This window comes from Salmo salar, chromosome ssa01, assembly GCF_905237065.1.
Source record: "Salmo salar chromosome ssa01, Ssal_v3.1, whole genome shotgun sequence".
NCBI lineage: Eukaryota > Metazoa > Chordata > Actinopteri > Salmoniformes > Salmonidae > Salmo > Salmo salar.
Genome location: NC_059442.1, coordinates 133,863,266 through 133,990,284, shown reverse-complemented (window position 1 = coordinate 133,990,284; position 127,019 = coordinate 133,863,266). Strand labels below are relative to the sequence as shown.

Here is a 127,019-nt window from a genome sequence, read left to right as displayed (position 1 = left end):
AATTAAGGTCACAGTTATGAAAACTTAGGACACTAAAGAGGTCTTTCTACTGACTCTGAAAAATACCAAAAGGAAGATGCCCAGGGTCCCTGCTCATCTGCATGAACGTGCCTTAGGCATGCTGCAAGGAGGCAAGAGGACTGCAGATGTGGCCAGGGCAATAAATTGCAATGTCCGTACTGTGAGAAGCCTAAGACAGCGCTACAGGGAGACAGGATGGACAGCTGATCATCTTCGCAGTGGCAGACCACGTGTAACAACACCTGCACAGGATCGGTACATCCGAACATCACACCTGCGGGACAGGTACAGGATGTCAACAACAAATGCCCGAGGTACACCAGGAATGCACAATCCCTCCATCAGTGCTCAGGCTGTCCGCAATAGGCTGAGAGAGGCTGGACTGAGGGCTTGTAGGCCTGTTGTAAGGCAGGTCCTCACCAAACATCACCGGCAACAACGTTGCCTATGGGCACAAACCCACCGTCGCTGGATCAGACAGGACTGACAAAAAGTGCTCTTCACTGACGAGTTGCGGTTTTGTCTCACCAGGGGTGATGGTCGGATTCACGTTTATCGTCTTAGGAATGAGCGTTACACCGAGGCCTGTACTCTGGAGCGGGATTGATTTGGAGGTGGAGGGTCCATCATGGTCTGGGGCGGTGTGTCACAGCATCATCGGACTGAGCTTGTTGTCATTGCAGGCAATCTCAAAGCTGTGCGTTACAGGGAAGACATCCTCCCTCATGTGGTACCCTTTTGTAGGCTCATCCTGACATGACCCTTCAGCATGACAATGCCACCAGCCATACTGCTCATTCTGTGTGTGATTTCCTGCAAGACAGGAATGTCAGTGTTCTGCCATGGCCAGCGAAGAGCCCGGATCTCAATCCCATTGAGCACGTCTGGGACCTGTTGGATTGGAGGGTGAGGGCTAGGGCCATTCCCCCCAGAAATGTCTGGGAACTTGCAGGTGCCTTGGTGGAAGAGTGGGGTTACATCTCACAGCAAGAACTGCTAAATCTGGTGCAGTCCATGAGGAGGAGATGCACTGCAGTACTTAAGGCAGCTGGTGGCCACACCAGATACTGACTGTTACTTTTGATTTTGACCCCCCTTTGTTCAGGGACACATTATTCAATTTCTGTTAGTGATATGTCTGTGGAACTTGTTCAGTTTATGTCTCAATTGTTCAATCTTGTTATGTTCATACAAATATTTACACATGTTAAGTTTGCTGAAAATAAACACAGTTGACAGTGAGAGGACATTGAAAGTGTATATGGCAGCCACCTCTATAGCTCATAACCAGGGACACAGCCTTTAGTATCGAAATTCATGAAAGGTGCCCGCAGGCTACGGTCACCCAAGGCCCCTTCAGTACCCTCATTGGAGTTAGATTGTTGTGCTATGATCACTTATAAGTCCACCATTTGAGCCCGTCTTCACTTGAGCTATGTGAGCTGTCTGTCAGACTGCCTTCCGGTGCCGACAGGGATGGCCGCCTCGCTTCGCGTTCCTAGGAAACTATGCAGTATTTAGTTTTTTTATGTGTTATTTCTTACATTGTTACCCCAGGTAATCTTAGGTTTGATTACATACAGTCGGGAGGAACTACTGGATATAAGAGCAACATCAACTCACCTACATTACGACCACGAATACGACTTTCCCGAAGCGGATCCTCTGTTTGGCCCACCACCCAGGACAATGGATCGGATCCCAGCCGGCGACTCAAAATAACGACGCCGTTGAAGGGGCAGACGGAGCGGTCTTCTGGTCAGGCTCCGTAGACGGGCACATCGCGCACCGCTCCCGAGCATACTACACACCAATGTCCAGTCTCTTGACAACAAGGTAGACGAAATCCGTGCAAGGGTAGCCTTCCAGAGAGACATCAGAGACTGTAACGTTCTTTGTTTCACGGAAACATAGCTCACTCGAGACACGCTATCGGAGTCGGTACAGCCAGCTGGTTTCTTCACGCATCGCGCCGACAGAAACAAGCATCTTTCTGGTAAGAAGAAGGGCGGGGGTGTGTGCCTTATGATTAACGAGAGGTGGTGTGATCATAACAACATACAGGAACTCAAGTCCTTCTGTTCACTTGACTTAGAATTCCTCACAATCAAATGCCGACCGCATTATCTGCCTAGAGAATTCTCTTCGATTATAATCACAGCCGCATATATCCCCCCCCCAAGCAGACACATCGATGGCCCTGAACGAACTTCATTTGACTCTATGTAAACTGGAAACCACATATCCCGAGGCTGCATTTATTGTAGCTGGGGATTTTAACAAGGCTAATCTGAAAACAAGGCTCCCTAAATTCTATCAGCATATCGATTGCGCTACCAGGCCTGGCAAAACCCTGATCATTGCTATTCTAACTTCCGCGACGCATATAAGGCCCTCCCCCGCCCTCCTTTCGGAAAAGCTGACCACGACTCCATTTTGTTGCTTCCAGCCTATAGACAGAAACTAAAACAGGAAGCTCCCGCGCTCAGGTCTGTTCAACGCTGGTCCGACCAATTGGATTCCACGCTTCAGGATTGCTTCGATCACGTGGACTGGGATATTTTCCGCATTGCGGCGAACAACAACATTGACGAATACGCTGAGTTGGTGAGGGGGTTTATTAGCAAGTGCATCGGCGATGTCGTACCCACAGCGTCTATTAAAACATTCCCAAACCAGAAACCGTGGATTGATGGCAGCATTCGTGCAAAACTGAAAGCGCGAACCACTGCTTTTAAATCAGGGCAAGGTGACCGGAACACATGACCGAATACAAACAGTGTAGCTAATCCCACCGCAAGGCAATCAAACAAGCTAAGCGTCAGTATAGAGACAAAGTAGAGTTGCAATTCAACGGCTCAGGCATGAGAGGTATGTGGCAGGGTCTACAGTCAATCACGGACTATAAAAGGAAAACCAGCCCCGTCGCGGACCAGGATGTCTTGCTCCCAGACAGACTAAACAACTTCTTTGCTCGCTTTGAGGACAATACAGTGCCACTGACACGGCCCACTACCAAAACCTGCGGGCTCTCCTTCACTGCAGCCAACGTGAGCAAAACATTTAAACGTGTCAACCCTCGCAAGGCTGCAGGCCCAGACGGCATCCCCAGCCACGTCCTCAGAGCATGCGCAGACCAGCTGGCTGGTGTGTTTACGGACATATTCAATCAATCCTTATCCCAGTCTGCTGTCCCCACATGCTTCAAGAGGGCCACCATTGTTCCTGTTCCCAAGAAAGCAAAGGTAACTGAGCTAAATGACTACCGCCCCGTAGCACTCACTTCCATCATCATGAAGTGCTTTGAGAGACTAGTCAAGGACCATATCACCTCCACCCTACTTGACACCCTAGACCCACTGCAATTTGCTTACCGCCCCAATAGGTCCACAGACGACGCAATCGCAATCACACTGCACACTGCCCTAACCCATCTGGAAAAGAGGAATACCTATGTAAGAATGCTGTTCATCGACTACAGCTCAGCATTTAACACCATAGTACCCTCCAAACTCGTCATCAAGCTCGAGACCCTGGGTCTCGACCCTGCCCTGTGCAACTGGGTCCTGGACTTCCTGACGGGCCGCCCCCAGGTGGTGAGGGTAGGTAACATCTCCACCCCGCTGATCCTCAACACTGGGGCCCCACAAGGGTGCGTTCTCAGCCCTCTCCTGTACTCCCTGTTCACCCACGACTGCGTGGCCATGCACGCCTCCAACTCAATCATCAAGTTGGCAGACGACACTACAGTGGTAGGCTTGATTACCAACAACGATGAGACGGCCTACAGGGAGGAGGTGAGGGCCCTCGGAGTGTGGTGTCAGGAAAATAACCTCACACTCAATGTCAACAACACAAAGGAGATGATCGTGGACTTCAGGAAACAGCAGAGGGAGCACCCCCTATCCACATTGATGGGACAGTAGTGGAGAGGGTAGAAAGTTCATCACATCACGGACAAACTGAAATGGTCCAACCACACAGACAGCGTGGTGAAGAAGGCGAAGCAGCGCCTCTTCAACCTCAGGAGGCTGAAGAAATTCAGCTTGTCACCAAAAACACTCACAAACATTTACAGATGCACAATCGAGAGCATCCTGTCGGGCTGTATCACCGCCTGGTACGGAAACTGCTCCATCCATGACCGTAAGTCTCTCCAGAGGGTAGTGAGGTCTGCACAACGCATCACCGGGGGCAAACTACCTGCCCTCCAGGACACCTACACCACCCGATGTCACAGGAAGGCCAAAAAGATCAAGGACAACAACCACCCGAGCCACTGCCTGTTCACCCCACTATCATCCAGAAGGCGAGGTCAGTACAGGTGCATCAAAGCAGGGACAGAGAGACTGAAAAACAGCTTCTATCTCAAGGCCATCAGACTGTTAAACAGCAATCATTAACTCAGAGAGGCTGCTGCCAACATTTACATTTGTCATTTAGCAGACGCTTTTATCCAGAGCGACTTACAGTAGTGAATACATACATTTCATAAAACATTTTTTTCCCCCGTACTGGTCCCCCATGGGAATCGAACCCACAACCCTGGCGTTGCAAACACCATACTCTACCAACTGAGCCACAACATACTGACTCAACTCCAGCCACTTTAACAATGGAAAAATTGATGTAATAAATGTATCACTAGCCACTTTAAACAATGCCACTTCATATAATGTTTACATACCCTACATTACTCATCTCATATGTATATACTGTACTCTATACCATCCACTGCATCTTGCCTATGCCGTTCTATACCATCACTCATTCATATATTTTTTTTATGTACATGTTCTTATTCATTCCTTTACACTTGTGTGTATAAGGTAATTGTTGTGAAATTGTTAGGTTAGATTACTCGTTGGATATTACTGCATTGTCGGAACTAGAAGCACAAGCATTTTGCTACACTCGCATTAACATCTGCTAATCATGTGTATGTGACAAATAAAATTTGATTTGGCTATTGTTTCAGCCAAGAGTGTTGGAGAATTGCATGCGATTCCTACCTATCCGTCATGCTTCACTTTAGCAGTGCTTTGGTCAAATCCAGCATTCTTACATAAGTGCTTTCATCGTCACATGCTAACCAGACCTTAATCATATTGGGGGAAGCGGCATTTCACCCGGTTCCCCACTCCTTACAGGAGAGTCATGAGTTGCATACACTTTGCCCGGTTAAGCCATTGAGTGCATATCGTGCTGCAACAAGAACTGTTCATCAAATAGAACAGATATGTGTGTGTTATAGGAAGAACACCAAACTGTCTCAAAACAGAGACTGGCACACCAATGCAGTGTCAACATCATACGCTGCAGCAGGTAGACCAACTCCAGACCGTGGTAGCGCACTTCACCAGGGGTGTGGCCACTTCATGGACCCTGTTCAGAGGGGCCTCCCTGGACACTAACTGTCCTGCTGCAAGTTAGGGCAACAGCCATGACTTTCATGAGGTACTACGGATTCAATGTTATGCCCACCGAAATATGACCCGCCTAACTGCGCTCCTTAACACCCGCAAGTCGCATCAATGTGTCAGAGGAAACGCCGTTCAACTGGTGACCGGAGTCAGCTTGCAGACACCCGGCCCGCCACAAGCAGTCGCTAGAGCGTGATGAGCCAAGTAAAGCCCCACCGGCCAAACCCGGGTCTGTAGTAATGCCTCTAGCACTGTGATGTAGTGCCTTATACCCGTGCGCCACTCGGAAGGTTTCCATATTTGCATTTTAAGTGGGAAATTCAAGCATGGAACAATAGTACACACATTTCAGAACTCATGCACAGATATGCACCCATGTATTGCAATAATGAAAATTAACACTCTTAAATTATCAAAATAGTTATAGCAAAATTCATAGAAAAATTCTCTGAGCCTCTCAGGCTACACAATATCTATAAATACTCAGTCATCAAAGTCCCGTTAAAAATGCTGGTGTGCAAACTTAAGTGTAGTCTTGCTAATGTGCTGTAACTTGAGTTCTCTTCCCATCCAATAAGGTCTGCGTGGGGTTCCAGCTTGTAAACTGTCCCATCTTTAATATCCTTTTGTGTGGCATCCGTGACAAATGACTTGATAAGACTGAAGTGGGAATAATCAAGTGCCCTTTATTTCTCTCAACGCCTTACTCCACCCTAGTGTCCTCATCAGCTGTTATAGGATGATCCATAGCTGGTCTGCGTTGGTGAAGCCTCAGAGCCATTTGACATCTGGCCTGTTTTCATCTCCTCCTGACCGGCTGTGATTCGACTAGACTCCTGCAGGCCCAGGCCTGTGGTCTCAATGGGCAACAGCATGGATGCTCCTGTGGCCAGCAGGCAAAAGATGCAGTACACAGACAGTGTGAGGTACACAGACTTCTTGAGCAGCACCTGTATGGGCCAAAATAGCTGGAGGTTAGCAGTGGTGTGGAGCCAGAGGGCGGGAGTCCTCTGAGGGGGCAGGGTGTCTTAGATTCAAATGAAGTAAAACAAGGTCATGATTACCTGTGACACAAAGGGAGTTAGAAGGGCACCCCCCCTTGCCATCCCACTGCAGGTCCCGATGCCCAGAGCTCTGGTGGCTGTGGGATATACCTACAGAACAAATGATTTATACAAAACGTCCTCAACAGCAGAAGCTGAGGTTTTGGATGTCAAGTACCTACTGATGGAGAAAAAAAATGCTTACCTCAGGTGTGTAGACATAAGCAACTTGGAATCCCCCAGTGATGAACGCTCTGGCGATGAAGATGAAGACTGTCAGAGCTACCCTGTAGACCAAGTGTATGAGACATCAGCAGAGCATGAACACAGCTGTCACCCCCACACAGCGTTAAGAGAATGGGTGAAGCCAAATCAGTGACTAAATGGGCCAGTTCAGATTGAAGGCCCTTGATTACCAAGGTTCTCCAATCTTGGACCTGGTCAAGGTGAAGAGTGCACTTACCTTCCAACACAAGCGTACAGGGGCAGAATGCACACAGAGAACATCAGGAAACACATTGCCATGCTTTTCTTCCTGCCAATCCGATCGATCACAAACAATGTCACAAAAAGACCTGCAGAGACAGGATTAAAAAAAACGGAAATACAGAATGTCCCACTCAGCACATCAACAAAACACAAGACTCAGTTTCGTTAAATTACTGCTGAACAGTATCTATGGTACATAAATGCCTTAAATGTCATTCACCTGGAAATTCAGCTAAGGTGGTCCAGAGTAGGTCTTTGTAGTCATCTAACGTCAAGTATTTGCATTCCAGGTTGCACTTTGGCTCAGTCTTTGCACCTTGGGTGATGACTGGAGGTACATATTTTTTAAGTCAAAGGTTCTAAAAGAGCAACTAGAAGGGCAGGCTTGCAGGACTGTTTACCATGTTTGATCGTTAGGCCGGTGCAGGAGTTTCTCCTTAAGACTATCAAAAAGGGAAGTTTCAACCTTTCAGAGTAACATGCAGACCAGCTGTCACTCACCACCACACGCGTCTCCTGCCTGGAATAGCTCAGTGGTCAGGAGGACCAGGCCATAGTAGGAGAAGGCATTGGCAAACCTGCGACAGAAACCATACAAACACAGATCACACAAAGGGCCCAACTCTGGGTTTCTGAGGTTCTGGGAGGACGGGGTGCACTGGTTGAGCTAATGAGATGCCTGTATAATGAGAGCAAAATCGACTTACCATATAAACCACAGGAGAAGAGTGGTTCTGCGATATTGAGGAGTTAAGAGATCTCGGATCCTACCACGCTCCTCCTGCTTTACAAATACATAAAAAGCACACCCAAGCAATTGTGAATTCACAAAAAGTTGTCAGCTAAGATGGTCTCAGATAAACATATACCACATGAATGCACACACCAATTATACGGTTTCACCTGTTTATTGGCAATAAGCTTCCCAAGAGGCATGGTCTTCCCATTGTCAGCAGCGATGAGTCTTAACGTTTTCATAGCATTTTCCCTGTTTCCCGAAAGCACATCAAAGCGGGGACTCTCAGGTAGCCACTGTATCAGACACAGACACATGCATATGACACACTTCATCCACTACCTATGTGTTCAGTATCACCCACCTTTGTGATGCGTGTCAACCTTTGTCTCAGAACCATAGATACTGCAGGTCTCAGTTCATTCGTAATACTTACAAAACAGAAGGTAACAAAGACCACCAGGGGTGCAGTAGACAGGCCAAGCAGCCAGCGCCAGCCCATGGTAGGCATGAGCCAGATGGCCAGAAGGACCTCAAACACAGCGCCAAGGGCCCAGAATATCTGATGGCCGCCAAGACAAGAGGATTAAGCACTGTAGGATGGAACACTACTCCAGAAATGGTTTATTTTCTTATAAAACTAATGCATTAGTACAAATTAGTACAAATATGAAGGCCAGTGGACAGAAAGTACCTCAATCAGCATAACGCAGGTGGCCCTTGACTTCCTTGGGAGGAACTCAGAGTACAACGTCACCCTGAAAGAAAATGTCCATTAATGAATCTAAAAATGACTTTTATACCTGATGCAGAGCACAACTATAGGGAATTCAAATAAGCACGGCATACAACATTATCTTCTACAGGTAATAGGGTAGCCCGGTATTGGTCAGAAAATTAAACCGTTACCTTGGCTATAAAATAAAAAGTTCTACAGCATCAGTTACATTCAGTACAAAATAAACTACTAACAGCCAGCATTTTATTAACAAAAGCATAACAAAAGGCAGTATTTTCTGGTCCTGAATCATTGAGTCTGGAACCAGTTCTATCAATCAGACTCAGGGCTAAAAATACACTTGTTTTGTTCCTGGTTGGAGCGTTATTGTTGCTCTGCCATCTTCACAGGTCTAACTGTCCCAAGAGAGAATGTCAGTGTGCTACAATAACAGTGTTCTGTTAATTCAGCCTGATCAGCTCCACTGCAGATAAACCACATTTAGGAAAGGTTCAACTCGGATTGAGAGACTAACGCAGTCATTTCAAAGACATCAGTCATTTCAACAGTACTTTACAATGCATCTCCATGATACTGTTAAAGTGGCATTTAGGGTGAATTTATGATGATCATCTTTCATGTACGACATCTTGGAAATCTGGACAAAGTCTGATGTGTTCTATTCCACTGCATTGCAACAGAGTGCGGCACTGAGGAAGCCAGGTCAGGTGTGCTGTATGTGCCTTATGTAGTACATCACTCACGACTGTGGGGCTCCTCCGATGCCAAAGCCCACCAGGCCGCGCAGCACCATGACCCAGCCATACGTCGGGGAAAAGGCACTGAGGAAGCCGTAGTATAGGACCCACATCATACACATCGTCAGGCCCTGTTCACCACACAAATACACAGTGTACAAAACATTAGGAACACCTTCCTAATACTGACCTTTTGCCCTCAGAACAGCCTCAATTCCTAGGGGCATGGACTCTAGAAGGTGTTCGAAAGCGTTCGACAGGGATGCTGGCCCATGTTTACTCCAATGCTTCCCACAGTTATGTCAAGTTGGCTGGATATCCTTTGGGTGGTGGACCATTCTTGATACCCACGTGAAACTGTTGACCGTGAAAAACCCAGCATTGTTGCAGTCCTTGGCCCCATCTTGTGCGCCAGGCACCTACCACCATACCCTGTTCAAAGGCACTTAAAATCTTTTGTCTTGCCCATTCACCCTCTGAATGGCACACCTATGCAATCCATATCTTCTTCTTCTTTGGAGTTTAATGGCGGTTGGCATCCAATATGTTGCATTACTGCCCCCAACTGGACCATAAAATAAATCCATTATACTTCGTAATACAAAATAAAAGAACATCCTTCAAACTAACCCTACACTCACAAGTCATGTCTCAATTGTTTCAAGACTTAAAAATCCTTATTTAACCTGACTCCTCCCCTCCATCTATACTTACAGTCCAGTTGGGGGCAGTAATGCAACATATTGGATACCTGCCGCCACAGGGTATGGTAGTAGGTGCCTTGCGCACCAGTTTGGGTCAAGGACTGCAACACTCAACAGGGGCGGCAGGTAGCCTAGTGGTTAGAGTGTTGGACTAGTAACTGAAAGGTTGCAAGATCGAATCCCTGAGCTGACAAGGTAAAAATCTGTTGTTCTGCCCTTGAACAAGGCAGTTAACCCACTGTTCCCTGGTAGGCTGTCATTGAAAATAAGAATTTGTTCTTAACTGACTTGCCTAGTTAAATAAAGGTAAAATTGAAGTGTATTTAACAGGTGACATCAATACGGGATCATAGCTTGGTCAGTCTATGTCATGGAAAGAGCAGGTTTTGTACACTCAGTGTATTTCACCATCACATGACCAAATCATAGCCAATGATTAAACAATTGCAGACTGAAACTTACTACTTTTCTGCCGTACTTGTCAGATATATTTCCCCATAGAGTCGAGCTGAACATCATCCCAATGAACACCACCTGAGAGAGAAGAAGTGACCTGATGACATCACTGTAACATTGACACCCAATGAATGATTACTACAAATACTATCCTATTAAAATGTTGGCTGTATGCCTTCAGCATTTCCTCTCTAGCTGGTGGCTACCCTCACAAGCCTTAATGAAGCCTATATGATTAGGTCTAATGTGATGATGACTACATGGCGTAATCAAACCAATGCGATAAAGCTTATGAGAGAATAATCCCAGTCTAGATACAGAATGAGACTGACCGATGTTAGCATAGCCACCTTCCAGCTGGGCAGCATCCACTCACAGTGCAACTGAGGGGATATGATGCTCAGGATCATCATCTCCATGGCGTCCGCCATCTACAGTAAACACAACATGAGAGTCAGTGAGAGCAGCTCGTGGTTAGGAAGGGTTGTTGTTCCACAAATTGAAAAGATTTAAGGTCATGTCGGTCATAGGAATCAATCCCACTCTCTCACCCATGACAGTCCAGTAAGGATAGAAAGCTTCCACTGAAACTTTCCAAAGCCAATGGCCTCCACTGCATCCTCCACCGTAAAGGTATCTGACAGGGCAGAGAGAAAGATGGGGTCAAGTTATAATAAATCCCCAAAACAACATCTTACATGTTCTATCGTTCACAAACTTTCCCATACATGCTGCTTGTTCTACATCAGACCAGGAATAACTTCATTAATATTATGAACCATGATCAGAAGTGGTTACTAACTCAATGTAACAATTGGACAAGCGCTAACATGATATTAGGCGCTGAATGATGATGTCAGAAGAGTATTCTAGATGAGAGAGATTGATTGGTTGTTTAAGTAGCATAGACGTTTGTGTACAATTCGTGTTAATTGGATGAAAAGTTGGGTAACATTCAAGATAACAATGCCACATATTTAAAAATGTATAGGTGTTCTCGTATCAATAAGTAATGGTAAACTGAGAAATAGTGTTGATGAATTGAGTGGACAGTGGTCAAGCTCAAGCTTTGGGAGACTTTGTATGGTTCAGTATTTAGTTTGAATAGCATATTTTCATAAATCCATGGGTTCAAGAGCATCAGGTAATTCTAAACAACAAATGAGCAGTCAATAGATGTGGATGAAACAAAATATAAATCAGTATGTGAAACCTTCAGTGGGGTCCTGTCCTGTCCTGCGCTCCCCAAGGTCCACAGTGTGCATCCCCGTGGTGTAGACCTCATAGTCTCCACACTGATCCTCCTCATCGTGACGCAGACTGTCTCCCGCTGTACCTCGAAACGTCACCACACTGAAACCAAACAACACACATCTTAAACACTACAGAGAAAGCAATAGATCTAGAGAATGACAACATCCTGATGTGACTTCCTGAACGCCATTGGTTTATTTCATACTGAATCTACTGTATTGTCCATGATGACTATTCAATAGGCTACGCAAACTATTGCAAATTGAGAAAAGATGTGACTAAACCGAATAAGAAGAAGAAACTCTACTATGAAACAAATAAAGACTGAAAGTAAAACGATTTGGTACACCTTAAATGAAATGTTGGGCAAAAAGGTCAACTCAGCTCCATCATTCATTGAATTAGATGGCTCATTCATCACAAATCCCACTGATATTGGCAATTACTTTGATTATTTTCATTGGCAAGATTAGCAAACATAGGCATGACGTGCCAGCAACTAACGCTGACACTACACATCCAAGTATAACTGATCAAATTATGAAAGATAAGCATTGTAATTTTGAATTCTGTAAAGTGAGTGTGGAAGAAGTGAAAAAAGATTGTTGTCTATCAACAATGACAAGCCACCGGGGTCTGACAACTTCGATGGAAAATTACTGAGGATAATAGCGAACGACATTGCCACTCCTATTTGCCATATCTTCAATCAAAGCCTACTAGAACGTTTGTGCCCTCAGGCCTGGAGGGAAGCGAAAGTAATTCCGCTACCCAAGAATAGTAAAGCCAACTTTACTGGCTCAAATAGCCGATCAATCAGCCTGTTACCAACCCTTAGTAAACTTTTGGAAAAGAATTGTGTTCGACCAGATACAATGCTATTTTACTGTAAACAAATTGACAACATACTCTCAACATGCTTATAGGGAAAGACATTCAACAAGCACGGCACTTAAATGACCAGTGGTGGAAAAAGTACCCAATTTTCATACTTTAGTAAAAGTAAAGATTCCTTTTAAAAAAATGACTCAAGTAAAAGTCACCCAGTAAAATACTACTTGAGTAAAAGTCTAAAAGTATTGGGTTTTAAATGTACTTAAGTATCAAAGTAAAAGTATAAATCATTTAAAATGTCTTACCAGACAACATGACTTTCTTGTTTTTTTAATTTACGGATAGCCACCAACGCTCAAAACGCAGACATAATTTACAAACGAAGCATTTGTGTTTAGTGAGTCGACCAGATGTTCTCTTGATAAGTGTGTGAATTAGACACATTTCTGTCCTGTTAAGCATTCAAAATGTAACGAGTGCTTTTAGGTGTCATCGAAAATGTAAGGAGTACATTATTTATTTTTTTGGAATGTAGTGGAGTAAAAGTTGTCAACAATATAAATAGTAAAGTAAAGTACAGATACCCCCAAAAACTACTTAAAAGTACTCAAAAGTAGTTTTACACCACTGTAAATGACTGATCATTGGCTGAGAGAAATTGATGATAAAAAGATTGTGGGAGCTGTTTTGTTAGACTTCAGTGCAGCTTTTGACATTATTGAGAGCTGCAGTTAGTTTCAGAATGGGTGGCAAGGAATAAGTTAGTCCTAAATATTTCAAAAACTAAAAGCATTGTATTTGGGACAAATCATTCACTAAACCCTAAACCTCAAGTAAATCTTGTAATAAATAATGTGAAAATTGAGCAAGCTGAGGTGACTAAACTGCTTGGAGTAACTCTGGAGTGTAAACTGTCATGGTCAAAACATATTGATACAACAGTAGCTAAGATGGGGAGAAGTCTGTCCATAATAAAGCGGTGCTCTGCCTTCTTAACAACACTATCAACAAGGCAGGTCCTACAGGTTCTAGTTCTGTCGCACCAGTCGTGTGGTCAGGTACCACAGAGAGACCTCTGAAAATTACAATTGGCTCAGAACAGGGCAGCATGGCTGGCACTTAAATGTACACTGAGAGCTAACATTAATAATATGCATGTAATTCTCTCATGGCTCAAAGTGGAGGAGAGATTGACTTCATCACTACTTGTTTTTGTAAGAAGTGTTGGCATGCTGAATGCACCGAGGTGTCGGTTTAAATTACTAACACACAGCTCGGAGACCCATGCATACCCCACAAGACATGCCACCAGAGGTCTGTTTAAATTACTAGCACACAGCTCGGAGACCCATGCATACCCCACAAGACATGCCACCAGAGGTCTCTTCACAATCCCCAAGTCAAGAACAGTACTCCGTAAAACCATGGCTACATGGAACTATATTCCACATCAGGTAACTGCAGTAGAATCAGAAGCAGCTAATGGGGATCCTTAATAAATACAAATATAAATGAGAACAACAGCAACAGGAATCAATCTACTGATAACATGGCACGCCCAGAGTACCTGGGTCATTCCAGCAATTGGGTGCCTTTTGAGTAGTGTGACTTGGTAAAAAACAACATTTGATTTCACCTCATTTTAACATTCTGTCATAAAGAGCACATGTTCAACTAAATAGAAAAACATGTTATCCCATCTCAAGAGGCAAGTGCCTATTAAGTGCCAAATAAAGTAACAGGGTTGACTGTAACATGTTGAAGATTTCATCTTATAAATCCCCATGTGACAAGGGGAATGGACGTTTATTGTGTGCAACACGGAGGCGTAATTGAAAGTAAGCTTCACAATTAAAAATAAAAATATTTCAACATTTCTAGCCTATCTATGGGTAACACGGTTGACATGTTATCTTCGACCCAGTCCCTTTTCCACCACAAAATACCAGAAAATGGCCAAAAACAGTAGAACCAGCTCACCTGCTTTTACACTATGGTTTGATTAAAATAGATATTCAAATGTATTCTTTTTTTTAATATATTTTTTTAAAGGACTAGTTTCACCACATTAAAACAAGACTTCAAGTAACAGGGTTGACCTTAAAATGTGGGACAGATGTACATGAATCACTAATGAGTCATACATTAAATAAATAATTATTATTTAGAAATTACTTTGTCAAAGCAACTTAATAAATAGGGCTTTACAATGGTGGTGAAAGCTTGGGAGACATTTTGGGTTTAAGTGGGTTAAATCTTAACGCAGAATTTGGGGAAGTTAGCTGTCATGACCTGATCTGCTTCACCTGTACTTGTCCTTGTCCTTGTCTCCACCCCCTCCAGGTGTCACACATCTTCACCACTTATCCCATGGTATTTACACCTGTGTTTTCTGTCTGTCTGTGCCAGTTTGTCTTTTTTTTTTTTCAAGCCTACCAGTGGTTTGTGTCTCAGCGCCTGCGTTTCCCCAGTCTCGCTTTTCTCACCCTCCTGGTTTTGACCCCCGCCTCCAAATACAGATATGCATCTGTTGGTTACAGATACCTTTTAAAAAAATGGGCCTCAGGAACTCGTCGCAGTGTTTGTGCATTCCAATTGCCAATCGATAAAATGCAATTGTGTTTGTTGTCTGTAGTTTATGCCTGCCCATACCATAACCCCACTGCCACCATTGGGCACTCTGTTCACAATGTTGACATCAGCAAACCACTTGCCCACACAACGCCATACACATGGTCTGCGGTTGTGAGGCTGGTTGGACGTACTGCCAAATTCTCTAAAACGACGTTGGTAAAGAAATGAACAATTCTCTGGCAACAGCTCTGGTGGACATTCCTACAGTCAGCATGCCAATTGCACACTCCCTCAAAACTTGAGACACCTGTGGCATTGTGTTGTGACAAAAGTGCACATTTTAGAGTGGCCCTTTATTGTCCTCAGCACAAGGTGCACCTTTGTAATGATCATGCTCTTTAATACGCTTCTTGATATGGCTGTCAGGTGGATTATCTTGGCAAATGATAAATGCTCACTAACAGGGATGGAAACAAATTTATGCACAACATTTTAGAGAAATAAGCCTTTTGTTTATATGGATCATTTCTGGGATCTTTTATTTCAGCTCATGAAACACTTTACATGTTGCGTTTACGTTTTATTTCAGTGTATAACAGGATTTTAAAATTCAATATTGGTGCACAATTTCTACATAAAATATAAAAGGGCACTCATTTCATGGAACAACCCAGCTATGCAAAGAATCCAGTTTTCTTCCCCCCATGATTCCCCTACAGGTATATCTAACGGAAAACTAGGTCATTCACCTTGCACTTCAACTTATCGTTAAGTGTGATTCCATCAATATAAAACTCCAGTAAGCTAGAATTTATGAGACTTAGATATTTACTGTACCTGATTTCAGGATCCCTCCATTGCTGGTAACTTATGTTGGATGTTTTCCCCCAGTTGCTCATGTTCATAAGGCTGAAGGACAGGGACTGAGAGCACCTGGTTTCAGGTGTTGTTGAGTTGGTTAAACCTGCTGGGGCATCTTCTATCTCAAATTACAGTCAGTCATCCAATCGGAATTAGGCCCTCATGGAAGGGAGAGGGAGGAGTTAAATCTACTGTAAACAACCTTTGGGAGAGGTAGGAAGAAGGATGTAAAAGACAATGAACTTTAAACCATTGGCCTCATACTGCCTAATTTTACCATTGTCACTACTATGTATTACCTATACATAAGGGTTACACAACCACTTTTACAAATGGTACTTGGGATATGTACACAGTATGGATATGAAAATAAGCACTTTGTCGCAATACTCTAGACTGACAGTAGACGGTGCTCTTGCACCACGCTACCAAAGTGCACTATTGACATTCAAGTGAACCAGTTGAAAAACCTCAAGGTCAAAGGTCAATTAGGGGGGTGTGAAATAGAAATGTTTTTTTTTTTTTTTTTTTGCATATCCCACTTCCCCTGAGACACCATCGGAGCAGAGTCACGGCCATCAGAGGGGTATAGCCGTCTGTCAGATTCATCTCAAGATTAAAGTCTTTAGTAACAATAGCAAATGGCATGTGTAAATATTTACGGTTAGACAAACCCATAGTAGGCACAGGAGTCTATTGTCAGGTTAAAACAGGTGAATCTGCTAAGGCTTTAATACCTTTACATTAACAATCTTTAGTTAAATGTTTTTAGTATTTCTGAAATAACATGTAAAAGTCCTCTATATTACAATATAAAATAATTGTACGGCGTGGCATCAAGAGTCATTTTGGAGAATTTACTCAGAGCATAGTAAATAAATACAAATGAACCAAAATAAATACACAGAAAATGCAGAGATAATGCCTACCTAGCAGTACTATAGTACTACAAACATAGCCTATCAAGCTACAGTACCACAGTCAAATCCCGTAAAATAAAAAGTATTGTTTGCACAAGCTAGTAAATCAGTAAGACTTTTCCTCCACAAGGAATAGCCTGGGTAACAGATCAGTTTCCATGACAACGTCTACATATCTTCACAGAAACAAACATTGACTCCGGCTCTTGTAGAAATAAAGTGGCATTGCATTTTACCGCCGAAGATCCACACACACAAAAACGCTTCATCCTCATCACTCTAAAAGGCTGACAGACGCAATCAAACATGCCCATGCTTGTTGATTTTGGCTGCTTCTTGTGTGCTTTGGTGTTGAAACAGGAATCAGGAAAAAAAAAAAAAAAAAAAACAGACTGGGTGAGACATCCTGTCAGGTGTGGAAAAGTTCAGGATTCTCATACAGTTGGTGCGGGGACTTTCAGGTTCAACAGTAATGATCTTCTCATAGTCTGTCCTGGTGTATTTCAGTGTTTAATACACTGTATATCAGTGTTTCAAAGTCAAAGTCAGAGCTGGGCGATGGCCTGGCCCCTGGCCTCTGTGGTTGTGATGTACTGGGAGGGGACAGCTGGTGCTGTGTCCAGGGTGGTGTATAGCCCGGCCACCTGTCGGTCCACCAGGGGCTGTCCAGTGCTGGGGCCAGTCAGCTCACAGTCAGAGTGGTTAAAGGTACCCAGAGACTCCAAGCTGAAGCCCTCCTCCTTCATCTCCTCCCATAGGCTCCCTGAAAGACAGAAACAAACACATTATCACCATAGTTTAAAACAGACAGTTATGGTGAAGACCATCTGTTTTGATAAATGTGATCAACAAATATGGCATTTTGATTTTAAACATATGGTGACATCCCTCCTATCCTCATCAGAACCCACCGGCAAACTCCATGATACTGGAGTCCAGAGCGTCCACCTCGGCTGTGACGTCTGGGTGGAGGCTGTACAAGCTGTGGCTATAGGGGTGTCTGTAGGGCTGCGGCTGGGGGAAGGGGCTGTGGGAGTAGTCTGGAACAGCATGGAGGGGAGGGGTCCGGGTGGGTACAGGGGAGCTGGGTTCTCCTTGGAGGGTGTGATTCTGGGCCTGGAGGTGGAAGGGGAGGGAGGACTGCAGATGTCCAGACAGCGGGGGACCACAGGACCTGGACGGGACACATGTCCTCCTGGGATCACAGGGCTTTCTCCGGCAGCCGTCCGGTCGGTCTGTGATCAACCTATCCAGCTCATCTGAGAGCCAATACAAGAGCATTAGCTATAAACACTCATCAAGCAATATTATATAATGAATCAGAATGTTGCAATTATTGTCATGTTTCCACTCCCATCCTTTCCTCCCAGGTCTCACCTGGGTTGGCCATGCTGTGGCGGATGGCAGTCAGGTCCTTGCGTTTCCACTTCTGCATCTCCTCCTCCATCTTGTTGATCTTGGCTGGGTTGAGGGCCCACAGACAGCCCTTACGAGAGGTAGAGGAGGAGCCTCCCTGCTTGTTCTCCTCCTTCTCAAAGCACTTGTTCAGAGACAGGTTGTGTCTCACAGAGTTCTTCCAGCCGTCAGGCGCCGTCTGTAGGGTGGAGAACCATACATCAGTAAAAAACATTACACTGATCATATATAATGTTGCTGATGTTCCCAAACTTCCACGAGACCTGACAATCTCAGGTGTGTAAAGCAGTATCTCTCTGCTCCTCACCTTGAAGTAAGGGAAGTGCTCCTTCATGAAGCCGTAGATCTCACTGACAGGGAGGCTGCCTGTCCGGCTGTTCTTCAAGGCCATAGAAATCAGGCAGCTGGCAAAAACCGTCAAATATCATGCATTTTCATTTTTGCTCAGTTCCAATTGTTCTGACCAATAGTCTGCTTTACACACTGTGTTAAAACTGCACCGATTAAATGGAAATGGAAAAAGGAGAGGTCAGTGTGTCCTACCTGTAGGAGTAGATAGGTTTAGGGAAGGCCTTGGGTTGTTGTAGCAGATCCTGGTTGTTGTGGGGGTTGGTGATGCTCATGACTGCTGCTTGCTGATCATACAGGTTCTGCTTATGGTAGGAGGTGCTGTTGTACAGGCTGCTGGGGGAATGCTGGGAAAAAGCAAAACAAGAGACATATTAGGCTGTCTTTGAATCAATTACAAGTGCTAGAAATACTCTGCATATTTCTGACATACAGTCTTACGTTCATAAGAGTTCAGAAACACTTCTGAAACAGTCAGTGGATGTGTTACCTGTTGCACAGCCTGAGCTGGGCTGTAGGCCTGCTGGGGGGAGTGGAAGTAGTGGGCTGGGGAGGACTGGTATTCTGAGGCAGGCACAGCACTTCCTGGCAATCCTGCCATCTGAAAGACAAAGACACACAGTAGGAGGGGAAGAAGTGTTGATTTAAAAAATAACTACAATAATAAGACCCCAAAAAATACTTACATTTCCATTTTGATTGTTGAGGTAGTTCATTCCAATATAAGTGTTTTGCATGTTGCTATGTGGAGGGGCCATGGTATTATATCCTAGTGCTGTACTCATGTTGCTTTGCTGGTCTGAAAAAAAGAGTTTATGTTTCAGGCCAGGTGTGTATATGTGTTTTTTGGCTTGTGTGTGTGTGTGTGTGTGTGTGTGTGTGTGTGTGTGTGTGTGTGTGTGTGTGTGTGTGTGTGTGTGTGTGTGTGTGTGTGTATTGTGTCTCACCTGTGTGTAGTTCCAGTATGCTGCTCTGGGGTCCTGCGTTGTTGAAGGCCAGTCTGCCTGTGGCCATCTGCTGCAGCCTGGGTACATCCACGGTGGTTAGCCAGGACAGAGACTGCAGGTCCCCCAGCTCCTCACTCTGCTGGGGCGGCTCAGTGGTCAGTAGCCTGACAGACACACACACAATGAGCTGGTTACATCTACTGTAAGGGAGCTATGGGATAAACATATTCCTTATAATGTATATTGCCACTGCCCTCAGCTTATCAAGACAAGAGGTCACTGAAACTTTTGCTAACGTGCTATTCTTCTTTTTTCGCTTGTATTGAGTTGAAATGTAAAATACACTGAACAAAAATATAAACGAAACATGCAACAATTTGAACATTTTTACTGAGTTACAGTTCATTTAAGGAAATCAGTCATTTAAAATAAATTAATTAGGCCCTAATCTATTGATTTCACATGACTGGGAATACAGATATGGATCTGTTGGTCACAGATACCTTAAAAAAAAAGTAGGGGCGTGGATCAGAAAACCATTCAGTATCTGATGTGAACACCATTTTCCTCATGCAGCGCGACCTCTCCTTCGCATAGAGTTGATCAGGCTGTTGACTGTGGCTTTTGGAATGTTGTCCCAATCCTCTTCAATGGCTGTGCGAAGTTGCTGGACATTGGCTGGAACTGGACACGCTGCCGTAACCCGTTGATCCAGAGCATCCCAAACATGCTCAATGGGTGACATGCCTGGTGAGTATGCAGGCCATGGAAGACCTGGGACATTTTTCAAGCTTCCAGGAATTGTTTAAAGATCATGGCGCCATGCATATGAGGTGATGGCGGCGGATGAATGGCACGACAATGGGCCTCAGAATCTCGTTACGGTATCTCTTCATTATGCCTGCCCATAAAATAACCCCACCGCCACCATGGGGGCACTCTGTTCACAACGTTGACACCAGTAAACCGCTCGCCCACACAATACAATACACGTGGTCTGCGATTGTGAGGCTGGCTGGACGTACTGCCAAATTCTCTAAAATGACATTATGGTAGAGAAATGAACATTCAATTCTCTGGGAACAGCTCTGGTGGACATTCCTGCAGTCAGCATGCCAATTGCACGCTCCTTAAAAAGTTGAGACATCTGTGTCATATGACAAAACTGCACATTTTAGAGTGGCCTTTTATTGCCCCCAGCAGAAGGTGCACCTGTGTAATGATCATGCTGTTTAATCAGCTTCTTGATATGCCACATCTGTCAGGTGGATGGATTATCTTGGCAAAGGAGAAATGCTCACTAACAGGAATAAGGTTTTTGTGCATATGGAACATTTCTGGGATATTTTATTTCACCTTATGAAACATGGGACCAACACTTCACATGTTGTGTTTATATTTTTGTTTGCATAAAGGACATTTTCTTCATTTTAATGAGCATGTTACTTTCCAGTTCCAGACAGTGAAAAACAAGGTGATGTAACATCTGGTGACCACTGATCCTAATGCTCCATTGGCTGAATCACAATACACAGACGCACACCCACGGTACAGAAAATGTGGAGTAGGGTCGGGTACACAGTGTGCACATTGTCTGCAACAGTTGGTCTGGCCATTGAATAATGATTAGTTATTGTGTCCCAAACGACAGTCCCCAGCCCAGTGGCACGTGGCTCTATTGTTTCCAGAGGGCTGTTCCCGGATTGTCCCAACCCACTCCACCCCCATCCCCATGATGACCAAAGCCTGCATTCATCTGGTTGAGTGACAGCTAATTGACAAGCGAGTTAAAAGAGAGCCATCTGCCTCTCTGTCACCACCAGACCCTCTGCACTACAACCAACCATTCTCTACTGAAGCGGACTCCCCGAGGGGAGCCATAGCCTGGAAGGCAGGCTTAATGCTGTTGACTCTTCTAAACAGACGTTACAATAACATGCATGTTGCATACAAAATGACATCAGTCTGGCCTTACAGCTTCACCCACACACTGCTATCAGTAGGTAGACTTATTTTCAGTCACATGATAAAAACAACGTGTTGCTTGGAGACCCTGTGTTGACCATTTCATACCAACAAGCTAAAAATGGGAATGGTTAATAACTATAAGTAATATAATGTGAAAACCCGGTCTACAAACAGGCCATTGAAGTTTGATTGTGGTTCATTTGGCAGTCAGGGTTTGGTCAATGTGTTGAATTAACTCCATTGAAAGTAGGCTAATGATAAAAGAGCTGATCTGGGTTTCAATCAATGGGCCATAGGCTATGAGTTAAGAAACAAGTTAATTAAGCATAAGAAATTAGACTACAGTGAGAACATTACAATAAAGTTACATTAATGTGGGAACAGAATATTCAGCATGATAAAAGTGACTGTAGTTCATTCAATGACAATTTGACTGCGAACAATCTCCAAACTTGATTGCTTGAAAAGTCACTAAACATAAAAATCAGAAAAAACACCAACCTTTTGAGGGAAACATCCATGTGCCACAAATAATACCGCTCAATTTAGCTTAGCACAAAATAATGATTCCTTCTGAGGTAAAAGTCCCTTTACTCAACAACGTCGCTAGGTGAACTCCAAACAAACACAATGTGAAGGCTAGAGACAAGCAGGTCCAGTGCACTGAACAATAACCTAGTTGAAGTGAGCTCTGATTGCCCAGGAAAAAAGCTGTTCTTTACTCGAACTTGTAAAGGAGTGTTCGATGTGTCCACCCCCTTCGATTACCAGTACAAATTAGAAAGGCAGTGAAGCAAGTCCTCCCCCCAGGAGTAACTACAAGCAGTGTCCCCTTGTTTTCTATTTTTGAGGCCAGCCCCCCAAAGTCCCCACCACCAGACACCCAGGGATACATCTCCCCCTCTCCTCCATTGCCCCAAACAGCAGGACTAAAACAGTGCTGATGTATTCATTGTAATGTTTGTTTGCATATTTTCACACACACGGGGGGTGATAGAGTGAAAGAGAGAGAGAGAGAGAGAGAGAGAGAGGGGGGCTCTTAGCAAACCATAACGTTAACCTAAACCATACGGTTTGCCTGCCAAGCTTTTCAGAGTAAGCTAGTTCAGACAAGTGACAGACTGGTGATGTGATTAGCTGTCTGTACCTGAAATCATGTGATGAGGTGTGATGATTAACGTTAACGTTACTTCCAGAATTTCTGAGAATCGCCGTCATTCTGCGGGTGGTATCATCTCCTGAAAGATAAATAGCCACAGTTACTGTAGCTAGCTAATATTAGTTCAAAGATGTTCATTGTTCTATTTGTGGTTAGTTGATAAACCTGGCATACTTACAGCTAGCTAGCTAACCACAGAGACACAGCTAGCTTTACATTTAGCTATCCCGCGTAGTTACCTGACCCATACCTGACTGTCTAGTTAGCTAGATAAGTTAACGTTGCAAGCTAGCTCCCAATGCTACAACAATACTAGTATGGGACATGTATTTAACGTTACGTCACTGTGCTAGCTAGATATTAGAGATAGCCTAGCTACATGAAATGTAAACAACTGTGTAAACAACACCTTGCTAACCTGTTCTGAACGAATCCAAAAGTGTTATTTTCAACTTTAAGTTTGAGTCCATTCATTCACCTTTCAAACCGTTTTTAAAACTCCCTCTTCTGTCACCGACTGTCCAGTGTGGACTCCTCTCTGCCGAGGAGCTGTTCATCAGCACCACTGCTCTGGTTCGAATTCCGACCCCGCTCGCTTGGGCGCGCAGTGTGGGCTGCGGCGGGAAGGTGGTCGATGAGGCGCGGAGAGGAGGGGCAGTAGCGTCTGTTTTCAGGCTCAATAATAGTAGTGAAATAAACACCAGTGAAAGCAGCAAACAACATTGACAGGTTGGGATGATGCTATTTGAAAGGGGAGGGAATTCAAAAGTTTGCATATATTGATATTGCTTGTATAAAACATGGTTAGCGTATATTTTGCTCAAATAGGACTAATGACCCTGCTAAACAATGACTTAGATAGCCTAGGGCTAGGCCAACCTCCCAAATGATTGTATACTTTTTGAATACTTTTTAGCCGTCCCAATGGAGTGGGAAAGTTTATCGTCCAAGTTGCTCTTGAAATGTATTTTCCCGCAATCATCAGAACTGTTGCACATAGCCTCGTTCCCATAAATGAATAATCCGAACACACTCTGCCTATAGAGTTGGTGTAATTTGCCCCAGGTATGGTATGTTATCAACAGCAGCAAGCAGGAAACAAATCTGTCACAATCCAACACATAATTTAGTACTGAGCCGCAAGAAATAGAGAAGGTGGGACAAACATCTCTACTTTGTTTTTTCTTAAATAATCATTCTGGATAGCAATGTTGATCAATGACACATTTATGCTTAGGTAAATCATGTATGATTGTTCTCATTTTCATTCAAACATAACTTTAAATATAGATTTTTAGATGACATAAGAGCCACTAGAGTACATAATATGAGTCTCTGACACATGAAGGTTAAGCAGGAAAGCCATCATAGTATGGTATGTCCCTCTTACTGCAGCACAGGCTGGTGTTGACAGCAGCTGTAAGATGCACTGAAAGGACAATAGTTTCATCCCAACAGGCCCGATACTGTAGCTTCACCATGGCAGTGATGAGTGATTTGTAATTAGTCAGAATTGTTGCATTGAGTTCAGTCAGCTAGTTGCTATCAAGAGTTCCAGACAGAAAAGTGTTGACATTACACTGATATGTGCCATTTTAAGACAGAGTATGATTCTCTGTATATTGCAATAATATTTTCTCACATTGGGGATTTGACTAGGTCTAGTGGCATTGTGTCTAGTGATCTCTGTTGAACTGAACAGGGAATGAGGCCAACCTAAAAAAAAACAGAAGAAGGAAATTAGGACACCATGACAGCAAGTTTGCAGGGGCTGTTGCATTATGGGTTGTCCATAAATCCAGGTGCTATAGATAATGTTTATAGAGCTGCTCTTACCCTTGTATCAACGTCTCACTTCTCAGCAAGCATCCCTCAACACACAGATGAGCTGGCCTCCTCCTTCTCTGTCCTATCCAGATCAGATTCAGCGTCTATCGACCTGGACTGGACTTGTCAGAACGACCTGACCAGAAGAATCCTCCATTTTATGCACATTATATAACACCATGTACATGTTCTCAAAGGTAAGATTTTAGTCATTTGATTGCTCATTAGATTTTCAGTAGTGCATGCTAAACTATTTTTCCATATCTACAACAATAACCTCCACTATCTCTACATTTAAGTGTTACCAGCTCTATTAGCATTACCATATTGTAGCTCAGTCAAATTTCTGTTTACCTAAAGGATTGCGTTTTAGAATACTTTTATTTTATTGCTATCGCATGCATTTGGTCATGGTGTCCTAGCAGAACGTCTCTCGCTCAAAGAACATGGCAGAGATACAGAAGGCTACTACAGCAACCTGGCTAGTGTTGACCTTCAGTGTCCAGCTCCGTCCTCGGTTATCTATTTGCTCCTATAAATAAAGCATTAGTTGAATGTTGAGTTGTGTAAGACAAATTGAGCCTGTGCGTATTTATTTGTCTACCCTGTGATGCCCTCTGGAGGCAGAGTTGTGCTGTAATTGGTCAGATTGTTTACCCATGATGTTCTGAGAGGTTAAGGGGTCACTGTTTTCCCCCAGGCACATGTTACCTAATAGGCTGGTCTAGCTGGTTTTGTGTGTTTGTATTGTTTGGAGAAAGTTACTGGTTAAGTGCCTTGCTCAAGGGAACAATGCCATACAGCCCTGGTAATTAAACCGGCGACCCTTTGGTTATAGGCCAGCTTCTCTAACCTTGAGACTACTGCCACCACTATTGATGGTGTTAAGGTAGAACAGTGAAATTGCTGTGTATGGGATCGGATATCCCATTTCATTGAATGATAGAATGAGAGTAAGGTCAGAGAGGTTGGATGAGGATGATGACCTTACCGCATGACTGGAGTGGACTTTGATGACAAAGGGATACCTCTTGTTCCTCGCATTACAGAGACATAAAGTGTCAGGGGGAATAGAAAAGGAGTGTTTATGTGTGAGAGAGGGGCAGAGGGTCTGATGTGTTGGTTTAAAAATCATAGTCCTCAAACTCAGCATGAAATCTGTAATGGGAAAATCAACCCGCTGACTCTGGTGTAATTGGATTTTACAGGGACTCGTGCTAATTCAGAGAGCTGTGGGCAGGTAGCACAAAGCTTGTTAAGGCTAGACAAGCCATACCACAGGCTAAAGGGGCAGGATGTGTGGTAATAAGACGTGTGGTGTGATTGTAAGTATATGGGTGGGTGTGTTTGGTAGGGGGATGCAACAAAGAGAAAATAAACTGTTCAAAATGGTTCAGTGTTGCCCAATTCTTTTAAAAGTTAAAGTAGTTTCTGGAAATGTAAGCCTCTCTGTAACATTGACGGGAAAGGTAATAATCCCTTCTGTTCTGATTTGTAGCAGTGGTTACTTTTAAAAAGTTATGTGGCTTTAAAATATAACTTCTTTGTTGTGAATGTCTCCTCTCTGTTTAATCAGTGTGGCTGTAATGCAAGATGCCTTCGTTAATGTTTACAGGATGCTCGACTTTAAATTTTAAACAGTCGGAATGAGAGGGCAATGTTACGCTTCCCGCAAATCTGTCACAATCCAACACATCATTTAGTACTGAGCCGCAAGAAATAGAGAAGGTGGGACAAACATCTCTACTTTGTTTTTTCTTAAATAATCATTCTGGATAGCAATGTTGATCAATAACACATTTATGGTTAGGTAAATCATGTATGATTGTTCTCATTTTCATTCAAACATAACTTTAAATATAGATTTTTAGATGACATAAGAGCCACTAGAGTACATAATATGAGTCTCTGACACATGAAGGTTAAGCAGGAAAGCCATCATAGTATGGTATGTCCCTCTTACTGCAGCACAGGCTGGTGTTGACAGCAGCTGTAAGATGCACTGAAAGGACAATAGTTTCATCCCAACAGGCCCGATACTGTTGCTTCACCATGGCAGTGATGAGTGGTTTGTAATTAGTCAGAATTGTATCTGCCTAATCAAAGATCAGTAACACAATACCTGTGCTGTAATTTTGTGCGAGGAGGAGGATGAGGAGCTTGAAGCAGATAGTTTCCGCATCATTGTGTTCGCACACACACACACACACACACACACACACACACACACACACACACACACACACACACACACACACACACACACACACACACACACACACACACACACACACACACACACACACACACTGGGTCTTTGGACACTCAGGTGAAGTGCTGAATGAGACCTCCCTAGGCTTAATGAATGATTAACTATCTTAGAGCTCTCAGAGCCAACTAGATCATTATGGACCGGACAGGAATGACGCTTTAGCAGAAAGTACTAGTCCACACAGAGGCACTCCCAACTGAACCCCTCCCTTGGTCCCCAGAACCTGGCCAGTTCTGTCAGAGGGACAGAGGAAAAGCGGAGGTAGAGCAGTGTGACAGTGAAGTGATACGGTCAAAGGGACATACCTGCATCTGAGTCGTCAGAGGCTAAAAGTGGCTCTAGAATGTGAGTGCTTCTCGGTTGCTAGCCCCAGCACGAGAGTCCACCTCTACTGCGTACTCGGGGACGATAGTTGAAAGTTGTTTGGATTCTATCTGATCCATTACAAGACCGATTCAACCATGGCTCACATGGCTTTGGAGATGAGTGAGGTAATACTGTGGTGTGGTTTTTTTGTGTGTCTGTGGAGCCCTGTTTATACCTGGTTCTAACTTGCCTCCTTTGTCCTGATCTTGTCCACATTCTGATTGTGCCCACATTTGTTTGGCAGGTGTAGACAATGTAAAGACACATTGTGATCAGATCATCCTGCCCACCTCCGGAGGTAGTCAGACACACATTGTGTCTGGATATCTTATAAGTGTAGACAGATCTGAACAGAGAAACCATTTAAATCATAATTATTCCACCTTCTAAAATCATTGACAATAAATAAGTATTATTTTGAAAGAGATGCTATGAAATAATTTGCATAAAGGGACCAGGAATTCTGGTATCAATGCAGACATAGTGTAGACACATTTCTGGAAATTTGGCACAGTCAGAATGTAGACAAGATCAGGAAAAAGGACCCATGTTAGCACAAGGTATAAATGAGGCTTTTGTTTATCCTCTGTTTAGAATAACATATTGATAAGGTCTTATATGCAAAATAGATTTTTCCCCAATGCTATGAAGACCACCAGCTAAAGCTTCAACCTTTGCCAAACTTTGGAAAAAAATCTATAATAGCAATACATATACGGTACTCATAATGTTTTATCCAATATCTATAATTGAAGCTATATAAAGGGAGCATTGTATGAAGAGATACAGAACAGTGACACTCAGGTTTCTCTAGACACCTGGAGCACCCTAAACGTGTGTTTGTTTCCCTGAGTGATGTGATGTGTGGTGTCAGTCAGTGGTCCACGCACGAGGAGTGCTATCTGTTTCAGGAGCCTAACGGCCACTTTGTGACAGAGTAACAGGATCCTGGGCCATAGTGGAGAGCCTGGGACAATGGGCCGGCCTCTCGGGTGATGGCCGCTGGGTCAGATAAGCTTTCCTGTTCCGTTTTAGCCTGCCATCAAATTTAGGTGTCTTGTTGCTCATTTTCCGCTTTTGCAAGTGTCATCCTTTTCTCTCCACATCCTTTTACATTCTTTGTGTGTGTTGTCACCTGTTTCAGTCTCCTTTTTACTCCCATCAACCTCTCCTTTAAAAAAAGAGTCCTATGTACCATTACCATTAGATGACACTGTTTCCTTGATTACAGTAGAACTGTGTTGTGCAAGTCTATCTGTCTGTGTGTGTGTATTCTTATGTATGAGTTTACATGGATTGTATCCTTGGACCATGCTGGTTGACCATCTTATGACGACGTGAGTGTTATTTTCTCATCTGCCGAGTGTTCTCCGTTTTTCAGCTCAGATTCCCCCTGAATGGCTGTAATCTCTGCCTTGCTCTCTGAGGCGTGCCACCGGCCTGCCCAGTCTGATGCCAACAGAGCACCAACAATGGGCAGAGTGCCAGAGTCAGGCCTGGCATGCAACCTAACCACTCTGAACCATTGTCTCTGTTCAGTATTTTAGGCCTGGTACAGGGTTGTCAGGTGTAGCAGGCAGTGTGCGACCTTGATATCACTTTGGAAGGAACCTTGGCAATAGAGGAAATAATATGAAATAATGAAATTAATGTTTATAATTTGATGGTTTTTCTGTTGTCAGCGATTTAGAGTGTGTCAAACACGAATGCCTAGAGAAACTCTTTCTCGCGTACGCACAGAATGGAATGTCAAGACATTTTCCCTTTCAGTGTGGATAAGAAGGCTCCAGTTCCCATGTTGGTGCTAAGGATGGGAGAAAGGGAGGGTTGATCCTCATCGCCCCCTTCTGTATTGTCAGATTGATTCTGACATCTCAAATGGGGCGCCTTCAATGATATTGTTCACTTGTCTCATTGGTTTAACTTGATGATGGGCTGGGAGGAGATTGGAGGGAGGGATGGTAGAGTGGAAGAGAGTGCAAAATAAAGAGTGTCTTGGAGGCGGGAGTAATCAGGCTCCCACCCCATCCACATCCATTACCCAGTTACCCTCTTTCCTTGAGGATTGGAATAACAATTCAATAGTAATAAAATCAGACTTAAAATGAGTTTCCATGTTTTTTTCCCTCATGATAACTATAGGTGTGATACCCCAACACAAGTCTGAGACCATTACTTCCCCTTGAAGTCTGTTCCTTGTCTTATGAAGGACTTGCTTTTGGGGTTCACAGATTAGACAAATACACCTCCCCCTCCACCAACCCTCACCCACGTCCCGTTGTTCTCTCTATTGCTCCATCGTTGCCCCCAGCATTGCCCCCTTGCATTAAATAGGCCAAATCTCTTTTGTGTTTTGACTGCCGAGTGTGAAATTGACTATGACGGTGAATGTGTCCTAATGAATAATTACTGAATAGATATACTGGCTGAATGTGTGTAATGGATTGTAGACTGCTCTTTAAAATGTTTTCCACCATCTTTTTATTCACACGACCAAAAATGCTTTTCACATGCAAGAGAGAGGAGGGGCATTGTGTGATAATTTTATACAAATGATTATCTTTTTATGGATGTTTTCTCAACTTCACAGAAAATTTAAAAAGCCTTTTTTTGCAGTTCAGGGAAAAAAGTACTATAGAATTGTATAAAAGAGGTTTTCAGTGTCGCAGAGCAGGCAACCATGTAAGCTGTGCCGGGTTGCTGTGCCAGGTTTGGGACAGGGTGGGAGAATGGGGGTTGGAAGAGGAGGGTTGGGTTGAAGATGTTTTTAGCACTCCTGTGCCCCCCTGTGTTTTAAGAAGGGCTAGTTTTAGGCAGCTTTAGCGATATCCCACTGGACAAAAACTGGTTGGCTCAACGTTGTTTCCATGTCACTTCAACAAAATAAATCAATGTGATGATGTTGAATCAATGTGGAAAACTGACTGGATTTTCAAAAAGTAATCAGTGTAAGGGAATTTCGTCTTTTCTTCACCCACCTTTTAACCTAAATCCAATGGCATGGCGACATTTTTGGTTGATTTCACGTTGAATTCACGTTCGTTGTTGTCAACCAAATGTATATCAAAACTAGACGGTGGGATATGTCTTCAGGTAGCATGGTGGGGGCCTGGGTGTGAGCCTCTGGATCTCAAATTCACGTTTAACTCATGCCCTGACATTTACCAAACAGCTCCTAGTAAACGGTTCACTGTAGCTCACTGAAGCTTAGAAGATAGGCATGAAGTACAGTCACCTCCGAAATGATTGGCACTCTTGATAAAGATGAGCAAAACAAAACTGTAGAAAAGAAATCATACAAATATTGAGCTATGTTGTATGCAAAAAAAAAGAAAATTATATTACTTTACACTAATACAATTGCTCAGAGAAAGCGATTTTGTTTAACAAGTAATATTTGTTTCTCTCAAAAAGATACGGGTCAAAATTATTGGCGCCCGTGTTTTCAATACTCCTGCACCTTCCCCTTGTGATGATAATGGCACTGAGCCTTTTCCTAAAATGTTTTATGAGATTGGAGAACACGTTGGGAGGGATCTTAGACCATTCCTTCATATAAGATCCTTGATATCCTTCGTCTGTGCTTATGGACTGCCCTTTTCAATTCAAACCACAGGTTTTCAATGGGGTTATTCCGTAGACTGAGAAGGCCTGCCCTAGGGAAATGGCATCAGGAAACCACAATGAAAACAATTAAAAAAGTGATGAATCGCCTTATGTGTTGGTGCCCTTGGCCCATCTTCCACCTTGTAACTGGGATTGGTAGTGTTGATTTCCTGGAAGATGAGCTGAAAATAGCCCTGTTTCCCCTATAAATAAGAGTCCAGAGGGAGATTGCTATCCAGTGCTTTGCTGAGCAGGACAAGGGGGTCATTTGGTAGAAAGGGATTTGGAGAGAGAGAGTAGCTTTATAACAGTTCAGTCATCCCTGTACATATAGCTGTCTTTCTCACCTTTATGTCATAAATAAGTAAGCTAACAGTTTTATTCAAGACTTAGTAAGTAATAAACGTATACATGTGACTACACACACACACACACACACACACACATACACTATCACTTCTGCTTCCTTTCTCGCTCACTTTTGACATTATTGATGGCTTCCTATTGGTGGAAATGGAGGGGGCAATATGTCAATGTTTCCTGCCATACTGTTCTTTCCCTAAATAAACCCAGATGTTCAGTATAAAAAGGGATTGAAGCTCACAGCAGTCTGATACAGAAGACTTTCTTTCACTCAAGGTAGGGACTTAATTACTTTGAAAATCTTTGTAAAAAAAGATATATATTAAGCTACATTTTGTATATGGCAGTGTTTAAGTTGTACATTTCTAAATTGCCGTCACCATGAGGGTGGATTGTTGTGGGTATCAATTACGATACCATGGGACCAGGTTAACTTGGCACTGTTGTGTGCCAAACCGTTGGAGCGTTGAAATATTCTGGACGGTACTTTCATAGCACTGTAATTAAGGAGCACAGATCTGACTGATAATGTTACCTGATGCATATTGTGGCCCTAGAGCTCATTTGTTTTTCGATACAAAACTTCAGGAACAATTGCATTCCATGCCGGTAAACCTTTGCCTTCTGTTTAGTATATACATTATGGAAGCACAATAGAACATGACGCACTCATGTTCTAAGCTGTCATTGGGATAGCATTATTTGCATTTCTAGGAGTTGATTACAGTGCAACATCTTTGGAGTTGGTCTGTGTTTTGACCCTGCTGCTGGGGTAAATTACAGGGCGGAGTCTGCCCTATAGTTGTGTGGGGAGGGGGACGTGTGTATCCTCTTAAACAGTGACAAGAGACTGATTGCTCCTTGAGGAACATGGAAGTAGATTAGATAGGGATCCCTAAACTGACCTGCTATCTGTGCTGAGAGGATGTGGTCAAGGCCACCACACACTGATTGGAAGTGGATGGAGGGCCAGAGATGAGGACAGATTGACAGTAAATTAATTGATTTAGGGCGAGATTGTCTGTGTGTGACAGTGAGCACTGCATGGCACGGCGTCATACCTGACAGATGCAGATAACTACAAGGAAAACAGGACACAGTGGAACAGGACATATGAAAAACCCGTAAACGTGGTGTATATCTGAAAAGAATACGGCAGATACGTTATGTTGAAAGATGTGGAACATCTCAACTGGTTCATCGTAAATAAACGTTTACAGCTGTCATGTCTTGATGAGATTTGTGACAGTGTTTTTGTGTTGTGCTTCCGGGGCATTTGCACAGCTATAAGATATCAATGTAACCACCCTGGCCCCTTTCTCTGATTGGTTAGAGCCTGGAGGAGCGCTGTAACCGGATCCTCCGGGACATGGAGGGCTCCCTTACGGCCCGGGATCGGGTGGGCATCCAGGATTTCGTTTTGCTGGACGCCTACACAAGTGAGAGTGCCGTCCTGGACAACTTGAGGAAACGCTTCAACGAGAACCTCATTTACGTGAGTCTATCCCCTACACAGTCCAGAGGTATCACATAGCCTTCCTTTCAGCCAGAAAGCCACCCAACCTCAAGACGCCAGGGAGAACACAGTGTTCCTCCCCTAATTGAACTGGCACTTTGCTCTGCTGAAACAGCAGCTACTGTGCTGTAACTACAGCCACAGGGTGAGCTACCTTACTTTCTGTAAGGTCAGGTCTGATAATTACTCATACTGTGGATAACAAGCACAGCACATTCTCGTTTCAACCATGCAGTGAGGCATCCATCTCTCATTCAATTCTAATACATTTCCCACAGACCTACATTGGTACGCTCTTAGTGTCAGTGAACCCCTACAAAGAGCTGGGAATCTACACCAAGAAGCAGATGGATATTTACATGGGCGTCAACTTTTTTGAGCTTCCACCCCACATGTAAGTTGCATTTGTGTACGTGTGTAAAGTGGGTGTGCTTTGTATGTTGTGAACCACAAGATAGGAAATAGAGTGCTGCCCATCTATATCCATCAGCAGTATTACTGAACCTCTACATCATTGCCCTCCCTTTCAGCTACGCCCTGGCAGACAATGTCTACCGCACCATGTTAACAGAGACCAACAACCACTTCATCTTGATCTCAGGGGAGAGTGGAGCAGGAAAGACGGAGGCCTCCAAGAAGATCCTGCAGTTCTACGCTGTCAGCTGCCCCAGTACCAAACTGCTGGACAATGTCCGAGACCGACTGCTGCTGTCCAACCCTGTGCTCGAGGTGAATACCATAGTGAAGCAAATATGACATGAGAAATTAACATTGTTTGCACACTGCCATTTACAAATACAATAACTGATAATACAGTCTATACCTCTCTAAGGCTTTCGGAAATGCCAAAACCCTGAAAAATGACAACTCAAGCCGCTTTGGGAAGTACATGGATATTCAGTTTGATCACATGGTAAGGGTCAAGACATTGAGCCCAGCATTCCCATATTAAAACATCAGAGAAACATCAGCACGTCAATCATTGTTACATCTTTAATAATCTAGGGGGGAGCTGTTGGTGGCCACATCCTCAGTTATCTACTGGAGAAGTCCCGGGTGGTGCATCAGAACCATGGAGAGAGAAGCTTCCACATCTTCTACCAGCTAGTGGAGGGAGGAGAGGAGGACCTGCTACGCTGGCTGGGTCTGGAGAGAAACTGTCAGCGCTACAGTTACCTGGTACAGGTGGGAGAGGTAACCTATCAACACTACAGTTACCTGGTACAGGTAGGAAAGGTAACCTATCATCACTACAGTTACCTGGTACAGGTAGGAGAGGTAACCTATCAACACTACAGTAACCTGGTACAGGTAGGAGAGGTAACCTATCAACACTACAGTAACCTGGTACAGGTAGGAGAGGTAATTCATCAACACTACAGTTACCTGGTACAGGTAGGAGAGGTAATTCATCAACACTACAGTAACCTGGTACAGGTAGGAGAGGTAATTCATCAACACTACAGTTATCTGGTACGGGTAGGAGAGGTAAACCATCAACACTACAGTTACCTGGTACAGGTAGGAGAGGTAACCTATCAACACTACAGTTATCTGGTACAGGTAGGAGAGGTAATTCATCGACACTACAGTTACCTGGTACAGGTAGGAGAGGTAACCTATCAACACTACAGTAACCTGGTACAGGTAGGAGAGGTAACCTATCAACACTACAGTTATCTGGTACAGGTAGGAGAGGTAATTCATCAACAATACAGTAACCTGGTACAGGTAGGAGAGGTAACCTATCAACACTACAGTTACCTGGTACAGGTAGGAGAGGTAATTCATCAACACTACAGTAACCTGGTACAGGTAGGAGAGGTAACCTATCAACACTACAGTTACCTGGTACAGGTAGGAGAGGTAACCTATCAACACTACAGTTACCTGGTACAGGTAGGAGAGGTAACCTAACAACACTACAGTTACCTGGTACAGGTAGGAGAGGTAACCTATCAACACTACAGTTATCTGGTACAGGTAGGAGAGGTAACCTATCAACACTACAGTTATCTGGTACAGGTAGGAGAGGTAACCTATCAACACTACAGTTACTTGGTACAGGTAGGAGAGGTAACCTATCAACACTACAGTTACCTGGTACAGGTAGGAGAGGTAATTCATCAACACTACAGTTATCTTGTACAGGTAGGAGAGGTAACCTATCAACACTACAGTAACCTGGTACAGGTAGGAGAGGTAACCTATCAACACTACAGTTACCTGGTACAGGTAGGAGAGTTAATTCAATAACGCTACAGTTACCTGGTACAGGTAGGAGAGGTAATTCATCAACGCTACAGGTATTAAAGAGACAAAGAATCAGTGATTCCATGGAGTGGTCTATCATCATCTGGATATTATCTCCTATCTCACCCAGGGGGAATGTGCCAAAGTCAGCTCAGTCAATGACAAGAGTGACTGGAAGACGGTACGGAAAGCCCTCAGTGTCATAGAGTTCAGTGAGAGCAATATAGAGGTGAGTCCTAATCTCTCTACACTACCAAAACACTACCATCAGAGACTGAAAGGTGAACTGATCATATCAATTGTCATAGAAAAACGTATCACTTATGACCGGTGTCTTCTCTTGCCCATGATGTAGAGCCTGTTTGCAATCATTGCTAGCGTCCTTCACCTGGGAAATGCTATGTTTGTGGCTGACTCACAGGGATATGCCACTCTCAACAACAGTCCGGAGATACATTGGCTGTCCAAGGTGAGACACTGACGGCAAACTACAAACTAATGGACAGTCACTCTATTTAGCAGTACTCATACCACAGAAAACTATCGAAGTCCTCTCCCTTTTCAGACATTATGGCTACTTTTCAGATGAAGTGAAATCCCTTTTCAATTAGAGTATTTGGTGATTGGTTGATTGGTTGTTTTTCTGCTGTGTAGTTGCTGGGCATTCCTGCACAGGTGATACAGGTGGGTTTGACACACAGGAAGATTGAGGCCAGGTCAGAAGAGGTGAGGAAGATGCTACTGTTTTGGGCTCATTCATAGAACTTCATGCCATCACAGTAAATGTGCAACCTGTCTCTTGAAAATCAATCTCTGTGGTTTGTCTGTTGTGCTGGTCAGGTGCTCAGTCCCTTCACCGTTGACCAGGCAGTATATGCCAAGGACGCTCTAGCCAAAGCCATCTATGGCCGCACCTTCACCTGGCTGGTCAACGAGCTCAATGAGTCTTTAGCAAACAAGGTGAGTGGCCTTTTTCAGTGGTCCACCAATAAGAGTGATCTCGTCCCAGACCAAAACGACATCTAACCAATCATGACACTGCTAACAAGTATAGGATATACAGTAAGTAGTAAGACAGTAATATAGGAGGCTGACTGGTATTGTGCATCCATGTAGGATTCCTCCAGGAAGACAGTGATTGGTCTGCTTGACATCTATGGGTTTGAGGTGTTCAGTGTGAACAGGTGAGGGAAGCCACAGTCAGTCAGCACCTGTTGTATTCGGCGCATGTGACAAATACAATTTGAGTTGACAGTGAATTTTAGAGTGCGAAATTATGAGCCTAATGACTTGTCTCTATATGTTTAAGCTTTGAGCAGTTCTGCATCAACTACTGTAATGAGAAACTGCAGCAGCTCTTCATCCAGCTGACCCTGAAGTCAGAGCAGGAGGAGTACGAGATGGAGGGGATTGAAGTAAACGCTCCTCCTCTACTCAAATCTGTTTGGACTGGGCTACACTACTGATGTAATGGGCTACACAGCTTCATTTTTTGTATTGTTGTTTTTCAGTGGGAGTCAGTGCCATACTTCAACAACAAGATCATCTGTGACCTGGTGGAGGAGAAATTCAAAGGCATCATTTCAGTGCTAGTATGTAGATACTGTAGACTTGACTGGCTGACTGACCGACTCGCAGTCAGATTGAAATGTCGTCAGACAGACACGATAGCTTTGGATTGGTTTTGCGCTCATGTTCTGTCTCCTTCCCACTAGGACGAGGAGTGTCTACGTCCGGGAGAGGCCACAGACATGACCTTCCTGGAGAAACTGGAGGAGAAGATGGGAGGTCACCCCCATTTCGTCACGTGAGTGAGGCAGTGTTGGGATACTGCAGCACAGTAATACATTTCTAACAAGACATAGCAGATAAAGCTGAGCTCCCCCAACTGACAGCTGAGGATGGAGGGGTCATGGTCTGCCTCTGTAACACCTGACTAGAACATCCTCTTCTCTCTCTGTCCACATCCTGCAGACACAAGCTGGCTGACCAGAAGACCCGGAAGACTCTGGAACGAGGAGACTTCCGCCTCTTACACTACGCAGGGGAAGTCACATACTGTGTGGTCGGTGAGAGATGAGTTCCACAACGTAATACACCCAAGTACTCTGCCCTTCCTCTCACTGTTTCTGTACACCGCTCTCCATATTTGTTTCACTAATGTGTCTCTTTGATATTGTTTCAGCAAGCCGAATATGTCCCAAGAGTCGCCCCCTCCCCCAGTTCTCCTCACTTTCTGTCTCACTGACAGAAAGTGTTACCAGTCTTTATCTGTTATTTACTCTCAACTATACCTCTCTGTTTTCCAGGATTCCTGGACAAAAATAATGATCTCCTGTACAGGAACATTAAAGAGGTAAGTGTGCTCAGGGTTCTCGCTGGCACTGTTGTGGTCCGGAATCTACATCCTGCCAACTGCTGTATTATTCATTGTTAAGCACACCTGTGAATTATAGAGGAGATGATTGTTAAGCATTGCTTTGGGATAGACTGACAGGACTGATAAGAGGGAGGACTGGGAGTGTTTGTTTGACTGCCTCTTGGTTTTGAAAAGAAGCCGGTTCTTTATCTTTCATCCTGAGAGATTTAACTGAGAGATTTTCCACCTTCAGGTTATGCGCCAGTCTAAGAATGCCATTGTTAAACACTGCTTTCCCAGCACTGAGCCAGACAGCAAGAAGAGACCTGAAACAGTAAAGAGACTTTCTGTTGACACATGATCCACCAAAGTGAATTAGAAACATACCCATCCTTTACTGTTATGTGTGTATGGTGATCTGACCTTGCCATAAACTTGCATGTTAATCCCCTGTCTACTCAGGTGGCCACTCAGTTTAAGAGCAGTCTGGTAGGCCTGACTGAGATCCTCATGTCTAAAGAGCCCTGGTACGTCCGCTGTATGAAGCCTAATGAAGGCAAGCAGCCAGGTGAGGCCTCATCTATAAACCGTAACTTACATCTACGGTAGTCTATTTGACTAAGCACCACACACCTACACACTCAGTACAGCCATCACACCAAAAGGAACCTTCCCTAATGGACTTGACCTATGCATGCCCTACAAAGTATTACTTGGCGCATTCATTCACAGTGCATGACCTGATGCCTGTAGCCTTGTGACCTCTCTCTTGCCTCGCGCAGGGCTCTTTGACGACGTGTTGGTGAGACACCAGGTGAAGTACCTGGGGCTGATGGAGCACCTGAGGGTCAGACGGGCCGGCTTCGCTTACCGCCGGAGATATGAGATCTTCCTGCAGAGGTAAATACAACCTGCACTTCAAAGTTTTGTAGATAGTGTGCAATTGCTCTGTCCAGCACACCCTGCTCTGATACATGGCTGCATTACAGTATGTTGATCTGATGCTCTCTAAACAATATATTTAACATTGGTGTTTCCTGTTGTCCCTGTCAGGTACAAGCCTCTGTGTCCAGACACCTGGCCTAACTGGAAAGGTACAGCCGCGGAGGGGGTGGAGTGCCTGATCAAGCACCTGGGCTACAAGCCTGATGAGTACAAGATGGGAAGGTGAGGTGCTCTCCAGGATTATACGTTTGGGTTCACCTGGTGACACACAGTCTGGCTTTTTCTCACTGGCTTGTCTTTCATGATACAAAAAAGGACCAAGATCTTCATCCGCCATCCCAGGACTCTGTTTGCCACCGAAGACGCCTTTGAGGTCTGCAAGCATGAGCTGGGTGGGTCCTGGCTCTAGCTTAAGTTTTTCAACCAACGGATCACAGAGCACTACAAAAATTCAGGAATTGGATTGTTATATGGTGTTGGATTATTTCAAAGAAAATGAACCTATTTGCCTATGAAGTTAGGTTTTATGTATGTCTCCTTATGTTACAGCTACAAGGATTCAAGCAAAGTACAAAGGCTACAGAGTGAAGGGAGACTACATGAGACAGAGACAAGCAGGTAACTGCTGAACGAGACGCAACAGGCCTCTACTTTGACTTCCTTGGAACTAGTATAACAAATATGATGTATAAGCCGATAAGTTTATCAGCTTGTGTTGTCTTGTTAGCTACAAAGATTGAGACATGCTGGAGAGGCATGAAGGCCAGGAGAGAGAGGGAGAAGAGAGCCTGGGCTGTCAAGGTCATTAAGAGGTAAGAGACAAACATCTGAAGATATCTCCAAAGACAAAGGTCCAACATCTACCACACACAATGAAATGACATAAAGCTCACCAATCAAATCTCTTGTACTTATATTTTGTAGGTTCATCAAGGGCTTCATGACTAGAAATCAGCCAGCCTGTGTTGACAACACAGAGTACCTGGCATTTGTCAGGCAAAACTACCTCACACGGCTCAAGGAGAACCTACCCAAAACAGTTCTGGACAAGAACACCTGGCTAACCCCACCTCCCATTATGCAGGAGGTGAGTCGCAGTAGAGAATTGACTGTACTTGAATACTTGCGCTAACCTCGTTCTGCACGCCTGTGTGTCATGGTATAATGAGTATACTGTACACTTATTACATACACTTGTACTTGTAGGCCTCACAGATGTTGAGGAAACTTTACACCCGGCACATGGTACGGAGGTATGTACAAGGAATCATGACAGAGCGGAAAGCACAGGTAGGCCTACCCTACAAGCCAGGGTGCTTTAATGCATATTTTGTACTGCATTTGACTATAGGGATAGCCTCACTGATCACTTAATATATCTCTTCTGTGTTTGCTTACCCCATTTACAGTTGCAAATCAAAGGATTGACCAGTTCCATATTCAAAGGAACAAAAGAGAACTACCCTCACAGTGTGGGCATACCATTCGTGGACACCAGGATAAGTAAGGCATAGACCTTGTGCTGATGAATTATGTGCCCAATTGTGCGCCTCTTACAAAGCAACAGTGATAATGAAAATGATTTATATAATTTGACCAGTTGCATTGTTATCTGGTCAGGTGAGGAAGACATCCACATTAAAGTCTACCAGATGATTAGGCAAGAACGCATCAAGGTAAACACACGGCGCTAAATAAGCTATGTCAGAGTTCAAATCAACTTTAATGTTCAAATTAAAGTAAGCCCCATACCTTCCCACAGTACAGTGTTCCTGTGGTGAAGTACGACAGGAATGGCTTCAGGCCACGTTTCAGACAGCTGATCTACACTGGAAGTGCAGCCTACCTGGTGGAGGAGGCCAAGATCAAACAGCGGGTGGAGTTCAACAACCTCAAAGGTTAGCACCACTGACTGGAATAAAGCTGACTAGATGTGTGTGCAAGTGTCAAGTTTTTTTCTCTCTCAGTGGAATAGTCTGTGTGTGTATACTGTGTTAATTCAACCACTGTTCTAAAGTATCTGGGTGGTGTGTGTTCTTCCAGGTGTGTCAGTCAGCACCCTGAGTGACAACTTCCTGATCCTCCATGTCCAATGTGAGGATATCAAGCAAAAGGTTGGCTGCCCCAAAAATCTTTTCATTGATGTGCACAAATGTATTCTTTTTTATTATGCTTTGTACCAGTTATTTTCTGAATGGAATAGAACTAGAAAATGTGCATTTCCATTGTTGCATTTTCTATTTGCTCAGGGGGACCTGGTGCTGCAGTGTGACTACCTGTTTGAGGCCTTGACCAAGTTGTGCCTGGTGGCCAACAAGCACAATTTTATCAAAGTAGTCCAGGGCAGGTAAGACCTGTGTTCAACTCGTAACTTGTCTTAAAAAAAAAAAAATGTTGCCAAAAGTATTAACGTAATGTTATATATTATGTCTGTGGTCATTTGCAGTGTAAAGTTTGACATCCAGCCTGGCAGAGAGGGGTTTGTTGACTTCAAGAGTGGCCAGGAGACCATGATTTACAGAGCAAAGAATGGCCATCTGATGGTGGTGAGTATGAAACTAAAAGACTGTGTGGCCATTCAATTCTCAAAATGAACAAATACATTTTCTAAACTATTGATAAACAGTAGGCTAGGACAAATAAACACTTATTTTATATTTACCCAGGAATCAACTCGAACAAAGTCCCGGGCAATGATACAAAATTGAACTGGATCCAATAATCAGATTCTACAAGGTTTTAGGCATCTTGGGACTTAAATCACGAATGAGAACCTGCATCCTCTCAATAAGGGTTGGACATAATGAAATGAACTGAAATCTCAACAAATGGTTCATACTGTGGAGGAAACTCCAAAGGAATGACTACTGATGTTCTACTCTGATGAAAACTTCACCGGTTATTAAGCTATACATCCATCACATGCATGGGCCCAGTTGTGACTTATCAAGCAAAGCTGTCATTATAATAGGGCTCATATGTAAAATATGGTTTTGCTTTAGGTATATTTTCACTAGACGTCCCATTTTATAGAGATATAAGCAACATGGTTAAATCATTCAAACATTTTGTGATTTTGAAGCCATACTTTTTTATACTTTCTCACAAAGATGCTGTACCATATTTACATTAAAACCAACTAAGTATTCATAAACAATCTTTATTGTAAGAAAAATGTGTTAAATACAGTGCAAAAGACACTTGTACATGTGAAATGATTGCAAAGAATGTCACAATTTTACGCAATGTCTGGAGGTGCTTTGTCTCTTCAGCTGTGATCAATCTTACAAACAAGTTTCATCTTGTAACCACATCACCCTCCAATAATTTTTGTAACAGGCAGCAATGACATCCATTTTATCACACAGAAGAAAACCAGATTTCATACATGATGCCAAAAGATCATTAATCCTTGACTACGGTAGAAAAGGTGGCTTTATTCATACCACTTACAATTCAGAGGTGGGTTGTAACTTATCGCTTCAGGGTTAAGTCCCCGTAGGCAAAGATCTAGGATCAGCTTCCCCTCCAAAAATCATTAGTGGGGGAACTACAAAACTGACCGAAGATCACCATCTAGGAGGTAACGTCAACCTAATTTCACACACCTTTCAGTGTCTTCGTACATAACACCCTCTGCTGGACGAAATGAGTACATACAGAAAATAGAAGCACCCAATTTCTAAACACAAGATAAAATGCTGTTATACAGTTTACATATCACTTATTCAAACTAATGAATATGTATTTTTATTTTAAAAAATGTCTAAAACTGCTGTGGTAGGAAAAGGTATTGTTCCACATTGTACATAATGTATAGAATCCTTTAAATGCAATTGACCTGAACTAGCTATACTGTGACACATACCTGAACTTCAAAGCAATGTTGTAGTGACGTGATAAAGTTAATCATGATAAAGATTGTAAGCAGCATGTACACCCACAGACTTAAGGCACAATATCTCTACTGAGCACATGTAACATGTCTACATACATACAAAGACAAAACATATGGAAATAAAGGCGGTAAAATACATTTTGACCACTGATAAAAGGATGACGGTTTAGAACACTGATATGGCCATTTGGGACAGAACATCAAAATCATGTTCTACTTATAATGATATCAGACTAGCAACAGTTCATAACTGGCTGTGGTGCAGAAGCACAGAAGTCGCTTGTGGTCAATGTCAAGGATGTGAGATTACCTGTGGGTATACCGGTAGTGTGATCTCAGTGATGGGTAATGGTCACTGGTGAGGTCTGCGGATCCTGGTAATGTTGGTTGGCTGGTATAGTTACTGGTGGTGGTGGGTGCGGTCATCGGGGCGTTTGATGTGTATGCGGCGCACCCTCTCGATGCGTTCCCGTTCCTCGTCCTCGTCCAGATGATGGGATCGGCCTGCAGCGCCTCCTGTAGCCTCCAGTAGAGCGTTGTCTGGACCACGCCCATCCTGAGACTCATAAAGCAGGATGTTAAGGGTCTCCTCATAGATACGAGCCTCTGGGAACTCCACCTGAGGAAAGAGAATACTGCTACTTAGACCACTGCCCCTAGGTACAAAGACAAGACTATTCACTGACAACCAGGCTAGTCTATGATTTGGTCAAAGCAAGAAACATTCATATCTTCCTTTTCTGTGGTCGTGCTGTGGGAAATGGCATACCTTGGTTTGTTTCTTCTCTGTAGCGTAGACTATGGAGGTGCAGCACACCTCCGCGATCTTACGGCCCTGCCCATAGAACGACCAGCAGCAGATCTCATCCCCGATCACGTCCTTGATGAAGAGCACACGGCCGTTGAAGCGCAGAGAGAGCTTGTCAAACAGCTCAATGTTCTTCAGCATGTTGTCATCGGAGTTGCTGTGAAAAGGTAATGACACCAGATGTTAATGTCTAGTTGTCAATCTGTTCAAATCGCTATACACATGTACATCAGTCTACCCATGATTAGGGCTGTTGCGGTGACCGTATTACCGCCACTGTGGAGGTCACGAGTCATGAAGGCAGTCAAATTCCACGTGACCATTTAGTCACCTTAACTAGGCTTCTCCAAGCTCTGATGCTGCTGATGGTCATTAGTAGCCTACCAAACTTGATAACTGCCTGGTACTCAGCACTCTATTGTCCCTCTAATCACCTTGACATCAATGCAAATGTAATCGAAAATCTAATCAAACACTTCATGAGAGCCCATGAGCTCATGTTGCGCAACATTTCTATAGGCTATGCAATTGCGCGAGAAAACAGAGTGATGGCCTCTACTACAAAGAGGAGGATCAGCTTTCTATAGGCTAGGCCTACTATATTTATTTCTCAACTTTCCTAATATTAAGCACATTGCTTATATTTACAACAGGAGTATAGCCTACCTGGCTGGCATGAAAATAAACCAGTTTCAATACAGGTGCATGATAATGGTCCATTCTAAATCAAAACAAATTTCACACATATATTATTTAGTATATGTAAAGACAAGATTAAATCAAGAATAGTCTGATGGGTGACAATATTAGCCTTTCACTTGTGAATGACGCCCAGCATAAGAAACAATGCCTTTTTTGTGTGCAACTTTTTAGAATCATAGTCGCACACCTCATGTAGCCTAGACCATAGACCTACATGTTTTCTGCAAATGGAACATTTGCACTTATAGCCTACTACCATGTGCGCATTGATGCGCTTACAATGTGAAGAAATAGCCTAATAGTTTATCAACATTTTAAGCTAAACGTTCTGATCTGTTGCGTCAGCCACATTGCATAAAAACGCTTTTTTGATGATAGTGGTTGTATTACTGAGATCTATCGCATCCCACAACTGTCCCAGACTATGGTTGGAATACTTATTTCTTGCACCGAATAGGTTGATCTTTGCTATGTGGGATAGTAGATTGACATAGGCTAGTGCTATTGCTGTTTGTTAGGCCAACTCATCTTGTTGGCTGACGAAAAGTAAATGTGGACAGTTCTTCAATATGCACCCCAGAATTGGATAAGGACGTGCGCAGTTGCATCCCCGATATGTCTGTCTTCACTTGTAGCCTGTGAGAAAGACCTGATCATGTGATGGAGCGCGCCGCACTCTGGTAGTGTTTTGCTAGCACAGACCGGAATCTGTTCCGGGATTCCTCCGATGGCATTGAGGAGTACACCACATCAGTCATTGGCTTCATCAATAAGTGCATCGATGACGTCGTCCCCACAGTGACTGTACGTAATACCCCAACCAGAAGCCATGGATTACAGGCAACATCCGCACAGAGCTAAAGGCTAGAGCTGCTGCTTTCAAGAAGCACTACTCTAACCCGGAAGCTCATAAGAAATCCTGCTATGCCCTCCGACGAACCATCAAACAGGCAAAGCATCAATACAGGACTAAGATCGAATCGTACTACACCGGCTCTGACGCTCGTCGGATGTGGCAGGACTTGCAAACCATTACAGACTACAAAGGGAAGCACAGCCAAGAGCTGCCCAGTGACATGAGCCTACCAGACGAGCTAAACTACTTCTATGCTCGCTTCGAGGCAAATGGCACTGAAACACGCATGAGAGCACCAGCTGTTCCGGAAGACTGTGCGATCATGCTCTCCTCTGCCGATGTGAGTAAAACCTTTAAAACAGGTCAACATTCACAAGGCCGCAGGGCCAGACGGATTACCAGGATGTGTACTCCGAGCATGCACTGACCAACTGGCAAATGTATTCACTGACATTTTCAACTTCTCCCTGTCCGAGTCTGTAATACCAACATGTTTCAAGCAGACCACCATAGTGCCTGTGCCCAAGAACACTAAGGTAACCTGCCTAAATGACTACCGACCCGTAGCACTCACGTCTGTAGCCATGAAGTGCTTTGAAAGGCTGGTCATGGCTCACATTAACACCATTATCCCAGAAACCCTAGACTGACTCCAATTTGCATACCGCCCCAACAGATCATGCAATCTCTATTGCACTCCACACTGCCCTTTCCCACCTGGACAAAAGGAACACCTATGTGAGAATGCTATTCATTGACTAAAGCTCAGCCTTCAACACCATAGTGCCCTCAAAGCTCATCAGTAAGCTAAGGAACCCTGGGAGTAAAACACCACCCTCTGCAACTGGATCCTGGACTTCCTGACAGGCCGCCCCCAAGTGGTAAGGGTAGGTAACAACACATCCGTCACGCTGATCTTCAACACAGGGGTCCCTCGGGTGCGTGCTCAGTCCCCTCCTGTACTCCCTGTTCACTCATGACTGCACGGCTAGGCACGACTCCAACACCATCATTAAGTTTGCCGATGACACAACAGTGGTAGGCCTGATCAATGACAACAGCGAGACAGCCTATAGGGAGGAGGTCAGAGACCTGGCCGTGTGGTGCAAGGACAACAACCTCACCTTGAACGTGATCAAGACAAAGGAGATGGCTGTGGACTACAAGAAAAAGAGGACCGAGCACGCCCCCATTCTCATCGACGGGGCTGCAGTGGAGTAGGTTGAGAGCTTCAAGTTCCTTGGTGTCCACATCACCAACAAACTAACATGGTCCAAGCACACCAAGACAGTCGTGAAGAGGGCACGACAAAACCTATTCCCCCCCAGGAGACCAAAAAGATTTGGCATGGGTCCTCAGATCCTCAAAAGGTTCTACAGCTGCACCATCGAGAGCATCCTAACTAGTTGCGTCACTGCCTGGTATGGCAACTGCTCTGCCTCCGACCACAAGGCACTACAGAGGGTAGTGCGAATGGCCCAGTACATCACTGGAGCCAAGCTCTCTGCCATCCAGGACCTCTATACCAGGCGGTGTCAAATGGCTACCCAGACTATTTGCATTTCCTGACCCCCCCCTTTTACACCGCTGCTACTCTCTGTCGTTATCATCTACGCACAGTCACTTTAATAACTCTACCCACATGTACATATTCCCTCAACTAACCGGTGCCCCCGCACATTGACTCTGTACCAGTACCCCCTGTATATAGTCTCGCTATTGTTATTTTACTGCTGCTCTTTAATTACTTGTTACTTTTATTTCTTATTCTTATCTGTATTTTTTCATTTTTAAATGGCATTGTTGTTTAGGGGCTCGTAAGTAAGCATTTCACTGTAAGGTCTACACCGGTTGTATTTGGCGCATGTGACAAATACAATTTGATTTGAGAAGTGCACACCGGCCACAGGACACAAACGGCATGGATTTTTTAAGGGTGCATTACAGCCACACAAAGGGGATGCCGCCGTGAAATTCGAAGCATTATCAAGTACTTGTCAAATTGTGAATGAGTGACTGATGTAGTGTGTACTTTCAAGCTACTTTTTTCAAATCATCATTAGAGTCACATCATGCAGCCTTACAATCTATTAAAAATCTAAACATATAGCCCAACGTTTGTAGAACAACTAAAGTTACATTAATAACTCTAAATTAAGCATATAGGAATACCTATTTCTTTGTTAACCGCTCAACCCAGAATAGCTGCATGTGCGCACTACCTCAAATCGTTTGGAGAAAATACCCTTTCTATTTTATTCAGCTTTGTTCAATTGTATTCTTCATACTATAAAAAAAAATGCCACGGAATTCTAAGCAAATCTTGTCTGCTAAATTAACTAGTGTAGCCTACAGCTATATGGGATAGCCAGATCAGGACCTAACATAAGGACAACTCAGAGTATTCTATTCTGATCTTCTGAAATAGACTACATATCATGCTTCTTAGACCTGTCTAAAATAAATAACGGATTTATTGTGAAGATGTAGGCTATATTACATGGATTTACTAGACTTTTTAAAATGTAGAGGTTCCAAAGGTCTGCACCAGTGCCTTCTAGGCTATGTGTGGGAGCCAGGAGATGCTATATGTGTTTATGTTAATTAACGGTCAATTACCGTGAGACCGGCAGTTATTTGCTTGACAATCACTGGCTGACGAAATTTCGTGACCGCCACAGCCTTATCCATGATACAATCCACTTCACATGTACATGTAAGAAATACAGTATAAGCTCATTGTAAGTATTTTACCACAATCATATGTAATGTTTAGCCTACCTGGTGTAAGAGTACTTGTTGTTACTCCTGTTGTATAACAGCTTGACTGTGGGCTGTAATCCAAAATGAAAAGGAACATAGGTAGTCAGTGTTGAGAAACAAATAGAATACAATACAACTCCATGCTATGTCTGTCTAATCATACATGTCAATTGTGAAGTATGATTTGTTTTACCTTGGAGGTAGAGATGAGTCTCTGTTCTTCCTTTGAGGATGTGACCAAAGGCACTTTACAGAAAGGCTCATACATATCTTTGTTCTGAAAGCATGGAGGAAACAGGACACAAATAATTCAATGGGGACAGTGGCTATACCAGCATGCAGAGAAAGAGAGATACCAAGATAGAGATTGATTACAGGTAAGTGTTTACAGTGTGTTAAGGTAATACACAACAGATTGGAGACTGGTGGGAGGAGCTATAGGACAGGCTCATTGTAATGGATGGAATGGAATCAATGGAACGGAGTCAAACATGCGGTTTCCATTTGTTTGATACCGTCCATTTATTCCATTCCAGCCATTACAATGAGCCTGTCCTCCTATAGCTCTTCCCACCAACCCCCACTGACACAATACCTCCAAGGCAGCGTGGCACTCGTCAGCTAGCCCCTGCACCAGGTAGTACTTGGCCTCTGCCAGGAGCTCTTCGACTTCTCTCCGGATCTCAGGCAGAGGTACAGCACCATCACGCAGGTAGTTCAGAATGGTCCCAAAGTGCTTCCCACACCTGTCAATAAGGATCCAGCCTGCAGGAGAGGACAGGACTCATTAGATTGAGAAGTGGCAGAGACAACATAGTGGAGATAGTTGACTGTGTGTGTATCTTCATTTAGAGCCATATCAGATGGAAGGCATGCAAAGGGAGCTAGTCTGTAAAACTGATAGAATCATATCCTATGCAGCATCAAGGAGCATGGACTTTGCAGGACTCAAGACTTTGCAGTGGACATAAGGTTTGGGAAACCCTGGCTGCAGTCAACCCATGTCATCATCAATGCCTTCTCCACAGATAGAACAAGGAGCTGTATAAATCTGAAGCATCCAGTTGGAATTTCCACTACCCATCAAATATGGCGAGGAGGAAGCCCAGTGGCCAGCAGTGGGAGAGTATGGAGCGAGATGGAACTGGGCCGACATTCTGCTTATTTTCTCATCTAAAAAAAGCCTGATCTCAATACAGTTTTCAGTTCCCAAAACTAGAATCTGTTACGAACAGAGTGCACTAAGTGTTTTAGAAGTGACCCTTTGCCAAAGCTTACATTTTCAAATTGCGTTGTTTACAAGAAGTGCAAGGACGAATTGAGTTACTGCACATGCACACTTTAGAGAAGGTATTCCCTAATGGAAATATGCAAATACATGCTAGAATGTGGCACTATGATCTCGCTAACTCGTGCATAGCTGTGCCCACCTCCTTGCTTGTTTTGCCCATTATGCTTAATTTGCTCCCATTGAAAAGGACACAGATGAACTATCTTGGTTTAGTTATAAATATCTTTGCCTTCACTGTCTGTGAGGACCTCCATCCTGCCACTGAACATGGCCTTGAGCATGGTGTCCTGCTTGGTAAGGGTCTGCATGGTGGTGTAGTAGAGCACCCCGCCCACATTCAGCTTCACATACTTCGAGCTGGGGCAGGAGCCCTTGAAGGAGGTAGTACGGGTTGTAGCCGCTGGCAACGCCGAGCTCACCGCACTTATTCCTGACATCTCTTCCTGTGGGTCCAAACAGTCCATATGGAAGTCGTGACAATGTAATGGTGTTCACAGCTGATATCAATCAGGCACCCCAAATAAATAGCATAATAACTATCGAGCTAGTTTGTTGTTTATATCATTGTTTATAGCTAGCAGAAAAGCACATAGAACAGAACCTGTTCTTAAACTATGCTAAATAGTTCGCTATTCTGGGTTCTCAGAATGGGGCCAATGTGACAAGTCTGTACTAGCTAACGTTAGTCATCAACATTTCATTAGCTAGCTAATCACAGAAAGCAATACTTATAGTAGCAGGCTAAGGGTCTTAACTCCAGGCTCAACAGACTCAGTGTACAAAACATTAGGAGAACCTTCCTAATATTGAATTGCACCCCCCTTTGCGTGTAGAATTTTAGCAACCAGGAAATGCCAGAGAGATTTCCACTAGACAACACCGCCACAAAGTCAGAAAAGGTTTCCTATTTTGGACATCAGATGCCGCTACGTTGGGAGAAATCAATAGTCGAATATCACAGTAGCTAGTATACCACAACTTTGGTAATACTGTGAAACACTATCATTCCACTATTAGTGCCAGATATATTGTGGACATTTTCTGAAACGACAATGCAAAAAAATCGTATGCGTACCACCTTAAAATATGTCGAACCTGGAATTAAATCCTTTCTTAGCTATGATAATGGTAACTTACGTATTCTATCTAGCTGTAGCAGCTACTTAATAGCCATCTAACGTTACCGTAGTTATGTAACTTTCTAACGCTGATCTGGCTAGCTAACAGGCTTCATATGAATGATACTGTAGCCACAAACGCTAACTTGCTAAGGAACCTCAGCTACAGTTAGCAAAGCCATTGTTTAAGCAAGATACTAGCTAGCTAGCTACGTCGTTATTGTGCCACTATAAGAACCGTAGTTACAGGTTGGCATGCATTCCGCTAGCTGGCTACATCCTGTCGATATAACGTTACATATCTAGTAGTATGTGTACTATAACATTAGCTACATTGTCGACTGGATTTGTTCCTAGCTAGATAACATTATATATAAATATATATATATATTTATTTTTACCATAGAACCCTTGTTCAGTCAGCCTTGAAGAACAAAGTTAGCACCAACATAGAGAATGATAGAGGCCTCTAGTGGCCAAAAGGCTGAATTAGTATGGCCAGCGCAATTGACGGCTTCGACCATTTGGTGGACTTCCAACTTAATTGGCTGATCTCTCCCGGTGACCCTGTTAGAGTCATGTCCAATCGGGTCATCGGGAGAGATCAGCCAATCGTGAAGAACATGGTCTACTTCAAAATGGAGATAGCTCAATGGCGCTGCCCATGCTGTCACAGACGTGGAAATGGCACCGATAAACAGACGAGTCTTCTATCTATCTCTATGGCACCAAACCATTAGCTAGATTTTGTTACGCACAAAGACTTCCGGTTTAGCAGATGACGTCCATGGAAAATAATGAGGTACGCGCTACCTCAGTGGGTACAAGTCACATACACATAGCACATGCTATGATGATGATACTATTAAAAACTATAACAATTATGATAAATTAACATTACATCATTCATTATAGATTGAATCAGCATTCCTTAACTTGAGCAGGAATGAAATGGAATGCTCTTTTTTAATTTCAAAAAAATAAAACATGAATGTGGATGTGACTGAAGATTATTCTAAATTCGGACTCCGTGCCATTTTTACTAGTGCCACCCTGATGGTCCAAGGGGAATAATGTATTTATTTTTAAGTCCAAGGGTGTGAATACTTATTTGTAGGCTAATAATTTCTGCTTTATTGAGGAACATTTTACTTTTAACCCTAACCCGTTTTACTTAGATTTTATTTGAAAATGTAAAATACATAAACATGTTACATCTGGCAACATATACTGTACATATACTTTCAATTACTATGTATTACTTTTAAACACAAATAGATTAGTTGAAAGGCACACTGTAAGGCTTGGAGCAAATGAAGCCAAAAATATCCACAACAAACAAATAAACATGAACCTGCTGCTGTCTTTTCCTCAGACAATGGAATTTGATAAATAAACTCTCCTCTTTGGTGCACTGGTTGTATGTGCTTGTCTGATACATGAGGATTTCATAAAAGGTAGCTTTATGGTCATATAGGCTATTTGTTTACTGAAAGCTACACAAATCTGATGACCTTTGCCACTTGATAATCTAAAAGGAATTAAATCAAATCCTTGCTTAGATTCAGCATTTAGTTGAACTATTGAACCCTGTGCCATCAATTCCAAGTGGACAGCATTCTGCATTTTGTACCAAGTCTGCCACAAGAGGGAGCACTGCTGATGCAAGTGAAAATAATAATGAATTATCAAGTAATTACTTTTTTGATTAAATAGACATTCTTTATAGAAACAAATGACAGGTTATGTGAATATTTACAGAAGGTAAAAGTCAATAACATTTTCAGGTAGGAAACATGGTTACATCTAAAACGAACAATCAAAAGGAGAACGTCTATTTTCTGTTTTACCTGTTGATAAATGTGTAATAAAGAACAATGTAATGCATTACACAAAAAACATACAAAATATACAAATTCATAAAATCTACGTCTGTACACGGAAATCTTACAAACATAAAAAACATCATATATTACTATCAAATAACATTATCCAACATCAGTTATTCAACTTATTCAACAGTTTCTATGCAGACTCACTACTTAAACTTCTGATTTATTAACAAATACTCTACAATACACAATTTTGACTTAGAGCTTTTTCATTTTAAAAAGCGAGACATTTCATCAAGTTGAGTGTGTAATGTGTATTTAAAAGGATCCCAGTCTTGTCGCTTATTTCTAAGAGACTTCCATGCTACTGTGCCTCCACCTCTACCTCTTTGGCTTTGCAGGATGGGGTGGGGTCCCCAGAGGGTGGGGCACTGGTGGGCGTGGTCTTTCGAGGAGTGGCAGGTCTGCCAGGGGTTGTGGTGGTGGGCACCAGAGGGGGTGGGGCACTAAGAGTGACAGTCTGAGGAGTCCTGTTCAGATGGCCACTGTGTGGAGCTGAGGGGCTGAGCCTAGGGTACATCACCCCACCCAGAGAGGACACAAAAGTGGGTGTGTGGGCTAGGTGGCCCTCCATGGGAGAGCCCTGGAGCTGGTGCAGCCTTGCCCTCTCCTCTGCCTGCCGGTGCCTGTCCTGTAAGTACTGCTGTGGCTGGGGGTGTTGCTCCCGCTGTCTGTGGCCTCTCTCAGGGTCATAGGTCAAATGTACCTGCTGGCTCTGCAGGTACAGCCCTCTGTAGGGGTCTCGAAGTGGGTCCCAGTGGCCTGAGAGGTGAGGGGACACACGGTGGTTTCGACCTGCAGCTAGTGTACTGACCCCCATGAAGGGCTGGATACGGGCTCGCTCCATTGCACTGAGGCTACTCACTGGGTGCACGGGGCTCATGGAGAGGGGTAGAGAGTGAGGTAGATGACTGCTCTGAAGCATGCCTGCGGTGGGGAAGTGGTTGCGCCTTGATGAGGGGTATGGAGCCTGAGAGTGGCCTGGTGGGAGTACGAGGGTACACTCCGGGGGCCCAGCCATTACCTCTGGCTCATCTCTGCGCTCCTGCTTTATGTTTAAAGGTCCCTTCAGAGTTTGTGTGTTCTCGCTAGATTGGTGGTTCTTCACTGTGGTGTATGGGGTTGAGCATCCTCTATCCTGCACCTCCAGCGCTGGAGAGGAGCTCTGCTTCACCTGGACTCTCCCAAGAGAGGTGCCCTCCCTCTCAGCCTGGGGTCCCTGATCTGGGCTGCTCCTCTTCCTCCCTGGGCTGCTGCTGCCAATCAGGTTACTAATCTGAAAGCCTGAGGATGTGTGGGTGGACTGATGGCTTCTTTCCAGAGTATTCCTATAGAGAGGACAGAATATTATTATATCACAACTTTTGAAGGCCTTTATCGATAGGAAACGCCATTTCCACACTAAGGCTGTCACTGACCCGTCTCTCTCCGACTCCTCCTTGGTAGCAGAGTGATCCCTTTTCTTAGCTTCCCTTTCCCTCTCGCTGCTATGGACCGCGGGCTTGCGGTCCACATCAGCAGGCCTGGACAGTGCTGGAGGTGTGGGGAAGGAGGGGGGCGTTCGGTGCAGGCGGTTACAGGCTTCCTGAGGGGGGTTTACAAAACCTGACAACCCATGGCTCTGCCTTCCACCAAACATGCTGCCTGGGCCTGAGAGAGGAAGGGTTGATGTATTTTCAATCAATTTACCAATTTAGTTGAAACAGTAGATTGTCTTTGGTTGAGGTCAATTATTTGAGAGCGAAAACCTACCAATAGAAGAGGCACCCAGGCCGCCAAATGCATTAGTTGCCAGTTGTCCAAGGTTTCCATAGTGACTGGCTCGTCCAAATGGATCTGAGGAACATCACAAGAACAGCACCTCTTAATGTCTATTCTAAAACTGGTTGTTTGGATCCTGGATGCTGATGCTATCGCGTCGGGCCGAACAATGCCGTTTACCTGTGGCTGTATTCATAATACAGCACTGCCTCTTGTGCCTTATTGCTTAATTGTCTTGGACTTTAAACATCATTATTTAGACGTTGCACCAGCAGCCTATGGCACTTACCAGTGAGGTGGCTAGCAGGTAAATAGTGGACGTGATGAGTGGCGGCGCTGAATGGTGATGCAGACAAATGACCTGTAGGGGGTGAAGGTACAGTAGTGAGCGAATCAACCACACTGACGAAGGTTGTTGCCAAAACGTGTCTGTTTGTTGACCTCTGCTGCTGCTAAAATACAGTAAAACTGCCAAAAAAAGGCGTTTTCCTTCTTTTCACTATGCATTTTTTTTACTCAGCACCGAAGACTTTCTGTTAGTCTATAGACTTGAGTTGCACGCCAATTTCTTTTTCTACGAATCAACCACACTCACATTGACATAAAGGGATATAAAGTAAACATGTCATCTCTACAGTAAGCGACCAACACAGTTGCTCCCAAGGCCGTAGAATATTATCATAACTGCACGTAGATCCTCATTTAAAATCCACAATAATGAATATGAAAATGGAATGGGCTGGCTAACCTGAGGAGGACAGGAGAGGTCGGGCCAGGTCATGGCCATAGGACAGTCCAGGAGGAAGACCCGGAGCAGCTGGCCGACTAAACAGGTCCAGCTTCACCCCGCTCATATTCAGCTTATGTGGATCAAAGCGCATGTGCTGTTAAAGATAGACAGATAAAATGGGGAGAAGAAAGATTGACAGAGGGAGCGAGAGAGAGAAGATTAAAAGCTCAGTAGAGATTGAGAGGTGAGTTGCTGAGACCGAGGAGGATACAGAAAGCATAACTTCACTGATTATTGTAAGTAAGAATTTCACGGCAAGGTCTACACTTGTTGCATCCGGGCGCATGTGACAAATAAAGTTTGATTTGGATTTGATTTGTATCGCTATTTGAAACTTTCGCTCCATTGAGTGAAATAAATGAACACATCTTAAGTACCTTCATCCTCTGCTGGTGGTGATGAATCTGCCAGGCGATCTGGGCATGCATTGCACACCATTTGCCAGCCTTCTGCAAGAATATATAGAAGGAAAATAATTTGATTAGTCTTAAACCTGAGGGCTAGAATTCTGTCGACAAGCTTACATAAGGCTGGCGAATGGCATATTCTTACCCTAGCTGATGATCTGAATGGATCAGTTATCTGTGAACAGAGCGAGACCAGAAGAAGAACAGAGGATTAATATCTGAACATACACTACGGTATTTTGTGCACACTTTAATGGATACACTGTTATTGTACAGAGAACAGAGGCCTACCCGTAGTCCCTTTGGTAGGAGATTGTGAGGGACTTCTCCTGGCCGTGTCGCCACATCCATAGGATTAGACTAGGGAGAGATAGGAAGTCACGGGTTTAGATTGAGAACAGCATGTGTGGGGTGGTTAACACTGGGTAATGAAAGAGAGACAGACAGAGGGAGTCAGTGATGTATTATGGACCTTGGGCTGGAAGGCTCCTTGCAGAGAGCTAAAGGGCCCTGGGGGTCCTGAGTGGGGGTGCAGGGCTGGCATGCCAGGCATCTCTGGGGGGTAGGAGGGGAAGAACTGGGCAAGACCACACATAGGTTAAGGTAAGAATACATGAAGTATGACTTTAGGGTAAACAAAATAACTTTGTACGCTCAGAGTAGATCTGTGACTGTACTGCTGAGGTAGTATGGAGTAAAACATAAAATAACTGAATTCATTGAGAATCATATTATAATACAAAATAATTCATTTGAAAGGTAATCCAAAGGAACATATCCCAATCTTTCTGAAAGCAGTACTTTCACTTACATTTTTATGTCTTATGTAGGGGTTTTCCAGTTTAGCTGGGTACTTTTCCAACTGAAATACAACATTTTTTGTAAGTAACATTAACAATATTAGACAATATTAGACAAAGAAGAAACATTGATGTAAAAACGCTACAAATGATTGTTTTGAGCATTTTGTCATCTTCAAGTCCTGACCTAGTGCTGACGTCTATGCAGCTAAACCTGCTCATTGACTGTTTAACAGATGCATGTACACACTTCGGATGGCTATGTTCAGAGTTTCCATATCTCGGCTGCTTAAACCCAACTGAAGCCCTGCCAATGCTGGCAAAAGCGTCCATGAGCAATTACCCACGATCAAAAGCACTATAATGACCTCATTCCTTCTGCTGCGGCACAGTCCTTTATCCTGACAGCAGGGCTTTGAGTGTGTCAAAACAGCCATGAGATCCATTTCCACTGGCTTTACTGAGCTGTCAGTGGAACAGCCAGCCATTTCAGGGCTCATACATTTTTTTCCAGTATGATGAAATATTTCAAAATGTTCCCTGGTGGGTGGAAAAAAGTTTAAAACGGCTGAAAGCTAAAATGTGTCTCTCAGGGACTGTATCTGATATTTCTGTTTTGTTGAGATACTGTAATAAAGAGTTTGATATTTGAGATGTGAAACTAACACAAGGTTTCCCCCAGAGTAAAGGAGGCGGCTGCTGAGCCTGAGGCTACACTATTAAGGAGATTGAGTTGGAAAAAAAAGCAAAAACAAAGCACAGCGTTATCTCTCTCTCTCGTTTCTGGGTGACCTAAAATGTTCCACACAATGAATGTGGGTTTTGATAACATTAAAGAGTAAAACATTGTGAAAAACCATACCAGATGTTTTAGGCTTAGTTATAGTGAAACACGTCAATTCTGGTCTTCATTTTGACAGTTCGTTGCAAAAGTTATATCTTTTAGTAGTAAATCTAGCTATTTTTTCCCCTAGAGGTTCAACTCTAGCATTCAAATGGTGATGTAGAAGCACCTTGAGAAGGTTCCTCTACGTCATCTCAAGGAAGGGGTTCGGTATGAAATACACTCCCTTCTAGATATGCTGAGTGGTACCAGCTCAAGGTTCACTGTAAAAGCAAGATGCTTCCTTGACTAGGACTACTGACGTTATACAAAATTCAAAATGCAGTAAGGCACTTTTCTGCATATGACCAAATTCAAAGTTGTGTGCTTACAGTTCCATTCCTCCTTTTACGAAGGAAAAAACACAATTAGGCTATGAGGATTATATGTTTATATTCGTAGCTACATCCATCATTACAAGAAATAGATGACAATGGTGGTCATGTCAACTCGTTGTGTTTTTCCCCAGCTGCTATGAATGATTGGTGGCGCAGTCCAGTAAGACAGTAGACTCATAGTTCAATTACTGCTATTTCTTATCCCACATGAATCAAATCTTTTATTTACTATTTTCATCCCGTGCCCACACACTTCTAATTCGGAAAAGTGAAAGCATACCTGTGAGAGGGGTCACCCTGGAAGTAGTTGTAGGTTTTTATACAGTACCCAAGACCAATCTGAGTTCATTTGACCATTGGAAAAAGAGCTACTGCGTAAACACTGCAATGCAGGTTGGATTGAATTGATTGTATTTGCTCATGATGCACATCATTTTATTATCAGAGCGTGCCAGTGGACTTCTGGTAAGTATGGTTTAGTGAAAAGGTGTTGGGATCAGGTAGAACTATGTTTACCCACCCCCAAAATGAATAATTATGAGCAATTCCCCCCACCCACAACTTCTCACCTGAATGCATATTTTTTTATTTGAAGGGTTTGGGCAAAAGCTGAAATTGGGGTTGAGAGTTACCCTTTAACCTCACATGAAGCAGTTTGTGGTGGCCATGTACTGGACTTACATTTAGGTCAGCTGTACGACCCATATTTGGGGTTGTAGAGAGGATGCCTGGTGGAGGAGGCAAACCATTGGGGTAGGATAAGAAGGTGAGCTGGTGCTGGTGTTGATGTTGGTGCTGGTGTGTGTGCTGGTGGAACTCTGTCCTCAGCAGAGGTGGCCCCGAGCCAGTCCCCCTCTCTGCAGTCTGCGCCAGGAAACGGTTGTTCAGTTCTTGGCGAAGTAGGTCGTGCTCTGTTGTGGGTGAGAGGTTAAAGGTCATACTCTGACAAAAACTGCTCTTTCTCACCCACAACCCGTATCACCACCTACACCTGTTGTACACTAAACACCAATCAATCTCCTATACGGCTCCTTCAATATCCATCTCCTTTACTGTTCAAGCCTCTTACCTGAGTAGCCTGCTTCAGTGGAGTGTCCTTCGATGCCATTGGTTGGTAATCCCAGAGGGCTTGTGAACATGGCCGGGCGGCGATGCCCGTGAACTGGCAGGAAGAAGTGGGGTGCGGGCAACTCCGAGACGGACAGGGGGAGGGCCGGCAAGGGAGAAGAATGGTGCCCGAGGTGGGGGGATGGCGGGAGGGTTCGCTTGCGGGATCCCTCTATGCTGCTGCTGTAGGGAGGAGAAAGGCAAGATTGTAAATAAATATCACCTCATCTAGGATATCAGTATTATGAAATGGTTTGAACAAGTACAGTCAATGCCATGTCCTACCTGTTGTGGAGACCAATGTACAGGGGATGGCCCTGGTGATGTGACAATGGTTCTCTCTTGACCTGGGATAGGCCTGACCCTGGCAGAGTTGGGGTGATCGTGTTGTGAGGGGACGTCCTCTCCTTCTTCACACACACAGCAGGAAGTGGGCTGGTGGTGCGGGTGCTGGTGAGAGGGGCTGCAGGGGCAGGGCTGCCTGCAGGCTGAGAGCCAGGGGCGGGACTGGCAGCAGGCAGATCGAGCGGTGTGTCGCTGCTCTGGTCCTGGCTGCGCTGTAGACCTGACACTGTGGCAGAGCTGCACACCTTCGTCTCGTCCCTCTTATCAACGCCTATGTCTACGAGCAACCAGAGAACATGGGTTACCAACCACAGTTTGACAGAGTCATTTAAAGCTGCAATATGAAACTTTTTGTGGCCAACTGACCAAATTCACATAGAAATGTTGTTATAGATCTGTCATTCTCATTGAAAAAAAGTCTATGTGCGCTATTTCTATGCTTCCCGTTCTTAAGTTTCATTTTTTGTGTCTTTTACATTCGATTTTGTACCCTGGTAGTAGTTGTATTTTTTTTTTCTTCTTCAAACAGCTGAAAATACAATATTTTTGGTTATATACTTGCTTGTTTGTTTTGTCACATAAACTGAAATTAGGCAAACTATAAAAATGTTAGAAACCAGGAAATGGCAGACTGATTTCTGCAGAGTGCATCTTTAATATTCTTTCCCACTTCAAATAAATACTGAAACTTATTATACACTATAAATATACAAAAGTATGTGGACACCCCTTCAGCTTAGTGGATTTGGCTATTTCAGCCACACCTGTTGCTGACAGGTGTATCAAATCTAGCACACAGCACATGATCTCCAAAGACAAACATTGGCAGTAGAAGGGCCTTACTGAAAAGCTCAGTGACTTTCAACGTGGCACCGTCATAGGAACCCACCTTTCCAACAAGTCAGTTCGTCAAATTTCTACCCTGCTAGAGCTGCCCCAGTCAACTGTTAAGTGGAAACGTCTAGAAGCAACAACGGCTCAGTCACAAAGTGGTAGGACACAAGCTCACAGAACAGGACCGCCAAATGCTGAAGTGTGTAAAAATCGTCTGTCCTCGGTTGCAACACTCACTACCGAGTTCCAAATTACCTCTTGAAGCATTGTCATCACAATAACTGTTCGTCGGCAGCTTCATGAAATGGGTTTTCATGGCCGAGCAGCCGCACACAAGCTTAAGATCACCATGCGCAATGCCAACTGTCGGCTGGAGTGGTGTAAAGTTTGCCGTCATTGGACTCTGGAGCAGTGGAAACATGTTCTCAGGAGTGATGAGTGACACTTCACCATCTGGCAGTCCGACGGACGAATCTGGGTTTGGCAGATGCCAGGAGAACGCTACCTGCCCCAATGCATAGTGCCAACTGTAAAGTTTGGTGGAGGAGGAATAATGATCTGGGTCTGTAGATAGCGACACCACACTATCTACCGAGAGAGTTTTCATCTGTATTTTTCATAGCTGTCTACATACCACCACACACCGATGCTGCCACTAAGACCACACTCAATGAGCTCTATACCGCTATAAGCAAACATGAAAACACTCATCCAGAGGCGGCGCTCCTAGTGGCCGGGGACTTTAACGCAGGGAAACTTAAATCCTTTTTACCAAATTTCTGCCAGCATGTTAAATGTGCAACCAGAGGGAAAAAAACTCTAGACCACCTTTGCTCCACACACAGAGACACGTACAAAGCTCTCCCTTGCCCTCCATTTGTCAAATCTGACCATAATTCTACCCTCCTGATTCCAGCTTACAAGCAAAAATTATAGCAGGAAGCACCAGTGACTCGGTCAATAAAAAAAGTGGTCAGATGAAGCAGATGCTAAGCAACAGGACTGTTTTGCTAGCACAGTTCCGGGATTCTTCCGATGGCATTGAGGAGTACACTACATCAGTCACTGGCTTCATCAATAAGTGCATCGATGACATCGTCCCCACAGTGACTGTACGTACATACCCCAACCAGAAGCCATGGATTACAGGCAACATCCGCACTGAGCTAAAAGGGTAGAGCTGCCACTTTCAAGGAGCGGGACTCTAACCCGGAAGCTTATAAGAAATCCCGCTATGCCCTCCGACGAACCATCAAACAGGCAAAACGTCAATACAGTACTAAGATCAAATCGTACTACACCGGCTCCGACGCTCGTCAGATGTGGCAGGGCTTGCAAACTATTACAGACTACAAAGGGAAGCACAGCCAAGATCTGCCCAGTGACATGAGCCTACCAGACGAGCTAAATTACTTCTATGCTCGCTTCGAGGCAAGTAACACTGAAACATGCATGAGAGCATCAGCTGTTCCGGACGACTGTGTGATCACACTCTCCGCTGCCGATTTGAGTAAGAGCTTTAAACAGGTCAACATTCACAAGGCCGCAGGGCCAGATGGATTACCAGGATGTGTACTCCGAGCATGCGCTGACCAACTGGCAAGTGTCTAAACTGACATTTTCAACATCTCCCTGTCCAAGTCTGTAAAACCAACATGTTTCAAGCAGACCCCCATAGTGCCTGTGCCCAAGAACACTAAGGTAACCTGCCTAAATGACTACCGACCCATAGCACTCACATCTGTAGCCATGAAGTGCTTTGAAAGGCTGGTCATGGCTCACATCAACACCATTATCCCAGAAACCCTAGACCCACTACAATTTGCATACCGCCCTAACAGATCCACAGATGATGCAATCTCTATTGCACTTCACACTGCCCTTTGCCACCTGGACAAAGGGAACACCTATGTGAGAATGCTATTCATTGACTACAGCTCAACGTTCAACACCATACTGCCCTCAAAGGTCATCGCTAAGCTAAAGACCCTGGTACTAAACACTTCCCTCTGAAACTGGATCCTGGACTTCCTGACGGTCCCCTCCTGTACTCCCTGTTCACTCATGACTGCACGGCCAGGCCATCATTAAGTTTGCCGATGACACAACAGCGTTAGGCCTGATCACCGACAACGACGAGACAGCCTATAGGGAGGAGGTCAGAGACCTGGCCATATGGTGCCACGACAACTTCTCCCTCAACGTGATCAAGACAAAGGAGATGATTGTGGACTACAGGAAAAGGAGGACCAAGCACGCCCCCATTCTTATCGACGGGGCTGTAGTGGACTAGGTTGAGAGCTTCAAGTTCTTTGGTGTCCACATTACCAACAAACTAACATGGTCCAAGCACACCAAGACAGTCGTGAAGAGGGCACAACAAAACCCATTCCCCCTCAGGAGACTGAAAAGATTTGGCATGGGTCCTCAAAAGGTTCAACAGCTGCACCATCGAGAGCATCCTGACTGGTTGCATCACTGCCTGTTATGGCAATTGCTCGGCCTTCGACCACAGGGCACTACAGATGGTAGTGCGTACGGCCCAGTAAATCACTGGGGCCAAGTTTCCTGCCATCCAGGACCTCTATTCCAGGCGGTGTCAGAAGAAGGCCCTAAAAATTGTCAAAGACTCCAGCCACCCTAGTCATAGACTGTTCTCTCTGCTACCGCATGGCAAGTGGTACCGGAGCCCCAAGTCTAGGTCCAAGAGGCTTCTAAACAGCTTCTACCCCAAAGCCATAAGACTCCTGAACATCTAATCAAATGGCTACCCAGACTATTGCATTGGTTGTCCCCCCCCCCTCTTTTACACTGCTGCTACTCTGTTATTATATATGCATAGTCACTTTAATAACTCTATCTACATGTACATATTACCTCGACTAACCGGTGCCTCCGCACATTGACTCTGTACCAGTACCCCCTGTATATAGCCTCGCTATTGTTATTTTACTGCTGCTCTTCAATTATTTGTTACTTTTATTTCTTAGCGCCTCCATGCTCTGGACACTACGCTGACAGACACAGCAAACCTTCTTGCCACAGCTCGCATTGATGTGCCATCCTGGATGAGCTGCACTACCTGAGCCACTTGTGTGGGTTGTAGACTCCGTCTCATGCTACCACTAGAGTGAAAGCACCGCCAGCATTCAAAAGTGACCAAAACATCAGCCAGGAAGCATAGGAACTGAGAAGTGGTCTGTGGTCCCCACCTGCAGAACCACTCCTTTATTGGGGGTGTCTTGCTAATTGCCTATAATTTCCACCTGTTGTCTATTGCATTTGCACAACAGCATGTGAAATTTATTGTCAATCAGTGTTGCTTCCTAAGTGGACAGTTTGATTTCACAGAAGTGTGATTGACTTGGAGTTACATTGTGTTGTTTAAGTGTTCCCTTTATTTTTTTGAGCAGTATATATAACTGCATTGTTTGTTAGGGCTTGTAAGTAAGCATTTCACTCTAAGGTCTACACCTGTTGTATTTGGTGCATGTGACAAATAACATTCGATTTTTCATGGTTTGGGCTAAGTCCCTTAGTTCCAGTGATGGGAAGTCTTAATGCTACAGCATACAAAGGCATTCTAGATGATTCTGTGCTTCCAACTTTGTGGCAACAGTTTGGGGAAGACCCTTTCCTGTTTCAGCATGACAATGCCCCGTGCTCACTAATGCTCTTGTGGCTGAATGGAGGCAAGTCCCTGCAGCAATCTTCCAACATCTAGTGAAACGCCTTCCCAGAAGTGTGGAGGCTGTTATAGTAGCCAAGAGGGGACCAACTCCATATTAATGCCCATGATTTTGGAATGAGATGTTCGACGAGCAGGTGTCCACATACTTTTGGTCATGTGGTGTATGTGTTCATGCTTAGCTAAAACAACCTTCATTCATAGTGGTGAATAGCTCCTAATCTCTGTTGTCTGGTGACAAAAGCCCTAGTCCTGTGGCCCCCAAGACTGAATACTAGGCCTACATCTATAAACAACAATGAGGCAACGAACGAGCAGCTTCATAACAGCCAGTGGGTTCATGTCTTGGGAAAATGAGCATGTTCATATTACAAAGTGCTCACAATTTGTTAGTTGCACCATTATATTTTCCATTCACTGCCAGACAGTGTAAGAAAATTATCATTAAATTCAACAAAGCCTATTTTCCCAGCACCAAACAACACTAGTCTCTACTCCCTGCAGTCTTTGAGCTCTGACAAAACCCGAGGGCCCTGGGGAGAGACTAGTGGTGTGTTTAGCACTCTTTGTAATCATAACGTTCAATAGGCTGAAGTCCAGACGGCTCATTGGAAGACTCAATGAGAGACCTCCAAAGCAAACAACAAATGCCCTCTCCAAAGCCCACCACAAGCAGCTTGGAGGTAGGGAGAGTTAAATAGAGACCTTCTAATCGCTTTCACAAGGCATATTAAACCCCTGGCTCAGCTCTAAAAGGTTCTCACCGCCAGCCAGCCAGTGGGATTAGAGCATGCTTTATGCTGCCTGGCCCTGGATGCGCGTCTCCGCTTGGCTCTTTCAGGCCAAATGAGGCGAAATGTGACCATGTTAGTTCTAATGAGCTTTGAGTTTGAGAAATCGTGGGTTGTGAAGAGAACACAATCAATCAAGCTGCCCATATAAGGCAACAACAACTTAGTCGGGTAAAGAATACTGAATGGGAAAAATACCATTCAGTGATGTTGCTTTGAGAGGTATTCTCTTGGGTGAAAATTGCACTTAATTGTTGAATTGCAGCTATAGTTAGATCACAATATGGACTTGCTAAGAGATGCTAAGGATGATAATAGGGAATATTGAAGTAGATAACAAACTTGCTTGAGCCAGTAGTCTCATTGAGAATGACGTGTGACTCCAAACATCACGTCTTCCTAGCCCCAATGAAGCAGCTAAAGCCACTGAAAGTGGAGGTTCAATCCAATTCATAGCTAAAATATTGTGTAGAAAGCATTTATCAACTATTTCACACAACTCAACACATTCAAATGCACACACATCTCTGTCAAAACACTTGCATCATTATTCTGTTTTACTTCAACATAAATCCCCTCTAGCTCAGAGACTTTCCACAGAGTAGAGTGACATTCAGTGTCAAACCACGTTGTGCAATTAAGAGTGTGTGGGTATCCTTAAACTACAATGGCCACAACACCTTGACAATAATTAGGTAATTCTTGATAACTGTGTGGTTTGAATAAGGATGTTGCCCTTATTCAAGTGAACAGAAATGGAATGTCCGAAAAAGCGTATAAGAGCATGTCACTGAGACAAATATATCTATTCTGTTTAGCAACAGCTAAGCAAGGACAGAGAGTCAAGTGCAAAAAAAAATTGAGAGTGAAAACATTCTTACCATTAGCTGTCCTTAGTGTGAAGAGCTTTTCAAACTCAATCCCTGAAACCTGAGCAAAAAGGAGAAAATAAAAATGTTAGGATTTTGAGTCTGGTGCTGGAACTGTCGCCAAAAGTGATTGCTTTTCCATGGTAATCTTTCACAGCACTCGATCAACAGGACCATCCGGTATGCTGGCTCTTGCTCCACTCCCAGACTCGACGTCAGCTCCACACTCAGGGGGGTGTGTTCAAGTTCCCAATGAATGTATGATCCCGTGGGGCTCAGTTGGTAGAGCTTGGCACTTGCAACGCCAGGGTTGTGGATTCGATTCCCATGGGGGACCAGTATCAAAAAGTATCCACTCACTACTACTGTAAATTGCTCTGGATAAGAGCGTCTGCTAAATGACTAAAATAGAAATGCAAAATGAATGAAAACGAGATCAGAGGAACAAAAGGTGAGACATAACTCTTGGTGAACCCAGTCCAATGACATGAGAGGGAAAGTTTTCTAAATGAAACTGAATGAGATTAAATCGAAACCATTCTAACTTGATGTAGTATGTGACAGCTCAATGAATGCATCTTTTGACAGTATAATAAAAAGCATCAGAACATAGATTAAACATTAAGAGGCAATTAATGTAATCAGTCATTTCTTTCATGTAAGAGCACTACGTAAATGCCCATGACATTTACCTTGTGAAAAACAAATTAGAAAGTGGATGACACAAATTAACTTAGTAGCTAAGTATCTTATTCTAATCCATAAATTACATTTAAAACAGTATGTTTCTAATTACATTGCTGAATATTGGCCAGATTGTCATACCAGGCAGCAGAGGACTCAACACACACACACACACACACACACACACACACACACACACACACACACACACACACACACACACTTAAATAAACTATCTAGTGATATTATATTTGATGTGCTCCTGTGTATTCCTCATCTTTAAGCATTCTGTCCTTTGTAAAGTGTCAATCATACGGATGCTGGGAAAGCGCATGATTATACACTAACGACATCAAATAGACATCAAACTAACCAGATTCAATTGCTAAATCAAATTGTTGAACTCAGCGGAAATTCAGCTGTGGTAAACCATCATGAGGTTCCTTTCGTGTTGCAAATGTAAGTACCTTATTTCCAGATATTCCTGGAATCCATCAGTTGATTAACAACCTTGCAAAATGCTACATTACCGTAATCGGGTTCATATGACCTCTGTCATGAGTTCAATTTCAGTTTTGGAGCCTCCATATTTAATAGGAGGTTGCTGACAAAAATAAATAGATCATATGGAGGAAATAACAGAGACTTGTTATGATAATTAGAACGTCCTTACTTTCGTAAGTAGCCCTAATGATATTCACAGTGTAATCAAGTTAGCTTCAGCGCATTCCTTAGATCAAAATCCAATAATGCAATCAAAGAGAGCTGGCATTATTAACATGTAGACATTTAAAACAGAGTTAAATGTCTATAATGTCCGTAAGACACACAGACTGAACGTCACACTCACAAACCAGTACCAAAACACAAGTTAGAGTTTGTGGCCATTTATCCTCCTTGACGTCAACTACGTCCCAAAAATAGTCTGCTCAGGATGGAGGAGGACCACCACTGAGACCAAAGACACCCCACACACTGTTTACGCTGCCCTGACCTATTAAATAAAAAGGTCAGCCAAAACATCTGACCCCATCACAACCCTGTCTGCCATTTGGAGGACCCCCCCCCCCACTCAGTACAATACAGCCTGGCCAGCTGACAGCCCAGATGGAAATACACAAATACATAACAGAACATGTAGAGGACTGATAAGTTAATAGTTCTGAGAAGTGAGAATGTTTATCTGACCTTGTCATCGATGTCACTCTCACTGTCACACTGCGGGAGAAAGGATGCGAAGCGCTGCATTAATTCATGAGAACAGCTTCATCCATCAACACTCAAACTGACACTTTTTAAATGCATCTATAAATAATGCCAATAAAAAACATGGAGATCCATATTATGGTTAGATTAGTAGAAATGTGTTTATGCCTAGAAGAGTCTGTTTACATATCAAGTCAGAGAGAGAGAGAGTGTGTGTGCGAGAGAATGAAACCGAGCGGGAGAAAGGGGACATTATTATGCATTAGGTCTGTTACCTCGTTCCAAGTCACCAACGTGTGTTTCACTGCTGTGTGTACTGAACAGTTCGCGCTAAAGGAATCATCACGCCAGGCGACGCAGCAACACAACTGTGAGCTACTATATCAGACGGTCAATTTCGACTGAAAACCACTGATAAATCATGTGTCAGTCCCTCCCTCAAGTCCCGCTCACTGTCAACGTGTCACTCAGATATACAAATCACTAATCCGTGTTGACATGACACCTGTTGAGCTACATTACTAAATATCAGCCTGTTAGCTTCTGAGGACATTTTGTTCCAGCAAATGAGGACATTTTGTTCCAGACTGTTCTTCTCAGTATGCACGGGCTAATCACAGACCCGGTTTTATCCTCATACTCTGAGCAGTACCATAGGTAACATAGGGGACATTCATTCTCTCAGAAAGGATTGAAGTCACTCACCGAATAGCCCCGACCAGAGAATGAGCTCTGTGGAAAGAAATTATAATGTTCATGAGCAAGGGCTTATAACAGATTCTGATAAATGCCTTCTGTAATCAGTCAATAGGTTGTTGTTGGCACACACAAAAAAATCCCTTTATCCAGACAATACTGTTCATACCCCACTGTGGTGTTCTTTAGAGTTGCTTCTCTGAGGCGTGCCCTGTGTTCTGGTGACCTCGGCTCCGCCTTGCCTTCCCAGAAGCCCCTTCACCTGAGGGACAGGACAGACCCAGAGGACAGATCAATCACACACTCAAAGGCTTCCAATTTAACTAATTTTCATCATGTCTTTGAGTCCAGGGTTATCTACATAACATTGAGTTGGAAGACAGTGAATTTACCAGCCCATAGCCCCTCCGCCCAGATGAGAATCTGGCCCACCAGAGGGCACTGGTGTATTACAGGAATGAGTGATTACACATCAGTGAGGACATCCATTTCAATGACACAGTTAACCCGATTTAAAATAAGCAGAGTTCATGTCCAGACTCATTCACTGACCGTGATGGGCAATTAGCCCTAGCCCTGGCCCTGGCCCAACTCCGAGCCAGAGCTGGCTTTTCTTTAAAGGCAAGATAAATGCAGTGCATGCATAAATGGGCACACACACACACACACCAACATTGGGTTGGAATGGAGACCTTGAATGATCCATGCAGCATAATGCAGATTTTATACAGATATTGATTCAAGAGATCACAAGTTGTTTCAGGACAAAACAGAGAAATCATATTGACTGAAAACTCAGAATGAAGTGATTAAACAGGAACAGCACAATAATGTGGTGTAGATCTGGGGTTTCATGGTTTAAAGCTACCGTTCCATAATGTTCAGCCCATCCTGCAGCATTCCTTTGGCTGCTACACTTCACTGCTTTGACAGGCAGGCCCAGAACACTGTATGTCTAGGTCCCGTGTGGCTCAGTTGGTAGAGCATGGTGTTTGCAACGTCAGGGTTGTGGGTTCGATTCCCACGGGGGACCAGTACGGGAAAAAATGTATGAAATGTATGCCTTCACTACTGTAAGTCGCTCTGGATAAGAGCGTCTGCTAAATGACTAAAATGTAAGTGTGTGTGTGTAAAAATGACTTACTTAAATAGTCCAGGTGGCAGTGAACATGTCATCCAGCTAGTCTCATGACTTGATTTGACACAGTGAACGTCCTGTGTCAATGTGCTTTAGCAAAGTACATGTTATCTGAGAAAGGATGTTATCTGAGGTCCTTCTACTTCCTACAGCACTCCGGATGTTGCTTCAGTGACACAATTAAACTGTTCGATTGATCAAGTGTGAGTAGGTTTCATCCCTTTTGTAGAGTAGATCCCATTTACCTACAGTGTGCTAAGATAAACAGTAAATTCAAGGAACAAAATACACTGAAACAAACCTGATAATAGCTGTGTCCTGTTTTGCATAGGAGGCTACCACCCAACATACTGTTTTGCATACTGTTCAGAACAAGAGAGATCCACAAGGGGTCATCTAGGCAATACCTTAAAACAAGTAGTATCTGGTCGACACATACAGATTGGGGTGCGGGAATTGGCTAGGCCAGGAACTGATATGGAAGTGGGCATAAGTTTGTGAGTGCCTGGTGTGCTCTCTGCTACAAACACAGACAAATACTGCGCTGAGGAGGAAGCTCTTCACAAAGCACCTTATCTCGTCTCTTTATTGGCCCTTGTTTCCTGTGTGGCACTCTCCTAACTCCCTGCAAAGCAGACACGCTTGTGTGAAGTAATTACTATAACAGGATGGGAAGATTCGGAAATGAACCTGATAACACAGTTCATTGACTGGCTGGTGCCGACAATTAAACACCTCACGATGGAGCCATTTCTTTTTTTTTTACAGGACAAAAGCCGTATCACCATTAGAAAAAGAAAACTGTGGGATTTAAAGTGAATGACTTGAAACAGCTAAGGAAGAACTCCAAATAAACATATAGCTGCTTATCTAGGTTAACAACCAAAACGAAAACAAACTGTAAGACCTCTTTTACTTCTCTGGGCAAAATGCCCACACACAATACGAGGTAGACAATACGAGGTATTCCCTGTGGCTCAGTTGGTAGAGCATGGTGTTTGCAACGCCAGCATGGTGTGTGCAACGCCAGGGTTGTGGGTTCGATTCCCACGGGGGGGCCAGTACAAAAAAAAAAAGTATGAAATGTATGTATTCACTACTGTAAGTCGCTCTGGATAAGAGCGTCTGCTAAATGACTGAAATGTAGACAGGTTTTAGTTTGTAGGAGAGCATAGTCATTAAAATAGAATGAAGGTTAATTGATCCATAGACTACCTGCTTGCTCTTCTTTGATCTGTTTTTCACCTTCCCTTGCTCCTTCTCTCCATCCTGCTCATGTTCAAAGTCAGCTCGATTGTCAGTGAATCCATTCACAGGAATCACATCCCCCTCAGCAGTCTGTTCAGTCTTCCGTTTCTTCAGCACCTGGCTCTCCCACTTCTCCTTGCCCCCCTGCGACCTCAGGCTCTTTGTGCTCTTCCTCAGAGCCACCTACGAAAGAGCAAACACAAAGGAGGCTTAATATGTACAGCACAGAAGGAGAGCCACCTCGGTATGAATGATGATAATGCTTACACTGAGTCAATATGATAAGGCGGCAAGGAAATCCTTCCAAAACCTCTAGTACATAAATAAAAACCCATCATAAAGAAAAAGGGAATTGAAGAAAAGCCAAAGCTCATGATGCTTCTGGGCATGGTTGTGTATTGAGGTCATATCCTATGAGGCAGGCCTGTGAGACTAGAATATTGGCGGCCAGCTGCTACCCATTGTCAGGCTGTGGCGTTTGGCAGTCTGAGCTAAATGCCCCTGGACTAACCATGCCAGTGGCCTGTGAGTGGGTTGTCAGTGGTGTTGATATATATACTACCAAGCACAGTGGAGGCAAGCAATGGACATGAACAAGAATCAGTTACAGGTCATCTAAGACACAGAATTCGGTGAGATCTTGGAAAGGAGCAATTGAATACATGCTCCCCTCCCCCGATGGCTTTTGGGGTATTGTTCAATGCAAGCACAACTAATCTCACTTAGCCAACGAGTGTGAACTGTGAGCATTCCCTGCTCAGCGTCCCCCCTGCCTACAGCTTCAGCTATCCATGAAAACAAGTGACCTAATGGCACAAGTGTAATCTCCAGAACCATTGCCATAGTGATATTAATATTCATGGCACTGCTAAAAGACTAGCGGCGTGTGGTAAATGATGTGTCACTGTGTTTCTCCACCTCCCTGGACAGTTACCAAGCATGTCTGATAAAAACAATCACTGAGCTTGGCTCTGAATAGCATCAGGCACACACAGCTGTGGAGACGCAGGGGGGGAGAAACCAAACAAGGGCTGAGTGAGAGAGAGTGGGTGAAAATAACCTTGGGTAGTTGATCCGTTTTGCCAGCTACACTCAATAAAATAGGGTGAAACCAGCTAAATCCAGGTTAGGGTTTGCAGTGAGAATGGCTTTGAGAACGAACATTGGCCCTAAATCCCAGGTAAAGCCCAGCGGCTTACAAAGGATTCAGTGGATGGGCTCTCATCAAGTTCCACTATCACATTCGTACCTCCATCCAGTCACTCTCACCATCCATGAAGCCAAAAGTGGCAGTAACATGCATGTTATAACACGGTCTCTCCTCGGTGGACAGAAGGTCATGAACATCAAGCTATTAGCAGCTCGTGTGCCACAGCTTCTGCAATCAGACCTCACATATCAGCTCTCGCCAGGTAGCTGAACATAACCTGGCCTGCGAACGTTCCACAAAGGACACGAGATACAAGTGGTTCGGGAAACAAGGCGGCTTGTTACAGTAGGCTGTTCAAATCCAATTTGCATCCAATCAGCCACTGGCACAGTAAGCGCTGCTTCAGCCTCCATTAACGGCTCTGTAAATCATTAACTCTATTGATGTGACATAGATTTCAAAGACGCAACGCAAGCAGGGGTACAGAGAGTCGGTCAGTTAACTGTATAAAGCTAATAGCATCCGCTAATATGCCTTTATCAGAGTAATAGTTAGCTAATTTCAGAGAGCTATTTTCCCATGACAAGATATCGAACAAGACAGTAGCGCACAGTTCCTTCTAGAGATCCAGAGAGATCTGTTACAGTGAAATATATGACTACGGTTGTTCCTTCCTATGCTCATTGATTTAAGCACTGCACTGTAGGAGAGTAGACCCAGCAGATCTTGACGTTCCTGGCATTAGATTCATGATTCTGAACTGTGTGTAAAGCTACAGGTCTACAGATCATTTGTCTTTATCCTCCTGACCACGACAGAGATAATACTGGTAACAGCCTGTCCATAGGTCAAGCACTCCATTTATCCATACATCCCCAGCTAGACCGCTTTCTGTCATTAGGAACTGTTCAATCACATGGCACTATAGGCCATCATCTTCTGGTACAAGGTTCACTTTAAATGCCCCTGACTTTTAAAGATGCCATCTGTAGAGTGGCCAGTGGTGGAAAAAGTACCCAATTGTCATTATTGAATAAAAGTAAAGCTACCTTAATAGAAAATGACTTGAGTAAAAGTTGCCCAGTAAAATCCGACTTGAGTAAAACTTTAAAAGTATTTCGTTTTAAATACACTTAAGTATCAAAAGTAAATGTAATTGCTAAAATATACTTAAGTATCAAAAGTAAAAGTTTAATCTTTTCAAATTCCTTTTATAAAGCGAACAAGGTGGCACCATTTTCTTGCTTTTTAATGTACGGATAGCCAGGGCCATGCGCTAACGCTCAGACATCATTTACTAATGAAGCATGTGTTTCATGAGTTCACCAGGTCAGAGGCAGTAGGGATGACCAGGGATGTTCTCTTGATAAGTGTGTGAATTAGACTATTTTCCTGTGCTGCTAAGCTTTCAAAATGTAACGAGTACTTTTGGGTGTCAGGGAAAATGTATGGAGTAAAAAGTAGATTCTTTTCTTTAGGAATGTAGTGATGAAGTAAAAGTAGTCAAAAAATAAATAGTAAAGTACAGATACCCCCAAAAACAACTTAAGTAGTACTTTAAAGTATTTTTACTTAAGTACTTTACACCACTGAGTGGCTATAGATACACTAGGTTCATAATCGCTTTATTTGAATGCTGAAATGGAGTTTGTGTGTCATTTCCTACAGTACTTGTTACACATAATTAAGTGGTAATTAGACACTTAACATTCTGACCAGACATGTTGATTTTGTCCACCCACACCAGACGCGATCAGGAAACACAGGTTGAAATATCAAAACCAACTCTGAACCAACTATTTTAATTTGGGGACAGGTCAAAAAGCATTAAACATTTATGGCAATTTAGCTAGCTAGCTTGCTGTTGCTAGCTAATTTTTCCTGGGATATAAACATTGGGTTGTTATTTTACCTGAAATGCACAAGGTCCTCTACTCCGACAATTAATCCACAGATAAACGGGGAAACAGAGTTAATTTCAAGTAATCTCTCCTCCTTCAGGCTTCTTCTTCTTTGGACTTTATATGCCAGTTGGCAACCAACTTTAAGGTGCATTACCACCACCAACTGGACTGGAGTGTGTACCTCAGGTCATCTTTCAATCACCCATGTAGGTATTTGCTCCTAAAAACCAATGAGGAGATGGGAGAGGCGGGACTTGCAGTGTGTCAAGCATCACAAATAGAACCAAGTTATATTTTAGCACCTGCCTACGCAGATGCTCATTGACTCACAAGAGCAGTGTGGTTGCAATGATTTAATAACATGTATGTGTACATTTATTTTGCAACGCGAGCTGTGTGGTCAGCATAACACTCTCTATTTCCCATGACACGTCCAGCAGCCTGAGGTCACGGGTCCTGCCACTGAATTACTGGACCTGCACTGACTGGGCAATCAGTCGAGCAATTTATGCACCAGTAATGGACTGAAGACGAGTCATAAACATTCTGACACTGCCATGGCTTTGCCTTACAAGTCTAAATGTGTAGGCTACTTTGTCACATAACTGTCAAACATATTTAAAGGAGGTACTGGTGGCCAAAAAAGAAACATTATGAAATTGCAATAGAACATAATGTCACTTTCTTGTGTCACATCCTACAGTAATGATAAACACGAGGGCGGAAAATGGAGCCAGTTTATTATCACCTAGATCCATATGTAAACACAACTGTATATTCTGTCCATATATCACAGAATATAGACCATCTACAGTCCCTGCTGTCTTCATTCTTAGAGGTTGCATGCCTATTGTATTCAGTGTAGCTGGAAATCTACCCCAGATTATTTTCACCCACTCTCTCTCATTCAGCCCTTGTTTGGTCTTTGGGTTCGAGTAGTTTCTCTCCCTCTGCCTCTCAACAGATGTGTGTGCCTGATGCTATTCAGAGCCAAGCTAGCAGTGATTGTTTTGATCAGACGTGCTTGGTAACAGTCCAGGGAGGTGGAGAAACCCGAGTGGCGCAGTGGTCTAAGGCACTGCATCTCAGTGCTAGAGGCGTCACTACAGACCCTGGTTTGATTCCAGGATGTACCACAACCGGCCATGATTGGAGTCCCATAGGGCAGCACACAATTGGCCCAGCGTCGTCCGGGTTAGGGTTTGGCCGGGGTAGGCCGTCATTGTAAATAAGAATTTGTTCTCAACTGACTTGCCTAGTTAAATAAAGGTTAAATAAAATAAAATAAAAATGTAATCATAACTGTGTGAAACAATGAGTGATTGCTTCTTCTGCCCAGTACAGATCCATTCAAGGACATTCTGTGCTTTTATAGACTGATCTTGTCCTGCATAAGAGCGATGTCAGTATCATACAGAATCCTGTCTGACTTACTGTTCATCGACTCAATACATTATCTGCACTGTCAGCTCAGGTGAATCAGATAAAAGACAGACACTGACAAGTGATCCTAATCAGAACTTTGAACTGCTGACAAAAGCAAACAGACAACAAACATGATCAATCCTCAAGACCCACATTATTACACTCACTCTTTTTACAGCGAGATTATTGAGAGGAATTTATCTCAAATTTAAACTGGCTGGTTCAAGCCCTGAATGCTGATTGGCTGACAGCCGTGGTATATCAGACCATAAATGTCAAAACATTTATTTTTACTGCTCTAATTACGTTGGTAACCAGTTTATAATAGCAATAAGGCACCTTTGGGGGTTTGTGGTATATGACCAATATACCACGGCTAAGGGCTGTATCGAGGCCATCTATTTTGTGAAGTGCACCAGTCCATCCTGCAGCAAAGCACACCCACAACATGATGCTGCCACTCCCGTGTCCTCACGGTTGGGATGGTGTTCTTCGGCTTGCAAGCCTCCCCCTATTTCCTCCAAACATAATGATGGTCATTATGGCCAAACAGTTCTATTTTTGTTTCATCAGACCAGAGGACATTTCTCCAAAAAGTACGATCTTTGTCCCCATGTGCAGTTGCAAAATGTAGTCTGGCTTTTTTATGGCAATTTTGAGCAGTGGCTTCTACCTTGCTGAGCCGCCTTTCCGGTTAGGTCGATATAGGACTTGTTTTACTGTGTATATACATACTTTTGTACCCGTTGCCTCCAGCATCTTCACAAGGTCCTTTGCTGTTGTTCTGGGATTGATTTGCACTTTTTGCACCAAAGTACGTTCATCTCTAGGAGACAGAAGGCGTCTCCTTCCTGAGTGATATGACGGCTCCGTGGTCCCATGGTGTTTATACTTGCGTACTATTGTTTGTACAGATGAATGTGGTACCTTCAGGCATTTGGAAATTGCTCCCAAGGATGAACCAGACTTGTGGAGGTGTACAATTTTATTTCTGAGGTCTTGGCTGATTTCTTTTGATTTTCCCATGATGTCAAGCAAAGAGGCACTGAGTTTGAAGGTATGCCTTGAAATACATCCACAGGTACACCTCCAATTGACTCAAATGATGTCAATTAGCCTATCAGGTTCTAAAGCCATGACATCATTTTCTGGAATTTTCCAAGCTGTTTAAAGGCACAGTCAACTTAGTGAATTATAAGTGAAATAATCTGTCTGTAAACAATTGTTGGAAAAAATCACTTGTGTCATGCACAAAGTAGATGTCCTAACCGACTTGCCAAAACTATCGTTTGTTAACAAAAAAATGGTGGAATGGTTGAAAAACTAGTTTTAATGACTCCAACCTAAGTGTATGTAAACTTCCGACTTCAACTGTAGACTGACCAGGTGAAAGATACGATCCCTTATTGATGTCACTTGTTAAATCCACTTCAATCAGTGTAGATGAAGGGGAGGATACAGGTTAAAGAAGTAGTTTTAAGCCTTGAAACAATTGAGACATGGATTGTGTTAATGTGCCATTCAGAGGGTGAATAGGCAAGACAAAAGATTTCAGTGCCTTGAACAGGGTATGGTAGTAGGTGCCAGGCGCACCAGTTTGTTTCATGAACTGTTTTTCATGCTCAACAGTTTCCCCTGTGTATCAAGAATGGTCCACCACCCAAAGGACATCCAGCCAACTTGACACAACTGTGGGAAGTATTGGAGTCAACATGGGCCAGCATTCCTGTGGAATGTTTTTGACACCTTGTCAAGTCCATGCCCCGACATATTGAGGCTGTTCTGAGGGGGGGTGCAACTCAATATTAGGAAGGTATTCTTAATGTTTTGTACACTCAGTGTATGTTTAGGCAATACAGACATAGCACAGTCATGTTTTACTCTAGCCTATCTTTGACGGCTGTTTATAGTGGCTTGATGAATGCCTACCCTCTTCTGCCAGGTACTGAGACAATTAGATGACACCATCATTACCTAACGAGGACTTTTCCTCAGAGAACCTATTCACAGTGGCCTTGCACAACAGTGGTTGCTCTGCGCCCTGGAACTCTAAATTTGGAACTGTATCATATTCGGCAGATAGCCCTACTTATCAGGGCTAAATAGTACCTATCCGCTAAATGGGGCCAACAGTCATTATTAAGCCAGTGGATTGAGGTCATGCAGTAGCAGCACATTCTACATATTAATTTTCTAAATAAAACTCGCTGTCTCTCTCTGTCAGTCAGTCTGTCTGTCGCTGCAACAGACAGACATAATGGTGTTCCATGTCAGTTCCAGGCCGTTCAGGACGACTGATGGTTTATTTACAGCATGAGCCGACAAGCAGCAGAACAAAGGATAGGAAATGACAGAGGGGGTTTATGGCAGGGAGAGTCAGCCTGTTTCCTGTCTCACAGCCTGGCTGGGCAGTGGGCCCAGGGAGAGATGGACACACACACACACTTTTTACAACTGCGGCCTGCAGCCCTGCAAGTTGTCCATTATGTGGAACTGCGACGAACAAGGGTAAAACATGAAACGTTCAGCATTATTTGGCTGAGTGAAGTCATTGTGCTTCCACCATGCTGAAGAGAGGCGGATGTAATCCTTGGACATGACAGTCTAGCTGGAGACTAGGGGGGATGGCAAGGACAGATAACATAGAGGAGGGTAAATCAATGAGTGCCTGAGGGAGTAACACACTAACCTGGCTGTGGGACTACATTCAGGCAAACTGAACAGGCCACGGAAAGGTATTTTCAGTGTTCCTAGAACTAGAAGATTGATTCTACTGAAAAAAAGGGATGAAAGCAAAAGCACGGCTTCCCTGTAAGCACACCGTATTATCAGCTGTCAGTGAACACTTTTACATACACAGACAAGTGACACCTGCTTGTTTAAAAACCCTTGCAGGTCCCCTGAAAGCCAAGCCCTTCCTCAATCTTGTCCACACAAGGAACTTGTAAAGAGCGTCATCCGAACAGGCAGGCAAACACCACAAAGAGACAAGGAGCTGTGGGGCAGCAGCCTTTCCCCCTCTTGACTGCCTGGAGAGCTCTCAGCTGGACAGATGGGCCAGAGGTCCGGGAGGCTGGTGCACGTTAACTATGCAGCAGGGCCTTGGCTGTAATAAAGAACCTCTAGAAAGATTTACCAATCAATAGCTGGAATAGTTCAATGATATGCTTCTTGATAAAATAAGACCACTGTACCCCTACCTGTACAAGTTCCACCACAGAAATAATCTTGAATATAGCAACACAAAAATAAACTGAGAGCAGTGTCCTTAGAATGCTCTCGACAGTGTTTCTCACGTGCTGCATCCTATTCAATTACCATTTAGCTTTTGACACACTGGTAGTGTTTATCAAACAGTTATTTACATGGCATCACCTCTGGGGTGTACAGTACAGTACAGTACACACCTGACCGGGAGGACGGACTCCGAGAATACATCAAACCGTTACTTACATGGTATCACCTCCGGGGTGTACAGTACAGTACAGTACACACCTGACCGGGAGGACGGACTCCGAGAATACATCAAACCGTTACTTACATGGTATCACCTCCGGGGTGTACAGTACAGTACAGTACACACCTGACCGGGAGGACGGACTCCGAGAATACATCAAACATATCATTATATTACTGCAAATAGGGTGTCGAAATGTCTGCTTGGGGGGCCCTACTGCAGTAGGATACTAAACACTTGTAACAGTCTGACAGCTCGCTTAACAAATGACTAATCCTAGATTTAGTATTAATGAAATTCTATCTGGTGAAATCCTAGGAGCTCAGTCATCATAAAAGAGGGAGAGCAGGGAGAGATTCTCCCTGCTGCCAGAGCAGAGCTAGAGAAGAGAACAGACCGTATAACAGAGAAGCGGTTCACCGTTTAAAGGGTAGAGCTGCTGCAGGCGTCACCCAATCATCCACATCTAGACTTGTGCCAAAGCCAGACTAGCTGGTTACAGAGCTAATTAAACTAACCCTGTGTAAACAAACATACAGTGGGCCAGAACATCCCAGAGTCACGCCCTGGTGAGTTACACCGTCTAGGTTACAGCACTCACTACAACAATCATTATACAACTATACAGGCCTCGTATTCAAATCCAGGCCTGGGTCATTTTGAGCTGGAGCCATCATCAGTCTACAGTCATCCTCATCCAGAATATAGTGGAAATCATGTTGACAATATGCAACAGCTGTATGAAGCAGCTGTTTCTACAGTGATTCATGTAGTTAGCCGTGTATTAGCCGTGTAGTCATGTAGCAAAGCAATTCCATGAGTTACACCTCTGAGAAGCAAGGTTTGACAGGGACGGATAAAGACCATCATTACCGATGACAGAAGATCGTGTTGAGTCCTGTCTTGTTTGTCACCCCTGACATTTGGTATAACAATAAGTTTCTCTTCCTAGACAGAGAATGAATCAGAATGATGATGAGTATTCTGTCAGGGCCATATGCACCAATCACTGAGTCAGCTCTGGCTTTTTACTGCTGGGTTGTCTTTCACACAGTGTCACTTAGATACCATTTATCAAGTTTACTGTTAGTCACCATCTGGCGGAAAGCATTAAGAGAAAAATGTCCTCTTCAAGCATTTCAGGCACATAGACGTCCCCAATGCCTTTATTATTGTCTATTTTGTATCTATTTTGACACATGTCCCTGTGGTGGCCTCGCAGGTTAAGAGCGTTGGGTCAGTAACCCAAAAGGTCGCTGTTTTGAATCCCCGAGCGGGCAAGGTGGAACAATCACATAGACTAATACTCTAGCTGATGAACCTTGCACCTGGAAGCATTTAAGAGCAAGAGAGGAGTTTTATATCAAATGGGTCAAGCCTAGGCCTACAGTTTACAACTTTTGATTTTCCATTTTTGGACCATCAGCAAATCAGAACATATTCAAAATGTGTGACATCTACCAGTTCTCTCTGCCAAACCCCGGGAATTATCATGACATTGACCAAACCAGCCAGTGTGCAGTAGTGCATCAATAATAATCTGTATTCCAGAAACACATATTCTGGAATGGAAGTAAATCTGATCTATAGAAACACATGGACTGAGTGACACCTCAAAGCATCATAATGGTTGTTGTTGGGATAAATCAATAGTAACCTAACAGCATATGTTCAGCCATCAGCCTCTTGGCATATTGGCCCTGCAAACCAACCAATGTGTGTTTACAGCAATATCCTGGGTCCTGAAAACCTTGTTACAAGGCAGGTACAGTGTAATTACAGTGTAGATAACCATTTTATGTAACACTGTATAGGCTGTGACATAACTTTTACAATAAATTTGCTAATAAACTCACAATGGAGATAACTGCGTCAACTGCACATGACCCTGGCGGAGATCTTGAGCGATGTGGGCCACGCAGGAAGATGTCATCGACTTATGTGTATCATGTCCAAACATACAAACGTGTGTCAAAAAACAACAACAACATAGGCCAACGTTCTTACCTCTAAAGATTCCAGACTGAGAAAGCTGGCTATGGCAAATCCATCAATAATGTCCTCCTCCTGAGACACTGACCCTCGTCTCTTTTTCCGAGAGGGACGCGGGGGCCGGACATAATGCAAGTTGGTCATTTTTCCATAATTACACAGGGCCTTATTCCTGACCGGGCTTTGCCCTAGGTCGGAGCCAGATGATGGACTCCGGTTTTGGTCATTCCTGTCAATCGCATCCCTTCTTCGCACGCGGTCTCGTTGAGATCTTGACCTCCGGCTGCGCTTAATTTTCCCGTCCATTTTAGAACTCAGAGTCGAAGCGATCGCCACACAACAGAGCGAAATTCGTTCTTTGTCCATGTGAAGTAGAAGTGTGCAGAACAGCACTTGCTTTGTTTTAGAAATTAAATAAACGATCTGAGACAATCTTCGATCCAACAATAACAGACAAGAACATTTTCGAAGGTTGGTTTCGACTTGAATGCGAACCGTGGCTGCCTTTCTAATTGGACCACCACAACAGCAGATTGTTACTTTGTTGTGCCCAGAGAGTGGGAGAACTCTAAATTGTAACTCTTACAATAATATTAACTTGCTTTGCAACTTTTTTTTTTTGCTTGCAATTGTTGTCTGGCTGCGACAGAGCGAGCTGTCAGACGAAGCTACAACGCTGTATCATGTCGGACTGTTCTTCTTCCATCACCGCCCGGCCAAATCTATAGTCATGAACGATTGTGCTTGGCTAGAGGGATCCCGTTTATTTAAGTAAAATAGCCTAAACAACACTTCACTTTTGATGGTGTTTGGCCGATTGATTGATTGTTACTCTGGCCGTAGATATGCAAAAGCGAGGCACATGAATAATCCACTCAACTCAATAAATTCCGTGATTTGTAGAATCATCCATTCTCAGGCGATTTGTTCAAAGCTTGTCAATCTTCACGCCAAAGTAAGCAAACCTCAGTCAGAAAACGATTCGCCTTTCCTGAATCGGTATTGTTTCTAAATAAATCCAGCCTCGAATTCCTCTTTCCTTGGTTGATATGGTTGGTTCGAATGGCCCGTTGATCTTGAGTAAAATGTTGTGTAAATGGTGTATAAAAAAATTTAAAAAAACACGTTAGAGTTAAAGCCCACTTCCCCACTTCGCCCTACATTGCATTTTCGGTTGTACAGTAAATCCCAGTACCGTGAACAACTGACGTATTTCCGCCACTTCTGCACGGAAGTGCCTGAAATGATCAGCGAATTAACGCTGAGGGGAGGAGGTGAAAGATGTACCCTTTCATGACCCTATGTACTGCTTGAAAAGGTTGCTTTTAGTTCTGTTCTTTATACTGCATTAATATAGGTTTGGAGTTTATTACAACACTGAGTAGCCTAGGCTGAGAATAGGCAGATCTTATTGATACTTTAAACAAGCAACAACAAAAAAGAGTTAGTGATGGTGAAATAACGGGTTTTGAGGGAATGTGATTAATTTATTTCACCATTAGTCATGAATAAATACAAGCAAAACAGTTTTTCTAAATGGATTCTCTCTTTTGCATAATAACCTATTACTAATGGGAAAATGTTGCCTACGATGTGTTTAACTAAGGCAGTGTTAAATTAATCGGAGTGGCCACAGATCCAACTTTTCCGGACCCTTCTTCCCAACATACTCTGCTCTACTCGTTCGGCTGCTCAGAGAACAGGCTACTCTGGCAAATGGTTCTCGTTATATGGTTTGATCAAAGCCGAGACAATATCTGCAAGATCACATAATGATATTATTCTACATAACAGAACGGAATAAAATAGCATAGTATGACGTTACTGTAAGACAAAAAAACGGCACCTAATTTCTTATGACAGTGCGCGGCACAAGGCAAAATATGTGCTGTGATTGAAACAAAACACAGGTACACTACCGCTCAAAAGTTTGGGGCCACTTAGAAATGTCCTTGTTTTTTAAAGAAAAGCTAATTTTTGTCCATTAAAATAACATCAACTTGATCAGAAATACAGTGTAGACATTGTTAATGTTGTAAATGACTATTTTAGCTGGAAACGGCAGATTTTTTATGGAATATCTACATAGGCGTACAGAGGCCCATTATCAGCAACCATCACTCCTGTGTTCCAATGGCACGTTGTGTAAGCTAAGCTAATACAAGTGTATCATTTTAAAAGGCTAATTGATCATTAGAAAACCCTTTTGCAATAATGTTAGCACAGCTGAAAACTGTTGTCCTGATTAAAGAAGCAATAAAACTGGCCTTCTTTAGACAAGGTGAGTATCTGGAGTATTAGCATATGTTGGTTCTATTACAGGCTCAAATTGTCCAGAAACAAAAAACGTTCTACTGAAACCGGGGCCTCCCACTCCTCTTTCCATTCTGGTTAGAGACAGTTTGCGCTGTTCTGTGAAGGGAGTAGTACACAGCGTTGTACGAGATCTTCAGTTTCTTGGCAATTTCTCGCATGGAATAGCCTTCATTTCTCAGAACAAGAATAGACTGACGAGTTTCAGGAGAAAGTTCTTTGTTTCTGTCTATTTTGAGCCTGTAATTGAACTCACAAATGCTGACTTTACAGATACTCAACTAGTCTAAAGAAGGCCAGTTTTACTGCTTCTCTAATCAGAACAACAGTTTTCAGCTGTGCTAACATAATTCCAAAAGGGTTTTCTAATGATCAATTAGCCTTTTAAAATGATACACTTGGATTAGCTAACACAACGTGCCATTGGAACACAGGAGTGATGGTTGCTGATAATGGGCCTCTGTACGCCTATGTTGATATTCCATTAAAAATCAGCCGTTTCCAGCTACAATAGTAATTTACAACATTAACAATGTCTACACTGTATTATCTGATCAAATTGAATTTATTTAAATGCTTTTCTTTAAAAAACAAGGACATTTCTAAGTGACCCAAACTTTTGAACAGTAGTGTATGTTACAGTTAACCCCATTCGCTCACTGTAGGCTACATGATCTAAATGCATATCCCCATGAAACTGATTGAGATGAAATGGTTGGCATGCAGATACTGCATGGATGTTTCACCAGTAAAACTGGTAGTGATAAATGTGAAGGGAGGCCACAGAAATGTGTACATAATGTAGATCATAATGTGATCTTGCAGACATTGATTCAGCTTTGATCTAACTTTATTAAACTAGTAGCATTCGGCAATGTAGGCCTATCCTGTTCTCTGTGCAGGCGAACGAGCAGAGCAAAGACTGTGCGTAAAGTAGGGAATCCCGCACATGCACAGTAGCTTTGGGACCTTTAGCTGTCGGGAAGAAGGGTCCGGTGCAGCCTAGGCCAGAAAATATTCAAAAGTTGTAGGTCTAATCCTGATGCACAAGCATGCTCGGCATCGGCATTCCTGTGCCGAGAAAACAAATAAACCTCCATAGCTGTAGGACCTACATTGATTCACGTTAGTGCTCAAAGTGTCTTGCTACAATTGCCTCAGGAACAGGAAATAGTAGAAAAGCTTCCTTAATGCACAGGTTGCCATTACCAGTAACATCCAGCCTTTATTGAGCCTGCCCATGGTTTGAGTCTCTCCCAGAGGAACCTTAGCAGGATGTTAAAATATGCATGAAGCATGAAGATGCTCATATCATCCTCTCTGTTGTCCTCTGGGTTTCTGAACAAAGTTGATCTGATAACGGCTTTATCACTGCAGTTCTACATTTTGCTCTATTATCATTTAACAGTCTCCAAACTCTGTTGATTTTAAACTTCTTTGATTTACTATCCTTGTATAGTGAGAGCTGTGCTGCAATAGTTACTACATTCCCCCATTCCCCATGTGTCTCAGGCCTCTAGAGGTGCACTGACAGACTGTGGGTTTACCCTAATTAAGTGCTCTATTTAGAAAGGTCCTGTAAGTTGAATTTGTACAGAATTGCTCCAATAGGCTGCTGGGGAGCATTTACAAATGGGACATGTATGCTCTGAAACATTCAATACTCATTAATGTTAATTTGCTTCATTGTGCTCCCATTTCTCTCCTATTACATTGGATGCAATGGTGATGCTAGCTGGCCGACAAAATATACATCTTGACTTAAGGTAAGGTTATGACTGTGTCTTCTATTCTTGTTGCCATTCCCAGATGCCAAAGCATTGAGTCTTAAAGCACACTTCAGACGGACCTTTGTTATGAGTGCAATGGTTTACTTTGTAATTAAATCTGACTGATGAGTTGCAGTGAAATTATATGAAACACAGAACAGAGGGACAGAACTGAAACCATCTTTTGTGAGAAACAGGAACATATGTCGTACTTATCAGTTTTGGAATGGTTGGCTAGTAATAAACTAGTCCTGAACATATCTAGAACTTAAAGCGTTATATTTGGTACTAATCATTCCCTAAGTTCTAGACCTCAGCTAAATCTGGTAATGAATGATGTGCCTATTGAGCAAGTTGAGGATACTAAACTTGTTGGTGTCACCTTAGACTCTAAATTGTCATGGTCAAGGCATATTGATTTGATTATTGTAAAGATGAGCAGAGGTCTGTCTGTGCTAAAGAGATGCTCAGCATTTAACACCACAGTCCCTTCAATTGAAGCGGTGGGAAACAAACAAGTGACCACATCTCTCACAAAAACTGATAAAAAATGAAATCACAGATAATTATAAGAGAGCAGGAGAACTTATAAATTGGCTCCAATAATAATAATAACTTTACAAGCACCAAATCAAGGAAATGTCTGATTTTCAAAAGGGAGAGGGAGAGAATACTGGGGGAGTGGCGGCAGGTCAAGGAGACACAGGATGAGCAGTAGAGGGCATTGCAGGAGCAGATGTGACAGTTACACCTGCAATTTAAAAAAATATAAGGGACTTGAAGTAGCCTACTTGAACTTGAATTTGGAGCTCAGAAATGCAAGTACTGGAATAGTGTCACGTCCTGACCATAGAGAGCTCGTATTTTTCTATGGTAGAGAAGGTCAGGGCGTGACTGGGGGGTTTTGTCTAGTTTATTTATTTCTATGTTTGGTTCTAGTTTCTTTTTTCTGTGTTGGGGTTTTTGTCTAGTTTAAATGTTCTATGTTGTGTTCTAGGTTCTTTTTTCTATGTTGGGGTTTTTGTCTAGTTTACATTTTCTATGTTGTGTTCTAGGTTCTTTTTTCTAGGTTGGGGTTTACGTATGATTCCCAATTAGAGGCAGCTGGTCATCGTTGTCTCTAATTGGGGATCATATTTAAGTTGTTGTTTTTCCCACTAGTGTTTGTGGGAGATTATTTTGAGTTTATGCATGTAGCATCTCGTCGTCATGGTTTGTTGTTTTTGTTTGTTTGTTTGTCTGTCTGTCTTGCATAGTTTCACATAGAAATAAAGATGTGGAACGATACGCACGCTGCGCCTTGGTCTCTTTCATACGTAATCCGTGACAAATAGGCCTACCTTGAAAATCAGACATTTCCTTGATTTGGTGCTTGTAAAGTTATTATTATTATTGGAGCCAATTTATAAGTTCTCCTGCTCTCTTATAATTATCTGTGATTTCATTTTTTATCAGTTTTTGTGAGAGATGTGGTCACTTGTTTGTTTCCCACCGCTTCAATTGAAGGGACTGTGGTGTTAAATGCTGAGCATCTCTTTAGCACAGACAGACCTCTGCTCATCTTTACAATAATCAAATCAATATGCCTTGACCATGACAATTTAGAGTCTAAGGTGACACCAACAAGTTTAGTATCCTCAACTTGCTCAATAGGCACATCATTCATTACCAGATTTAGCTGAGGTCTAGAACTTAGGGAATGATTAGTACCAAATATAACGCTTTAAGTTCTAGATATGTTCAGGACTAGTATATTACTAGCCAACCATTCCAAAACTGATAAGTACGACATATGTTCCTGTTTCTCACAAAAGATGGTTTCAGTTCTGTCCCTCTGTTCTGTGTTTCATATAATTTCACTGCAACTCATCAGTCAGATTTAATTACAAAGTAAACCATTGCACTCATAACAACTTCCACGCTGCCAGATCGTAAACTCTGCTCTGTCAGTCTACGTTTCTAGCCGTTTGTTACTATTCAGATCCTGTTGTCCCTGTTTTCCTTGCCTGATGCTGTTTTCCTCTCCGCTACAGTTCTGCCCACTCTGACTCTGGTCCCTGTCTCCAGTCCCACGTATCGTATTCCTAGTACTCTGTCCTGGATTCCCCACTCTACTACTCCCTTGGATTCCCCCCCCCCGGACCTGTTTACCCTGTCTCACCCCCTCTCGCTCCAGCCTCAGCCTCCGCACCTGGTTTCCAGCAATCCGCCGGAGCTTCCCCTGACCTGCACTCCATCTCCCCCCCTGTGTTTCAATAAAAATACCTTGGGTATTTCATCCCAGTCTCCTCGTCTGAGTCTGCTCTTGGGTTCCACTCTGCGTAACAGTAACATGGGGTAAAAAAAAATATTTATGTTATTTCATTACCTGATCATGTTGTGAATAAGCCTACTAGGTTATGTAATTTGTTGTCATTATATCCAGAATAATTCATAGGAATATCGTTGGATGTTGCACAATAGTCTATCCTAACAGTTGAGCACAGTAGACTCGGTGTCCAAATCGAGGCACAAAAACATGAAACAAGGAACTTATTAACTTGATGCTTTGTCTGTTAAATCTAAGCAGACCCTGCTGTAAATCAAGCAGACAACAGATGATCAATATTATATCCACCATGGATCCAGTCACAGCTGTCTTCACCGGCGTAAGGAATGAGACACCAAAATATTCTGGACATTCCTCTTGAACACCTTTTTTTCCAGCACTTGGGCTGTTGTTGCATGGCATGCTCTATCGCCACAGTTCTTCGTCACTTGACCGTCATTTGGAAAATTCCTTCCTGGATCAGATGAAAATATCAAGGTGTAACTAATCAGCTGGACACCAAATGCGCATCCAACAAGTATTATGCATACCGTAATTTCCGGACTATTAAGCGCACCTGAATATAAGCCGCACCCACTGAATTTAAAAAATATATATTATTTTGAACATAAATAAGCCACACGTCTATAAGCCGCAGGTGCCTACCGGTACATTGAAACAAATTAACTTTACACAGGCTTTAACGAAACACGGCTTGTAACAAAAATAAATAGGCTTTAACGAAAAATTAGCAGTAAGCTTTAGTTGTCTTTTTGCACTGAGTCAATTCCTCACGCTGCTGTTTCCAACGTCTTATCGACTCATTAAGACCAAGCTCCTGTGCAGCAGCTCTATTTCCTTTTCCAACAGCCAGATCAATCGCCTTCAACTTGAAAGCTGCATCATATGCATTTCTCCCTGTCTTTGCCATGATGAGCTGACAAAATGGCTACCGTAATCAGAATGATGGGAAGTTTGAGAGCGCTCGATTTAATCTAAACAGTAAACAAAAAAGTTGTTTAACCGTAACCCGTTCGGCAATTTCATTGGTCTAATGAAAGCTTCATGCCGGCCAAAAACTGACAACGTCACTGAATATTCTTTTGAGAAAAAAAAATTGAAAGCGGGAAAAATCCATATATTAGCCGCGTCATTGTTTAAGCCGCGAGGTTCAAAGCCTGGGAAAAAAGTTGCGGCTTATAGTCCGGAATTTACGGTAATTCTTGAAAAAACACGTTAATGTCAGTATCGATTTAGGTTTTCAGTATCAAGGTAAGGTGACTCTTTCGGTTAGAAGCATTACATTTTGGAATGCATACATCATTTGGGATTTGTATGCCCATGAAAACTGTTTTCACCCCGTGACAGAAGAAGACACAAAATGTTACATAAATACACTGCATTTTGAGATCTCTATACAAAAAACTGTCCAACAGCTAGATCCAGGATTCTTACAGGGTTCAAGTTCAATGTCTAATTTAACTGTTTAATGCTTAATATATATAACGACAACTTACACTGCCATAAATGCAAGGACAGAAAAGTAATGTTTTATGCCACACTTTTTTGGACAAATCCATCAAGACACCCACCATAATAAAGGGTTAAACATAGGTTTAAATCAACTTGTGACTTTTATTGAATTATAGCTATGATCCCCCCTTTTATCTTAATGTAATGACATGAAAGAAAATTGCAGATTGTTATCAACGACATCAACAGCTGTAACAAGTTGTCCAGTGTAGGAAATCCTCACTGGAACCCTCGTTTAACTGTCAGTAATGTGGGTAACTGTCAGTCATGTCGGTAACTGTCAGTCGTGGGTAACTGTCAGCAATGTGTTCTATTGTTCTTATTTTAAATGTGTGTTTAGTCCTTGAGCACTTCTTGTGTATTGATGTTCTTCTGTATTATGTCATGTTTTGTTTTGTGTGGACCCCAGGAAGAGTAGCTGCTGCTTCAGCAACAGCTAATGGGGATTTGAATAAAATACCAAAAATACTAAATATACACTGTCATTTCAGTCACGCACAGATCTGAGAGATCACAGGGCAAATTTGCAAGAATAATCAGTATTGTGTAATGCAATTGTTCAATGTTATTCAATACTAGATAGGCCCAGACAGACAGTTAATTTTGTGTTACACTGCCCTCTGCTGGTGTAATGCCTGGCTCTTTGAAAACCCCTTGCGAAATCAGAAACATGCCTGTCAGTAGAGGGCAGCACAGGTCTATTCAAGCACAGAGAATGATAGAGGCCTCTAGTTGCCAAAAGGCTATTTTAGCATGGGCAGCGCCATTGAGGGCCTCCACCATGCTTCCCCCATTTTAAAGTTGTCAAAGTTGTCAACTGGGTGAGTATTCCTATAGGTTGTAGCCCCAAGGGCTCTACCCATGCTGTCACATATCCTATAATGGCACACATATAAAGATGAGTCCTCTATCTAGCTCTAGGATCCCAGGTCACTCACTGTACTGTTGGATCCAGTTCTCCAACATTTACATTGTACCTTTTACTATGGGATGAATGGTTTATCCACAGCTTCCACATTCACCTGTAAAAATCTTTCCCTGTGTGCACATTGCACATCATCTAACGGAAATACCTGACAGAAACGCTCTCATTAAAACAATTTTGTCATCTTTAGCTAACGATGGTATTGAATATTTTCAATGTCACCGTACGGTAGACATAATAGTTAAGCAAACTAACAATACAAAATTACAAACCTTTGATCAAGGACAACAAGATAGAACTGTAGCTTGTCTGTGTCTTGCATAGAATTAGAAATTAGAACAGTAATTTAGTAGAATCTTATGGTGTCTTGTCTCTCCCCTCCATCTCAGATTTCAAAGAAACAAATGCCATTGAAACATTTTAGGTAGACTACATATTGCAATGAGGCAAGGATCTCTATTATTGTTATTCTCACCATCTTTTTTTCGGCTTGTGATGTGCTGTATAATCCGTTTACTGAAGCAGTGACCACAGCAGCTGGAGCCTGATGGCGCTCATGAAGTTGTGAGGTTAATCTGGCTAAGAGAGGGTGTCTGACACCGAGGCAGCCCCAGGCTCTCGGTTGGATGAGATGGCTTTAGACAGTTGCTAATACAGAGGCAGGATTGCCTGGGGAATGTGTTTGCATTGATTCACTGGGAAGGCCAATTAGATAGAGCGAGAGAGAGAGAATCAGGCAGTCATCCCCAGTGCCACCTCTGCTGTATCTTTTTAAGCGATATATTCTGGATGTTGTGGATTTCAATGGGGTATTCTTCAGCCATGATGTGTAGTGTTGGTTCACAGAATAGCTACTAGATAGGCTATTGCTCTCGAATGGTTTAAGGTAGAAAAGCAAAAGCAACTTTAAAATGTGCAGACAGGCTGGCTTTTGCTAGTGTCAAATATATCTTAACAAACACTTTATGTGGCTAAAGGTCAGTGTGTTTTTCAAACAATAACAAGTTTAATGGAAGATTAGTGGCCTTAGCCAAGGGTACCCTAACTGGCGGGAAACCATTTTTTATTGTTAGACATAAAAGACTGTAAAAACACCAAATCTGTTCCAAAGTATCCCATGTATAATAGAGAGATATATGCGATCGTATACAAATGCAAGCAAGGTTTGAAATGATTATGTTTTAGTCAAAAATAATATCTGTTGGGGCTTCTTGTGGTTCATTTGCAGTCTACAAATCATTTGTAATTATGGCTGAATCTAGTTGATGATCCCTGATTTGACCTATTGTCCTGTGCCCTTTAACACATGATCAAGTAAGAAAATATTATCAGTTGGCATTTCTGTTCTGAGCAGACATTTTCATTCCTGTCACTTTGCTGAAAAATAAACACCGTTTTGGTCACAAATCAACTTTTGTTAGAAACATTAATCTGCCCTCAGCACTTTTTACCCAGAATATAAAATATATTATGAAGTCAGGGTTATGCTGATGGATGTAAAGCTGTACATGAATATTCTCTATGGATGATTTGGTTTGTCAGCATAATCAAATAACAGTTTTGCTAATGTTGTTAGATGCAAATAAGGGATTTGGCAGATCCACATATCAGATTGAAAATATTAAATTCATGTGCTCAGACCATGACACTTCTTGGATCACTTTGACCAAGTAAATAGAAGTATTGCAAGTATTGGGCCCTGGAAAACATGTATGTCTTTATTCTTGACTTTTGTTTTAGATTATGGTGCAGCTTCTTCAATGCATAATGCTACTGTAGCATTATTTAACAGCTGGCTTCAGTCCTTTATTGCTGCAATATAATTTAGGTCTTGATGATATGTATTTTATTATTCAAGAAATGATGCAATTGTACACATCATGTGATAATGATTATGTGTGGGTGGGATATTTATTCTCTCTCCATAGGTGTTTATTATCATTGGATGTTCTGGGACAGGCTTTATTTATTCTATATGATTTGAGGCCCCACAAACCCTCCCCCCTGGTCTAGACTGTTGACCGTTGCCCTGAGGAACAGTTTGGGCCTCTGGGGTGGATTGTGTAATTATAGCAACGCACATTCAGCACCCGCCTGCTTTATGTGGGGTGCCCTGGGAAATAACTGTACAGCGAAAAACCACATCAGCAAAACTCCACAGAATGACATTGTGTACCTTCCTGGCTTTATTCATGGTGTTTCCTAGAAAGCACACCAAACATCCTTGATTGACCTTGGTGGCTTAGTTTCTTGATGATGGAAGTAGGCCCAGTCATGTTACCTTGCTTAATCAATAAGGGAAATAGGTTTAGATCACAAGGGTTCACAATAGATTACAAATTAATAAACATTTAAATACAATTGGCATTTAATATAAAGTCAGAGCTGCTGAAAGTAATTGGTGACAAATTGCACCAGATAATTTTTTCTTTTTACCTCAACTGATTAAAACGATTAAAACAACTATTGATCAGCTTTGAACACTGACTGTAATAGGGCTCTTCATGAGAGAGAGAGAGAGAGAGAGAGAGAGAGAGAGAGAGAGAGAGAGAGAGAGAGAGAGAGAGATTCTTATTCGTATTTTTAAAACTACATTGTTGGTTAGGGGCTTGTAAGTAAGCATTTCACGGTAAGGTCTACTACACCTGTTGTATTCGGCGCATGTGACTAATATAATTTGATTTGAGAGAGAGAGAGAGAGAGAGAGAGAGAGAGAGAGAGAGACCAGTAACAAGAATGCTTTTATCTCTCTGTACAGACAGAAGCAGAGAGCATCCGCGCAATATCGGACATACCTTGGCCCTTTTATCGATAGCCTTCAAAACAGTCTCCATCAAGCGAGCATGAGAAACTGCGAGTAAGGATTACATTAATGTCTCATCAGTAACTCCTTGGTATTTTTTTTTGTTTCATGATTTTTTTTAAATCATCAAGAAGGGTGACTGAGTGAAACCAGAAGGGATAATACCTACTCTAGCTTCTTTTGTCATGAATTTTAGCCTACTACTGGCAAGTGGAAAACAAGCCCCACGTTTCTCAATTGAGAGAGAGATTCTGTCGTTCTAACGGTGTGGCAGTGTAAGCAGTTGGTTGGGAGGGCAGGAATTCGTCCTAAAATCTCTTCTCTCTTGAACCATTTTGGAGAGGATAACCTGTGCAATGGAATGGCAATGAGATTCAATTTGGGTTAATTGTTTTTATATACAGTCTTCTTGCCTACTATAATCCCTGCGGCGAAAGTGGTGCTGATGACAGGATATCTAATTTTCTGCGCGGGAGCACTGAGGTGGCTATGATGACGATACGTTCCTTATACATATAAACAAAGATCGGTCACCAAACTTGGATTGTGCATGTTTTTCTATCACGGGTAGATGTTGTCGGTTTCCCTTCGGTTTCATGGCTGGCGCACGGCAGATAAAAACTTTGTTGACTTTAAACATCTGCATGTTTGTGGGTATTATACTGTTCTCGGTTTACTGCAGAATTCAGGATCGTTCAGAGGAACTCCTGAAGAACGGCAGGACCACTGTGCAAAGATCTAACCGCAGAAATGGGAAAGTTACTAACTTTGTGGAGAAGCAAGCTATTCTTCAGAGGCTTGAGCATCTTGAGGACGTGGTCTACCATCAATTGAACGGTAAATGATTGATCCATGTGATCATGAACACCAAGAGTCAGCTTGGTGCAACTTTATTTCACCCCACATCAGTGCTTTATGAATTACTTTTATAGTGCCCCGACTGAGTAAATCATGCATTTTACAGTGTTTCTTTGATTTGCCACATCTCAGCTGTTGTACAACCCATGGGTATTGTCATTCGCTTAAATTGGAATAACCGATCAACCTGGCACACATCCAACTCATCCATTATAGTCCCACTCCCAGCATCGCTTTCAGCCTAAATGTCTAATCTGCTTTTACATCATTCAAAAATAACCCAAAGGGCTCTGTTTTTCTCTCGAAAGAACGGCATTATAAAAATCTAATCCAGGGTTCCCCAACTGGCGGCCCTCAGGCCGAACTTGGCCTTTGGGTGATTTTATTTGTCAATTTTTTTATTGTTTGACATAAACGACTGTAAAAACACCAGCAAATCAGCTCCAAGTGATTTTCATTTAGGAAATATGTTCCCAAGTATTCCCACTAGGGTTGCACATTTTGGGGAATATTCAGAGGTGGAAACTTTCCGTGGGATTTAACGGGAATATATGGGAATTAACAGGAATATATGGGAATTAACGGGAATATATGGGAATTAACGAAAATATATGCAAATTAATATTAATACCATTTAACCTGTTAGGGCTAGGGGGCAGTATTGACACGGCCGGAGAAAAAACGTACCCGATTTAATCTGGTTACTACTCCTGCCCAGTAACTAGAATATGCATATAACTATTGGCTTTGGATAGAAAACACCCTAAAGTTTCTAAAACTGTTTGACTGGTGTCTGTGAGTATAACAGAACTCATATGGCAGGCCAAAACCTGAGAAGATTCCATGCAGGAAGTGGCCTGTCTGACAAGTTGTTGTTCATCTTGGCTCTTTTTATTGAAGACTGAGGATCTTTGCTATAACGTGAGAGCTCCCATAGGCTCTCAGAGCCCGGGAAAAAGCGGAATGATATCGAGGCAGCCTCTGGCTGAAACACATTATCGCGTTTGGCAAGTGGCCGATCAGAGTACTATGGGCTTAGGCGCGTGCCCGAGTCGACCCCATGCTTTATTTTCTTTCGTCTGTTTACCTAAACGCAGATTCCCGGTCGGAATATTATCGCTTTTTTACGAGAAAAATTGCATAAAAATTGATTTTAAACAGCGGTTGACATGCCTCGAAGTACGGTAATGGAATATTTAGAATTTTTTGTCACGAAATGCGCCATGCTCGTCACCCTTATTTACCCTTTCGAATAGTGTCTTGAACGCACAAACAAAACGCCGCTATTTGGATATAACAATGGATTATTTGGGACCAAACCAACATTTGTTATTGAAGTAGAAGTCCTGGGAGTGCATTCTGACGAAGAACAGCAAAGGTAATAACATTTTTCTTATAGTATATCTGACTTTGGTGAGTGCTAAACTTGCTGGGTGTCTAAATAGCTAGCCCTGTGATGCCGGGCTATCTACTGAGAATATTGCAAAATGTGCTTTCACCGAAAAGCTATTTTAAAATCGGACATATCGAGTGCATAGAGGAGTTCTGTATCTATAATTCTTAAAATAATTGTTATGTTTTTTGTGAACGTTTATCGTGAGTAATTTAGTAAATTCACCGGCAGTGTTCGGTGGGAATGCTAGTCACATGCTAGTCACATGCTAATGTAAAAAGCTGGTTTTTGATATAAATATGAACTTGAGTGAACAAAACATGCATGTATTGTATAACATAATGTCCTAGGGTTGTCATCTGATGAAGATCATCAAAGGTTAGTGCTGCATTTAGCTGTGGTTTGGGTTTATGTGACATTATATGCTAGCTTGAAAAATGGGTGTCTGATTATTTCTGGCTGGGTACTCTGCTGACATAATCTAATGTTTTGCTTTCGTTGTAAAGCCTTTTTGAAATCAGACAGTGTGGTTAGATTAACGAGAGTCTTGTCTTTAAAATGGTGTAAAATAGTCATATGTTTGAAAAATTGAAGTTTTTGCATTTTTGAGGTATTTGAATAACGCGCCACGGGATTACACTGGCTGTTGAGTAAGTGGGACGCAAGCGTCCCACCTAGCCCATAGAGGTTAACTGTAGATGTTTTTTTGCATTGGATAAATTTACCATATCATATGGAGACAGAAACATAAACCTTTTACCTTATCATAAGTAGTTAAAATAATTAAATCCTTCCAATAGAAATTAAAAAAAACAATTTAGTTACGAATTGAACTTTAATTAAATAAGTTGACTTCACATGGGATGATTTCACTGAACAACAAAAGAAAGGGAATATTGAATGATCCCCAATGATCCATCGCATCTCCCAAAAACGTTTTCAACATACATCTATAAAATGATAGTCTAGAAACTAAAGCTTTGGATGTCTTCCTCTGAGGCTTCCATGTCTTCTCCCTGGACCTCCTCAATGTCCACCTCTTGAACATCAGACTCCGAGGCCTCATCTTCACTGTCACTTTCCAACCTTGTTGAGGATGGCTCGTTGTCAGGCACAAAAAGCCTAAAATTTGCCCAGATGGCCACCAATTTTTCAACCCTTGTATTGGTCAGCCTGTTGCGTGCTTTGGTGTGTGTGCTCCCAAACAAGGACCAGTTGTGCTCTGAGGTGGCTGATGTCGGTGGGATTTGGAGGATGATGGAGGCAACAGGGGAAAGAGCCTCAGATCCACAAAGTCCCTTCCACCAGGTGGCTGATGAGATATGTTGGCACGACTGCTATATTGCATCTCCATCCCAAAGCCCTTGCTTGGAAGTGCACTTCGCCAGACTACCAAGAACCGTGGCCTCATCCAGGCCAAGGTTTCGAGACACGGAAGTGATGACACCATAGGCCTTGATGATCTCTGCACCAGACAGGATGCTCTTGCCAGCATACTTGGGATCCAAGTATCTATGCTGTGGCGTGTATGGGCTTCAGGCAGAAGTCTTCATGCTTTTTGATGTATTTCAGAACTGCAGTTTCCTATGCTTGGAGTAACAGTGATGTGGGCAGGCCAGTAAAGATTTCTTCTCTTACATCTGCAAGCAGAGTCTGAACATCAGACTCGATGGCATTGTCTCCCTCAATCCGTGCAATGGCTACTGCTATAGGTTTCAGGAGTTTCAGGCTGCTTACCACTCTCTCCCAAAATACATCATCCAGGAGGATCCTCTTGGTGGGGCTGTCCATATCAGCAGACTGTGATATGGCCATTTCTTGGAGAGACTCCTTCCCCTCCAGGAGACTGTCAAACATGATGACAACACCACCCGAAACAGCTTCAATGTGGTGCTCTTATTATCCTCACTTTGCTTGGTGAGGTAGATTGCTGCTATAACTCGATGACCCTTCACATACCTAATCATTTCCTTGGCTCTCTTGTAGAGTGTATCCATTGTTTTCAGTGCCTTGATGTCCTTGGAGGAGCAGATGCAATGCATGAGCAGCACAGCCAATGGGTGTGATGTGAGGGTAGGACTCCTCCACTTTAGATCAAGCAGCCTTCATGTTCGCAGCATTGTCTGTCACCAGTGCAAATACCTTCTGTGGTCCAAGGTCATTGATGACTGCCTTCAGCTCATCTGCAATGTAGAGACCGGTGTGTCTGTTGTCCCTTGTGTCTGTGTTGTAAAATACTGGTTGAGGGGTGGAGATGATGTAGTTAATTATTCCTTGCCCACGAACATTCGACCACCCATCAGAGATGATTTCAATACAGTCCGCTTTCTCTCTGATTTACTTGACCTTCACTTGACGCAGTTAGATTAAACAACTCCTTTGTAAGATAAATGTTTTAAAATGAAACATGTATGGAAACAGGTGAATTAACACAGTTAGCAGGCTCAGTTAGCAGGCTCAAGCAAGCTAAAACCCACATGGTAGCAAATACTAATTAGCAGAAATTGTTAACAAGTTAGAAATGATTTAAAAACACACTTTGCTGTAGGCTACTATTTACTAGTTAACCAAAAAATCATGTATGTCATATAAAATATATTCACCCCACCCAGTATTGTAATCAAAATGTACCAGAAAGCATGTAATCCTTGGCTCAGACAGTGTAGTAGTGTGGGCTCAATAGCATCTCATTAGTGTGCAAGATCTTGAGAATCAGCTGGACATGTGATGGAGGAGTGCACTGCACATGTGATGGAGGAATGTACTGTGCATGCAGAGGGTTACAATTCCATTGAATTGGGGATAGTGTAACCAAAATATGCCACAAGACCTAGAATTGCCTTATGTGTATCCCACAAAAAAGGTTCACTGTTATAAGCTAACTTTTTTGATGAATTTAAGCAAAATTCCCCAAATTCCTGGGCTTAACTTCCCTTGGAAAATGTCCAGAAAAATTACGGAAAATTACGGAAATCCGACCCTTTGCAACCCTAATTCCCACGCATAATACAGAGATATGTGATCGTATACAAATGTAAGCAAGGTTTGAAATGATTCTGCTTTAGTCAAATATTATATCTGTTTGGGATTCTTGCGGTCAATGTGCAGTCTATAAATGATTTGTAATTATGTTCTGGCCCCCAGACCATTCACTCAAGAAAAACATTGAGTTGATGATCCCTAGTCGAATCCATATGGAGAGTTATACTTTATGTTTTATATAAAATAACATTCCAGATAATTAACACTATTACTGTAAATACAATGTGTGATTGGCCAGACATTTGTTTCTTTGTTACTAGATAAAATAAAATATTATTTGTCACATGATCCAAATACAACATGTGTAGTAGACCTTACCGTGAAAGGCTTATTTGCCAGCCCTTAACCAACAATGCAAATTTGCTAAATAAACTACAAGGATAAAATAGTAACACAATAAAATAACAATAATGGGGCTATATACAAGGGGTACCGGTACCAAGTCAATGTGCAGGGGTACAGGTTAGTCAAAGTAATTTAGGTAATATGTACATGTAGGTAGGGGTAAAGTGACTATGAATAGATAATAAACAGAGAGTAGCAGCAGAGTATGTGAAGAGTGCGAAGGAATGTGAATGTATGTGTGTGTGTTTGACCTCAATACGCATGTGTGTGTGTGTTTGACATCAATACGCATGTGTGTGTGTGTTTTGTGTGCTGGAGTGTCAGTGTAGTATGTGTGAGTGTGTGTTTAGAGTCCAGTGAGTGTGCATAGAGCCAGTGCAAGGGAGTCAGTGCAACAAAATAAATAAAAAGACAAATAAAATAAGGGGGTCAATGCAAATAGTCAGGTTAGCAATTTGATTAACTGTTCAGCAGTCTCATGGCTTGGGGGTTAAAGCTGTTAAGGAGCCTTTTGGTCCCAGACTTGGCGGTCCCGTACTGCTTGCCTTGCGGTAGCAGAGAGAACAGTCGATGACTTGGGTGGCTGGAGTCTTTGAAAATGTTTAAGGCCTTCCTCTGACACCTCCTGGTATAGAGGTCCTAGGTGGCAGGAAGCTTGGGCCCCAGTGATGTACTGGGCCGTACACACTACCCTCTGTAGCGCCTTGCGATCAGATGTCAAGCAGTTGCCATACCAAACAGTGATGCAACCAGTCAGGATGCTCTTGATGGTGCAGCTGTAGAACTTCTTGAGGATCTGAGGTCCCATGCCAAATTTTTCAGCCTTCTCAGGGGGAATAGGTGTTGTCGTGCCCTCTTTACGACTGTCTTGGTGTGTTTGGACCCTGATAGGTCCTTAGTGATGTGGACACCAAGGAACTTGAAGCTCTCAACCTGCTCCACTATAGCCCCGTCCTTTTCCTGTAGTCCACGATCAGCCCCTTTGTCTTGCTCATGTTGAGGGAGAGGTTGTTGTCCCGGCACCACACTGCCAGGCCTCTGACCTCCTCCCTATAAGCTGTCTCATCGTCGTCGGTGATCAGGCCTACCACCGTCGTGTCATCGGCACACATCATGATGGTGTTGGAGTCATGTGTGGCCACACTGTCATGGGTGAACAGGGAGTACACACCCCTGAGCACACACCCCTGAGGGGCCCCCATGTTGAGGGTCAGCGTGGTGGATATGTTGTTGCCTACCCTCATCACCTGGGGGCAGCCCGTCAGGAAGTCCAGGATCTAGTTGCAGATGGAGGTGTTCAGTCCCAGGGTCCTTAGCTCAGTGATGAGCTTGGAGGGCACTATGGTGTTGAACGCTAAGCTGTAGTCAATGAACATCATTCTCACGTAGAGGTGGCCAACACTCTTACTGGAGAGACACTAATAAGGTGCTGAATCAGATTTGTTTTAGAGGACTGTCTGGAACAAAAGACTGCAAATCCAGTAGCTCTCCATGAGAAGGGTAATGTCCATGGCCCCTCTTTTTAGCACCTACAATAGTTAACAACATTCTTTTTGAGGAGCTTAATTGGACTCCACCACAAAGCAGTTTAGGAGGATGGATGCTGTCAGCCTTAATTGATGGGTCTCAACCTTGCTGTAAACAAGTGTAGAGGACAAACTAGTTATCCTGAAATATCACCTCTTCTTTTGCTGCACAAAACAAGCAGTCCCAAGAAGAAATCTCTATACCCCATGATCCTGAGGTTATATATCAGGAGGTCACTGATGTAATTTAAGCCAGTTGGGGCCATTTCTGCAGCAGGTTTGACGGTTATATCACATTTACTGATTCCTCTTCCTTATCCAATGTGGTGTTGTATGATGCATTTGCATTATAAAATCCCCCCAAGGGACAAGCTAATTCAATCAATTTATTCAACCAATAATTGCTTGAACTCATTCCCAATGTTTTGACTATGACACTCATAATTCAGTGTTTAAATGCATAATCAGTTCAGAAGTTGGATTAGCAAGATGCCAGGTCCTGCTGTAATATTGACAGTATAAGCCATTCTACTCACATTACAAGTCAATCATCCTGTCCCCTGTCCCCCTGTGTATTACTTCCCACCAGTAAAGTCTAGGTGAATAATAATAATAGCCTTCAGTTTCCTTTATCCCTGGCTATCCTGTTTGTCAGTCAGACTGGGAGTTTATTAAGATGACCTTTTATAATTTCACAGACAAGGTGCTGCAGACAGTAGACTTCTCAATTATTTCTCTTGTCTAAACTTCAATTGCCAACTCTCTAATGAATCTAGATGCTCACCTTTTGTTTACATTCTCGAGGGAAAAGAGACAGCTCAAATGACTGACACATTGAGATGAAAAGGGTAACAGCTTGCTTGCTTTTGTGATCCAGAGGCACCTCAGACAGTTTGCAAAATTAGTCTGACATTTTTCTCTGACTTTCCACAGGTCTGGGAAAGCCAGTTGGGGTACTGGAGGGAAGAGTGGGCCAGGGGCAGGCCAGGACCCCTGCAACTCTGAGAAACCCTGTCCGTGACCCAGATGGGGGAAAGTACGAAGAGTATGGCTACAACGCACAGCTGAGCAATCAAATCCCACTGGATAGATCCATTCCTGACTACAGGCCGAAAAAGTAGGTCCTAAACCCTGCCCTCACAGCTTGAAAACCAGAAGGTAACATAATAAAGCATTATGAGTTTAGGGTACTGATGTGACAGCTTCTCACTAAATTGTGTTGACAGGTGCAAGCTGATGACTTACCCAGATGACCTCCCTCAGATGACGGTGGTGTTCATCTTTGTAAACGAGGCCTTGTCTGTGATCCTACGGTCAGTCCACAGCCTGGTCAATCACACACCTGCACACATCCTCAAGGAGATCATCCTGGTGGACGACAACAGTGACAGTGGTAAGACAAGGGCTTTTACAGTGTGCGTGTGCGTGTGTAAGAGGGAGAGAAAGAGCGCAAGAGAGAGAGAGAGAGAGAGAGAGAGAGATTTGAAATGATGGTTTTCTGGTTTGAGCTCCAACACTTGATTATTCTTGTTGTTGTAGTGGAGCTAAAGCTGAATCTGGATCAGTATGTGAATAAGCAGTACCCAGGCCTAGTGAAGATGGTGAGAAATAGCAGACGGGAGGGACTTATACGGGCCAGAATCCTTGGCTGGAAAGCAGCCACTGCACCAGTTGTTGGCTTCTTTGACGCACATGTTGAGTTCAACACAGCATGGTGAGGAACAGCTTCTTATTTCCCCTCAGATTGACACTTGAAAAGGAGTTTAAAATCGTCTCATGCATTATCATCAATCAGATGCAGATTCCTCCCAACACTGAGGTGCCATACGTCCGCCATATGTCCTCCAATATCTAGCTATATACTGTACTATTTTAAGCCTGGAATTCATTACACTGAGATCTGCTGACAGTGTTTGTGCAACTGACAGAAAGCATTTTTATTTGCAAATCAGAGGTTTTCCTTTCTCTCAGTAATGGAAAGACAAGGAGGTACAGTAGTCACCACAATCCATCTTTACCACACCACTTTAGAAAGAGGAATTCATTCAGGCAAGGTGACACTCTCTCTCAGAAGTTAACCCTGTTTGTTCTAAAAATGATATTGCAGCTGTGAAATGTAGACTCCTTAACTGCACTCATATTGCAAAAGTTATGTCCACAATGGAAATTATATCTGATTGCATCAGTCAAGTTTTACACTGAAAAACCATTGAACACACCATGCGTCCCATGGGTCGTTCCATGTCATTTCAGTAAGCCATGACACCCACCATCTGAAATTGTTTCTGTAGTTAGAAACAGATAAGATTAGCATTCCTGCAACATTCTTTTGTCGAAATATAATCTGATCTCTGAGAAATTAAGCTAATTGATTGCACCCAAATTGTCCATTTTAATTTATAGGATTCATATAATATTAACTAAGTATAGTACCTAACATCCAATTTGGTCCAAACTTTTTTAAAACAATGAGTAAGACATGAAGAATCCAAAGACATGATCAAAAGACCCCCACGCACCCCTGCACACCCCATGCCAATCCCAATCCAAAAACAAGTATAAAATGGCCAATTTGGATGCAATCAATTAGCTTAATTTCTCAGAGATCAAATTATATTTCAACAAAATAATGTTGCAGAAATGCTAATCTTATCTGTTTCTAAAAACAGAAACGATTTCAGAGCATTCTTAGATGGTGGGTGTCGAAATCCTCTTTCTTGTGCTTTTTGAGGTGGAACGACCCACATGTGAGGCCATCAGTGTTTCACTACAGTTGTAACACATAGAACTGCTAGCTAGAGTACATAAATTACTATTTATTTGGTTTTGTTCTCTGGAACGGATGTGAAATGGAAAATAAGCTGTCAAGTGTAAGGGAAGATGAGAACTGTACAGTACCTTCCTCTGCTAGCAGTGAGGATTCAGGATGTTTTGATGATGATGATTAAACGCTTGAACAGACTGTGGTGGCCCCATTTTCCCCCTGGGAACAGATGAGATGACAGAAACATGATTTACTGTCATGCTTTTCCTATCATGTCAGCATGAACACCACAGTGTACAGTTACCAGTAAACATCTCAAGCACCTTTAGAATATTTATAGAGATAAAAAATCTGACTAAAATGCATTTCCTTTCCTCCTTTGACAGGGCAGAGCCAATCCTAACCAGAATCAGGGAGGATCGAACACGTATTATTCTACCGTCAATCGACAACATCAAGTACAACACGTTTGAGGTGCAGCAGTATGCTAACGCGGCCCATGGCTACAACTGGGGCCTTTGGTGTATGTACATCACCCCCCCTCAGGCCTGGCAGGACAGAGGAGATGAGACGGCCCCCATCAGGTATGGGAAAAGTACAGTATGTCTCTCGGACATTATTGGGGCAGTTCTCTGATGCAATATTCTGCAATACATTTCCATTCGATAGTCTACACCCCTTCTATTCACATTTTCTTGCATTACAAAGTTGGATTGAAATAGATTTAATTGTAATTTTTGTCATTGATCTACACAAAATACTCCATAATGTCAAAGTGAAAAGAAAATTCTACACATTCTTTGAAATTAATACAAATTAAATAAGTATTCACCCCCTTTTTTTTAGGCAAGCCTAAATTAATTCAGAAGTAAAATTTGGCTCAACAAATCACAGAATAAGTTATATGGACTCACTCTGTGTGAAATAATAGGGGTTGATGTGATTTTTGAATGACTACACCTTCCTCTGTCCCCCATACATCAACAACTGTAAGGTCCATCCCTCAGTCAAGTATTGAATTTCAAGCACAGATTCAACTACAAAGACCAACAAGCTTTTCGAAAGCTCCATAAAGAAGGGCAATGATTAGTAGATGGGTAACAATATCAAATCAGACACTGAATATCTCTTTAACCATGGCCAAGTTAATAATTATGCTCTGGATGATGTATTAAAGCAGACACAAAGATGTAGTCGTCCTTCTGAACTGAGCTCTATTATAGGAAGGTATGCTTAGGGATTAAGGCTGGGAATAGCCAGGGACCTCACAATAATATCACAAAACTTAGGTGCCGATATGATGTATTGAGATTCCCACGATTCTATATGTATTGCAATTTCATACTGTGATTTTATTGCGATTCGATGTTTCAAACATACTGCTCACCATATGCCTGCTGTAAAGGTACAGCACAATAGAGAGCCATGAGAAAATGAGTTTGCTGAAATAAAAGTGCTGAAAACAGATTGGCTCCCCATTTAAAAAGAAGATGATCAAGCTATGAAGGAAAAATACTGGAGTTTTGGTGCAGGTACAGCCAACTAGCGCAAAATTATATTGCGATATTGTCAAAATGATATGATATGATATACAGCGTCGGCTGGAATGGTGTAAAGCTCGCCGCCATTGTACTGGTTCCAAGATGGCGTAGCAGTCGGACGTGTGTTTTGTCTTGTCCCGTGTAAATATCGTTTTATATATCGTTTTCCTTGTTTTTTCACATATATTTTAATTTCACTTTCCATCTACGGACTGAATATACTCTCCTGCAACCCGCCTCACCCAATGTGGTACGGATCTGCTATTTTTATACTTTAGAACCGAAACCCCCATCAGCAGCTAGCCAGCTAACTAGCTAAGAGAGAATAACAGTTAGCCACTGCTAGCGTTCTTCACCGTTAACTCGGACACCAGCCAGCCTCAGCTCGGTCAAGACCTGCCAGTCTGCACAGCGCGATATCAACCCAGAGACTGCTTTTTCTCTACCACATCTCAGGATTCCTACCGCAAGCTCTGAACCTTTACACCAGATCTTCGCAGCATACTTAGCTTCAATCCGAGTGTCTACCCCTGGCTAACGTCACTGTCCCGAAGCAAGCACCAGTTAGCCTTGAGCTAGTCTCGAGTTAGGCCCATCTCCCGGCTTGCCCGAAGAGGTCCACCAGCTAATTCCTGGGCTACAATACCTCTTTTGCCAATTGGCCTGGACCCTTTACTGCTGACACGGAGCCCCGCCAATCCATAATGACTGGTCTGCTGATGTAATCATCCGAGGTGGTTTTGATTAGTGATTATTGTCTTATTTCACTGTAGAGCCCCCAGCCCTGCCCAATATGCCTTAGATAGTTTTGTCCCACCCCCCACACATGCGGTGACGTCACCTGGCTTAACTGGTGCCTCTAGAGACAAAACCGCTCTCATCGTCACTCAATGCCTAGGTTTACCTCCACTGTACTCACATCCTACCATACCCTTGTCTGTACATTATGCCTTGAATCTATTCTTCCACGCCCAGAAATCTGCTCCTTTTACTCTCTGTTCTGAACGCACTGGATGACCAGTTCTTATAGCCTTTAGCCGTACCCTTATCCTACTCCTCCTCTGTTCCTCTGGTGATGTAGAGGTGAACCCAGGCCCTGCAGCCCCCAGCACCACTCCTATTCCCCAGGCGCTCTCATTGGTTGACTTCTGTAACTGTAAAAGCCTTGGTTTCATGCATGTTAACATCAGTTTGTTTTTTTCACTGCTTTAGCATCCTCCGCCAACCCTAATGTCCTAGCCATGTCTGAATCCTGGCTTAGGAAGGCCACCAAAAATCCTGAAATTTCCATCCCCAACTACAACATCCGATAACTGTACCTGTACACAGCCAATCTGTAAATAGCACACCCAACTACCTCATCCCCATATTGTTATTTATCTTCTTGCTCTTTTGCACCCCAGTATATGTACTTGCACATCATCATCTGCACATCTATAACTACAGTGTTAATGCTAAATTGTAATTATTTCGCCTCTATGGCCTATTTATAGCCTTACCTCCCGAATCTTCTACATTTGCACACACTGTACATAGATTTTTCTATTGTGTTATTGACTGTACGTTTGTTTATGTGTACCTCTGTGTTGTTGTTTTTGTCACACTGCTTTGCTTTATCTTGGCCAGGTCGCAGTTGTAAATGAGAACTTGCTCTCAACTGGCCTACCTGGTTAAATAAAGGTTAAATAAATAAAAATACCAAATAAATAAAAAATATGATATGATATACAACGTCTGCTGGAGTGGTGTAAAGCTCGCCGCCATTGTACTCTGGAGCAGTGGAAATGCATTCTCTGGAGTGATGAATCACGCTTCACCATCTGGCAGTCCGACGGACGAATCTGCCCAAATGCATAGTGCCAATTGTAAAGTTTGGTGGAGGAGGAAGGTCTGAGGCTGTTTTTCATGGTTCGAGCTAGGCCCCTTAGTTCCAGTGAAGGGAAATCTGAACCCTACAGCATACAATGACATTCTAGAAGATTATGTGCTTCCAACTTTGTGGCAACAGTTTGGGGAAGGTCCTTTCCTGTTTCTGTCACCTGTTCCTGTGATCTGTTTCACCTGTTCCTGTGATTGTCTCCACTCCCTCCAGGTGTCGCTTATTTTCCCCAGTGTATTAATCCCTGTGTTTCCTGTCTCTCTGTGCCAGTTCATCTTGTATGTTAGAAAAATCTAATTAAATCAAATCAAGTGTTTATTTGTCACGTGCGTCGAATACAACAGGTGTAGACCTTACAGTGAAATGCTTACTTACAGGCTCTAACCAATAGTGCAAAAAATGTATTAGGTGAACAATAGGTAAGTAAAGAAATAAAACAACAGTAAAAAGACAGGCTATATACAGTAGCGAGGCTATAAAAGTAGCGAAGGCTACATACAGACACCGGTTAGTCAGGCTGATTGAGGTTGTATGTACATGTAGATATGGTTAAAGTGACTATGCATATATGATGAACAGAGAGTAACGGTAGCGTAAAAGAGGGGGTGGTGGGTGGCGGGACACAATGCAGATAGCTCAGTTAGCCAATGTGCGGGAGCACTGGTTGGTCGGGTTAAAGTGACTATGCATATATGATAAACAGAGAGTAGCAGCAGCGTAAAAGAGGGGTGGGGGGGGGCACGCGATGCAAATAGTCCAGGTAGCCATTTGATTACCTGTTCAGGAGTCTTATGGCTTGGGGGTAAAAACTGTTGAGAAGCCTTTTTGTCCTAGACTTGGCACTCCGGTACCACTTGCCATGCGGTAGTAGAGAGAACAGTCTATGACTGGGGTGGATGGGGTCTTTGACAATTTTTAGAGCCTTCCTCTGACACCACCTGGTGTAGAGGTCCTGGATGGCAGGCAGCTTAGCCCCAGTGATGCACTGGGCCGTACGCACTACCCTCTGTAGTGCCTTGCGGTCAGAGGCCGAGCAATTGCCGTACCAGGCAGTGATGCAACCAGTCAGGATGCTCTCGATGTTGCAGCTGTAGAACCTTTTGAGGATCTCAGGACCCATGCCAAATCTTTTTATTTTCCTGAGGGGGAATAGGCTTTGTCGTGCCCTCTTCACGACTGTCTTGGTGTGTTTGGACCATTCTAGTTTGTTGTTGATGTGGACACCAAAGAACTTGAAGCTCAAGTCAACCAGCATGATTTTCTCGTACTCCTTTTGCTATTCTCTTTTTGATCGTCTTCCCGGTTTTGACCCCTGCCTGTCTCTGGACTACTTTCCCGCCTGCCTGATCATCCTGCCTGCCCTGACCTTGATTCTACCTGCCCTTCGGTACCTTTTGGACTCTGAACTGGTTTTGACCCTTTTGCCTGTCCACGACCATTCTCTTGACTTACCCTATTGGATTAATAAATACTGTAAGACTCCAACCATCTGCCTCCTGTGTCTGCATCTGGGTCTCGCCTTGTGTCATGATAGTTTCAGCATTACAATGCCCCCGTGCACAAAGTGAGGTCCATACAGAACTGGTTTGTTGAGATCGGTGTGGAATAACTTGACTGGCCTGCACAGAGCCCTGACTTCAACCCCATCAAACACCTTTGGTATGAATTGGAACACCACCTGAGAGCCAGGCCTAATCACCCAACATCAGTGACCGACCTCACTAAGGCTTTTGTGGCTGAATGGAACCAAATCCCCGCAGCAATGTTCCAATATCTAGTGGAAAGCCTTCCCAGAATAGTGGAGGCTGTTATAGCAGCAAATGGGGGATTTTGGAAAGAGATGTTCGACGAGCAGGTGTCGACATACCACTTGGTCATGTAGTGTGTCGTCAGACATAATATCCCGATATGTAACTGTATAGATTTTGTCCTCCATCACTATTAGGGCTGCCGCCATGAGGCCATTAGTGCTTTTAAAACAGCTTAAAGGTACTATGACTGTGATGGGAGAGAACTGAGGATGGATCAACAACATTGTAGTGACTCCACAATAATGACCTAAATAACAGAGTGAAAAGAAGAATACAAAAATACAGAATATTCCAAGACATGTGTGGTGGAAATTCAACACCAAGGACACCTGAAGTCAGTATTAAATGAATCCCTCTTTATTATCACGGCCGGAGAGGTTCACCAACTCAATCCAAGCTTGATGCTACACAAACAAGTCATATAAGCATGATTTACATGTTTCATTATTCATTTTTAATGTTGGTTCCTGCATGTGACTGACTGATACCTCACAAGGCTTTTTCTTTCATAGCTGGGACCTTGAAACTGAGATGCTCCTTTTGGTTACCAGAGCAATGTTCTGGGCGTACTGCCAAATTGCTTATCAATGATATTATGGTTTACTCCTGTGTGTAGTCAATCAGTCACTCGAATGAACCCAACCAAGACATGTAATTACAAAGCAGCATTATTCTAAACATATGACCATCATTAAGTTTGCCGATGACACAACAGTGTTTGGCCTGATCACCGACAACGACGAGACTGACCAGGAGGTCAGAGACCTGGCCGTGTGGTGCAAGGACAACAACCTCTCCCTCAATGTGATAAAGACAAAGGAGATGATTGTGGACTACAGGAAAAGGAGGACCGAGCACGCCCCCATTCTCATCGATGGGGCTGTAGTGGAGCAGGTTGAGATCTTCAAGTTCCTTGGCGTCCACATAACCAACAAACTAACATGGTCCAAGCACACCAAGACAGTCACGAAGAAGGCACGACAAAACCTATTCTCCCTCAGTAGACTGAAAAGATTTGGCATGGGTCCTCAGATCCTCAAAAGCTTCTACAGCTGCACCATCGAGAGCATCCTGACGGGTTGCATCACTGCCTGGTATGGCAACTGCTTGGCCTCCAACCGCAAGGCACTACTGAGGGTAGTGCATACGGCCTAGTACATCACCGGGGCCAAGCTTCCTGCCATCCTGGACCTCTATACCAGGCAGTGTCAGAGGAAGGCCCTAAAAATTGTCCAAGATTCCAGCCACCCTAGTCATAGACTGTTCTCTCTGATACCGCACGGCAAGTGGTACCGGAGCCCCAAGTCTAGGTCCAAGAGGCTTCTAAACAGCTTCTATCCCCAAGCCATAAGACTCCTGAACATCTAATCAAATGGCTTCTCAGACTATTTGCATTACCTCAATTACCTTGACTAACCGGTAATTCTTTTAGATATTTTCTTAAAACTGCATTGTTGGTTAGGGCTTGTAAGTAAGTATTTCACTGTAAGGTCTACACCTGTTGTATTCGGCGCATGTGACAAATACAATTTGATTTGTTTTGATACACACAGAGAACATTTCCATCACACATGCAATGTATGCAACGAGGCACTGAAGTAATACTTATAAGAACATGGCAAAGGTATACACTTTTTGGCCTAAATGTTTGGGGCAAATCTAACACAACACTTCACTGAGTAACTGCCTCCTTAAATTGCTGTCTAGCCATGATCCCCAACACCTTGACAGAGCTTGGGAAAATATTGCACAATCCAGGTGTGCAAAGCTCTTATGAAACTTACCCAAGAAGACTCACAGCTGTAATCACTACCAAAGGTGTTTCCAACATGTTAGTGTCGTACATATTAGTGTATATTAGTGTTTTATTTTTCATTACTCAAAAACAAATGTTCGAATTTGTCTTCCACTTTGACATTAGAGTATTTTGTGTTGATCGTTGACAAAGAAATGACAATGAAATCCATTTGAATCCCACTTTGCAACAGAATAACAGTGAAGAAATCCAAGGGTGTGTAGGCTTTCTATAGACAGAAAACTTGGGCTTGAAAAACATGTTCTTAAAATATACAAGATGTTCTAAGTCTGTACAGGGTAGGCCGCTAGGCCTTAATCTGTTATTTCTCCATTCAGGACCCCTGCCATGATTGGCTGCTCCTTTGTGGTGAACAGAGAATACTTTGAAGAGATTGGCCTTCTAGACCCAGGCATGGAGGTGTATGGAGGAGAGAACATTGAATTGGGCATGAGGGTAAGTTTCTAAATGGTACATGCTTAAACTAAGAACTGATCAATACAGTATGTTCTGTGGTCCATTATGTGTTAGCCATTACAATGTGATTATAAAGCAAGAAAATCATTATGTAATTGTGACTGGCGAGTTCAAGTGTTTGTGTGCTGTAAGAGATGCATGAAGTTCAATTAAGCTGTGTCACAGTAAAAAGGATGTGGGTGGGATTTAATATGAATGTAACGGTAGCAAATTGTTCTATATATTTTGGCCCTGATCCAAATAGATTTCAATATCTTTTAAAAAGGGATAGGCTGCCATTATCTGAAGTATGATTCAAAACAAGTTCAGTTTTAAGTCTTGTGTACAAGTCCAGTGAAATGCCTTTCTTGCCAGCTCTAAAACCAACAATTCAGTAATCTATATCAATGTAGTACTAAACATAACAAAAGGTAGAACAAAAACACACAAGTAATAAAAATAAGAAATAAGAAGAAGACAACAAAGTAAGCACATTATATACAGGGTCAGTTTTACTATCAAACAGAATGGAATATTCAATCCGATCATTTAACTTAGGTCCTAAAATAATTTGTGACTTGGCATCAGTGGCATGTTATTAAAACATATGGGTCTGTTCTGACTAAATTCTCTCCCTGCATGTTTTGTTTGGCTCTGCTGAGATCATTAAGGAATCATTAGGCTCTAAGCATACAGAGAGACCAGTTGGCATGAATATGGATGGAAGTTATCCTGCACCGCACCACCTGGTATACTGCTGAATAACAAAACATGCCCTTATAGTGCACCAAAAAATGGTCTGTGTCAGGTGATTTGTCCATCAGTTATTTCCCAAAAGCCTGGACCCATTTGAATTCCCTTTCTTTCTAATACTATAACTGAGATAGTTTAATTGTTTTTGGGAAACAGGAATATTTTTGTTTGTAGAGTGTAAAAAGGTCTGTAGTGATGTTGGTGTGGAAGTTGTGTCCCAGTGTGAGAACTGAATGTGTTCCAGAACTCTGCAGTCACCTACCAGCGTCCCACTGACACACAGACTTATTTCACACTTCCAACATGATCGTTATGACGTGAGCAGCAGTGTGCGGGAAACGAGAGGAGACAGCAGGAGAGAGACAGCAGGAGAGAGACTGCAGGACAGAGACAGCAGGACAGAGACAGCAGGACAGAGAGAGAGAGAGAGAGAGAGAGAGAGAGAGAGAGAGAGAGAGACAGCAGGACAGAGACAGCAGGACAGAGACAGAGAGAGAGAGAGAGAGAGAGAGAGAGAGAGGGCCAGGTTTGCACCTATTACGCTGAGAGGGGAATAAAGTACAAAACATTTGGTCCAGGTAATGGAGACAGTGGGAAAGGGTGACAGCACAATAACAGAAACCCAATGAGAGACAGCTGATTGTATCAAAAGAGATCTAAGGCAAATTATATTTTTGTTAAACCTACAACACCGCTCTGTGCTGTGCTCAATGCACTGGAGTATGAAGAGGTACTCTAAAAAAAAAATTCTGGCAACACCATCAGTATAGTATAATCATACACACAATGAAGTGGCCCTTTGCCTGAAAAATGTCCTAGCAACTGGGCAATTCCAAGGTGTTAACAGCTCTCCATGTGCCTGTGGGCAATTGCCTCGGCGGCACCTCTCTCAACAAGATTTATCTTTAGAATATAATGCTATTTTACTATTGTGGTCAGGCTTCTTTCTTTCTTTCTTTAACTGTCTATGTTATGTCTCAGGTATGGCAGTGCGGGGGGAGTATGGAGGTGTTACCGTGTGCTCGGGTGGCACACATTGAACGCACCAAGAAACCCTATAACGACGACATTGATTACTATGCAAAGCGCAATGCCTTGAGGGCCGCCGAGGTGTGGATGGACGACTACAAATCGCACGTCTACATGGCCTGGAATATCCCCATCAACGTGAGTCTAGTGTAGTTCCCCAATATTCTACAGCTCAATTGCGTCTTAACTGGTCATTGATTTTGGTGCTGTGAATTGTTTTCTAACTCAACAGAACCCTGGAGTTGATTTTGGAGATGTTTCTGAGAGAATCGCCTTGAGGAAGAAATTGCAATGTCATAGTTTCCAGTGGTACTTGCAGAATGTGTATCCAGAGATGCGAGTGTACAATGACACCATCACCTACGGCGAGGTGCGAAACAGCAAGGCTAGTGGCTATTGCTTAGACCAAGGACCTAATGATGACAACAGCGCGATTCTCTACCCGTGTCATGGCATGACATCTCAGGTCAGGAAAAGTTCTTAAAACCTTATATGCTTGAATGCATAGAAATGTAATCCTCTTACACAAGCTCTTATGTTAGTTCAGGAAAACATTTATAACTATCCCATACACTCTGGCTCCTGCAGACGTCCACAATATATTATGCATCCCTACCCATTCGCGTTGAAGCCCTTCCATTGTTCATCTTACAGTGGTTGTTTGTGCTTTCATTTAGCATGCTTTAGCATGGTAATTCAGTGAATTCCAAATGAATTGGCTTGGCACAGGGCAATTTGACAAGGTTACCTCTACTCAGAATAGTGCAGCAGCACCTGTGATGGGCTCCAACATCCTCTCTGGCATCTAGTTTCCTGAGTGTTGTTCACCGTGAATAATTCAACCCTGGATTTTGTAATCGTCTGTGCCCTTACTTGTGACATTCACTGGATTGAAGTTGTGTTTGGCGTGTGAAATGAAATAGAGATCAAGCTCACAACGTCAAATGACAATGAACTCTTCCGATAGGATCACTGGGTCACATTTATAACAAAATGTACTCACCTAAGGGATCTGTATGGTCCATTACGCTCATAAACAATTTAACTTTCATCAGCATGGAACATACATACCACATATCCCTGTGGTATCTATCAAGTCTACATTGTCATTAGTATTTCAGTCAATTACACAGCAAATGTTTGTTGGACATCTCAACAGTAACTAAGGACAGGCCTTCCATGGGATTTGATTGAAGTTCAATAGAGCTGGATTGAAGGCTTACTTGGTCATGTCTCATCTTTTGTTTCAAGATGGCCTTTCCACTGGGTAGTTGTGGTTCAGCTGTTGAAAGAGCAGGCACTGGTTTGACAGCTCTTGTTCAGCTCAAGAGGCACTATGACCTTTTGTACTCAAGGTATCAAGAAGGATCTTTCTCATGAGACAGCTCAAGGATTACACAATAACATGTACCATTCCTATGTGTACAGATGTATTCAACAAGTTTTCTATTGTTCAGCGACTACTGTATGTAGGTGTCTGTAAAGATAGTATTTGTGTATAACCTTTCATATATTTTGTCAGAACTTGACGTTTACTTGGCATTGACGTGTTTTTTTAGCTGGCCCGTTATACCTCAGAAGGGCTTTTGCAGCTTGGTCCCCTGGGTTCCACTACGTTCTTGCCCAACACCAAGTGTCTGGTGGACGAGGGACGAGGGCGGACACCAAGTCTCAAAACATTTGATGGAGCGTCACACTCATCACAAAGGCTTTGGGACTTCAGTCAGGTAAAACTTCAAAATGTCATGACTTGTGGGGAAAAAAGGACTCCTGCCAAAACTGTATTGCTTTTTAATACTGCAATTATAACCACAGCTTGTTCCTCTTCCCTCTGTAGAACGGCCCAATAATCAGCAGAGACACTGGTCGTTGTTTGGAGGTGGAGATGTCTAAAGAGGCCAGCTTCGGCCTACGGCTGGTGGTCCAGAGGTGCTCTGGTCAGAGGTGGACTATCAGGAACTGGATCAAACCTCCACGACACTGAGGGCACAATATACAGGCCAGCTGATGTCTACAAAAAAGACATGGGACTCTTACCTTGTAGCACTTGGACTATCCACTTTAAAAATATTGTGTTCCTTTGGATTGAGGCTATAGACTCTATTGTCTGCTCCTGGAAAGGTCAAGGAATTTCAAAAGCATCTCAACACCAACCTTCCACATCTCAAGCATCTTAACAACAAGTCATCACAAAGTATGGAGGATACTTATCCTTATTCATTCATATCACGCCATAATCCCTGAACACAATTATGTTCCTTCAATCATATGTCTGTCATCTGGAGGGCTAAATTATCTCACATTCATGGACAATAGAGGAAAAAGTGAAAAACACAAATTGTACACAACAACTTGAATCGAATGATAATATGACATTAAACATTATGACATATGTGTTCCTTCTTGACGAGTGATTTTGTATGAGAGCGGAGTTTTTTACTATTCTTAATCATGAAAAGTATTGTTTTCTCACCTCTACAGCTGGTTCCACATACATTTATGCAAAGGGCTGACCTTGAGTCTCCAGGCTCTCTAATTATATGAAAGTGTTTCAATCAGACAACATGTGAACTGTAATCTTTGTGATCAAGCACAGGGGAGGCATCCAGGTAGCCATTTGATTAGCTGTTCAACAGTTTTACGGCTTGGGGGTAGAAGCTGTTAATAAGCATTTTGGGCCTAGACTTGGCCCTCTGGTACCGCTTGCCGTGGGGTAGCAGAGAGAACAGTCTGTGACTAGGGTGGCTGGAGTCTTCGTCAATTTTTAAGGCCTTCATCTGACACAGCCTGGTACAGAGGTCCAGGATGGCAGGAAGCTTGGCACCGGTGATGTACTGGGCCGTACGCACTACCCTCTGTAGCACCTTGCGATCGGAGGCCAAGCAGTTGCCATACCAGGCGGTGATGGAACCTGTCAGGATGCTCTCGATGGTGCAACTGTAGAACTTTTTGAGGATCTGAGGACCCATGCCAAATCTTTTCAGCCTCCTGAGGGGGAATAGGCATTGTCGTGCCCTCTTCACGACTGTCCTGGTGTGTTTGGACCATGGTAGTTTGTTGGTGATGTGGACACAAAGGAACTTGAAGCTCTCAACTTGCTCCACTACAGCCCCGTCGATGAGAATGGGGGTGTTCTCGGCCCTCCGTTTCCTGTAGTCCACAATCATCTCCTTTGTCTTGATCACGTTGAGGTAGAGGTTGTTGTCCTAGCACCACACTGCCAGGTCTCTGACCTCCTCCCTATAGGCTGTCTCATTGTTGTCGGTGATCAGGCCTACCACCATTGTGTCGTCGGCGAACTTAATGATGGTGTTGGAGTCGTGCTTGGCCACGCAGTCATGGGTGAACAGGGAGTACTGGAGAGGACTAAGCACGCACCCTTGAGGGTTGAGGATCAGTGTTAAGGATCAGGGTGACAGATGTGTTGTTGCCTACCCTTATCACCTGGGGGCAGCCAGTCAAGAAATCCAGGATCCAGTTGCAGATAGAGGTGTTTAGTCCCAGGGTCCTTAGCTTAGTGATGAGCTTTGAGGGCACTATGGTGTTCAACACTGAGCTGTAGTCAATGAACAGCATTCTCCCGTAGGTCTTCCTTTTGTCCAGGTGGGAAAGGGCAGTGTTGAGTGCAATAGAGATAGCGTCATCTGTGGATCGGTATGCAAATTGGAGTGGGTCTAGGGTTTCTGGGATGATGGTGTTGATGTGCGCCATGACCGGCTTTTCAAAGCACTTCATGGCTACAGACGTTTAGGCAGGTTACCTTGGTGTTCTTGGGCACAGGGACTATGGTGGTCTGCTTGAAACATGTATGTATTGCAGACTCGGCCAGGGACAGGTTGAAAATGTCAGTGAAGAAACTTGCCAGTTTGTCTGTGAATGTTGACCTGTTTAAAGGTCTTACTCACATGGGCTAAGGCGAGCGTGATCACACAGTCTTCCGGAACAGCTGGTGCTCTCATGCATGCTTCAGTGTTGCTTGCGTCCCGGTTAGAGTCCTGCTCCTTGAAAGCGGGATTCTACCCTTTAGCTCAGTGCGGATGTTGCCTGTAATCCATGGCTTCTGGTTGGGGTATGTAAGTATGGTCATTGTGGGGATAACGTCATCGATGCACTTATTGATGAAGCTGGTGACGGATATGGTATACTCCTCAATGCCATCGGATGAGTCCCGGAACATATTCCAGTCTGCTAGCAAAACAGTCCTGTAGCTTAGCATCTGCGTCATCTGACTACTTCCGTATTGAGCGAGTCACTGGTACTTCCTGCTTTAGTTTTTGCTTGTAAGCAGGAATCAGGAGGATAGAATTATCGCCAGATTTGCCAAATGGAGGGCGAGGGAGAGCTTTTCACGCGTCTCTGTGTGTGGAGTAAAGGTGGTCTTGAGTTTTTTGGGGCTTTGGTTGCACATGTAAAATGCTGGTAGAAATTAGGTCAACCGGATTTAAGTTTCCCTGAATTAAAGTCCTCGGCAACTAGGAGCGCCGCCTCTGGATGAGCATTTTATTGTTTGCTTATAGCTTTATACTGCTCATTGAGTATGGTCTTAGTACAAGCATCGGTTTTTGGTGGTAAATAGACAGCTACGAAAAATATAGATAAACTCTCTTGGTAAATAGTATGGTCTACAGTTTATCATGAGATACTCCACCTCAGGCGAGCAAAACCTTGAAACTTAATTTTGATTTTGCGTACCAGCTGTTATTGACAAATAGACACAGACCGCCACCCCTTGTCTTGCCGGAGGCTGCTGTTTTGTCTTGCCGATGCATGGATAAACCAGCAAACTGTATATTATCCATGTCGTCGTTCAGCCACTATTTGGTGAAACATAAGATATTACAGTTTTGAATGTCCCATTGGTAGGATAGTCTTGAACGGAGCTCATCCAGTTTATTCTCCAATGATTGCACATTGGCCAATAGGACGGATGGTAGAGGTGGGTTACTCACTCGCCTACGAATTCTAACAAGGCACCCTGACATGCGTCTCTTGTATAGGTACCTCCTGCTCATTTTCCCTGTGTAGAACCTAGTTATGACAAGTTTTTGCTGTTTGGTATTCCCTACCATTGCAATATTTGAGATACTGAAATAGAGTATGTGCAACCTGTGCAAAACAATTTCAATTCAAGGTCAAGACAAGTAGAGCGAAGATGATATGTTGTTGAAAAATGCATGAGTATCATGAGATGCAGAGGGTGATAGCTGTGCTTGTTTTAATCTTGCGTAGTGACTACCTCAGACTGAAGACAAATTGCTTGTTCCCTCATCATGCTACACCAGAAGATACGGGCCTAACTCAACTTCCCCTCTATAATAAAAGAGTGGGTTTGGCTCAGGGGGAGAGAGGATAAGTAGGTGGCAGAATGCAGAATGGACCGCAATATCCCTTCCAGGAGGAGACCGCTGGAATATAAAATGTCAAATTAAATTGGTGGTGGATATCTTTACACTATGATGAAAGCAAGCACAGTTCCCTGCTAGGCTTTAAATGTGACAATACCTGTTATTAAAGCTTTGCTGCTGTGACAGGTTTTTCCAGAAAGTATATATTTCATTCAGAAACATAATGGATGAATATTGATATGTTCATAGAAAGTTGTAGACCCATGCATATAATATGTGTATTAAAAGTTTTGGAAAAAGGATTCAATTTCTCGTGGTGCCCATCTCAAATACCAGATATGATTTGAACTTGAAATAATTCTAGATCTCCAAAGTCTACAAGAGATAAATGTTATCTTAAATGTTAAAAGTGATAAATGATACAAGTGGTTTGGTTGGAGCAGTTGGAGATAACCCTGGGAAAGTTCTTCACCTCTGAGGTAAGTCCCACAGTGATCTGAGTTATTGATGTCCAAACCCTGGAATCGTTCTCCATGGGACATAGCTTGGGTGAACCTGCTAGGAGGCCTGAGAAGGCTAATCAGAGCCCAGCAGGCAGTGTTATCGGGTACAGGGGAGGAGAGGATTTCTAACCTGATACTCAGAGTACTGTGACACACTTCCACTTGGCTACAGCCTGCCAGCACAGCCTGGAGCCACATCTAACCCCTCCAGCTATCTGAGCCCAATCTGCCTGTGTGTGTGTGTGTGTGTGTGTGTGTGAGAGAGGATTAGCATCTCCATAAATAACTGCTGATACCGTTTGAATAATTTAATCATTTTGAAAACATTTACAAATGTTTCTGTGACAGTGTATGAATTTACTGGAAATCTAATACATATCTACACAGAACAAAAATATAAATGCAACATGCAACAATTTCATTGATTTTACTGAGTTACAGTTCATATGAGGAAATGAGTCAATTGAAATTAATTCATTAGGCCCTAATCTATTGATTTCACATGACTGGCAATACAGATATAGATCTGTTGGTCACAGATACCTTAAAGACAATGGGCCTCACAATGGGCCTCAGGATCCTGTTATGGTAATTTTTTGCATTAAAATTGCCATAGATAAAATGCAATTGCGTTCGTTGTCCTTAACTTATGCCTGCCCATACCATAACCCCACCGCCACCATGGGGCACTCTGTTCACAACGTTGACATCAGCAAACCTCTCGCCCACATGACGCCATATACGTGGTCTGCGGTTGTGAGGCCAGTTGGATGTACAAATTCTCTAAAACAGCATTGGAGGCGGCTTATGGTAGATAAATTAACATTAAATTATCTGGCAACAGCTCTGGTGGACATTCCTGCAGTCAACATTACAATTGCATGTTGTGTGACAAAACTGCGGATTTTAGAGTGGCCTTTTATTGTCCCCCAGCACAAGGTGCACCTGTGTAAGGATCATGCTGTTTATTCAGCTTCTTGATATGCCACACTGGATGGATTATCTTGGCAAAGGAGAAATTCTCACAAACAGGGATGTACACAAATCTGTGCTCAAAATTTGAGAGAATAATCTTTTTGTGCTTACGGAACATTTCTGGGATCTTTTATTTCAGCTCATGAAACATGCGACCAACACTTTACAAGTTGAGTTTATATTTTTGTTCAGTGTAAATCAAGAGCGCAACAAAACTCACAAAGCACAACAGTATTGTTTTTGTCAAAAGATATTTGGTAGAAATGCTCGTTGCCTAAAATTGCATTTCCCATCCTCTAAGATTGATGCTTGTTTGTTCTCTATCGGATGAAAAAAGCAACCAACAATGCAGGAAATAAATCAAAATAAGTGTCCCCTTGAAAATAATCCCATTAAGTACAGTATTTCTATTTGTATTTATTATGGATCCCCATTAGCTGTTGCCAAAGCAGCAGCTACTCTTCCTGGGGTCAAGCAAAATTAAGGCAGGTATACCATTTTAAAAACATTACAATACATTCACAACAGATTTCACAGCATATTAAGGTGTGCCCTCAGGCCCCTATTCTACGACCACATATCTACTACCACATATCTGACGGCTGAAGAATGTACCTTACCTAAAACATCAATGCCTCTTTATCAAACTGTAAATGCTTTGAAATGATGTCTCACAACAATACAGCTGTCATGCTCAGCTTCTTTTGATGCTTTGTTTGTTCCTTTTTTCTTTGTAGTGTAAGCTCTGATAATTATCTTGGTTGAAGGCATGAGCAGAGGGGGGGAGCGACCATCAAAGCACTCATCCATCCATTTCAGTTGAATATGGCACACCTTCACTGAGATGCAATGCAATTCCTGTTTCATGTGTACCGCACCCATCATCAATAAAACAAGGGCAGTGTCAAAGGGTATTACATTTACGTTAATGCAAATGCAATTACGTTGTTGAGTAGGATACCACAGTATGTGCAATAGCAGAGGGTGAAAGTTTAGTATCCTATATGCAGAGATATCGGCTTTAATATCATCCTCTTGCAGGAAAGCTGACTCTAGTAACATAGCACAGCCAATAACATTGTACAGTGCCTTGCGAAAGTATTCGGCCCCCTTGAATTTTTCGACCTTTTGCCACATTTCAGGTTTCAACATAAAGATATAAAACTGTAATTTTTTTGTGAAGAATCAACAACAAGTGGGACACAATCATGAAGTGGAACAAAATGTATTGGATATTTCAAACTCTTTTAACAAATAAAAAACGGAAAAATTGGGCGTGCAAAATTATTCAGCCCCCTTAAGTTAATACTTTGTAGCGCCACCTTTTGCTGCGATTACAGCTGTAAGTCGCTTGGGGTATGTCTCTATCAGTTTTGCACATCGAGAGACTGAAATCTTTGCCCATTCCTCCTTGCAAAACAGCTCGAGCTCAGTGAGGTTGGATGGAGAGCGTTTGTGAACAGCAGTTTTCAGTTCTTTCCACAGATTCTCGATTGGATTCAGGTCTGGACTTTGACTTGGCCATTCTAACACCTGGATATGTTTATTTGTGAACCATTCCATTGTAGATTTTGCTTTATGTTTTGGATCATTGTCTTGTTGGAAGACAAATCTCCGTCCCAGTCTCAGGTCTTTTGCAGACTCCATCAGGTTTTCTTCCAGAATGGTCCTGTATTTGGCTTCATCCATCTTCCCATCAATTTTAACCATCTTCCCTGCCCCTGCTGAAGAAAAGCAGGCCCAAACCATGATGCTGCCACCACCATGTTTGACAGTGGGGATGGTGTGTTCAGGGTGATGAGCTGTGTTGCTTTTACGCCAAACATAACATTTTGCATTGATTCCAAAAAGTTCGATTTTGGTTTCATCTGACCAGAGCACCTTCTTCCACATGTTTGGTGTGTCTCCCAGGTGGCTAGTGGCAAACTTTAAACGACACTTTTTATGGATATCTTTAAGAAATGGCTTTCTTCTTGCCACTCTTCCATAAAGGCCAGATTTGTGCAGTATACGACTGATTGTTGTCCTATGGACAGAGTCTCCCACCTCAGCTGTAGATCTCTGCAGTTCATCCAGAGTGATCATGGGTCTCTTGGCTGCATCTCTGATCAGTCTTCTCCTTGTATGAGCTGAAAGTTTAGAGGGACGGCCGGGTTTTCGTAGATTTGCAGTGGTCTGATACTCCTTCCATTTCAATATTATCGCTTGCACAGTGCTCCTTGGGATGTTTAAAGCTTGGGAAATCTTTTTGTATCCAAATCCGGCTTTAAACTTCTCCACAACAGTATCTCGGACCTGCCTGGTGTGTTCCTTGTTCTTCATGATGCTCTCTGCGCTTTAAACGGACCTCTGAGACTATCACAGAGCAGGTGCATTTATACGGAGACTTGATTACACACAGGTGGATTCTATTTATCATCATTAGTCATTTAGGTCAACATTGGATCATTCAGAGATCCTCACTGAACTTCTGGAGAGAGTTTGCTGCACTGAAAGTAAAGGGGCTGAATAATTTTGCACGGCCAATTTTTCAGTTTTTTATTTGTTAAAAAAGTTTGAAATATCCAATAAATTTCATTCCACTTCATAATTGTGTCCCACTTGTTGTTGATTCTTCACAAAAAAATTACAGTTTTATATCTTTATGTTTGAAGCCTGAAATGTGGCAAAAGGTCGAAAAGTTCAAGGGGGCCGAATACTTTCGCAAGGCACTGTAAATGGAACACTTTACATGTACAATGCCTCTAGTATAGAAATGCTGAAGGCTAAGGAGGGTATTTCTCCCAGGTCTTTTAGGGAGAATGCCATGCCATCCTTAGAGATTCATGTGAGCTGTAGAGCCTCCAAAAACAACACATACATTTTAGTAATTTAGCAGACGCTATTATACAGAGTGACTGACAGTAGTGAGTTCATCTTAAGATACCTAGGTGAGACAACACATATCTCATAGTAAATGCATTCTTCCTCAAAGCAGCTATCAGAAAAGTCAGTGCTAGTAGGAAAAAGTCAAGTGTGAGTGTTAGTTCACGAAAGGCAACGGTGGGATTATTTAAGATACTCTTTGAAGAGGTAGGGTTTCAGAAGTTTTTGGAAGATTGGCAGGAACTCTGCTGTCCTAACATCAGGGGAAAGCTCGTTCCACCATTTAGGGTGGTAGGACAGAGAAGAGATTTGACTGGGCTGAGCGGGAGCTGACCCACCATAGAGGTGGGAGGGCCAAGAGACCAGAGGTGGGTTGGGGTGTAGGATTTGAGCATAGCTTGAAGGTAGGGACGGGCAGTTCCCCTTGCTGCTTCGTAGGCAAGCACCATGGTGTTGAAGTGGATGCGAGCTTTGAAGCCAGGAAGGCAGTGGAGTGTGCGGTGACATAGGAGAACTTGGGAAGGTTGAACACCAAGCGGGTTGCAGCGTTCTGGATAAGAAGCATTTTTTATTATTTATTCGCTCCCCAGCCAACAGAGAGTTGCAGTAGTCCAGATGGGAGATGACAACTACTGCCTAAACCTGTCATGTGGTTGTCTTACTTTGTTACCTTAAGATGAATGCATTAACTAAGTTGCTCTGGATAAAAGCATCTGCTAAATTACTAAAATGTCAAAATGTATCCCCATTCTCCAGAGCAGTGAGCTGTGCATCGCACTTCATGGCTACTACAGTATGTGTGATTCAACATGGCATTATCAGCCTCCAGCCAGTCACCCAGTAGCGTCACAGCTCCTGCATGAGTCAACAGAAGACAGCCACCCATTTACTGGGATAGATTGATGTTAGGATAGCATCATCCCATCCCCCTCTAATCAACAGATATATGGGTTTATTCACTAGGCTGGAGCTATGTCACACATTACCCTGATGAATTGATGCTCCCATCTTTATGATGAAGTGATGCTCCCATCTTTATGATGGAGTGATGCTCCCATCTTTATGATGGAGTGATGCTCCTATCTTTATGATGGAGTGTGTGTTACCTGTTCAATTTCTGAAACGTTTCAGCACATCATATGCTCTTGAGAGAAAATCTTCTCCTACTTCGCCCCGTTAATGAGTACCTACAACTTCGGTAAATCACAGTATTACGGTTCGGGCTGTTCATTAAATTGAATGGCCTCTGCTCTATATTACTGCTGGAGGCTATGAAGAGTGTGGACTCATTTGAATGACAAGCTTGTCAGAACAGCTTGCACTTGGTGAATGTGCTTATTCCATTACAATATCAAAATAATGTTTATTTCCACATGATCAGTATTAATGAGATTTCCTTGCTGAAGGCAACAGTTCCCCCTGAATAGATGGAATTCATATTCTGAAGGATTGGCTGTCACTGTTAGTGTCACTGCAATGTGGCCACATTTCTGCGAATGTGGAGGTATCTGCTAAAAAATTCAATGTAGCGGATTTGATTGCATTAGTTGTGCCCAATGATCTTTCTGTATTTCCTTAGATAAGATATTGAATAAATGACATATTCACATGCAAATCTTGTCTAAATCGTCAAAACCTAATTGAATATATCATCATATTTTCAGCTACATTTGGAAAGCTCACAATGATTCAATGTGATTTGCCAGTGTGGTGTAATTGCATCTTCTTTCATTTGTGTAAGTGAGCAGAGCAGTTTGGCATAAGTGTTTTGTACTCTGAATCCCTCTATACTAGAGCAGTGGAGGGTCGTACTTACGGAGTTGGCTGTTGCCTCAGCCAAGCCTCTTTCAAATCAGACTTTCAAAGTGATTAATACAAGCACTAATTATCACACAAAAATATCCTCGAGTCTCTCGGATTTTCTAAGTGGGTGTTCATTAGCTATTCACTGGTAATTACATATATCATCATTGTGTCTTAATTCAGAGTCAGGTTTTTGAGTCTGAGAACTATACTTAGCACCAGGTCTGTCTCAAGGGGGCTCTCTGCCTCCAGAGGTTACCAAGGCAACTAACTGACTCGCAGGTGGCATTGTTATGATCAGAATGGATATTGTACATAAATCTCGGGGCTGAGAGACAAAATGTGACTCGATTCAGGAAGGTGGGCAATTGATGCTAGTTCCTACTTAGTAGGGCTGTTTAAAAACCTTTTTAAACAACAAACGGGTGTGTTATCTGTAGGCTTAAATATGAATATAAATATTGAATTATGAGCCTAGTTTAGCCAAGGAGAAAGCCCTGAGCTATATAAGGAGAAAGACAGGATCCTTTCTGGTTTGCCACGATTGGCTGAGATAATGAAGGGACTGGACGTGCCAAGAGATGAGTCCTGATTGGTCAGTCATGTCACAGGCTTCTGTCTAACAGAATGGGGCCTTCCCTGGTCAGAATAGATCATCTTTGCTAACTCTGATTTTTTTTTTTTTTTAAAGATACAGCTATGGACTAGAGGTCTTCTCGGGTCCCGGAAATGAGACCTGAACCGATCTGTACCTGCGAAATGCACAACTGACCCGACCTTGTCATTTTTGAAAACAATACCTGACCCAAATTGGATCCTAGGTGGACCAGATCCGTCCAGAACATGTCCAAAATGAGAGAGACCTGGATTCAAGTTGGGCCGGGTCTGTATTGGACCCAAATGGATCCGCAATATTTTAAATACAGAAATATGTAGTTGTCTGGCAGTGAAGTTTCACAAGTGCATTTTCTGTTGTATCTAAAATAATGGATTTGTGGTCTACAGTTTAGCATTTTCATAATGGCATCCCTATAGTTTGATGGTGCATATTATGAGGCTTTCCTGATTTCTGTTTACAAAATATTTGAGTTGGGGGATTTGTTTTATGTGAGGCATGATCGCGTATCAGACAGACCAGCGCATAATTCAGTTGTGTCTGTAACCTACACTCTAAAAAGAAAAGGTTCCTGGAGTATCCTTTAGGGGTTCTTCACATTGAAACTTGAACCCCTATAAGATCTTCAAAGAACCCCTTTTAATGCATCCTCAAAGAACCTTTTGAAGAACCTTTTGGGGTACGTTTTTGAACTACCCCTCCTGCCCTACTATTATGAATAATAATAATACGCATAACAATAACACAATATTTTAGTTCTCAGTGTTTATCATGATTTTAGTGGCAAAGCAGAAAACAATATCCAAATATGATGTAAACTCAAAGCAGAGCCCCAAGTCCAGTGGATATATTCTCTGGATTGTTGGTGTTAATGTGTTGATGTTCTCCGTATCCATAGCCAGAATGATTTTGCAGCGCATGGTGATCTAACAGGTTTCCTGTTATATTCATCAGAGGTGTAGAGAGGGTGAAGTCTGAATCCCAAAAATAGTAATTAAACAGATGATTAACAAAACATGCAAATGACAGAATTCATACCTTGGTATTTGAGGTGAATAAAAAAAAATGTTTTGATAATGGTTTTCATACACATACCTTGTCCATAATGTAGAGGCCTATGGGATATTCATTCACGAGGTAAGAGAGGAGGATGGTAAATGTGATCTGTATAGAATACCAATTGACATACCTTTGTATGCCTCCTTGTCTGTACACCTACAGACACAAAAGTGATCAGTTCAGTCATCTGCACCCAATACAGCTATCCTTCAACATATTCTTATAGCCTAAATATTCTTACCTCTTTGTTGATTGATATCCATTGAATTGTGTTCATTTTCTGTTTTAGAAAGATTTGTACACATATGAAAAGATAGATGGTATCATCATAAAGTAATATCAATTAGATCATAACAAGGGACAAACCTTACCTTAAATTGAGGAGATCTTTACATTTGTCAGTTATGTGCCTGCACCTGCTGCTGTTTCAAATTGAAATATTAGTTGGGCAGTTATGTTCCTGCAAGAACCCCCACCAACTAAGGAGGTTCCTCGATGAACCCCACCTTCTATGGGGTTCTTTGAAGAACCTCAGGGTTCATGGCACTGAAAATGTGTGACGCTCGTCGTAAGGAGTAGACCAAGGTGCAGCGTGTTGAGTGCGCATGATAAATATTTATTTAAACTCAGAACACTAAAGCAAAACAACAAATAACGGAAAACGGCCGTCACGTTCTGCAGGCGTTACAGAGCTGTGCAAAAACAAGATCCCACAACTGAAAGTGGCAATCTAAGGTCAGGGCGTGACAAAATGGCCCCCAAAAGGATCTTCCAAGAACCCCAGAGGAGGTGGGGTTCATCGAGGAACCTTCTTAGTTGGTAGGGTTCTTGCAGGAACCTAACTGCCCAACTGAAACATTTGGATTTTCATTCGAAAGGACAGCAGGTGCAGGCACTTAACTGAAAAATGTAAAATCTCCTCAATTTAAGGTACGGTTTGTGTCACTCTTTGTTCGGGCGGTGTTCGGCGGTCGATATCACCGGCTTTCTCCCCATCAACGCTCCATTTTTCATTTATCCATTTGTTTTGTCTTGTTCCCTGCACACCTGGTTATCATTCCTCAATCACACTACATGTATTTATTCCTCTGTTCCCCCTCATGTCATTGTGTGTGATTGTTTCGTGTTATGTGTCATTTTTGACGCGCTATTTCTGCTGTGCGTTTATGCCGTGTTTAATATTCACGTGGTATGTTTATTTGTTTGTACTTTATTATTGTGACTGTTTGCGTGTTTTTACACTTTGGTATATTGGCTGGAGGTTTCGACGCAGTGGCGTCCGTCTGTTGGTTTCTCCTGCCTAAATAAAGTGTGTGCTTGTTCACAACTCTCTGCTCTTCTGCACCTGACTCCGCTCCCAGTACGCACACCATCGACAGTTTGTCCATTGTTATAATCTAATTTATATTATTTTATGATGATACTATCTATCTTTTCATATGTGTACAAATCTTTCTAAAACAGAAAATGGACACAATTCAATGGATATCAATCAACAACAGGTAAGAATATATAGGCTATAAAAATATGTTGAAGGATAGCAAACCCTCTCTTAAAGCTTTTGAAAAACAAAAAATTATGGAACCCTGGCTATTGCCTGCTAAAAACTATTGTCTAAAGAGATTAATACATTTGACCAATGATAAAGATCAATACACATCTAACAGTGAATGATACATCTCTGTTGCAGTTATACTGTAATGCCCCCAAAGTGGTGTGGGGGGTACTAAATAACCACCATCAATCACAAAGGAGACAGATGGCTTATCAGCACAGCAGTTAGGAATCAACCATATAGTGATTTAAAATGAGAACACTTGAATAACTTGAGTGACAGTTAACTGGTTGTAGCACAGGCCAACAGAATAATGTATTATATTCTCACTGTTGTGTGTAGTTAATGCATCACACACGGTTCGTAATGATACTCCTTATCAGCTCACTCACAGTTCAGGGTGTTGATGAAGGGTCTTATGTTTTGTGAGGTATTTCATATGTATGGCAGTTAGAGCCATCTGCAGGCAAAGCTTTCACACTACAGCCTTAATCCTCAATGGTAAAAATAGGGTCCAAAAAAATAAACAGGCACTGATGAGTGAATTAGTCAGCAGAGGAGCTTAAAGAAATGTGTTAACACAATGACCTTTGCTACCATTACTCAACAGAGATGCCTGTAATGTTAGTGAACGAAAGGTTACGGGACATTGGACTGTTGAGCACAAAAAAAGATTTGATGAAACTTTACATTTGCCCTTATATTTATGGTACCTGTCAAAAGTTAGGACACATCTACTCATTTCAGGGTTTTTCTTACAATTTTTTTTACAATTTTATACATTGTAGAATAATAGTGAAGACATCAAAACTATGAAGTAACACATATGTAATCATGTAGTAACCAAAAGTGTTAAACAAATCAAAATATATTTCATATTTGAGATTCTTCAAAGTAGCCACCCTTTACCTTGATGACAGCTTTGCACACTCTTGGTATTCTCTCAACCAGCTTCACCTGGAATGCTTTTCCAACAGTCTTGAAGGAGTTCCCACATATGCTGAACACTTGTTGGCTGCTTTTCCTTAACTCTGTGGTCCAACTCACCCCAAATCATCTCAATTGGGTTGAGGTCGTATGATTGTGGAGGCCAGGTCATCTGATGCAGCAGTCCATCACTCTCCTCATTGGTCAAATAGCCCTTACACAGCCTGGAGGTGTGTTGGGTCATTGTCCTGTTGAAAACAAATGATAGTCCCACTAAGTGCAAACCAGATGGGATGGTGTTCGCTGCAGAATGCTGTGGTAGCCATGCTGGTTAAGTGTGCTTTGAATTCAAAATAAATTACTGACAGTGTCACCAGCAAAGTACCCCCACACCATCACAACTCCTCCTCCATGCTTCATGGTGGGAACCACACATCCAGAGATCATCCGTTCAACTACTCTGCGTCTCACAAAGACACGGCAGTTGGAACTAAAAATCTCAAATTTGGACTCATCAGACCAAAGGACAGATTTCCACCGGTCTCATGTCCATTGCTCATGTTTCTTGGCCCAAGCAAATCTATTCTTCTTATTGGTATCCTTTAGAACTGGTTTCTTTGAAGCAATTCGACCATGAAGTCTCCTCTGAACAGTTGTGATGTTGAGATGTGTCTGTTACTTGAACCTCATGAAGCATTTGAGCTGCAATTTCTGAGGCTAGTAACTCTAATGAACTTATCCTCTGCAGCAGAGGTAACTGGGTCTTCCTTTCGTGTGGCGATTCATTATAGCGCTTGATGGTTTTTGCAACTGCACTTGAAGAAACTTTCAAAGTTCTTGACTGACCTTCCTCTCTTAAAGTAATGATGGACTGTTGTTTCTCTTTGCTTATTTGAGCTGTTCTTGCCATAATATGGCTTGGTTTTTTACCAAATAGAGCTATCTTCTGTATACAACCCCATACCCTGTCACAACACAACTGGTTGGCTCAAACGCATTAAGAAGGAAAGAAATTCCACAAATTAACTTTTAACAAGGCACACCTGTTAATTGAAATGCATTCCAGGTGACTACTTCATGAAGCTGGTTGAGAGAATGCCAAGAGTGTGCAAAGCTGTCACCTTATAAAATATATTTTGATTTGTTTAACTCTTTTTTTGATTACTAGATGATTCCATATGTGTTATTTCATAGTTTTGATGTCTTCAATAATATTCTACAATGTAGAAAATAGTCCAAACCTTTGACTGGTACTGTATATACACTGCTCCTTTCATGACATAGACTTTACAGGTGAATTCAGGTGAAAGCTATGATCCCTTATTGTTAAATCCACTTTCATCAGTGTAGATGGAGAGGAGACAGGTTAAAGAAGGATTTTTAAGCCTTGAGACAGTTGTTACTGCAAAATGAACTCAGTAAGGCTGAGGATCGATATCATGGGCTTATTGCCAGTGGGGTCACTTCAACTTTATCCTGCTTATGTTTGAAATTAGTTGCTTTTCTATGTACTGCCTGTCCTGTCTTCTCTTGATTTCCCCAAATCTTTAA

At 42.9% G+C, this 127,019-nt stretch overlaps 6 protein-coding genes across 16 annotated transcripts; 2 read left to right on the top strand and 4 right to left on the bottom strand.

Annotated features, from left to right (window-relative positions):
- Positions 1-6,110: 6,110 nt before the first annotated feature.
- Positions 6,111-16,340, bottom strand: LOC106564371 (synaptic vesicle 2-related protein). 2 transcript variants are annotated; one of them, XM_014130433.2, is made up of 16 exons: positions 15,848-16,340; positions 11,562-11,701; positions 10,900-10,985; positions 10,681-10,779; positions 10,355-10,426; positions 9,195-9,319; positions 8,407-8,470; positions 8,149-8,274; positions 7,880-8,008; positions 7,684-7,760; positions 7,478-7,554; positions 7,197-7,304; positions 6,951-7,062; positions 6,693-6,774; positions 6,509-6,598; positions 6,111-6,394 (listed from the first exon to the last, which is right to left on the bottom strand). In XM_014130433.2, exons 1-16 carry the CDS (start codon positions 15,913-15,915, stop codon positions 6,170-6,172), a joined length of 1,680 nt encoding a protein of 559 aa, XP_013985908.1. In that variant the 5' UTR covers positions 15,916-16,340; the 3' UTR covers positions 6,111-6,169. The 2 variants fall into 2 exon arrangements, with proteins under 2 accessions (XP_013985908.1, XP_013985918.1); XM_014130443.2 differs by having other exon boundaries at positions 7,684-7,757; positions 15,848-16,338.
- A 374-nt stretch (positions 16,341-16,714) lies between these two features.
- On the bottom strand, positions 16,715-23,339 carry LOC106564405 (forkhead box protein N4). Of its 5 annotated transcripts, none has more exons than XM_014130501.2 (10): positions 23,108-23,339; positions 22,618-22,708; positions 19,503-19,666; positions 19,242-19,354; positions 19,046-19,156; positions 18,751-18,902; positions 18,515-18,611; positions 18,169-18,385; positions 17,703-18,050; positions 16,715-17,554 (listed from the first exon to the last, which is right to left on the bottom strand). In XM_014130501.2, exons 1-10 carry the CDS (start codon positions 23,184-23,186, stop codon positions 17,337-17,339), a joined length of 1,590 nt encoding a protein of 529 aa, XP_013985976.1. In that variant the 5' UTR covers positions 23,187-23,339; the 3' UTR covers positions 16,715-17,336. The 5 variants fall into 5 exon arrangements, with proteins under 5 accessions (XP_013985976.1, XP_013985983.1, XP_045545916.1 ...); XM_014130508.2 differs by having other exon boundaries at positions 23,048-23,337; XM_045689960.1 differs by lacking the exon at positions 19,242-19,354 and having other exon boundaries at positions 23,108-23,338.
- Positions 23,340-26,890: 3,551 nt separating this feature from the next.
- On the top strand, positions 26,891-41,293 carry myo1hb (myosin IHb). Of its 4 annotated transcripts, none has more exons than XM_045689933.1 (32): positions 26,891-27,219; positions 32,397-32,558; positions 32,858-32,973; positions 33,110-33,308; positions 33,412-33,492; positions 33,585-33,764; positions 34,963-35,061; positions 35,188-35,301; positions 35,487-35,558; positions 35,673-35,792; positions 35,949-36,016; positions 36,142-36,247; positions 36,344-36,424; positions 36,548-36,639; positions 36,807-36,901; positions 37,142-37,188; positions 37,445-37,525; positions 37,654-37,759; positions 37,974-38,091; positions 38,245-38,358; positions 38,452-38,528; positions 38,686-38,754; positions 38,864-38,948; positions 39,061-39,223; positions 39,343-39,426; positions 39,546-39,639; positions 39,757-39,812; positions 39,899-40,034; positions 40,180-40,250; positions 40,386-40,483; positions 40,583-40,682; positions 40,803-41,293. In XM_045689933.1, exons 1-32 carry the CDS (start codon positions 27,190-27,192, stop codon positions 40,842-40,844), a joined length of 3,156 nt encoding a protein of 1,051 aa, XP_045545889.1. In that variant the 5' UTR covers positions 26,891-27,189; the 3' UTR covers positions 40,845-41,293. The 4 variants fall into 4 exon arrangements, with proteins under 4 accessions (XP_045545889.1, XP_013985855.1, XP_013985850.1 ...); XM_014130380.2 differs by having other exon boundaries at positions 33,585-33,773; positions 35,487-35,516; XM_014130375.2 differs by having other exon boundaries at positions 26,892-27,219; positions 33,585-33,773.
- LOC106564472 (BTB/POZ domain-containing adapter for CUL3-mediated RhoA degradation protein 3) lies at positions 41,281-50,118 on the bottom strand. Of its 2 annotated transcripts, none has more exons than XM_014130587.2 (7): positions 49,974-50,118; positions 48,684-48,897; positions 47,759-47,928; positions 47,357-47,440; positions 47,182-47,234; positions 42,804-42,999; positions 41,281-42,653 (listed from the first exon to the last, which is right to left on the bottom strand). In XM_014130587.2, exons 1-7 carry the CDS (start codon positions 49,974-49,976, stop codon positions 42,435-42,437), a joined length of 939 nt encoding a protein of 312 aa, XP_013986062.1. In that variant the 5' UTR covers positions 49,977-50,118; the 3' UTR covers positions 41,281-42,434. The 2 variants fall into 2 exon arrangements, with proteins under 2 accessions (XP_013986062.1, XP_013986070.1); XM_014130595.2 differs by lacking the exon at positions 49,974-50,118 and adding an exon at positions 49,592-49,883.
- A 618-nt stretch (positions 50,119-50,736) lies between these two features.
- Positions 50,737-80,177, bottom strand: LOC106564312 (autism susceptibility gene 2 protein homolog). 2 transcript variants are annotated; one of them, XM_014130363.2, is made up of 19 exons: positions 78,993-80,177; positions 69,017-69,232; positions 66,833-66,925; positions 66,673-66,699; positions 65,950-65,979; positions 64,090-64,138; positions 57,836-58,172; positions 57,513-57,730; positions 57,125-57,354; positions 55,234-55,284; positions 54,895-54,999; positions 54,714-54,782; positions 54,568-54,597; positions 54,393-54,464; positions 53,974-54,109; positions 53,515-53,586; positions 53,217-53,300; positions 52,883-53,114; positions 50,737-52,792 (listed from the first exon to the last, which is right to left on the bottom strand). In XM_014130363.2, exons 1-19 carry the CDS (start codon positions 79,341-79,343, stop codon positions 51,769-51,771), a joined length of 3,426 nt encoding a protein of 1,141 aa, XP_013985838.2. In that variant the 5' UTR covers positions 79,344-80,177; the 3' UTR covers positions 50,737-51,768. The 2 variants fall into 2 exon arrangements, with proteins under 2 accessions (XP_013985838.2, XP_013985831.2); XM_014130356.2 differs by having other exon boundaries at positions 57,513-57,733; positions 78,993-80,176.
- Positions 80,178-90,573: 10,396 nt separating this feature from the next.
- On the top strand, positions 90,574-112,218 carry LOC106564357 (polypeptide N-acetylgalactosaminyltransferase 9). The gene is made up of 10 exons (XM_014130419.2): positions 90,574-91,465; positions 98,726-98,909; positions 99,019-99,185; positions 99,332-99,506; positions 100,943-101,140; positions 107,921-108,038; positions 109,773-109,958; positions 110,053-110,286; positions 111,380-111,547; positions 111,658-112,218. The coding sequence occupies exons 1-10, from the start codon at positions 91,225-91,227 to the stop codon at positions 111,802-111,804; spliced, it is 1,818 nt and encodes a 605-aa protein (XP_013985894.2). The 5' UTR covers positions 90,574-91,224; the 3' UTR covers positions 111,805-112,218.
- The last annotated feature ends 14,801 nt before the right edge of the window (positions 112,219-127,019 follow it).

Excerpts from the sequence above, each read along its gene's own strand:
- LOC106564357 (XM_014130419.2), top strand. The coding sequence starts at position 91,225 with ATGGCTGGCGCACGGCAGATAAAAACTTTGTTGACTTTAAACATCTGC. Across the intron at positions 99,186-99,331 it reads GGACGACAACAGTGACAGTG|TGGAGCTAAAGCTGAATCTG; the intron begins GTAAGACAAGGG and ends TTGTTGTTGTAG. Across the intron at positions 108,039-109,772 it reads ACATTGAATTGGGCATGAGG|GTATGGCAGTGCGGGGGGAG; the intron begins GTAAGTTTCTAA and ends GTTATGTCTCAG.
- LOC106564312 (XM_014130356.2), bottom strand. The coding sequence starts at position 79,343 with ATGGACAAAGAACGAATTTCGCTCTGTTGTGTGGCGATCGCTTCGACT. Across the intron at positions 53,115-53,216 it reads CCTGGGTGCCTCTTCTATTG|GCCCAGGCAGCATGTTTGGT; the intron begins GTAGGTTTTCGC and ends TTCCTCTCTCAG. Across the intron at positions 52,793-52,882 it reads GAGGAGTCGGAGAGAGACGG|GAATACTCTGGAAAGAAGCC; the intron begins GTCAGTGACAGC and ends TCCTCTCTATAG.
- myo1hb (XM_014130375.2), top strand. The coding sequence starts at position 27,190 with ATGGCTCACATGGCTTTGGAGATGAGTGAG. Across the intron at positions 39,224-39,342 it reads CACCTCCCATTATGCAGGAG|GCCTCACAGATGTTGAGGAA; the intron begins GTGAGTCGCAGT and ends TTGTACTTGTAG. Across the intron at positions 40,035-40,179 it reads GGAGTTCAACAACCTCAAAG|GTGTGTCAGTCAGCACCCTG; the intron begins GTTAGCACCACT and ends GTGTTCTTCCAG.
- LOC106564472 (XM_014130587.2), bottom strand. Across the intron at positions 47,235-47,356 it reads GACTCATCTCTACCTCCAAG|CCCACAGTCAAGCTGTTATA; the intron begins GTAAAACAAATC and ends TTTGGATTACAG. Across the intron at positions 42,654-42,803 it reads CAGAGAAGAAACAAACCAAG|GTGGAGTTCCCAGAGGCTCG; the intron begins GTATGCCATTTC and ends CTCTTTCCTCAG.
- LOC106564405 (XM_014130501.2), bottom strand. The coding sequence starts at position 23,186 with ATGAACAGCTCCTCGGCAGAGAGGAGTCCACACTGGACAGTCGGTGAC. Across the intron at positions 22,709-23,107 it reads TTTTAAAAACGGTTTGAAAG|GAGATGATACCACCCGCAGA; the intron begins GTGAATGAATGG and ends TTTATCTTTCAG. Across the intron at positions 18,051-18,168 it reads CCACAGCATGGCCAACCCAG|ATGAGCTGGATAGGTTGATC; the intron begins GTGAGACCTGGG and ends ATTGGCTCTCAG.
- LOC106564371 (XM_014130433.2), bottom strand. The coding sequence starts at position 15,915 with ATGAACATGAGCAACTGGGGGAAAACATCCAACATAAGTTACCAGCAA. Across the intron at positions 11,702-15,847 it reads TGGAGGGATCCTGAAATCAG|TGTGGTGACGTTTCGAGGTA; the intron begins GTACAGTAAATA and ends GTTTGGTTTCAG. Across the intron at positions 7,761-7,879 it reads AGCTTATTGCCAATAAACAG|CAGGAGGAGCGTGGTAGGAT; the intron begins GTGAAACCGTAT and ends GTATTTGTAAAG.